Below are 144,179 nucleotides of genomic sequence, written 5' to 3'. Positions count from 1 at the left end.
GGCTGAACACAGACAAGGGAGGGCAGGGAAATGGACTTCACAACAGACCACACAGGGAAAGCAGGAAGAGCAGTTGCAGCACACCAGAGCAAGAAATGCTAAAGGGAGAGGCAGCAAAACGGACCACAGAGGACAGCAGGGAGGGGATAGAGGAACAGAATTTGTACAGGCAGAGTGGAGGTGGCAGGGAGAAGTGGCAGCCATCTGACCATGCTAGGCAGGTGGGAGGGGGAGTGGCAGCTAAACAGAGCACTCAGAGTTGAATGAAAGGGACAGTAGCAGGTCAATGGAACATGGTGGGGAAAAAGGAATGAGCAGGGGCATGCACAAAGACTTTGGAGGACAGGGGGAAGGATCATAGGGGCAGCAAGCTAAGCACAGAGTCTAAGCAGGAGGGAAATTATGGGGCACAGAACTGGGCAATGGGAGGGAAGAGTATTGGGAAGGGACATCAAGCTAAATGGAGGGCAGTGGCAGCACATCGAACCATGCAGGGCAAGAGGGAGGGGGCTGTTGCATGGACTTGAACAGCAGAGGTGTCACAGTGTCCTTTCCTCTGGATCTGCACATCGCTGAACAAAAGGCCCACCTTCTGGCATCACCAACTCAGAAAGCTATTATAGAACAGAGTTATGGTGAAGCCAGTCATGGGGGAAGGGAGTTAAGGTAGGGAACAGCAGGGAGAGAGATCTGAAAAGAAAAAGGTTAAAACACATATGCATTTACTCATTCATAGAAATGCAACTTATCAATAGACTCTTGCTTCTCTGAGATATCAGATGGATACCCCTTCTGAAATGAGGGCAAAACCCCTTCTTTGAAACATGGAACAAGAATAAACTATGACCTCAGAAACAAGAGATGGCAAGAGCTTTGGACTATGATTACACTCAGAATAGCAATCCTGTAACATCTCTGACTTCACAACATAAAACTTTGATCATGACCTAGAAAATCTAAAAGAATTAAATATGCTTTTCACATCTTAAGCCTTTCAAAGAACAATGAAAAATACTTTCATATTCACAACTATAGAGACCGATAAGTTTTACTCATTGAACTTAAAGCACTTTACTTAATATACCAAAAAGCGCTTTTACTCAGGTGGCCTAAAATCACTTTGATTGTTGTGCCAAGAACCTTTGACTCCTGTGAATTGAAGCGCTTTGATTGTCTTGCCAAGAGCGCTTTACACCTGTGAACAGAAGCGCTTGAATTGTTGTGCCAGGAGCGCTTTAGATCTGCGAACTGAAGTGCTTGAATTGCCGTGCCAAGAACGCTTTTCATCTCTGAACTGAAGCGCCTGAATTTCCATGCCAAGAGTGCTTTACATCTGTGAACTGAAGCGCATGAATTGCCGTGCCCAGAGCGCTTTACATCTGTGAACTGAAGCGCCTGAATTGCCGTGCCAAGAGTGCTTTACATCTGTGAACTGAAGTGCCTGAATTGTCGTGCCAAGAGCGTTTTACATCTGTGAACTGAAGCGCCTGAATTGTCGTGCCAAGAGCATTTTACATCTGTGAACTGAAGCGCCTGAATTGTCGTGCCAAGAGCGCTTTACATCTGTGAACTGAAGTGCCTGAATTGCCATGCCAAGAGCGCTTTACATCTGTGAACTGAAGCGCCTTAATTGCCGTGCCAAGATCGCTTTACATCTGTGAACTGAAGCACCTGAATTGCCATGCCAAGAGTGCTTTACATCTATGAACTGAAGTGGCTGAATTGCCATGCCAAGAGCGCTTTACATCTGTGCTCTGAAATGCCTTTGATCGTTGCGCCAAGGCCGCTGTACTTTAGAAACTGAAAATGCTTTGCTCGTTATGCTAAGGGGTGCTTTTACCTTTTGGAAGTCACAACTTCCTCCAAACTTGGATTCATCAAGGCCTTACCGCTATGAGTACGACCTACTCCTTTTTTAATGTACCATGGAAACAAGGATACTTTGGTGAGATGACACTCTGCCATTTAGGAACTCTGCTCTTTTCCAGAGAAACCCCCACAAGGTCTGGCTGCATTGAACGCGCTTGGGTGTGGCTGGGCTTTATAGGCCTGCCACACCCCAAGATGGCTGCTGCCTTTAAATACATGGGAATTGTAGTCCCTTCATAGAATAGCACTGATAAGTGCATCTTGTCCACCAATGTCCTGAACCTGCAGCTCTATGAGCTTTGCCACAGGGCAGACGACACTGATGGTTATCTTTAGAACAAGAGGGGATGAAAAGTGGTGAGCATAAAGTGCTGCAGAGTCGTGCAGCGGAGTTTCAGGTGAGACCTGGACTGCACAAGGCCTTATTCCTGACAAGAGGTTAGGGAGAAGGTGGATGGGGCAGCAAGCTAACTGTTCAGGGCAGATGGGAAGGGCAGTGGCAAAATAACAGCCACACAGAGCTGTATCGAGGGAGCAGAGGCATGGACTTGGAGAAGGGATGGCAAGGAGGGGCCAGAAGCAGTAGGCTTGGGTGGGAGCAGCACAGTGCCAGGCCTACCCCTGCATCCAACTCCACCCCAAATTGGTATTGCAGTGGGCATTTTATATAACGTAACAAAACAACTCTGGCAATTCAATGAAAAAATCAAAGATTCCAGGGACATTATAGTTAGGATCAGATAGGATTCCAGCTGTTATAGTTAGAGTTATTTGAAGAAACTATAACTCGTGCCCTAAGTTAACTATAACTCAGGCCCTCCCCATGCGTTGGTGATTACTCCAGATTTTACATCACACATGGCAACTTTTATAACATCATTGATAATATCACTGTAAAATTTGCAGCAAACTTATTGTAGAGAAAAATGTGCATGGCGAGGGATCGAGTTACAGTTACCTTAGTTTACGTTTTGCTACTTAAACAAGTAGTACTTATGTAGTACGTACATGTACAAAGATCTCTGGCACCAGGGCAGTGTTTTTGACAAAGAAAAGATAGGAAGGGTGGATTGCTCTTTTTGTCCAGGTGCATGTTTCGTGGACATGATGGCAAAGAAATCCCACAAAAAGAAAATGTACTTTTTTGGATGCCATCAGAGTTATTGGCATGTTAGCCTCAATACCAGTCCATATAACTCACAACTGTCCCAATGTCTTCCCTCACTGCGATAAAGTGGTTTATTAATTGGGTGAATGGTAGTCCACCACCATTAATAATGGAAATATTCTTGTCAGGTCCTGTAAAGGCTTTAGTAATTTAAACCTGAACTCAACCTTTCAGGTTTGGCATGTAACAGATAGGCTTAACTTAAGCAAATGTGTAAAGCATTTAGAAGTACCAACACAGAAAGTCACAAACATAACACAATAAAACTGCCTCTCCCATTTTAAAAATAATAAACTTTTTAATTAACAAAATGACACTAAACAACAAAAATCCAATAAGGAGAACTGGAGATATAAGTTTTAAATAAAAATAGCACTAAAAAGCACTAACTGCTTACTGCAGGCAGCTAGTCGTACAACACTGGTACATGGGTAATGTTTAAAGCCCACTGCTATGGAGAATGGGTCAGATATAAGGTCTAGTTTGATTTAGGCCAAAGAATTACCTTCTGACTTAAAACATTTCTGAGAAGGTAGGGTCCTCAGCAGGGCAAAGCAACAGAACGGATCCAAAGAGAGATTTGTCCACAACACGTTTCCGAAGGATAAGGTCTCAGTAAAGCTGATGAAAAAGGCAGGAAAACCTCAGAATGGGAAACGTCCGGAGTTCGTTCCCATTAAGCCATCAACTTCTATCTGAAGCTGCTCGGTTTCTGGTCCAGTGAAGTTTTCTATTTTTGTACTTGTTTCTGTAAGTCTGATTGAATCAGCCGGGCAAGTCTGCAGATTGTAGCCAGAGAGGGTTCTTCGACATTGTCAAATGCTGTTCGTTGTCCAGCCCCTTGAATTGGATTTGCTACTGTGGAGAAGACAATAGCAGCTACTCCAGTTGTGTCTGGCCCACCAGCGATGCACCTTCAGCGGATTGCCTTGGCAGGTTGCTCCCAATCTTCTATTGGTTGTCCAGGCAGAAATCCTTGAAATTACCTATGTTTAAAGATTAAGCAGGAGGAGTACACTCTGACACCAGCCACATGTTCTAGGACTTCAGGAACATCACTTGAGGGTCAGGACATACTCCACAGAAGCCATCAGCAGGTTCCAGTGCAGACCCAGTTCAAGCTGCTCAGTTGGACTCCTTCAGAAAAGTGGGATTCTTGCAGCTTTTGTGTCCCTGTAGCTTAACAGTGTGGCAGCCAACTGACCCTTAGAGTATACTTCTCAGTCTGAGTATAAGTTAGAACAAGTCCATCCCTTTGGGTTCTCCTCACAGGTCACAACAGAGGGTGCAGTCCTTCATTTACCTTCCACAGGTCCAATAGTGTTCTAAAGGGGTTGCCCAAAGATGCCACATTTATGCCTGGTGGTAGCCTGGTGGTGGGGATGACTCCTGGCTCCTCCCTGGCCAAGAGGATGGGGACAAAAATTCCAGGTATAACCCTATCCACTTTTGCAGCTGTTCCTGTGTAACCTACTGCAACCAATACCACAGTGCCCCTCCTTCTAAACCCAACTTGGCAGAATCTTTCTTCCCTTATAGAGGGCTCCTGTGCCCTCCCTACAAGTGTGGCCAGGGAAATTATCAAACTGCTCCATGTGGTCAGACAAAACCGGTTGTGATGGCAGCTTCTCTCCCACCGGGATTGGTCCCTGGTTAGGTAAAAGGACAATAGATGGGGCAGGCCCAGGTGTGAGGTACTTCTGCCTCTGACAGGGCTGGCCCCTTTTAAGATAATTAAGTTTCTGGGCAATGCCAAGGTAGTCACCCTGTCACAGGAACAGGATAACTCCCCACCTCAATCCCTTTTGTCTCAGCTCTGGAGGCCAGTTCACCCCTAATCCACAAGCTACTCAGCTCTTGGGTGACAGTTGAACGCTCAGGCAAATTGGCTTATAGAGACTTTAGGCAGGCTAAAGGTAGATTTTTAAAAGTACCTTTTGTGAGCTATGTGTTACAAATCTGATTTTACCAGTAAATTGGATATGTACAAACATTTTAAAAAGTTCAGACATGAGTGTTTTATCTGGTTCCATGTGGAGATAGCTTTCTTAAATTCTTTCTCATGGAACAGCTAATCCTACAAAAATAAAAACAGTTTTTAGGTATTTTCACTGTTTGGATATGCTTTTTATTCTTCTTCTTCTTCTTCTTCTTATTATTATTATTATTATTATTATTATCATTATGGGCTTTTATCAAAACAGGTTACTTAACATTGTAGTCACATTACCTTTACAACAATCAATTTTATGTCCGTCACATATGCTCTGGTACAATGCATCCAGTAACATTTAACACAAGCAAATATAGATGCAAAATACAGAGTGGCTCAGTTATTACCGGCTAGTCTTCAGTCACTGTCGACAGGAGGTATGTTGTAAACAGTGCCCATATATTTTAAGGCCTCCATGGCATCAGCAATTCTTCTGCATATAGTTCTAATTGGTCTTTGCAATATGCCACCTCAGTCAACTATTGGACAAATTTGGGCATCACCTTCCCCCCTCAGTGTAAGGACACCTTCCTTTTTGCAAACAATAACGTTTTTGCTACCAGTTTATGATTAGATGGTTGTAGGTATTTGATAAGCCCCAAAAGAGAAATGTGTGGAGTGCAGCCCACTTACTTTATTACCATATCAGAAAATTTCTGGGTAACGTACATCCAAAAACAATGAATTAGTTCACATGGTCAGGCTAAATGCAATGGTATAACTGCGCAGACCATAGCAGAAAAATTGAAGTGGAGTGTAATTTATCTGCTGTAGGTATTTTAAATGTATAATTCTTTACCTGCAATTAGGTGTGAGTTGGGCTGTAAGAGCACAGCAGAATTCCCAGTCCTATTGGGATAGCTGTGTATCTAAAGCAGCATTCCACTTATCTCGTGGTTTGACCCGGCCAGCAGGTACATCTTGTTGTGCAGCATTGTAGAACCTTGTTAGTAGCCTTTAAGATGAGCTGCAGGCAAGCATTCCCTGCAATGCCCTTAATATGGGTTGTGAATCTGGAAATTGTAGATATAGGGTTTCTAGAGCTTTCCAAAGTTGGTGATAAATGAACACTAACAGTGAGGTGATATGTTGTTGTAATGTGAGTTTTTCAAGCGAGATAAACGTCCCTTCTGGGTAGACATCCCCCATTGTCACCAACCCCGACTCCAGCAACATTGAAATAACTCATTGTACCTGGGAGACCGAGTTGGCCTGGTGATGTAATAATGGTAGTAGTGGTGCATACAGCAGAGATTACCCCACCCTTGCTCTTAATAACTGCTAGGCCTTTGTGGTACTGTGTATTGTGTTGATTTATCTCTGTTTATACATAGACCTGAATATCTCTCATATTGAATATATTCATGTATGAGGGGAGCTAGTTGTGTATCTGGGTTATAGACATATAGCACCATGTCGTCTGCATGTAGGGAAATGGCCAGAGGGCAGTGGAAGAATCTTAGTGCCGCTTCTGTATTTCTCTGCCTAATCTTACATGATAGAAGTTCAAGTGCAATGGCAAATACCATTGGTGACAAGGGGCATCCTTGCCTTGTTCCTCTACAGAGTCTCATTAAGCTCAATATATTGCCATTGATGCGCACCCATGCTACTGGTCCTGTGTATAACAGGCATATCGCCTGTATGGGGAGCCCATCAGACATTGCAGTGCCGGTCTGACGAGGAGCAGGCTAATGATGAAGCATAATATCCAATTGGATATGTGAGGGCTTGTGCTTCTAACAGTAGTGTTACCCTGTGTCTTCTTTCTGCTTCCTACTGGAACATTGTACCTTATACTTGCATAGACTATACCCGGGAGGCTGTACACTGGACCATTAATCTCCCTGTCCCTCTCCTTTGAAACATATCCACTGTATGAACACTTGAGACACACCCACGTGATGTAGCACAGTGAACATGTAGTCTTACAGTATAGAATTGAATGCCTTAGCTGCATCTAAGAATAGAGCCACCACCTTTAGTGTGGGGTCTAATTGATGCAGAACTGCGAACAGAGTGCACAAATTATGCAAAGTGAATCAATCAGAAACAAAGTCCGACTGGTCAGGCAGCATCAGTGTCAGTAGGAGTGTCTGGAGCCTAGAATATATGATTTTCACCAGCATTTTAGTAACAGCATTTAGGAGTGAGGGGGGGTCTATATCATTCACAGTGTTCTGGGGCTGTGCCCAGCTTTCACAGAGTGATTATGGTGCTTCTTGAAGAGTCAGAGCCAATATTTGCTTCACATAGGCATCCACATACATTGCGTGTAGCTGTAGCACCAGCAGATCTACAAATTTCTTTTGGAATTCTTTAGGGTTCACATCACTACCAGATGCCTACCCATTTGGTAATGAACGAATAGCTTCCTGCACTTCATGTAAGGTTACTGGCTGTTCTAAGAATTCCCTCTACCCTGGGGAAAGCCATGCCAGTGCTACATTGTCAAGGTATGCTGTTGTTTCAGTATTCTTTGCAGTCTCTTGTGGCCCATATAAACTGAAATAGAATTCCATGAATTGCGCAATAGCACAGGTGTCATAACACACCCCACCGCCTTGGGTTTCTATCCCCACTAAGTGGGCTTGTGTCGTTTGCTCTTTTATTTTATTGGCTAGGCTATGGCCTGGTCGCCCACCTTTTCCATAGGATCTCACTACCCTTCATCTGGATTTATGTCTCACTTCCTGTACAACTGTATCATTGTGCTCAATAATGCACTCTCTTATGTCTGCCAAAGTACTTGGGGAAGAGCACAGCTCATACTGCCTTTCCAGGATTTTTAAAGTATACCCTATAGTCTGCACTGGGTGCGAGGGTGATCAGCACTCTTGCCTGGAGCCCCATAAACACTCTCCTAATTGTAGTTTTAAACGCTTCCCGCAGTACATCCACTCCATCTACAGAGTCCTTGCTCTGCTCGAAATAGTGTGCCATCGTCTTTCGTACACCCTCTCGGAAGGCCGAGTCTAACAATGACTCGGGGCTACAGCCTCCATTGAAATTGTGTGGGTCTATACATCGGGACTGGTAATTCCAGCAGGACGTGGGAGTGATCCTAAAGTGTTCTGGGCAAGAGGAGTATGGCATAGCCCATATGCTTACCTCTTGCAATACCAGCCAGTATTCCAATCTAGACCATGTTCTCTGAACTGGGGAGATATATGCCCATGCCCTAGCATTTAGATGCCTCGCCATCCATCCAATCCATAAGCCCATACTCATCCATGTTGTCATGGATAACTCAGTATGAGTGTTTGCCATGCCAGTCTGTTGAGTCCCTGGGCATGGACTGTGTACATGTTACAGTCACCTCCCCAAACAATCGTCTTGGGTTGGGGAGTGTACAGGCAGAATAATGAAACATTTCAGGGTCATCTATATTAGGCCTGTACGTATTAATAATAGTCCCTGTTGTGCCACAAAAGCTTCCTTGCAATAGAATACAGCATTCTGGATTGTCTGTTTTACAGCTTGCAATGTCTCCAGCGCCCAATGTCAGCAGTCAGGGCAGCAGCGCTACAGGACAAGACACGGGCAGGGGCTCGCTTGCCAGACCAGCAGCTCCGTGCCTTCATCTTGTACGCAACCCACGCCGCTCCTTTCAAGTAGGTTGCATTTTCAAGGCAGGCAAACGTGACGTGCTTATTTCAATTTACAAACTAGCATCTGTGTATACATAATGCCCCTGTGTCAGAGTATGGATGACAGTCTGTTGTGTGGATATTTGGCAGATAAGTGCTCCCACCTGTCAATACTGCACTAAGGTGTCACAATCTTGCTGTGGGCTCTCTGAAGCCCCCATGTAAGGATATGCTTAACATTAAAACTTGATATGTCCTACTTTTAAATACCATGCGCCCTGCCACATGGACATTTAAGGCCTAGTTACGGGTGACATGTTAATATTTAATTATTTAAAAGGAGGATACTGACCTATCAAAAGGGGTTATCTTGACCAGTCAAATCTGCTGTCTGAACCTGCACAGCCAAGTTACTGGTGGCAGTTCGGCAGTCATGTTTTGCATTTTCACTTTAGTGGTGGTACAACATGTGCTGCAGTAAACTAGTGACATTTAACTTACAGACCCTGGGTACATTGTTGTGCCACAAAAGCTTCCTTGCAATAGAATACAGCGTCCTGGATTGTCTGTTTTATAGCTTGCAATGTCTCCAGCGCCCAATGTCAGCAGTCAGGGCAGCAGCGCTACAGGACAAGACACGGGCAGGGGCTCGCTTGCCAGACCAGCAGCTCCGTGCCTTCATCTTGTACGCAAACCACGCCGCTCCTTTCAAGTAGGTTGCATTTTCAAGGCAGGCAAACGTGACGTGCTTATTTCAATTTACAAACTAGCATCTGCGTATACATAATGCCCCTGTGTCAGAGTACGGATGACAGTCTGTTGTGGATATTTGGCAGATAAGTGCTCCCACCTGTCAGTACTGCACTAAGGTGTCACAATCTTGCTGTGGGCTCTCTGAAGCCCCCATGTAAGGATATGCTTAACATTAAAACTTGATATATCCTACTTTTAAATACCATGCGCCCTGCCACATGGACATTTAAGGCCTAGTTAGGGGTGACATATTAATATTTAATTATTTAAAAGGAGGATACTGACCTATCAAAAGGGGTTATCTTGACCAGTCAAATCTGCTGTCTGAACCTGCACAGCCAAGTAACTGGTGGCAGTTTGGCAGTCATGTTTTGCATTTTCACTTTAGTGGTGGGACAACATGTGCTGCAGTAAACTAGTGACATTTAACTTACAGACCCTGGGTACATTGTTGTGCCACAAAAGCTTCCTTGCAATAGAATACAGCGTCCTGGATTGTCTGTTTTACAGCTTGCAATGTCTCCAGCGCCCAATGTCAGCAGTCAGGGCAGCAGCGCTACAGGACAAGACACGGGCAGGGGCTCGCTTGCCAGACCAGCAGCTCCGTGCCTTCATCTTGTACGCAACCCACACCGCTCCTTTCAAGTAGGTTGCATTTTCAAGGCAGGCAAACGTGATGTGCTTATTTCAATTTACAAACTAGCATCTGTGTATACATAATGCCCCTGTGTCAGAGTATGGATGACAGTCTGTTGTGTGGATATTTGGCAGATAAGTGCTCCCACCTGTCAATACTGCACTAAGGTGTCACAATCTTGCTGTGGGCTCTCTGAAGCCCCCATGTAAGGATATGCTTAACATTAAAACTTGATATGTCCTACTTTTAAATACCATGCACCCTGCCACATGGACATTTAAGGCCTAGTTAGGGGTGACATATTAATATTTAATTATTTAAAAGGAGGATACTGACCTATCAAAAGGGGTTATCTTGACCAGTCAAATCTGCTGTCTGAACCTGCACAGCCAAGTTACTGGTGGCAGTTCGGCAGTCATGTTTTGCATTTTCACTTTAGTGGTGGTACAACATGTGCTGCAGTAAACTAGTGACATTTAACTTACAGACCCTGGGTACATTTTGTACCATATCCCGGAGAGTTATAGGTAAATTAAATGTGCCAGTCAGGTGCTCCTGCCAGACTCTCTGGTGTCACGTACTTTGCTTGACCAGTTCTTGTTGTCTACTCCTCCTTGAAGACCATTGCTGAAGAACTGTGGCTAAATGAAAAAGTAACTTTTATGACTGGACACCAACAAAGGATTTTCTGTTTGCACTGCCTTGATCCCCACTGGTAAGTGTTTACATGTATGGGTATGGTTACACTTCTAACTAAAGCAAGAATTTAAGTCTATATAGATAACCTAAACCAAGTTACTGTGTCTTGGCCCTATCAGTAACAACTTATATGATATCTAACTTTAATACTCAATTATAAGTTTGGCATACTGTCTGTACATAGTACAACATCAAATATATTTTATAGTAAATATGTAATCCATTAAACACATCTACTTCACGTTTTCTGAGATACAAATCTAACCTAGGGGCACTCTCATCCATTGACATGATATTGAACAACACTTATACAGACTGTTCTCTATTTAACTATTCAGAGTTTCCATAATATTTGCTTATAATGTTTTCTCCTATCCCAGTCAATCACATAGATATTAACTATGATCATATAGTTTAGGCATCTTTTAATTCATAACTTCTTTAGGATAATTAGGTAACATGTCGTAAATCTCACATTGTGTCCATAGGTGTGTCTTTAAGAACAAATAATATTCTTTTTTTCAATATTTTCATTATACATCATCTTTCAATAGCCCAATCATATTCTACAAAAGTATCAATCAACATCCTTGAAATTTAATCCTCTATTTAGTGGAAATGTATTTAAAATTATGAATTTAATTAATTAATATACAAATGACATTACTTATTTGAATGTGGGAAGCATTTTTTTAACTTCAGCATTAACATGATCCCTCAATTACTCAGCAATATTGTACAAAAAAGCTATTCAAATTTTGTATGATTGAGTTCTCCATTTAATTAATATATGCTTCAAATTATGAGGCTCTTCGGAGAATCAGCCATTCACCAACTCCTTTGAAAAAATTTCCAGCATGATTCTAACATTTTAGAGATTTCGAATGCCCTAAATATTTTATAACCTGTATTGTTTAAAATGTCCAGCCTTTTTTAACCGGGGACAGTCCTACTGTGGCACAGTATAGCTGAAAAATGTGCATCTTTAATCGCTGCAGGATTCTTCATCCATGTGTGTAATCAGGTATTCAACCATTCCTCAGTAACCCTCTTTCAAATTATATTAAACCATCTTTGCACACAGTCCCAGCTACGTTTCATTCCATATTCCATTTAAATCCATGCAGCCACAAATTTTAGCCTGGAAACATCCGGAACAACAGCACCAGACCATGACAATGTTGTTAACGCAAGCGGAACCATGCTTATGTTAACAACGACTCCCTTTGTCTCTGCCTTAACCATGCATGTGCTGAACAATGCACATGCGTGATTAAGGCAGAGAAAAAGGGTGTCAGCATCGGGAGAGGACTTGGTCAGCTAAATGGGGCTGGAGGTAGTTTTTAGGGGCAGGGAGGGGGGTTCGGGGTAATTTTGTATTCAGGGCGGGTGGGGAGGTGGGTTTTTAGGGGTGGGGTGGGATGTCGTAGTCATTTTATTTTTAGTGGTGGGGTGGAGGTTGGGGTAATTTTGTATTTAGGGTGGGTGGGTTTTTAGGGGCAGGTGGGGGTAATTTTGTATTTAGGGTGGGTTGGGGGGTCGGGGTAATTTTGTATTTAGGGCAGGTGGGGGTTGGGTTTTTAGGGGTGGGGTGGGGGGTCAGGGTAATTTTGTTTTTAGGGGCAGGGTCGGGGTTGTGGTAGAACGCGATCAGGAAAGTGGGGATGGGGGAGGGTTAGGGGTAGTTTTTAGTGGTGTGGTAGTTTTTAGGGGTTGGGTTGGTGTGGATATTTTTTTAAGGGGCCATTCGGGGTAGTTAAGTTTTTAGGGCCGGGGTGGAGGGTCGGGGTACTATCGTTTTTAGGGGTGGGGATCATTTTTGTATTTAGGGCAGGTGGGGGGATTCTTGGGGTGGGGGATCATGGTAATTTTGCATTAGGGTGTGTGGGGGTCGGGTTTTTAGAGGCAGGGATGAGGGTCAGGTAATTTTGTTTTTAGGGTTGGGGTAGTTTTATTTTTGTGGGTGGGGTCAGTTGTTTTTAGGGCTGGTGGGGGGTTGGGGTAGGTTTTAGGGCTCAGGGTGGGTTGGGGTATTGGGGTATATTTTAAGGGCAGATGGGGGTTGGGTAGTTTTTTGGGGGCGGGTGGGGGGTCGGTGTAGTTTTATTGTTAGGGCATGGTGAGGGTTTGGGATAATTTAGTTCTTACAGGTGGGGTAGTTTTATTTTTGGGGTGGGGGTCGGGTAGGTTTTAGGGCTCAGGGTGGGTGGGGGTATCGGGGTCGTTTTTAGGGGCAGGTGGGGGAGTCGGGTAGTTGTGTTTTTAGTTTTAGGGCAGGTGGGGGGCAGAGTAGTTGTGTTTATAGGGTGGGTGGGGGGTCTGAGTAGTTGTGTTTATAGGGTGGCTGGGGGAGTCGGGTAGTTGTGTTTATAGGGTGGGTGGGAAAGCCGGGGTAGTTGTGTTTTTAAGGTGAGTGTGGGCATGTTTTTACAATGAAAAATCATTGTAAAGACATTCGTGGTAAAGGCATTCGTGGAAACAAGGCGGTCGTTGTTCTGAGTGCATTGTTCTGGCATGCGTGGTTGGCACATGCGTTGTTCCATCATACATCCATTCTAGCCTTGCTGCACCACCCTAGCCACCAGTAAAGAGCAGAGAGGCACCATATCTACAAGATGCAGTGCATTTCTGTCCTACCCCCCTCTGCTAGTGCACAAATTGCAGCCATGCACCAACGGAGGCACCCTTACACCATGGTGCAAGGGTGCCTCAATTGTGGGGATGATGATTGTTTTTGTGCAGGAAGGGTCACCATCCTGCATAAAAACAATCTCAAGAGATGTTTTCCTCTTTCTATTCATGTAGAGAAAGAGGAAAAAATGGGAAGAAGTAAAAAGAATTCTCCCCGTTGCCTCACTCTTACACCACCCCTGAGATGGCGTAGGAATATGACACATTTCCAGACTTGTAAATCTGGGAATGTGTCAAACTCCTTCAGGTTTCATGGGTGTGGCATAGAAACACCCGAAGCAACACCCATGTTATGCGTGAAAGGGGGCCATATTTAGAAGGCCATGAAAAGCCACGCAAGGTGACTTTGCGCGGCCATGTAAATATGGGCTGGCACACTGCGCCACCGGAGCCAAAAAACAATACACGCTCTGGTGGCAAACTGTGCTGGTATGGCCTTGTAAATGAGGCCCCACACTGGGCTTCTTTATATATGTATATATATAAGCCTCTCCAATGGGCTATCTCATCTAGCATTTTTCAAGACTTTCTCATTCACTACCCATCTTATCTGGTTCTTGTCATGGCCATGTTCTAGAAAATGTTTAATATTTGGAACTGAATCTCATTTCATTCCCATAGCCAATCTATGCTCTATTATTCTCAATCACGCTTCTCTCATTATCGTGAATATAAATATCTTAACACAAGTGCATAGTATTACGTAAATCACATATCTTGTTTTACAATTTGTCTATACTTCTATGTAGCTTTTAAAGTTTTTAAATTCAAACACCTCCACCTCTATTGTAAATTTGCATTCAGTATAATTGTCAAATTTACTATGTCCGCAAGTAATCAGCAGTCCTCATATCTGAATGATGGTATTCACACGTTTCTGTTGTTTATGATATGTATGGTCTAGCTTATTTGTTAATGGCTGATCTTTTCTATGGGCAAAGAAAAGCTTCACTTTCCTTGTAGTATTTCCTGTATTAATGATTTCCCAATGTTTACTGTTTAGGGTTCTCACATTATTGTACACATGATTATACATGAAAACAGCAACAAACCTGTCCTCTAAATGGGTTTCTTCTTGGTTTGCAGCAAATGATTAATATGAAGAAATTAGGCCCTCTTATATGCTTGCCATATTGTGTATATACAGTATTTTCTTACAATTAGTTTTACTTTTAATAATTCTGCATTTTTTTTAAATATCTGTCTGGCTGTACAGTTCCTGCAAATAGGCAGGAACTGACCATAAGGTAAGTTCATTTTCAAAATATGCTTATGGTCACAATCAAAATGCGAAAGTATGTAGCAATCACATTTTTTAGAATATTCGATTATACTTAGTTTGTCCATTTGGTCACATCTATTTAAATCAAGAAATCCAATACAGTCTAGACTAATCGTATTGGTGAATGCTAAATTCTCATCTCTTTTATTCAGCCCATCTTCAAACTCCATCAGGTTTTCTACTGGGCCATGCCGGATAAACAAAACAGCATCAGCCACATAATGCAGTTATCAATACATTTTTTAAATAGATTAGCACTGTGGTAAATATATTGATCAACAAAGTTGGTGGCATAAATTTGCTACACTTGGAACAAAAATTACTCTGATGACTCAATTTCTCTATTTGCGTAGATTGGCCTTGAATCTCAAAATGAACCTGGTTGGAACTGCTCCAGAATTGGTGTGTTTATTTAGAGATTCACATGTTACATGAAGGGCTCTTCATTGAGGTACATTATTATACAGAGCCTCAATATCGTACAGTAATAAAAAAAATCACAACAAGACTCAAATTTTAAACCTTCAAATTTGTTGAGTACCACTATCACATGCAACGTTATATATGGGGCTAGTGACAATGTACTCCTGCATCAAGGGAACATTGCTGCACTCTCGTCACATTTTCTAGAAATCTGCCATCAAGGACAAGGATAAATGGGTCATTCACCAGTGTGATCCCCACCTGTATACTTTTCCTATGATGGATGTACCTACTTTAGTAGAGAAATACAGAACTTTAGACGTGACTGTATTTTTCTGCCATCTTACCAGAAATTGCAAATCCAAAGCTAGATCAATGGATATTCAAGTAGTCACTAATTAGGTCCTTTTCCTTTTTACTAGATTAAAATGATGCCTATTAATTGTTGAATCCTACAGCATCTCTAACCTTTGAATTGTTTATGCACTACTCATTAGTTAAGCCATGGGGTCCACTGAGAGCATTTCCTTATAGGCATCTGACTGTATATCTAAAGATGTGGAACTTTACTCATTCCTGAAATCAGAGTTACTGGCTCAAATTGATAGTCTCATTCATGCTCCCACCTTTTTTTTAAATGGGGTCACAACTGTTAATGCCCATACCTCAAAACAACTTTTTGTGTAGAACAATAATTGCTCAGGATTGGCAGAGTTTCTGCAACTATAGGGTTAGCAAACCCTTGAAAAGGTTCCATTTGATCCTAATGCCTTGTTTTCTCTGCTGTTTGTAAGCAGTAGTTTCTTCGTGTATTGTGTGAGTTTCACATCCACTCCATTTCTTGACTAGTAGCACATGCTTTGTCTTTAGACAATAATTATTTTGCCGAACCATAGGTTAAATTAGCTATTCAATAACTTAATTGTTTCATACTATTTTTCTCTTTTTCTATTCCTATTCTTCTGTTTATCATTTGCATATTCACAGTTATCATTGAAAAAATAGGGATGTGAATACCACCAGGAGAATTTTATAAATACCGTTCACAAAGGGCTATCACCAATAAGAAGCTAGGAATGCAGTTTATACTTCTCCATATTGTTGGTTTGTGATATTTGTGACCACTATAAATTATTTATGGCTGGTAGTAATTACACAACTAGCCCCTATTACAAAGATGGGGTATGATTTAGAATTTGATGGACAGGTTACTTCATTTAAAACATGAGGGATATCCGTCCATCTTATTACAAGTGTCATAGGATATAATGTACTTGTAATAAGGTGAACAGGATATCCTTCATGTTTGTGATGGAGAAACCCATATGCCTATGATCCTGCCTAAAAGTGGGTGAGCTGGCCTTGAAAAGGGCAAAAACAGAACAAACTTTCACTATTTGAAATCTAGTTTAGGATTAGATATAAAACACTGAGTTGATAAAAGTGAAGTGGTCCGCTCTAAAGGTACTTTATTCCTCTCCCTACACTACATATGTGTTTTGCACAGAAGTGGTCCCTACTAAAAGAAGTAAATCGTAAGAGCTTTCTGGAAAGCACTTTTATTAGGAAATAATGCCCTCTACTGACTATATTTGTATGCCTGACAGTGAAACCTTCCCCTATCTACCCTCCATGGTAACTATATGCCTCTAGTTAAAGATAGCAAAAAATAAATGCAATCAGTATTACTGTGTAGGTGGTGGTTTCTCCTCAGCCCTGTCATTTACCAGTTGTAGTACGTCTTATGTAAGCTTTATGTAAGTGGCCCTTTTAAAGACATTTTTTTAGTTGAAACATCCCAAAAAGGCATAAGCAGGTCCATTAAGATTTAATATCCCTCTTTTTCACATATTACAGCATTATAGCTGAATTCAGAAGGCTATACCAGTTATAAAAAGCCCTAACCTGGCCTATAACAAAGGAGAGGGCATTTAGGAACCATACAGACCTAGGGAGAAGGTCTTTGGGGATCTGAAAATATTCCATTCACTGAGAGAATACTGTTCTAATATAAAAAGGGGGAAACATCATAACAACGGTTGGAATATTAGAGCTGAAAGTCTAAACTAGGCGTTAAAGAACATGAGCTAATTCATTGCCTTCAAAAGAGCTTCAACATTCCAATATTTTAATTACTTTTCTTGACCTTTAGCCGTAGGAAACCAGATTATTATCTGGGGCAGGAGACTACTCATCCCAAGGAATAATCACAACCCTTGTCAGGGTGAACTGACAAAGTCACAATATTAGAGCTGAAAGTCTAAACTAGGCTTTAAAGAACATGAGCTAATTCATTGCCTTCAAAAGAGCTTCAACATTCCAATATTTTAATTACTTTTCTTGAACTTTAGCTGTAAGAAACCAGATTATTATCTGGGGCAGGAGACTACCCATCTCAAGGAATAATCACAACCCTTGTCAGGGTGAACTGTCAAAGTCACTAAATTTACCTGAGCTCAACCATTGGTAGTTGTAGCACAAATCAGATAGGCTTAACTTGGGGGTAAAGTGCAAAGTATTTATCCAGTACTAAAACAGTAATGAAGTTGAACTGCAAAACAATAAAAATCCCAAATCAAATTGAGAAATTGAGCAAAGTGGTAAAGTGTAATAAACAAAATGAGCATAAAGTGGCATGACAGTCAATGGTCATGGTAGAACAGAACTTAGGTGCAGTTTGACTTAGACTGCCATGAATCACGGTCCGAATACACCAACCAGGTTTGTCTGTGTCAAAGATTTTAACTTCTGACCTTAGTTCTTTACATCCTAGTTCACCACAGGACATTCTGAAGTCCCATTTGAACTCAGAGGATGCACTTAGAGACTCACAGGATGTCAGGCAGGGTCCAGTTAAGGTTCAGTTGACACTTTATCAGCTGAGCAGTTGCAGGAAAGGTGTGGTATCCCTATACCTTGAACAGGAGGTCTGCCTTGTGACCCTTGGAGTCCACTTCTTTGTCCTGGGTACAAAAAAGATCAGGTCCAGTTCTTTGGTGCTCTTTTCAGATCACATACAGCAGGTTCAGTCTTCTGACCTTCCTCAGGTCCAGGAGATTCAGAAGTGGGTGCCTGGTGGTGCCACATATATATCTGGCACAAGCTAGTGGACGGGAATGAATCTTGTGCATTATGTAACTGTAGGAGGCTGGCCTAGTTTGTAGTGGGTACCTTGGGTACTTACACCTTATACCAGATTCAGTTATCCCTAATTAGTGAGGTAGTAGTGTTCTAGCAGCTTAGGCTGATAGAGGTAGCTATAGCAGAGCAGCTTAGGCTGACCTAGGAGACATGCAAAGCTCATGCAATACCACTTATAGTTACACAGTACTTATACACAAGTAAAGACAATACTCAGAGGGTCATTCTGACCCTGGTGGGTGGCGGACGCCGCCTGCCTGGCGGGAACCGCCAAATGGCCGCTCCGCGGTCAGAAGACCGCGGAGGCCATTCTGACTTTCCCGCTGGGCCGGCGGGCGCCCGCCAAGGGAGCGCCCGCCGGCCCAGCGGGAAAGGCCCTGCAACACAGAGGCCGGCTCCGAATGGAGCCGGCGGTGTTGCAGGGGTGCGACGGGTGCAGTTGCACCCGTCGCAATTTTCACTGTCTGCAATGCAGACAGAGAAAATCTCCCTGGGGCCCTGTTAGGGGGCCCCTCTGGGCAGTGCAGGGGCCCCCAGGGGCCCCACGACACCCGTTCCCGCCATCCTGTTCCTGGCGGTAAAAACCGCCAGGAACAGGATGGCGGGAAGGGGGTCGGAATCTCCATGGCGGCGCTGCTTGCAGCGCCGCCATGGAGGTTCTGCCCAAGCAGGGGAAATCCGGCGGGAAACCGCCGGATTCCCTTTTCAGAATGGGCAATGAAGCACCGCCAGCCTGTTGGCGGTGCTTCCGTTGCCCCCGGCCCTGGCGGTCTTGTACCGCCAGGGTCGGAATGAGGCCCTCAGTGTTACCAAAATTAAGGTATTTATTTGGGTGACACAGTACCAAAAATATCTTAGAGACAATACTCTTTCTGGAGGTAAGTATTATACACAATATATACACTAGACACCAAAATTAGACAAGTAAATAATCATAGAACAATGCAAACAATCGGAAATGCTATAGAATGCAATGAGAGAAAATAGGTCAAAGGGCAACACAAACTATATACTAAGAAAGAGGAATGTGAATCACAAATTCCCCCCTAGACAAGTGTAGTGCGTGCAGAATCGCTGGGAGAGTAAGAATACAGTAAAGGTAAGTGAATTACCCCACCCCAGAGCCCAGAAAAGCAGGAGTAAAGGACTGCAAGTTTCCTTAGGACACACAACAACTCATGATTTGTATTTTGAGCCAACCAACGAAGTCGGCAAAGAACAACTGCTGTATTCCTGGACCTGAAGACCTGAAAAGGAAGAAGACCAAGTCCAGAAGTCGAAAGAAGTTCCAGGAAGGACAGGAGCTCCTGTCAACCCAGAAGAGGGTGCAAAAGAAGAGTCCCTGGTTAGTCGAAGACTGCAGAAATGCACCCTAGGAAGATGCAAGTGGATTCCTGCATAATGCAGAGGATGTCTCACGACGTGAAGATCATTGCAGATGTGATTTTGTGTTGGAAGTCACCAACAAGCCTTGGTTACGACAAAAGTGCATTTTGCATCAAAATGGCATGGATGGACTCAGGAGGGACCTGGGGACCTCAACTCTGTGTGAGGAGGAAGAAGGGGTGCTCAGCACTTTAGAAAGCCCTCAGGATGCCAGCCAGCACCCCAGGGAGTCCCAGGACACGGGGACAATGGAGGTGCAAAATGCAAATGATGCAGCACAACAAAGGAAGGTCCCACGCTGCCGGAGATCAACTCAGCGAGTTGAGCATTGCAGGATGGAGTGCTGGGGACCTGGTCCAGGATGTGCATGAAAGAATTTTGCAAATAGTGCACAGAGGCCTCAGGAGGTGAAGAAGACACAGTACATAGGGGTACCATTGCTCTCTGGGAAGGCAAGGTCTTACCTCCTCCAAATTGCGTCAGCAGGACCTCAGGACAGTCTATGTCGATGATGTCCACCCTCTGTGTCCTTAGGAGCACGCTCATCGCTGTGAGAGGAGTACAAGTGTACCAGTCGTCATCTTGGAAGGTGCCTTCTGGAGCAGGGGAGTGACTCCGTCACCCATGGGAGATTTCTTCGGTCCTTCTGGTGCAGGATGAAGACAGAGAGTCCCCAGAGTGTGCACACCATGGAAACTGTTGCAGTTGTTGACTTGGAGCTAAGGTTGCAGAAGAAACGTATCCCTTGTGAATACTTTGTTGCAGTTACAACGGTTCCTGGAGCAGACTGCGGTTGATCTGAGGTCAGAGGATGATGAAGTAGTTGCAGAGGATTCCTGAAGGAAACTTGTAAGCAGAATCTGAAGAGAACCCACAGGAGAGACCCTAAATAGCGCTGAGAGGGGATTGGCTACCCTATCAGATATGGACCTATCAGGAGGGGTCTCTGACATCACCTGCTGGCACTGGCCACTCAGAGGCCTCCAGAGTGCCCCCACACCTTGCAAAGCAAGATTGCTGAAGTCTGGGACACACTGGAGGAGCTCTGGGCACCACCCCTAGGGTGGTGATGGACAGGGGAGTGGTCACTCCCCTTTCATTTGTCCAGTTTCACGCCAGAGCAGGGGACAAGGGGTCCCTGAACCGGTATAGACTGGTTTATGCAAAGAGGGCACCATCTGTGCCCTTCAATGCATTTCCAGAGGCTGAGGGAGGCTACCCCTCCCCAGCCTGTAACACCTATTTCCAAAGGGAGAGGGTGTAACACCCTGCTCACAGAGAAAATGCTTTGTTCTGCCTTTCTGGGACTGGGCTGCCCAGACCCCAGGAGGGCAGAACCCTGTCTGTGAGGAGGCAGCAGCTGCAGCTGCAGTGCAATCCCCAGAGAGCTGGTTTGGCAGTACTGTGGGTCCATAGTGGAGCCCTCAAGATGCATGGAATCAGCTCCCCAATAACAGATTTGAAATGGGGGACAGTTCCATGATCTTAGACATGTAACATGGCCATATTCGGAGTTACCATTGTGAAGCTACATGTAGGTACTGACCTATATATAGGGCACGCATGTAATGGTGTCCCCGAACTCACAAAGTCCAGGGAAATTGCGCTGAACTATGTGGGGGCACCTTTGCTAGTGCAAGGGTGCCTTCACACTTAGGGGGTCATTCTGACCCCGGCGGACGGCGGGAGCCGCCCGCCTGGAGGGAACCGCCAGAATACCGCTGCGCGGTCAAAAGACCGCAGCGGGTATTCTGGGTTTCCCACTGGGCTGGCGGGCGACCGCCAAAAGGCCGCCCGCCAGCCCAGTGGGAAACACCCCTCCATGAGGATGCCGGCTCCGAATGGAGCCGGCGGAGTGGAGGATGTGCGATGGGTGCAGTAGCACCCGTCGCGAATTTCAATGTCTGCTAAGCAGACACTGAAATTCAGGGTGGGGCCCTCTTACGGGGGCCCCACGACACCCCATACCGCCATCCTGTTCCTGGCGGCCAAAGCCGCCAGGAACAGGATGGCGGTCAGAATCCCCATGGCGCCGCCATGGAGGATTCTACAGGGCAGCGGAAAACCGGCGGGAGACCGCCAGTTTTCCCTTTCTGGCCGCGGCTGAACCGCCGCGATCAGAATACCCTGGGGAGCACCGCCAGCCTGTTGGCGGTGCTCCCGCCGACCCCGGCCCCGGCGGTCCTTGACCGCCGGGGTCGGAATCAGGCCCTTAGTAACTTTGCACCTAACCTTCAGCAAGTGAAGGCTAGACATATAGGTGACTTATAAATTACTTAAGTGCCGTGAAAATGGCTGTGAAAGAACATGTGCGTTATTTCACACAGGCTGCAATGGCAGGCCTGTGCAAGGGTTTGTCTGAGCTCCCTATGGTTGGCAAAAGAAATGCTGCAGCCCATATTGATCTCCTGGAACCCCAATGCCCCGGGTACCTAAGTACCATATACTAGGGACTTATAAAGAGGGTCCAGGGTGCCAATTGAAATTGGTAAATTAAGTCCCTAGCCTATAGTGACAATTTTAAAAGCAGATGGAGCATAAGTACTGAGGTTCTGATTAGCAAAGCCTCAGTGACACAGTCAAGCACTATACAGACACACACATTAGGCCATAAACTATGAGCACAGGTGTCCTGGCTAGCAGGATCCCAGTGAGACAGGCAAAACACACCGACATATAGGTTTTTATCTATGAGCATTGGGGTCCTGGCTAGCAGGATCCCAGTGACACAGTAAAAACACACTGACACACACAGGCCAAAAATGGGGCTGACCATGCTAGAAAGAGACTACTTTCTCACAGTAACCAAAGGGGTAAACATTCAGAGGGCCAACCATGCCCACGCTGGACATTGTTGGGAAGATAAGAGTCTACAGCAATGCTAAACTTTAGCACTTAGGGCTGGGAGTGGATGTGAGGCGTGCACTATGGTAATGCTAATGTCCTCTCATATCTAACACTAAAATCCAGTTCAGAGCAGTACCCACAATAAACCCAAAGACAGAGGTTTGGTAGAACAAAATTAGGGTTGACCAGTAATCATACAGTGGTTACACTAGAATTGCTTTTAGATACACAAGATTTGTTTTGGTATCCTGTTTCCATTGTTTTCAAGTGTGCCCCCAGTGTTATATAGGTCAAGTCAGTGTTTTGTATGCTGCTTTGAGGCTCTTCACACCCTTTTCACACCTATTCAAATGCTAAATCATTGGCTGTCAGAAATGGAAGAAAACATGCAAATTTGGCCTCCAAGATTTCAGACAGAGAACTAAGGGGGTCATTACAACATTGGCGGTAAAGGCCGCTTACCGCCGTGCAGAAGAACGCCACGGTCATTATGACCCACAGCTTGGAATCCGTCAAAATCCAGACACCCACACAAGTCCGCCACACCAAAGGTCGTTTGATAAACTGGCGATAACAAAATCTTCACTGTCACGCCAACAGGAATACGCCCACACTTTCACGACCCACGAATCCACACGGCGGTCTTTCAACCGCGGTATTGCCTTGGCGGTACACACCGCCGCCCTCAAAATACACACACATTTACAAAACACATCCACATTGGACAATTCGAAATACACACACCTGATACACATACACACACCACTCCCACACATCCAATACAATATAAAACACACACCCACATCACCCACAAACCCTTACGTCAACAATTGTGACTGAAGGCCAGAGAGAGACACCACCATCTACAAACTAGCATCCACACCCACTCAACACCATCACTCACACAACATCCAAGCACCTCACACAACACACCTCCCTCTAAATATCACCCCATACATCACAACACACACCACCCCACACATCACCCACACCTCCCCATGGCACCGCAAAGACACCCCAGGTTCTCTGAGGAGGAGATCAGGGTCATGGTGGAGGAAATCATCCGGGTAGAGCCACAGCTATTCGGAATACAGGTGCAGCACACCACCATAGCTAGGAAGATGGAGCTATGGCCAAGAATCGTGGACAGGGTCAACGCAGTGGGACAGCACCCAAGAACTAGGGATGACATCAGGAAAAGGTGGAATGACCTACGGGGGAAGGTGCGTTCCGTGGTCTCAAGACACCACCTTGCGGTTCAGAGGACTGGCGGCGGACCCCCACCTTTTCCCCCACAACTAACAACATGGGAGGAGCAGGTCTTGGCTATACTGCATCCTGAGGGCCTCACAGGAGTAGCAGGAGGAATGGACTCTGGTAAGTCAAACCTTTAACTACTTCATCCCCCACCCACCTGCATGCTATCACATACCCCCACCCTCACCCCCATCACTCCAACTCCTCATGTATGTCCCAATATCACAAACCACACATCCCAAACCCAAACCCTGCATGTAACACCAAAGCATGGACACCCATCACCAAAGCATGGCCACTGCACATACCCATACACCCCCCTAAACCATGATCACACAAGGTCCTACACAGGAATGCAAGCACTGGGTTACAGGGTCACCCATCCATTGTACACCATGGCACACACAGATGCAATAATCATGCCTTTACACCCCTACAGGACCCCTACCCAACGTCACTGGACAGGAGGGTCCAGATATGTCCACTCCACCCACAGAAGAGGCCCACAGTGAAGACAGCAGCTCTGTCCAACTGGATCAAGATGACCAGCCAGGCCCATCTGGGACCTCAGGACAGTCGGTTCCCCTCACACTGGCACAGGCCACTACAGAGCTTAACCTCTCTGGAAACACCAGCACAGCACCCACCCAGCGGGCCCATACCTCTGTCCCCAGGACACGTCAAGCAGTAGTGTGTCCACCACTACAGGGAACCCAGGCTAACCCACCACCCCAACAGCACCAGGGACCTGGGGGCAGTGGTAGTGGGCACACGGTTCAGGAGACAGAGGCACAGGAACACAGGGGAACTGGGAGGGCTGCTGTGCAACAGGGGGAGGACAGGCCCAGGGAACCCACTCTCCACCATGCCCTCTCCAACATCATGGGAGCCTACCACCATTCCTAGGAGACAATGGCAACGGTACTGGCCAAGTTTCAGGAGAACCAGCGGCTGCAGGAGGAACAGTATTTGGGCTTCAGGGAGGAACTCAAATCCATCAATTCCACCCTGGGCACCATTGTAGGGGTGCTGAAGGAACTTGTCAACATCAGGAGGAACACTGTGGCACAACAAAGGGCCCCTGACACTAGCCTTGACGATGAACTACCCACCACCACCGCCGGCGCTAGTGGACAGGAGGCACCACCACAGGACCACCACACCAGCACCCCACCCCCTGCAGATGGAGAACCACCCTGCAAGCAGTCCCTGAGATCCAGGACAAAGGCAGAGAACAATGCCAAGACACCCGCCAGGAAATGAGACCACCCTGATTGTCATCCTTCTGTCCCACATTTTCTCCCTGTCCATAGTTAAACTGCCCCAGCTCCACTTCCTATGCCCCTTTGGACAATGCACCTGTGAAACTAATAGACTGGACTCTGCCATGGACATTCTTCCACCATCACCCCTGACCATTTTACAACCCCCTCCACTATTGAGCACTTAAATAAACACCCTTAAATCACAAAACAATCAGGAGTCTGTCTATGCTTTCGAAAATGTGTATTAGCAATAACAGTGGCAAAATGCTATATCAAATGTAATGTCAACATACCTATGTCACACAGCTCTAGTCCATGCGGAAACAAAGCAGATGTCACACAGTGGGACCCACATCTGTGAAATCGTAAGGGAAAGTGACAACTCAGTGACCATACACTGGGTGAAAATGACAGACAGATGAGAGATAGTAGAATTAAATCGGATGTAGCAGCCAGTGTTGTGTTCTTTACCTGTGTCTCACTGGAAGTATTGCAGGATCACTGTGTTCCTGTTGTCTATGTCCTCTTCTTCTGCTTCCTCGTCTTCACTGTCCACAGGCTCCACAGCTGCCACAACACCTCTATCTGGACCATCCTCCTACAGAAAAGGCATCTGTTGTCGCAAAGCCAAGTTGTGAAACATACAACAGGCCACGATGATCTGGCACACCTTCTTTGGTGAGTAGAATAGTAGAACCTGTTATATGGAGGCACCGGAACCTGGCCTTCAGGAGGCCGAAGGTCCACTCTATAATCCTCCTAGTTCACCCATGGGCCTCATTGTAGCATTCCTCTGCCCTTGTCCTGGGATTCCTCACTGGGGTCGGTAGCCATGACAGGTTGGGGTAACCAGAGTCACCTGCAAATGTCGATGGACAACTGTTAGAAACACACTAACTCATAGGGACATCCCCAGACACCTAGTCACACTGTATTGGGTCCATGTCCTCACCTAATAGCCACACGCAGTGCCTCTGGAGTTGCCCCATCACATAAGGGATGCTGCTATTCCTCAAAATGTAAGTGTCATGCACTGAGCCAGGAAATTTGGCATTCACATGGGAGATGTACTGGTCTGCCAAACACACCATCTGCACATTCATCGAATGGTAACTCTTCCGGTTTCATGAAACGACGGTGAGTGCATGTGCGTCATGGCAAGGGTAGGGATGCGGGCCAATGACTGTGAGGACGGTAATATCTTCTCCTTTTCCCCTGTACTATTCCTGTAGGTCAGTGCCTACCAGAAGAAGGACGTTTGGCATGCCATCGCAAAGGAAGTCCAGACCCTGGGGGTCTACCACAGACGGAGCACCCACTGCCGGAAAAGATGGGAGGACATTCTCCGCTGGAGCAAGAAGAGAGCGGAGGCCCATCTGGGGATGGCCTCCCAACTTGGGAGAGGTGCCCGTCGCACCATGACCCCCCTGATGTTCAGGATCCTGGCTGTGGTGTATCCGGAGTTGGATGGGCGCTTGAGGGCATCACAGCAGCCACAAGGGGGTGAGTACACTCTCATTCTGCTGATTCAGCGCGCATTGGAGGTGTCTGGGTGGGGGAGGTGGGCTGTGGGTTCCCCTAGGCCAGGGCGAGTTTAGTAGGCAAGGTCCCTTCTTAAGGAAGGCCCTGTGGCACCCCACCCCACCTGTGTACAGTGCCAACTACACCTAGTCAGGCTCCTGTGACATCCATGTGTGCAGCAATCGGGCATAGCCTTGTAACCCATGTCCAAGGAATTGATTAGGGAACTCCAAGTGCATGGCGAAGTGCAGGGGGCTTCTGTGTCTGTAGTGTTCGCCAACGGTAGCGGTATTGCATGCACTCAACATGTCTTTCTTCTGTCTTCCCCCCCTTTTTGTGGTCTCCCTGTTCTTGTGTGCATTAGCATCATCAGGCGGAGGAGCAGTAGCACCGGAGCAGGAGGGAGATGCATCCCTCATGGCCCTGGAGGGTGACACAACAGAGTCTGAATTCACCAGTGGGACTTAGGGTGAGGGGAGTTCCACGGCGGGGACAGGAGCTCAGACCAGCGGTACGGACTCCTCCTCTGATGGGAGCTCCATTGCGGTGGCGGGCACCTCTGTGCCCACCGCATCTACAGGTACAGGCGCCACCCACCCTACCAGCACCGCCCTCCCAGCAGCCCCTCAGCATGTGTCCCGTGCCCGCTCACCCAGGAGGGTGGGCATCTCCTTCGCCCCAGGCACCTCAGCCCCTGCACCTGTCACCCCTGCTGCCCTCAGTTAGGAGGCCATTGACCTCCTCAGGCCCCTCACTGTTGGGCAGTCTACCATTTTGAATGCCATCCAGGGTGTAGAGAGGCAGTTGCAATAAACCAATGCATACCTGCAGGGCATTCATTCTGGTCAGGCAGCCCATCAGTGAGCTTTTCAGACTCTGGCCTCAGCACTGATGGCAGCCATTGTCCCTGTCTCTAGCCTCCCCCCTCCAACTTCCTCCACCCAGACCCAAATCCCTGTACCTCAGCCTATCCCAAGCACACCATCAGACCAGCATGCACACACCTCAACACACAAGGGAAGCTCTGGCAAACATAAGCTCCACACATCCCACAGGCACTCACGCAAGCATCATACACATGCAGGCACACCAACATCCACTGACTCCACTGTGTCCCCCTCCTCCACGTCTCCCTCCTCCCTCCCTGTCTCGTCTCCACTCACACCTGCATGCACTACATCCTCAGCCACTACGTCCATCACCAGCACACCCACCAGCACACTCCGCTCACGTGCACTCACCACCCCCACTACCATTCACACATCCCCTGTGTCCTGTACCAGTGTGTCTGTGAGCCCTCCTCCCAAAATACACAAATGCAGCCACACACCCACCCAACAGCCATCCACCTCACGACAGCCTCTAGCCCATTCACCTTCACCCAAAGTCAGCAAAAGTACACCTCCTACAACCACTACCTCTTCCGACACTCCCAAACCCCCTCCATCTACCCGTCCCAGTGTTCCCAAAAACCTATTCCTGTCCAACCTTGACCTCTTCCCCTCACCTCCCCCACCCCTTCAGTCTCCTAGGGCCCGCCTCTCCAGGTCCCAACCCAGTACCTCAGCCAAAACATCTGCGGGACCAGTGGTGCCAGTAGTAACTGGCTTCTGGAGTGCGCCAAGCAGCAGGGCAGCCAGTGTGGCAAGGAGCCTGAGCACGGACAGTCCCCCACCTGTAAAGCACAAAAGGTTGGCCAGTGCCCGGCGAGAGAGAGGAAAGAAATCAGCCACCAAAGGCCCTCCCAGGGGTACAGTTGGGAGTGTCAAGACAGCTGCGCCACCATCCAAGGTGGGGAAGGGGCACAGTAAAACCGGCAAGTCTGGGAAAATCTGCACGGTAGACAAGACCACCACCAGCACCACTGCCCAGGACACTGCCGCCAACAGCACCGCTGCCCAGGACACTGCCACCACCAGCACCGCTGCCCAGAACACCGCCGCCACCAGCACCGCCGCCCAGGACACCGCCGCCACCAGCTCCGCTGCCCAGGACACCGCTGCCCAGGACACCGCTGCCCAGGATACCACCGCCACCAGCACTGCTGCCCAGGACACCGCCACCACCAGCACCGCTGCCCAGGACACCACCGCCACCAGCACCGCTGCCCAGGACACCGCCGCCACCAGTACCACAGGCCAGTGAGCGCCAAAGATTCTGACGCTACCAGGGCCGCCACGAGCTGGATGGAGCACTCTGGGCACAAAGCCCCCTCCAGAACCAGTGGAGAAAGACATCCACTACCTCAGTCCTTGGCAGCATGAAGCACTCTGGGCACAAAGCCCCCTCCAGAACCAGTGGAGAAAGACATCCACTACCTCAGTCCTTGGCAGGATGAAGCACTCTGGGCACAAAGCCCCCCTCCAGAACCAGTGGAATATCACATCCACTACCTCAGTCCTTGGCAGGATGAAGCACTCTGGGCACAAAGCCCCCTCCAGAACCAGTGGAGATTGACATCCACTACCTCAGTCCTTGGCAGGATGAAGCACTCTGGGCACAAAGCCCCCTCCAGAAACCAGTGGAGAATGTTATCCACTTGAGAGACTGTGGCTTTGCACTCCCCAGGATTGAACAGTGGGCAAACCACCCACTGTAGAGACTTGAGAGACTGTGGTTTTGCACTCCCCAGGATTGAACAGTGGGCAAACCACCCACTGGAGAGACTTGAGAGACTGTGGCTTTGCACTCCCCAGGATTGAATAGTGGGCAACCCACCTATTGTAGAGACCTGAGAGACTGTGGCTTTGTACTCCCCAGGATTGAACAGTGGGCAAACCACCCATTGTAGAGACTTGAGAGGCTGTGGCTTTGCACTTCCCATTTATGAACAGTGGCCATGGAGCCCCCTCGTGGATCTGGCGTTGTGCACTCATCCGGCTGAGGTGCCCCCTTCCCTTCCCCCTGAGGTGCCTGTTTTATTTCTATCTGATGCCCCAGCAGTGTTCTCTCCGTCTTGTTCGGGTATTGAGTGTGGGCCTCGCCCATGCCTTTTGGGCCCATTGGTCCACGGACTATGATAGTGGAATACCTTGGACTTGTATTATTGGTGTATATATTTGTTTATAGTGTGAATATCTTTAAATATGTATTTACTTTTGATTACTATCTTTGGATATATTAGAATCATTCGACTCATTTCCTTTTGTCATTGCATTCTTCCAGGGTGGATTGGGGGGGCACAACTGTAATGTATCATGATGTATTAGTGTGTGTGTTGTCGTGGGTGAGGGTGGGGGTGGGGGTGGGAGTGTTGCGTGTTGTGTCACTGTTTTTTCCCTCCGCTGTGTCGTAGGTGCAGTACTCACCGGTGTCTTCGCCGCCGGCGTTCGTGATCCTACTAGAGGAGCAGGAAGTTAAAGGCTGGAAGAATCTGAAGTTCCGGTTCCATGGCGTTCTGGTTCCTCGTGGGATGTGTAGTGGTGAGCGTTTCCCCTTCTAAGTCCTATTTCTGCTGTGTTTTTGTTTGCAGTGAATCCTCCCCGGAAAACGTGGCGGATTGGCCTGTTGTTATTCTGTGGGCGGTACATTGTCCTCCGCCTGTCTGTTGGCGGTTACCGCTGCAGTGTTTTTTTGTACTGCCTTGGCGGTCGGAGTGTTAAAGTGGCTGTCTATGTTGGCGGTTTCCCCCACGGTCGTAATTCCATTTCTTTTTCCGCCGGTCTGTTGGCGGTTTTACCGCCGCTTAACACAGACCGCCAGGGTTGTAATGACCACCTAATTCTTTTCTAAATGTTACTGATCTTTAATATTTATTAAAAGTCCAACTTCACAATTAAATTAGATTTTTAAAAACTATTAAAAACAGTTGTTTAATTATTCTAGCTAGTGCCATTCGTGAGATTAGGATTTTAAACCTGTACCCTGGTGTTCTACATGAAAAAAAGCTAGGCATGCCACAGTGAAAAATAACTTCTGGGTACTAGCCACTGTAAGGTCAAGCAAACATTACATTCTACAAGACTTGCAATCAATACCATGCAACCTGCCTTGCGGACTACAAGGCCTTCATAATGGCGGGTTACTAATATTTAAAAGGGAAGTTTTGATCCATGAAAATGGTTTATTTTGACAGGTCAAATTGAAGTGTTTAACCTGCCACAGTCAGGCTAGTCCTGAAACCATGTTTTACACTTTCACTGTAGTGCATGGCACAATAGGCGCTGCAGTCCATTAATGATATTTTATTTACAGGCCCTGGGTACATTTTGTACCATATACTAGGCACTTATAGGTAAGTTAAGTACCACTTTGAAATATGCATATTTGATCTTGCTTGATGGGGGAGCGCAGGCACCTTAGCACTAGTTAGCTAGATTAAAGTGCACGGAGGTTTAACACAAGGCAGATTTCCTACACTAGCTTCAGTTCCAAAGACAAGCGTCCAGTTAAAGAAAGAATTGAAGATTACCCTCTTCAAAGAGCACGACTTCACAATGCATTTAGCGTCCACGACTCTACTACCTCTCCTCCCCTTTCATTTGTTGACTTTTTTCTTGTCTTCATATACATAGATACAACATATGACTGACTGGCGCTGCCCTTTTCCCAGAATACGTTTATGATTCCCTTTGATTAATAGCGAAACATTCACATGAACACTTAAATGGTTCAGGCTCATTAAAAACCTTCAATTTGGACAGCTTTGGTTTGTGTTTGAGGTAAACCACACTTTTATGAAACCCGATTTTGAGAAACAGACTGCATACGGTGGAGCATATTTTGAATGAGCCTCGTGCAATTGAGTCCCCAACCAGGAAGCGTGGTAATGGGGGTCAGGGGTGAGTCATAAGGCGGTTCTGAAGCCAGAAGAACAGAACTCTTTGTTAGATCAACCCAGGAAGCCAGTAAAGATTTCTTTTAAAAATGTGCTGGTTCCAGTTGTCAAGCACTGCAGTTAAAGCATGCGGATATTATACTAAATGAATCATCACCATTGATATTCAACCTCCATTGTATTTCTAAATAAAGGGTCGAGGTGATTTACCCGCTTCTCTCTCACATCTTATTGTATGGTTGCAAATCAAGGATCCCATAAAACTCTTTGATGTCACTCAGGAAAGAAGTCTGCCAAGGTATGTAAATTTAGAAAAGAACGCATTTCCTGCCTGCCCAGATGGTTTATTAACTGTAGAAAAGGGAGGAGAGATTACATGCAGATGAAAGAAAAGTATGCAGTGGATAAGGTGAGAATGTCGTAAGCTCCTAAAAAGAACCGACAGCGAAACTGAATGAAATGGAAACATTCTTTAATAAAGTATACCGTACGTTACATTGTGCACAATCTACAGATGAATTCTCTATACGAAAATGTCTTGGCATGGGAGTATCACTTAGGTGGCAATGGAAATGAGTGGCAGAGAGTACATTGTACGTGGTTCGTTTTTCATTGGTTGAGGGAGAGGGTGAGGATCGAATCGTGCTCCGTGGTATGGGTGAATATGATAAAACATACGAGAATTAAGCAAGATAACCGTGTTGTGGAATTAAACGCAGCAGATGAGATGGTAGAGAATCATCTAAGAAAACTGTAAATTTTAGTTAAAAGATATAAAATGGCTGCCATAGTCTTAGAATGCACGAGTCTTAATGGGACATTCATTTTGTTGTTGGATTTTTTTGCACTACATAATATCATACACCATACCAACTATATTTTTTGCATAACATCACAACTGTAGAGTTAGTTGAATACCCATATCCATTGTTAATCCACCTTAAAAGTCTTGAAAGAGTGGTCAACCTCATGTTCCCTGGCCCATAACATCTAGAAGCCTATACCACCTCAGGCCCTAAAGGGTATACATTTTAATCTTGTTACTATGCTCTAAATGTACTGAAGAAACCCAAACCCTACCAAGCCATGTAGCATACATCCATATTGATCCAGATAGAGTGTATAATTGTACTCAATAGCTCTTGCTAACAAGAATCTCCATACAGTCTGCTTTTCTCTAGTCAATGGACCTGATTACTGACAGAACATCCACAGGCAAATGTTAAATCTTCCAGCCCTAACACTTAAATACTCAAAATTACATACCCCGCATCACAGAAAGACAGGTTATGCTCTAAAACCGTGTGGGGAGGACGATTGAGGGAAGAAGAGTGGGGTACCCGTGCTAAGAATATAGGGCTACGGAGCGGGTAGGACATTGCTGTGAGCATGGTGAGGCATGCCTAAACACAAATCCCAATGGAGAAGTGAGATACAGGAGGAACTGCACGAGCCGGGACTGAGTGTAGCTAGTGTGATTCCCATGTCTGTTCATTAATGGCAGCCTAACGCTATGGCCACATGGCTAGTTTCACTTGCTTGTGACTGTGCACCACACAACCCCTTCTTGCAAAAGATGTTGAAAGGTGGTTAAATAAAAAACTTGCCACAGTAGTAGGGTAGGTTTGTAAAGCACGAGGATGCTCATGCTAGGAGCAGGTCACCAGGTTAGTGTATGAATCTGTCATCTTTCGGAGTATCGTCCTAGAACAATTCCGAGGTAACACTTTTGATACCATCTAAATCAGTTCTGGTGAAAAGGTTCCCAATTTTTTACATATGAATAGAGTAAGATGGTATCGCTTAAACCACATCTCATATGCATTTTACGTATGCTGCCCTTGTACAATGCAAGTAGAATAAGTGCATTTACAGAAACATGTCTCAAAACCTGTGTTTAAATGTTTCTCCGTCATGTACATATGATAGTACTATGCGACTTGGCTGGTAGTCAAGATGCGAAAGGAACACAAATGCCGATTACTGGTTTCGCATAATAATGTAAAACGTTTTATATTAACCACACTTAGCTTTTATGTAGCATTATAAACGATGAGTTGTGTGATGTACTATAAACCAGGCATAGTAAAATGCAAATCAATAATATACCTGTGAATCAGCAGAGAATTACAACATTTTAACATGTTCTTCTGAGCGTGAATTGGAGTGTAGCAAGTAGTTTATGAGAATGAGATGTTGCAGTCGCAGAATGAGACAATAAGGCCCATATTTATACTTTTTGACGCTAAACTGCGCTAACGCAGTTTAGCGTCAAAAAATTTAGCGCCGTCTAACGCCATTCTGAAGCGCCATGCGGGCGCCGTATTTATGGAATGGCGTTAGCTGGCGCTAGCAGACCGGCGCTGCCTGGTGTGCGTGGAAAAAAACCACGTAGACCAGGCAGCACCGGTGTAGGGGGAAAATGGCGTTAGGGCGTCTTAAAATGGGGCAAGTCAGGTTAAGGCAAAAAAATCGCCTCAACCCGATTTGCGCCATTATTTTCGACGCCCAGACGCCATTTAAATGACTCCTGTCTTAGTAAAGACAGGAGTCATGCCCCCTTGCCCAATGGCCATGCCCAGGGGACTTATGTCCCCTGGGCATGGTCATTGGGCATAGTGGCATGTAGGGGGGCACAAATAAGGCCCCCCTATGCCACCCAAAAAAAATTAAAAAATATAAAAAATTATACTTACCTGAACTTACCTGAATGTCCCTGGGGTGGGTCCCTCCATCCTTGGGTGTCCTCCTGGGGTGGGCAGGGGTGGCAGGGGGGGTCCCTGGGGGCAGGGGAGGGCACCTGTGGGCTCATTTTGAGCCCACAGGCCCCTTAACGCCTACCCTGACCCAGGCGTTAAATAGTGGCGCAAATGCGGGGTTTTTTGACCCACCACCTCCCGGGCGTGATTTTTGCCCGGGAGTATAAATACGACGCATTTGCGTCGCCGTCATTTTTTTAGACGGGAACGCCTTCCTTGCATCTCATTAACGCAAGGAAGGCGTTCACGCAAAAAAATGACGCTATTTGCCCATACTTTGGCGCTAGACGCGTCTAACGCCAAAGTATAAATATGGCGTTAGTTTTGCGCCGAATTTGCGTCGAAAAAAACGACGCTAATTCGGCGCAAACGGAGTATAAATACGGGCCTAAGTACTGGACTCAATGATAGAGAGATTCTCAACATTCGTCAAATTTTGATACTGTTAGCTGATAGTGGTATAGCACACTGCTGTAGAGTAGCCCGGTAACGCCCAACCTTATCCATTTTGTTGTAGGATGAAGCTTCACGTATAATTACAACTGGTGGTGAATGTAGAGTCTTATGAGGTAAATGTTTGGCGTTATTCAAAGGATCAGAAGGATGCTCCAAATCGTACTCATTGAGTCTGAGCTTAGGTTGGCAAATGTTACGAAGAGTGTGAAAGAAGAGGAGATCATTCGTTAATGCCCACAAATATATCCGCTATAACAGTATTCATTGCTGTGATATTACTTTGTTATGTCTGGTTTGAATTTCCAGCCACAATGTGCACAATTTAACACACCTATGCAAAGATATCTATGAGTCTAAAAATATGTATTATATGCTCATCATCAGTAACAGATCAATAGTGTGGAGCTCTAACAATGTTAGCAATATACAGATAAAAAAATCTATTTAAGTCTTACATTCATTGTTAATTCCCCTGATGTATTACTGTCTTACACTTATTATATACTTCAGACAAAAACTAGCCCATAAATCTTCCAACTTGGGAATGGAGGGGGAGTAAAAAAAATGGTTCAAAAGTGCAAACATATCTAACTGTGTTCTAGGGAAGTTTTTGATTGCAGATCCTACACCCAGTTGCAATTATATTTGTAAGTGTATTGACGTAATTTACGGTGAGTAGCACACTACTCTGGAGCCCAATATTAGAGGTTGGTGCAATGATATTGTTGGTTATTGGGATTAGTCGTGTTTTCTCAAGGAGGAGAAAATATTCCAGGTTGAATCATTAGTGGGGGCTTTGTGGCTTCAGGTATTAACAACAGACAACCCACCAAGGGGCTTCCGCTATTAGTACATTGGAAAGTAAGTGGGAGATCACATCTAGTTGCCCTCCAGCTCACAGGGATCAAACTCCCTTTCCACCAGGGTCATTATGTTTTTAGGTTTCCGGAAACAATACACCCACTTTGTGGCCCCTCTTGCAATTATTTCTAATGAAAGGGCTCCTGCCCCTTTATTAGAAAACTGCTACATCAGGCAGCAGTTAACACTAAAAAGGTCGGGTGAATCGCCACAAAGGTCTGAATGACCTTAAGTCAGCTCACCTCGCATAGAAATAGACTAACCAAGCGTCCATGACCAACAAACGCCTATAAATAATCTTCACGTCTAGTGGCATCAACTAAGTCATCGAAATTCGGCTTCACTAGCTATAAAAAATTCTTAATATGCCATATATGTTGATGTTAGACACAGAACCTCAAATCGAATCCTTAATGCGCCTTTCACATTAGTATTGCTTATCTCACAAACAGGCCATTAAAGGACCGGCAAAGAACATGTCATTCAAACTGCTGCATGGCAGAGGACAAAAGCACAATGCCACTGGTAGACTGCAGTATAGGCTCCAGCATATTTCTTTGAATTCTGGCAGAATGAATAGCAACATAAATAGGCAGTCGAGCGATGTAGCAAATCCAGGCGATAATAAACACGCCTCCATATTTTCAATTAAATCTATAAAAGGCAAGCAACACACAGATAGAAGAGGTCGTCTTGAGCAGATGGAGCAATCAGACTTGCTTACCATCTTTCACAATCATAGCTTCTAATACATAAGGACAATCTTCAGTTCAAACCATTCCAAATACCATTCACCCACTTATTCTTTGTACTCTAAGGGTTATTGACTGTAATCTATTCTCAGTATATTTTTCAAACTTACAAAGCACTGTATGTTTCAAGGCTGCACGTTACACAATGAGATCAGCAAGTCTTATTGAGAATTGTGGATCACCCTGAGCAGAAGGCAATCAGGACTTCGGGATTATGAGCCAGATGTAGGAACAAGCAGTTAGCAAATAATGGGTGCAAATTGTGCACCACCTTTTTGTGATCTGGCTGTCATTTTGCAATGTGGTCTAAGTACTAATCTGTCACATTGCAACATTTTCTTTCATAGAGGGTCACAGAATGAGCTTTCTAATGAAAATGAATTAGACAGGTTGCTAATTGCAAGCCAGTATTTGGCTACCAATGCAGGGATGTTTGCCTGGAACTGGCTGCAGATCTCCATCCCCATGTTCACTTTTATAAACAGAAAATATTTTTAAAACAACCCTTGTTCCTTAAAGGAAATATATTTCATGTTCAGGAAGACATTGGAGAAACCAAGCAGTGGTCCTCTGCAGGGCCAGCTTTAGGGTGCTGCAACTGGTGCAGCCTCACTGGGCTCTGACCTGGGGGGGCACTGACCTCAGGAGAGGTGGTGTGTTTAGCAATACCTATGTTTTAAAAGCTCCTCCTGCAGACTTCCTAGTGTGTCCAGCTTTCAGGGAGCAATAAAAATCAACTTTTGGGGAGCAATAAAAATGCCAAGATAACTCTTGTGATTGATGTTCCTGCTATACTGTTCATATACCTGCTGCAAAGAACAGATCTGTATTTTATGTGGTTAGCTAAGTGGATTTGTAAAGCCAGCTTTTACCAGCACTTTAAAACAAATGAAATGTATGTGAGAGAGGGGCTATGGAGAGATGTGGGCACTTTTGTGGGTGGTAGTGAGGGAATACGAGGGGGAGGTCATGAGGGTGAAGGTGCCAAAAAAGATTGTCCTACAAGGAGCCACCAGAGCTAAAGCCAGCCCTGGTCCTCTGGAACTCTGGCTGCTCTCCGCAGAGGTTGCCCAGCATGATTCCCATAGAGGAAGATGTCCTTTGAGGTGTTGGTAAGTTTGATATGGTTTGAAACCACAATTGCAATCACAAACCATTGAAGCATACCATTTAAAATCACGATTGAAATTTGAGATGATTTGGAAAACCCCTTAGGTGAGTCAGAAAGGCTTTTCTTACTCACAAAAGGTATTTAACACATAGTCAACCCACTCTTTTGTGGCCCCAGTCCCCATGACTTTGAAAATTAGAAGGTTTGTGACTGCACATATGTTTTCACATCTGTCCCTACGATATCTGATTCAACCCAGTCAAGAAGGCTAGTCAACCACAACGTTTTGCCCAGGGGTTAAGAACATGCATGAGACAGCAAAATAAAATGTAGTTTTTAACATTTTTATGAAAGCTAGCAGTGTTACAGAAGCAAGGGGGGAGGTTGGAATGGGCCATATTTGCCATTTTTTTTAACCTTTCTGAAATTCAAATGTTACATCCTAAAAAATGTGACTAAGCATATGTTTTGGTTGCATGTTTTTTTTTCTTTTTGTGTATGGGTTGATTTTTGAGGGGGCGGCAATGGTGGATAGGTTGGTTGAGATGTAATATGTGGTTGAAGATTGGGTGAGGGAAAGTAGGTGGGCATCTGACAAGGTGGATGAGTAACAAAGATGGTGAAATAGAGGCTGAGAAGGTGGGTAAGGGTGTGTGGACAGAAGCAGAAGAGCTGAAGAGAGACAAAGAATGAAGAGTGAGGCAGCTGTGGGGGTGGGAGCTGTGGGGGTTGGAGCAATAGGTGGAGGAAAAAGGCAATTCACATGCTGAAATCAAGGGGAATGAGAGGAATTAGGGTGGAGAAGCCAGAGTGAGTTGGTTAATATAAGTGGCAGGAGCAGGTGAGGTGAATGATATATGTGGGTAGTAAGGAGTCCAACAATAACATTCTAGGTGAGTGAGATGCAGGGAATTGTGGTGAAAAGCAGGGGAAGGTAGTGTGATGTAGGATAATAGGATTGAAACTCAGAGTAAAACTATGTGCAGGACAGGAGGAAGAGTGCCTAGGAATGGAAATACAGGGGCACAGGGATTATATAAAGGAGTACTTAGCATGGAAAGTTGGTTACAGGATGAGATGCTGAGTAGGCGGGAGATATGGGTGAGAGTAAAATGTTGGTAAACAGACAGTGGGGGTCAAACATGAAAGAAATAGTATAGGTGTAGGAAGTGGTCGAGAGGCCATGGCAGTTGGCCGAGAGTCACTAGACCTGGGTATGGGGCAGGGCAGATGTATGAATTGTAGAATAGGTTGGTCAAGGGGAAGGTAGGTAAATAATTGGTTGAGATAAAGTAGAGCTGGATGAAGGCCATTGCCCCAAATCCTCTCCATGGCTCTCTATGAATAGCAGAAAAACGACCTTAAAGTATAGGAAAAATAGTTGGGACTCCAGTCCCTGCTGACCATCCAGGAACAGCAGATAAAATGACCAAAACAAAATCAAATTTTAAGTATATATATATATATATATATATATATATATGTATATATATATATATATATATATATATATATATATATGTATATATATATATATATAGGGCACAAGTTATAGTTACCTTGGGGCACGAGATATAATTACTTGAAATCACTCTAACTGTAACAGGTGAATTTCTATTGTTTTGTACGTTTAAAATGTGAGCCTAACTATAACGTCCGTTTTAAGTCTATTACCTATCTATAATGTCCCAGTAACCTTTGTTTTATTTAGTGAATTTCTATGTTTTTTAACGGAAAGTAATTTTAATTACTATACCTTAATTCGACCACTGCTGCGCACAGCTTTCTGCCATACGCGAGAGGGGTTGGCCACAAGGCCGGCCTGGGGTTGGGTGGTTATAGGGGGTTGGCCGCAACCAAAAGAGTTTCCTGGGAAAAAGACTTCCATGTTCCATCACAAGGAATTATTAGCATAAAAAACACTAATAAATAAACAGACACACTACCATGAGATTGGAGAATTTGAACCCTCAACCTACTGTCAGTCCAAGAGCTTTACCAGTAGGCCACACGTGACTCTGTTGTAGTGTGCATCAAAATATAGCTATAACATTTGAACCAAACATCTTGCTAGTGTGACACTTTGAAGTAATTGTACATAGAGACATTTGCAATACCAAACTCTCTCATTCTCTCTTACATCTCATTATGGAATGGAAGGGAGAGTGAGAGAAGGTGAGAAATTCAGCAAGAGAAACATTTAGCGGAAGAATTTGACAGAGAGAAATTGAGAGAGAGAGAGAGAAAGTGTTTTCTAGACTTTGATGAATGATAGACTTAGAATGAGACATTTTAGGACAAATTGAAAAGATACATGTATTTGTCAATTAAAGAGTGATCTCACCTTTCAGTATGTACCTATAACATTTGAAGTTAAAATTAAATGCAAGCAGGGAAATGACCACAGACACACCTCTACTAGAACCTTCAGTGTGAGTGTCTAAGACCTTAACCAGTACATCACAGGTTACTCCTGAGTATGCAGTGTCCAGACATTACAATGACAATCAACCCAAAGATTTTGTAGAGAAAAAGACTTCAATGTTTCATAACAAGGAATGTTTACCATTCAAAACAGCAGTAAATAAACAGACACGTTGCCATGAGATACCAGGATTTGAACCTTCAAGCTACTGAGTGATACTCCAAAGCTTTACCAGTAGACCCAAGGTGAGTCCGTTATGCTGTGCATCAAAAAGTAACTATAACATCCATACTAAACATCTTGCTTGGGAGCTGCTTTGAAGTTATTTTATGGAGAGACCATTGCTATTGTTTTTGCAATGGTCTCTCCATAGAATGACTTCAAAATGGCACACAAGGAAGATGTTGCAGCCACGAGAGGACCACGGGGGGAGCCTGAAGGCCCCCATGGTCCCAGCTGGCCCCCGGTTCCTTGCGGGAGCAATGTTTTCACCTCTTTCCCTGCACCCATATTTGAGATGAAAACTGCGCTTTTAGCAAACAGGAGCTGTTTGACAGCTCCCACTTGCTGAAAGTGAAGTTATGCTTCCTTTTGCTTGGTGGGAGCTGTCAACTCTCACCAAGCAAAAGCAAACAGCTACCTCCTGAGGGTGGGAACCTTAAGGCCCATTAAGGCATCTGAGCCCTGAGGAGGTTGTGGTCTCTGGGACTGCAAGGATGGTCAGCCAGGCCCCCTATATTCATTTAAGTACATTATCCCCGGGAAGGTGGCAGTCCCTGGGGCAGCGAGCGGGCACATTAATTTCACTAGATTTGCCCTCAGGAGGTGGCAGACCTGGGGCTGCGGTGGGCAGGCCCCCCACATTAATTTCATTTGATTCTTCTAACGACATTTGCCTCAGGGAGATGGTGGTCCCTGGGGCTTTGGGGGGTGTTGAGCTGACCCCCTTGCATTCATTTAATAAGTTGTGCCCCGGGGAGGTCGCAGTCCTCAGGGCTCGGGTGGGCCAAGGGGGCCACCCGCATACATAATGTGCAGTTCCCTGGGAAGGTGGTGGTCCTCTGGGCTTTCAAAAGCCCTCCTATATTTTGGCAATACCCCTGGGATGTGGCCCATCTGGGGGCAAAAGGAAAAGCAATTATATGAGACTGTGCTTGTTTTTAAAAAAAAGAATTGCAGCAAAATTTGCAAATCGCCATGATTTTTCATGTGATTTTTTTTTTTTCAATTTAAGCCTGGGGGGAGGGATTCCTGGGGGACCCCTGCACTAAGGCTAAGACTCGGCTGCATGTTAAAAAAAAAAATCATCATAAAGACAAAGGTGACATTCCTGTGAGTAAGTTAGTAAGTTATTGTGAGGATTTGAATGTAATGTATGGTATGGCTTGGAGACCTTACGATACAGTACACTCACAATACCATCTTGGGTCCAGTCAGGTACACTTACCTAACCTTAAGCTCAACTGTGAGTAGCAATTTATTAAACCAGATTATATTTGTAATTATTTTTAGAGACCTTAAACATTAAAGTCCAACGGAGGGTTCTGGAGATACAGATTTTAGAAGAAATAAATAACGTTTAGAGCAACCTCAAACAAGAGATGGCCGACAAAAAATGTGGAAACTTTTGAAAAGTTTATAAATGTTTGTTCGGCAACTCTGGCCCGAGTTGGGTGGCCAAGTCCGACAGGACAGAGGTCTAGGGAGCCAGTAAAGATATTTTGGACAGTTACCTGGCCACTAGAGCATTTTTAAGGCCAGATCCAAACTTTACAGGACGACAGACATAGACATCAATAGAGTGGTCCTGATGCTAAGGGATGCAGTCAAAAAAATGCTCAAAGGATGCTCCACTTGTGGTGCGGTCGACTGGGGAGCCTTTGTGGGTGTTCCTCAGTCCACGAGTGAAGGGAGGTGAACTTAGCCACAGAGGTCAGGGTCCCTTGAAGTTCTCTACGGTGCAGTAGCAGGCCAGCCAATGCTGAGCTTTTGATCAGTCTGCACTGCGGTTGGGGCAAAATCCACTTGTGGGGCTAGTGTCCCTTTGGTACAATAAATCTGCTCTTGGATGGCACTTTTGGGTTCAGCAGGCAATGGATGCAGGTTTTGGCTATCTCAGATTTGTTCTCTAGGGTGCCCGGTGACTGGCAGTGGCAAAATGTCTGCAGCGGCTACCAACTTTGCAACTTCAGCTCTTGTGTCCTTAGAGCTGGTTCCAGGAGATCAGCGGACTAATACTTGGAGTCACTGCTGCTGTTGGATGTCGGGAAACAACTTTTCCCTGAGCCAGGAGTCATAGACACAGTCCAAACTTTGCTAGCTCAAAGCGCAGCAGGTGCAGTCCTTCCAAGCATGCAGCCTCTCTTTGTACCAGTCCAAGGGCAGCGGGCAGTCCTTCATCGATCCTCTCTCCTAATTCGGCATGATCAGAGGGTCAGGGTGCCAAGGGTGCCATATTTATCCCAGGAAAGTGCACTGAGGGGACCACACTGTCACTAGTCAATAGGCTACTGGGTCCCCTTCTACCTAGTGGTGAAGTTCCTGTGAAGTGTGGCATATGGCTATCCCAAAATGCCACCTTCTTGCCCCTTTCAAGATGGCTCTTCCTCAGTCATCAGGAGCTTGGTAGCCCACCCCAGAGGTGTGGCTACCTGAGGCTACACTCCAATTGTAAAACCAGTTTGGGGGTGAGTGCCCTCTTTCTGGGCCTGTTTCCACACTGTAAACAGGAACGAAAGGCATCCTGCTCAGGGGTGTTGGGCCAAGTGGCCCAGCAAAGGTGACTTCCCCTTGGAAGCTTGCCTCTGGGCCAGTCCCCTCTGAGTGGCCAACCTGGCAGAGAAGGTGACACCTTGCTGCTGCTGCACTGCCTTTGTTACTGAACCTGAGAGCCCTTCACTCATCTCCCCAGTTAGACAGAAAGCTGTCTGTGTGCCTTTCTGAGGCTACTGGATGAGCAGAGCAGACAGTGGCAACTTTCTAAATTTGCCTACCTTTAATAGTGACATTAATTTCAACATGGCCATGAGGTCGAATTTAATGCCATGATTTATTTGATACTTACCTGACCCAGTTTGGTAGTCCCCTTCAAAAGTTAGCCAAGTTGGGATGCCCCCGGTAACTCTGTGTTAGCCAATGAGGCTACCAACCTTACCCATAGCAGAATGGCAATTTGGAAGTATTGCTGTTAAGTCATCGAAAAATATATGTCCTACTTAAAAAATACATCTACCTGCCATAGGACTCCACAGGCCTTTCTTAGGGGAGAAATATATATAATGTTAAGGGAGAGGGTGGCTTTGCCATTGGTTACAATGGCAAAGTCCAACTGGCAGTGAAACAATGGCCTTCCAGTCTGCAGTGGCAGGCTGGGAGCCATTTTGTACCTTTTCACATGAAGTGTGGCACAACCAGTGCTGCAGCCCTGAGTGGACACTCAGGGCCTGATTTAGATATTGGCAAAAGAGTTACTCTGTCACAACGGTGACAGAAATCCTGTCCACCGGAATCTAAATCAAATTATATTCTATAGGATTTAGAGTTCGGTGGGCAGGATATCATTACCAATGTGATGGAGTAACTTGTCTGGCAATATCTAAATCAGGCCTTCTGTCATGCATGCCCTGGGTACTCTAGGTACCATATTCTAGGGACTTATAAGTGACTCAGGGCTTGCCAATTGGGTGTATCTAATTAGACATGTTAAAACACCAGCACCGAGGTCTGGTTAGCAGGCCTCAGTGCACTCTCAGAGCTGAAAAACCAGAAGCACTACTCCAAAAAAGTGGGGGTGAACATGCAAAAAGAAACATTTCCTTACCGTTATAAATTGCCTTTCGCAAGAATTATGTTTAGTTTTTTACCAAACAAGCTAAATTAAATCTCAAAAACCAAACACCTTAGCACTATTTTCTCCCTGATGCTGTTAGCACACAAGTATGGTTTGGTTAATACCTTTCATTGGCACAAAAATTGCATTTTGTGTATTCTAATGCTCCTCATACACTAAAAATGTATTTTTTCTGGTCTTTTCATAGTGATTTAACGTCTCCACTAGGTCACTCCTTAGGGCTGCTGAATTACCTCACATTATGGAAGTGCTGACCTTAGACTGGAATGTTCTCTGAGCAAACTGAGCAGTGTTTTGAAAATTGTCTTGCTAATGAAGTGAGGGAATGACGAAGTGAGACAATGAGGTCAAAATTACTAACAAACTTCAGGGGCAATGCAACAGAAAAATCAGTGAAGTTGTGTTGCACCAACATAACTGTTGTGTTCTTTTATGCCAACCCATAAAGAATCACGATACATTCACATATGTCCTCACGGAAACAATATGACACAGCATCTTACGTAAACATATAACACAAAAAACAAAGTGCCTACCTCCATGATTTCAGTGGCGGTACAGAAACCACTGAAACCATGGCGGTGGACGGGGTCATAATGCCATGGGCGGCCTAGTGACGGCCACAGGGCTGGAGACTGTGGTCTCCAGCCCGGCAGTCATTCCCGCCGTGGTGGTCGGTGTGATACATTGGCGGTTTGGCGTTAGCCAAACCGCCAATGTCATAATAGTGGAGGTAGGTACAGCCAGCCTGTTGGCGGTAAATACCTCCAGTATTCCACCAACCACGAGGGTTGTAATGAGGGCCTTTTTTTTCTGCTCAAAAGGCCACATAGAGGGTGGAGTGAAGTAATATAAATGGCACAATTTGTAAGTCACAAGAGTCAAAAGCAGCTAGGGAATCAAGTATCAGATCGTAGTAAAGGGGGCAAATGGAACGCATGCTTCTCAGATGAAGAGTAGAAACCCTAGCTGCTGAAGTGACAATGCATAAGAACAAACAGTTTGTGAGGTAAAGAATTGCAACTATGATGAAAGCTGCATTGTTCAGTGACATCCTAGGACAAAATCGATTCATTGGCACCTACCAAAAATACTCTAGAAGGAATCGATAAGACAAAGCATGACATGAATCGCTGAATAAAGGAAAAATTGTCCAAGACTACAGTCACAATCACAGTAGAAATCAGAATTATAAATGATAGGCTATAAACAGCTGGCATGACAACAATGAACCAAAGCAGGTAAGAATATTTATTTACAAGTTCTTTACAACCTTCATATTAATATGTGCCAGTGGCGTCTCAATTCCACGTCCACCTCATTCTCTTGTCACATGTAAACATCAGCCTCGGTAAATATAGAATAGATGATATAAGCAGCAAAGCGTCCAATAAAGGCATGGAAGAGGGCATAAAACTGATGGATAGATTGGAATGGAGAACATACATCTTCCACACATGTAACATTTCATGTGGCAAACTGGGTCAGTAATGATTTCAACATGTTCATTAACTCTATGTCATTGTGACGTAACATGAGCATCGTGTCAGTCTTTCCAAATACACACAGACATTGAGTTATTGTCATTAAATGAATTACCAACAGGCACCTTTGTTATCAAAGACGTGTACACTTTGTGCAACATTGCTCGGTATCAATGGACATGCATCTGACTTTGTAAGCTATAGGGGGTTATTCTAACTTTGGAGGAGGTGTTAATCCGTCCCAAAAGTGACGGATAAGTGACGGATTTACCACCAGCCGTATTACGAGTCCATTATATCCTATGGAACTCGTAATACGGCTGGTGGTATATCCGTCACTTTACCGTCACTTTTGGGATGGATTAACACTCCTCCAAAGTTAGAATAACCCCCATAGTGTATTGAAGTGCATCGCCCAAGAACTGGTCCTCAAGAATACCCCCCTTTCAAAACACTGAATTCAACATTTGACCTATATTGTAAACCATGTGCATTTCTGTTTCGCATCATGTATGACAAATCTAACTCACCTACTTACTTCCCAATATTTCGACTGCCATGTAGGGCAGCACTGAAGGACCTTCACTTCTGTCTGTCTTGGGCAAGTTTCTGTACGGTGCCGCAGTTGTGGTTGAGGGTCTTCATTTTTGTTTACAGGTTCACCTCCAGGTATTATTTGGCCTGCTTCTATTCCGTTTGCCTTCTGGGGATGCAATGGAGAGCTGTTCTTGTGTTAAAGTTTTGTTATCTTCTGATGGTGTGTCCTTTCCACCTCCATCTTTTTCTCATAATGATGGTGCCTATGCTCTCTTACGTGCATCTGTTGAGCAGTTCTTGGTTCGAAATGGTTAACGGCCAGAAAATGTGCAAGATTCTTCGCAGATTGCTGCTGTGGAAGACTGACAGTTTGATGATGTCACTTTTCATCACTCACCATCATTCTGAGTGTACAAGAGTGTGGACAGAACACAGCTCTGGTAAAGCCTCAGCTTGGTGTTGGTGCTGTACTGAGATGACCTCCATACACTGTTCAGCATCCTAAAGGTGGTACTGGACTCGTTCAGTCTGCTTTTGATGTCACTGCCTGCCCTTTCATCATATCAGATAGTACTGAGGAGGTAAGTGTATTCCTCAGTCATGCCTTGCCTAGGTCCTCTCTTGGTGAAGGTTAAGTGACATGACTTCTGATTTCCGGTTGATCCTCAGGTCATTTGCTGTGCATAGATGTTGAAGCAAAACGTCTTTTCATCCTTATAACACTTTGAAGTGGTCAAGGGTCTTGAGTGTCTCACTGACCTGGAGAGTTATGCTGGTAGGAAATTAGCTTCCTGGCAGAGTAGCCCAAGACGGATAGGTCAAAGAGTAGAGACCAGATGAAGACCAATCCATTGATCCTCCAGGTTGAGGGTTGGGCACAAGGCTAACAACTTTGTCCCATAAAAGGATTTTTAATGGAAACAGGATGGCAGAAGTTCTGAGTGCCAAGTGAAAGACCAAAATTTGTTATTGGAACGTACTCATTGATTTTGAGAAAGCCTTGGACAGGATCCACTGTGACAGCCTCTGGTGTATACTAAAGCCCATATTTATACTTATTTAGCACTGCATTTGTGTTGTTTTTTTATGCAAAATCGGCACAAACTTACGAAATGCAATTGTATTTTAAAGTTTGCTCTGCTTTTGCATCAAAAAATGATGCAAATGCGGCGCTAAAAAGGTATAAATATGGGACTAAGAACCTAAACCATGCCACAGCAGATATTTTTCTTCATCAAAATCTTCTATAATATTTTATTGCTGAAAGGAGGGAGATAGTAAGCCTAGCATCAAAGTCACGACCAGTGTGGCCTGGAATGCATGATATCAGTGTTGTTCTTCAACTTCAACTGGGTGATGCAATGCACAACTGAAGATCAAGCCAGAGGCATCAGTGTACCTTATTCTCCACCTTGACTATGCGGATGACCTAGCCTTGCTCTCTCACACACTAGCATATGCAGGAAAAGATGCCACACATCAACAACTATGCACAGTACAAATCTTTCAATGTTAGTAAATTGAAATTTCTAAATGATGACATGCATGAGGAAATAACAGTTCACCATATCTACTGCTCCCCTTTCATGTAGGTGGAACGAGTCTACTGAAGTCATTGCTATGTCACAGCAAGCACTCATAATCTCATCATATCAACTCAGGAACAAAAACCTACTTACATATCATCAGGAAACACCACTGAAGGTCAGACGTTTGCAAGGTGTCCTCATTCCATTATTGACTTTGACAACAGGATTGTTGAAAATCAAACTAATAACACTATTGCAGAAGATGACCTAGAATGCCTACTGATGTGGAGGCGACCAAAAGGAACATGAAACTCTTGCAGGAATTGGCAGAGAATGCAAAGTACTACAATAACTTAATGGCAATCATGGTGGATAACTTGAAGGACATCAGGGAGTCCCTGTGGACAGCCCAAGTTCTCAATGTAATTGAGAAGTCATTTGAGGACAAATCTGATGGGCTCAGTGATGCTCTAGTGCAAATGACAGATGAGGATAAGAAATAGTTGACATGGCAACTGACTTCAAGGAGTCATGTATCACACTGAATAGGAAGGCCTGCAGTCCAGCACGTGGCATAACTGTCTTGGCCTGGTATAAACTGAGCATTGATGCCCAAATATCCTAACCACAAGGGAATTTTCCATGACTTTGCAGTGTCTCACTAATGTGTTGGAACTTGTGTGCCCACCTTTGCTGACAATTAGCCTCAGGTCAGCAGTGACACAAACGGCTCCACCTAAATCAGTCAGTCATAAAATTTTATTTGAACTAAAAAGTCATAAAAGCATACAGCATGATACAAATTTTAAATGCAATACAAGCAATAAAAGAAGATTCATTTTTTCCAGTAAAAACAAAATTCCCCAGCCCAACTTCCACAAAGCAATAATTAGCCATAGTGCATCCTAATGGAAAGTGTCCATCTTATACAGTTTACAACAGCATGACAAATTTCTGGGGAGTCAAGAGATAATAAAAACCTAAAACCTTCTTCGTGCGAGCTGAGACTATTCAACCTCAGGTGAGGAAGTTCAAAAGTTGATCTTATAGGTTCATAAAGTACACAAAAAAGCAAGAAGTGCAATGTGCATTGTCTGGAATTATTATCGCAGGGTCATGGGGGAGATTCTCCAGCCATCCACATTGGACTGTAAATGCAACAAAAAAGTAGACAGTGCCAAACAGAACCTAGTGAAATGCAATCTGTATTGGGGATTCAATATAAAAGATAGAAAACATTTCATATTATGCCTAGGAGGAAAAATTTCATAATTAGTAGGGACAATTAGCTGGGAGAGTTGTCGCAAACAGTTAGACTGTGCCCTTTCAAAATATGCTGTCTTTATTTTGGCTCCGGCTGAGGACAGAAGATGGACTGGGTCGACAAAGAACCCCATAAAAACCAAGTCACCAAAAGTATGCTTTACATATCCCAGCTAGGGAATATTTTTTGGTGTTGCCCAAGGTCAGGCAGTCCTTAAGGATATGTTTTGAAATTTCTATATTTGCACCCACAATAACAGTGAGGGGGCAGACCTATACAGTCTTCTAGGTGGCAATTGAACGGCTCTTGGCTTTATAGAGGGCTATAATTTCCCTTACAGGCTTATGGCTTGACTTGGCCGCAAAGCAAAAAAATGCTTTGATCACTCTTTTTGTTGCGCTGAAAATCCCCTGCAGCTCCAGGGAGCACATCATTTATCAGAGTCCCTGTGCAGTTTGTATTGGGAACTTCAGGAGAAGATCAAGTGGCAGCCATTAAAGTAGGCAGGCACTGCACACGTCCATGAAAAGGTTGCAAGAATAAGGCCCCAGTTGTGGAAGTTGTTGGAGGCCATAGAGCCCATTAATTGTTCTCTGTAAGAGGCTCTCCCATCTGGTTATATGGTAGTTGACCAAAAGAGGCTGTACTTTTCTAAACTACTGCTTAATTTTTGGAGATAGGACCTCATTTAAGGATCTCAACAATGATTTCAGTCTGAGGAATAGGTCATCATTATGGGCTTTTATCAGTGCACCTAATTGTTCCACTATAGGAGGATTAGAGCTTTCTCCTGAGGGCCCATTATTAGGTTGGAGATCACTAAACCCACCCATTTTTAAGGGTCTGATGCTGAGGCTTCCTATTTGGTGGTATCTGTTTACTATGCCTACTTTTCTTTGGCGGAGGTGAATCTGATTATGGGACGTATCAATAGTGACTGTTGATAAATCCGCAATGGAGTCCACAATCTCACAAAGCCCATCAGGTATGCCACAGATGAAGGGATGTCTGCTTTTTCTCAGAGACATCGCAACTTGCACCGTTGCTCGGGTGCATGCTCTCTCTAAGCTCTGCTCCCACTTTTGTACCAGAATCCGAGGAATCACTGTTCAAGGGTGGCACACTATTGCAATCCATCTGAATTAGTGGCCATGTAGTAGGGAATGTCACCTTACCGTGTCTACATTAAACTCCTTTGTGATGGAGGGGGTATTTGATGTTACTGGTGGAGTGACCTTCAGACTCTCTGCTCCTTGCGTTTTCCGTTTGCTATGTTACAGGAATGCAGAAAAACAAAAATAAAAAAAGGGCAACCTCTGAGATAATGGACCTCTATGAGTAATTCTTACCAGCAATATTCCTCCGAAGGGCTCAAGAGAAAGTGGATGGCCCAGCCTCATATGACCACGGAGGCCAAGAGCAGATAGGCCTGCTCTAGGCCCAGTCTTCATGCAGGCACGCACCCAGTGCGCGTCCCGCACCACGGGTGTAGAGTGCTGCTTTTAAAGAGCTTTGCGGGTTCACCGAAGTGCAAGCAAGTGGCCCCTCCTCCTTGCGCTGGTCAGTCTGATGTCAGTTTCAGGGTTAGGATATGGAGTCCCCTCTTTTAGAGGCAGGTGTCCATCTGAATCATCAATCATCAAATGGGACAGAGGCATTGGATATCTGCACACTATTCTTGCCTGAAGTGCTAAACATCCACTGCAAAGGTGTTGATAAGTACAAAAAAAACTTTTTTTTGTATTTTAGCAATTCTGTTACAGTTCGCTATTTCTACTATGACATATGATATATCTTGTGACAGTCTCTGTATAACTCATTCTTTTTGGTTGGTGAGAACGCTTTGATTTCTTAGACCTGCAGCATAAACCATTCTAATAGATAAATGAAGTTACTTTAACAGTATTACACCTTCCTATGTAGATCCCCAGGCAACAAACCTCTAGCTGCAGCGTCTGGGACACTTGATTGCCTAGCAAGGAGAGGAACTTATGCTCTATGGATCTAAGATGTCCACCACCATTGAAAGTCTATTGAGTGTCCCATAGTGCTCTTGGACATATTATTTCACGTGGCATGACTTGTATGTTAATAAGCAAAAGGGCAACACAATGATTCCATTCAAATAAGGGGAACCATAAGAATTTGTTTACTTTTTAGGGCAAAAGGTACCAAAGAAAGGCAAAAGCATCGATTTAACAGAAAAAATTGTGATTGAATGGGATCTAGGCATAATTTTATGCCAACTGCAAAGGTAGGGGGAAGTTTGGTAGGCCAAATAGCCCACAGAGGGAGCAGTTTTCTGGGAAGCTCCAAGTCCTTCATTGGGGCATGCAGGAAGCTGAAGCAGTTTAAGATCCTTTGAAGTTGCATGATCGTCACTGAGCTCCTGGTGAAGCCTCAGTTTTGGTGACAAAAGCTCTGAGCAGGACAAAGCTAAATTTTGGTGATGCTTCGGTACCTTTGCCACTGGGCTAATTTTGTAGGCTCACTTCTATCCTAGGTTTTACTTTCAACTTAGTCACAGGAAAAGAAGCTGTAGCCCAATGGCCTTCACAAGGCTGATACAGTTCTGCGAAGCCCCATAGAAGTCTCTTTCTTCATAAGACAAATCTCTGACTTTGACGAACATGAACACCTTATTTGAAAAAGATGTCCGCTTCCCGGGGATGCCTCAGCAATTGTCTCAGTCATCTGAAGCTGAAAACTTAGTCCCACCAGTTCTTAGTGTTGAGAAAAGCAGTCCTGAGCACTCCTTCGGCACCCAGGTCTCCCTCCTGCAGGGTCTAGTCCATTGTGGTTAGATGTGCCTTCTGGGAATCAGGGATAATTCTCCCTTTTCTATACCTTCAGAGACAACAGGAGGCTAACTGCTTGACTCTAAAGAGCAGTTCCAGGTCCTGGCTGCCAGCAGGATTCAGGAGTCACATTTCTCCCTGCTTTTATGCAGTCTTCTTTCCTCAGGTGTTGTGTTCCAATGTCCAGGGATATTTTGAGGAGTTGGTGGTGAGGCTCCAGCCTCAGTCTGTACAAGCCAGTGGCTGGTGAACTCCATAGACCTAATCCTGTCCCCTTCCCCATAAAATCACAAACATATTTTGCAACTTTTCTTTTCCTGTTGACTGCACACATTTCTAGAATGGCCATAGTCTTCCCCAAACTGCAGGGGCCTTATTCCTCCTTCTTGCAACTCCCCTGGAGAGATTAGCCTTTCTCCTCTTACCAGTCCTAAACCCAGCTTATCAACCTGCTTGTAGTGCAGGCACAGAGTTTAGGAAGGATCTACTCATGGATGCCTTTAAATCCTGACAGCCCAATCGCGACCTCCATTTAATGTAAGAGCTTGAAATGCTGCCCATTGTTTTGACAACAGTCCCTGCCCCCACATTCTGATGTCAGTAGTAGTTAGCTACTGTTCACACCTCTCTATCTTTTCTGCTGCCAGATGCCAAGTCCTTGTCTTCCAGGAGGAGGGTCAATAACAGGATGTTTATTCTCTCTCTAGAGCAGGGCTGAGGGGCAAATCAAAGTTTCAGCCAGGCAAAGTCACTTTTCTGCTAAGGTTATTAAAAATCTATTTTCACAATTGTACAAAATGTGGGAAACAGCTTCTAATGACCACTCCATCTTCTTCCCAGAGCAAGATACAATAAAGTGGCTTTTATTCATTGCTAGTCCTTTTCATAGAAAATGTAGCTTCCCTGACACAGTCACAAATAGTATTTTTTACTTCCACTGTGGAAATACTTTTTCTTATTATCTAGCATGCCCCTCTTTTTATTAAGTAACCAGCCCTGGGTGCTTCCAAAGCACACATTGGTAGCAGCTGAGCAGTTTTATAAAAAATAGATTTTTCTACATCGCGAAGAGATTTTTCCTTGGTATTTGACCAGGTAGTGCATTAAAAGTACTTCCAAAGCAGATCACAATGGTGCTTTCTGAAACAATACACTTTTGCTACATGTTTTGGTGCTGTAACTACACACCACAGCCCACGCATGACATTTAACTTCCTATCTTCTATCAATTTAATGTGCCATCTATCATAGCCTTAGTGGACTGACAAATCAATTAGAAGAAGCCAATGCAAATTGTAGGCTTTTGCGGGGAAAGCACATGCACTGTGACACTGTTTAGCAGTGTTAGAGTGCATAGAGGTCTAAAGCCATCAAAACAGAACAGGTAAAAGTGAATGGACAACTATGGATTCCGTTCTTACACCTACCAATAGACTTTAACTATAGATACCAAAATGTTGATTGATGTTACTGAGGTTGAAAATGAGCTTGCAGCGCTGCCCACAGCCGTGCAGCTTTTCACTGTCTGCTATGCAGACAGTGAAAAGCGCGACGGGTGCAACTGCACCCGTCGCACGGCTGCAACACCGCCAGCTCCATTCGGCTTCGGCTCCTGTGTTGCGGCCGAGATCCCCACTGGGCCGGCGGGGATCTCCTGATGGTCGCGGTGGGAGTGTGCCCGCATTGGCGGCCGCCCGGCGGTCAGATCTTGGCAGGCGGTTTCAGCCTCCCGCCAAAGTCGTAATGAGGGCCATGGTGCCTTAACCATGTATTTGAGTGGTTCAGGCACATGTGTGGTTCATGGCAAGTGCAGTAACGCTTGCATGGTACTGCCTGCGTGGCTCAGGCAGCATTGTGAAGACCATTTTCCAGTAATGCATGGGACCATCTCCTGTTGGCTCAAGGGATAGTGCTGTTTCTTCAGGCAGCTTTATTGTATGTAGTTGAACTGTTAAGTAGGTGGTGCCATCTGGTTTATTTCTTTCAAATCCCAGTGATCTGCGCTTGTGTTGGTGTGTTATGACGTTGATTGTAGTTGGCTAGAAAAAGAGGGAGTTTATGTGCATATTATTTTCCACTGATTTGTGACCATTGTTTGAACCTGATTTAATTTGGCACAAGGTGATGACAATATGCCGGTGCTAAGTAGTGCTGTACTGCTTGAGGCTGGTAAATTCTGGTCCACAGCAATGTTTGCAGGACTTCATATTGTATGAAACACACAAAAGATGATGGGAAGAATGCTTGCAATTTGTCTAATCATGGCAATCACACGGGGGTCGCATCCCATCACATTGTTCTTTTGCTCACCATGACAACTCAGTTTGGACCCAGCCATATGCAAATCAGTCTTGACCCTGCTCCTCATGGGAACAGTCTAGCCCAGTGGTTCCCAACCTTTTGATTTCTGTGGACCACCACTTTAACATTAATGGAACCCAGGGACCCCCACTGAATCATCATGGGAATCCGGGGACCCCCACCTGAGTCATTACTGGAAGCTGGGGACCTAATTTGTCAATATTTGTTAATATTTTTTGATTTTCTAGGCTCTCACAGACCCCCTCAGGAGGCTTCGCGGACCCCCAGGGGTCCCCGGACCACAGATTGGGAACCACTGGTCTAGCCAGAACTGCCAGGTCAGGTTGTCCCTGAACTGGAACACAAGGAACGCAGGGCTGGTTTTGCCGTAGTTAGGTTAGGATAGCATCCCAACCCATTGTTCTTTTGCTCACCATGCCACCTCAGTTGTAGACACCCAGTTACATCCATGTAAAGGCATTATTGGTCAATATTTCATGTGGTGGAGTGCTAACATTGATTTTCTTGATAATCTACTAGTGCATCCAATACATGCTTGATGGTAGCATGTACTTTTCTTTCTGTTGCCCTTGTACCCGGGCTATTTCTTAGTAGTTCTAGACTCCTATGTGATGACACTTGTCAGTGTGGAAAAAGTCTCTGAGATACAATCATCATCAATAAATATTGTATGTACTTTCTTTTCTGCTGGAATACTGCTCATTGGAAGCTTAAAGCATGCTGTACTTCAACTTAATGCTTATACTTTAGAGTTCTGTTTTATGCACATGCACGATTATGCCTCTCAAGGCTACTTTATTGGGTGACCTTTGGCCAGAAAATGTAAAGAGTCAGTTGGAAAGGATTGCTGAAAAAAGTTTGTCTTGCAGAGTCTCCTGAAATCTGTGTAGTTTTTCCTCCTTATGATGATTTAGGAGAAGAGGAAAGAGAGACCTTAGTGTTGAGTAACATTTTTTTATGAATTGCTGCTTTGAATAACTATCTGTGACAAGAATATTTTGCGACGAGGCTCACTCCAGAAAAATGGTGCACAATGAATGGTTCTATTTGTAAGTAAATAAATTAGCTCTTTTTATCAGAACAAACTGAGCTTGTCAATATTTTTAACTTGGCTGCCTCTGTACTGATAGTGAGTGAAGCCCTTATAGAATTGAGTAAATGTGATCCTTGAATGTCTGTCTGCAGGTGCCTTTATGGTCATATTCTGCAGTGACCATCATTAATGAATGAGATATTGAAAATAAAATTGTTTGGGGAAAGATTGATGACAAGAACAAAGCTTAAAATATTTAGTGAAATCTTGGTTAAGGGTGGTTGAAAATTATCTTTTGTCCATGTGGAATTGGTTAGTCTTTTCCCAGTCACTCTAACCTCAATGGGAGTAGACCTAAGTTAACTACAATGTATTATTTAAATAAAATGACCAATGGCCTAATGGTCTGCTAAGCAGTTTGTGTACCTAAGGAATTGTAAGGATATTGTAGTTGATTGCCATCAAGTATCCAAGCTTCAGTTCACTGTGCAGGTCATGATCACAGTGCAGAAAAAGCTAAAAGATTGGGTTTCCTAGAAAGGCAGACCGGTGCTTCACAGAAATATAAACCATTTGTAACCAATGAATTAGTAGATCACTGAGGAATCAGTTCCACATTTATACAGAGTTATTGACCAGATGTAGACTGCAAGAATCAAAAACATATCGTTGTGCTTGAAAAGTGTGTAAATAAAAATCCAAATGCAGAGAACACTCTATAATCCTTGCTATCCCAATAACCACAGACTGCAGGGACAGTGAAGGGGCACACAATTATTTTATTTCTTATCCATAAGTAGTTAAAGTGCAAAAGTGCTAAAGTGCAAAAACAGTGGGGGCAAACCCACACTAACAACATTTTACCAGCATGCATGGGCTTTCTCAGAGGCATGTGATACATCTCCTGACCTGTCTCAATTGTCACATACTAATCCCTGCAATATACAAAGCTGGAATTAATACTGAAAGTAATGTATCTGGTTTCTGACCCTGTACAATCACATTTGGAATATATACATAAAAAATGTCACTCAAGTTCTAAAAATCCTTTGAATTGAGCGTACAAAGTCATAGTTCAGTATAGAGAAGGCTATTAATATCAAATAGTGTCAAAGACATTAAAGTATCTATCCTATACAATGCAGAATCTAATGGTACCAAAAGTGCATAGCAAGAGTGGATTTCATTGCAAAAGGAACAAATATGCAGCTAACAATGCATCCCTAAATACCGTAGTTCTTCATCTGTATTGAATCCCCTGTGTTTCAAAGAAGATAACATAATCATAATCCTGGATGCCAAATGTCTCAAACAAATTTCTCAATTTCCACCATATGAATGTTGATTTTGAGTGCTGATACTTGCACATTTAAGGGTGGTATAATCACTGTTGTAGTTGCACCTATGAGGAGCAAGGCACCTTCATTACCCCTTCTAATAGAGTTAACATGTTTTGTAATTCTTATTCTCAGTTGTGGAATTACACTCCCTATGTATGTTTTCAGGGGTATTGTAGAAGATATATAACATAATTTGACCTAGAATTTGAATGTGATATTATAATGAAACTCGCCATTAGGTCCTATGATTACTTTACATTTATGAAGACCTAAGTCACACATTGTAGAAATACTACATTTGAAAAATCCTTTGTTCTCAAGCCATGTGAGGTCTGTTCTTACATGGGAAGAGCAGGCTGTTAACCAGTCTATCTTTAAGGACCCCTCTCATATATGTCATACTGGGTTCTAAGGGTGAAAGATGATTTAATACTTAATATTTTCAGTGTTTCTTAAAAATCATATGCATTCTATAACTATTGTTACAATATCTCATTTTTACTCAGCATGCTAGCCTGTTAGAATATTTTCAATACTTTATCTTTTGATCTTCATTGAACAATAGTTCCTCTCTATCGATCATTGTGTCAGCATTACATCTAACCTCCTGAATTATGTTTGCTAGAATATCATCGCTTATAAAAGTGTGTTGCTATATCAGCAGCTACCATACAGTATTCTTCAGAAAGTGTAAAATTGCACTTACAAATTCTCCATAGGGGTTAGTCCTGAACGTGTTCCTAGAAGGACAACTATGAGCTAATACCACTGAACAAGTTGAAATATTAATTTAAAAAATAACATATTGAGACAGTTGTCAGACCTGCTGATCTTCAGTTCAGGAAGTGTCAATTGAACTCCAGGAATGGAGATATAGTTGCTGCTTGCACTAACACTATTCTCTGAGTTGTTAACCTTCCCATTGACCATGAGGTAGTTTTTGCGGTCCAGGCATTTGTATGCAATTCACCATCATATCAGTCATTTAAATGGACATCTAACCAGTCACTATATATGAAGGAATAAAGGAATATACCAAAAGTTTTCGGCCTGTGTGGATTAGGAAATCTCAAGTTACAGTACTTAATCTGACTCACTATAATGTCACACTTGGTTAAATACAAGAGTAATATGCAATGTTATATTACTCATGTTGGTGTTTTTATGGAAACATCTGGAAGATCATAAGATATTTAGCAAATCCCCAATTTGTTTTGAACTGGTTCCTTGGTCAGATGATAGACGGTCATTCGGGCACCCTGGGATGCAAGTTCAATGAGACACCAGCACAGAGGTAAACAAAAGAACCTGGGGAAGCACATTAGGATCTTCGAGATGTCAATCATGGAAAATGTCAAACCTCTACCCATATTTCTGGCTCCACAAATGCATCTCAGCTTCCGCAATCCTTAACTCTGGTATTAATGTGGCAGAGTCACTAAAGAGTTTTCAATCCTTCTTCTTGTGTTCATGTTCATCTCACCCAAAAACCACTCAAATCCAAACTTCCATGAAAAACCATAGTGGCTCAGGCTCAATATTATACACCAATCAAGTGACCCAAAAAAGAAAAAGTGCTTGTGTTAGAAATGGGGTCTCTGGTTGGCAGTCAGTTTGCACTCTGTCTAAGCAGCGACCCTCACTCTTGTCAGGGCAATGGAGATACACATTCAGACAACCCCTGCTCACCCTCTTGGTAGCCTGGCACAAACAGCCAGGCTTATCTCAAAGGCAATGTGTAAAATATTTGTGCCAACACACAGTAATACAGTGAAAGCACTACAAAATGGACATCACACCTGTTTAGAAAAATAGGTAATATTTATCTAAATATAACAAGACCAAAATGACAAAAATCCAACATACACAAGTCAAGATAGTAATTTCCAAAAGAATTAGAGTCTTACTCCATAAAAAACAATGGAATCGTTGTTGTTACTCAAAGTCCCTGTTTCCGTCAAAAATAAAGCCGCACGGGCGAGTGTATGTCGAAGAAGTCAATGATGCATCGATTTCTCACTCGCAAGCAAGTTTTCTTCATTTGTCAGGTAGGCACTGCATTGTTTTTCTCTTCCGCAAGTGAGCGATGCATCAGTTTCCAGACAGGCACCTCAGATCCGCGCAGGCTTGGGTTCACTTTTGACGTCCAGCGATGATGCGTGAGAAATCCAGACTCAAGGTGTCAGAAAATCGCACTGCCTGGAGTTTGTGTCATTATCAGCAGCGGCAAGTGGGTGTTGCATCATTTCTCCAGCTGCGATGCATCGACCTCCCAGCCACAATGCAGGTAGAGCGACGATTTTAGCCGCGAAGGGGATGGCGTGTTGTTTTTCAGCCACGATGCATGTGGTGCAACAAAATTTTCCCTGCAGAGTGTTCTGTGCATGAATTTCAGTCCTTGTTCTGCCAACTACACCTCTCAAGGTTCCAGGGTCTGGGTCGGTCACCACTTGGCAGAGTATGAGTCTCAGCAGAAAGTCCAGGTGCTGGGAGAGGAAGTCTTATATGGCCCTGAGAATTCAAAACAGGAGGCAAGCTTAGTCCAAACCCTTGGAGATTCTTCACAAGCAGGAATATACCACAAAGTCCATTGTTTGTCCTCTCTCAGACAGAAGCAGCAACTGCAGGCCAACCCAGCAAAGCACAGTCACAGGCAAAGGGGCAGTACTCCTCCTCCAGCTCTTCAGATCTTCTCCTTGGCAGAGGTTCCATGATTGATTCCAGAAGTTATCTAAAACTCAGGGGTTTTTGGTCCACTACTCATACCCCTTTCTGCCTTTGAAGTATACAAACTTCAAAGGAAAGTCTCTGTTTTTTACCAGATCCTGCCTTGCCCAGGCCTGGCTCCAGGTGCACACCAGGGGCTTGGAGACTGCATTGTGTGAGGTCAGGAATACCCCATTCAGGTGTAAGTGACCTCTCTTCCCTCCAATGTAGCTCAAAGGGCCCACCAGGATATGCAGGCTACTTCCCAGCTCCCTTCGTGTCACTGTCTAGAGGGGACTCACAAACAGCCCAACTGTCAATCTGACCCAGACAGGGAATACACAAGCAGGCAGAGTCACATAATGGTTTAAGCAAGAAAATGCCCACTTTCTAAAAGTGGCATTTGCAAACTGACAATTTAAAAAAACTTTACCAAAATATGTATTTTTAAATTGTGATTTCAGAGACACAAAACTCCCGATTTCTATCTGCTCCCAAAGAGAAACTGCACTTAAAAGATATTTAAAGGCAGCCCACATAGTAACCTATGAGAGAGACAGGCCTTGCAACAGTGAAAAACAAATTTGGCAGTATTTCACTGTTAGGACATGTAACAAACACCAGTGCATGTCCTCCTTTGACTTACACTGCACCCTGCCCATTGGGCTACTCAGGGCCTATTTTAGGGGTACCTTACATGTATAAAAAAGGAAGGTTTAGATCTGGCAAGTAGAAACACTTGGCAGGTCGAATTGGCAGTTAAAAACTGCACACAGAGACACTTCAGTGGCATGTCTGAGCGTTGTTTAGAGGGCTACTCATGTGGGTGGCCCAACCCGTGCTGCAGGCCCACTAGTATCATTTGATTTACAGGCCCTCAGCACCTCTAGTGCACTTTACTAAGGACTTAATAGTAAATCAAATATGCCAATCATGGAAAAGCCAATTACACTTTCAATTTACCCAGGGAGCGCTTGCACTTCAGCACTAGTCTGCAGTGGTAGAGTGCCCAGGGTACCAAAATCAGCAATAACAGAGTTCAGCACACAGTCAAAACATGGGAAGCAGAGGCAAAAAAGACAGGGGAGACCACACCAAAGATGCCAGGTCTAACAGTTTGAAATTGCTGAGCCTCCATTTGTTATCCAGTTAAGACAGCAGATGTAACATGAGCACTGGTCTTCGGTTCCCAAAATTCAGCTTTCTGAAGATGAGAGTGATGTGGATTTACTACTACTCAGTTCACATCAATCACAAGCAAAACACAATGGTGGTCATTACAACCCTGGCGGTCGGTGTTAAAGCGGCGGTAAGACCGCCAACAGGCCGGCGGTAAAAAAAATGGAATCACGACCGTGGCAGAAACCGCCAACAAAGACAGCCACTTTAACACTCCGACCGCCACGGCGGTACAAACAAACAATGCGGCGGTCACCGCCAACAGACAGGCGGAGGACAAAGTACCGCCAACAGTATCACAACAGTCCAATCCGCCACCTTTTCCGGGGCGTATTCACCACGAACAAAAACACGGCGGAAACTGGACTTCGAAGGGAAAAAGCTCACCTCTACACACCCCACGAGGAATCCGGACGCCATGGAACCCGAGCTCCAGATCCTGCCAGCCCTTATCTTCTTGCTCCTCTACCAGGAGCACGAACGCCGGCGGCGAAGACCACGGTGGGTACTGCACCTACGACACAGGGGAGGGTGGAGGGTGGAGGGAAAAAACAGGTACACACACACGCAACAACCCCACCCCCACCCTCACCCACCACAACACACACACTAATACAGCATGATACATTACAGTTACACCCCCAAACCCCCCGAAAGAATGCAAAGACAAAGCAAATGAGTGTAACCATTGTAATATATTAAAATCCAGTACGCAAAAATATATATACACTATAAACAAATATATACACCAAGAATAGTAGTCCAGGTAGTGCTCCATTGAAGTCCGTGGAACACTGGCCCTACACGGCATGGGCGAGGCCCACACTCAATCCCCGAACATGATGGAGAGAAGACTGCAGGGGCATCAGATAGCAATAAAACAGACACTTCAGGGGGAAGGGAAATGGGGGGCACCTCAGCCAGTTGAGTGCACGACGCCAAATCCACGAGGGGGCCACATGCCCACTGCTCAATCCTGGGGAGTGCAAAGCCACAGTCTCTCAAGTCTCTACAGTGGGTGGGTTGCCTACTGCTTTATCCTGGGGAGTGCAAAGCCACAGTCTCTCAAGTCTCTACAGTGGGTGGGTTGCCCACTGCTTTATCCTGGGGAGTGCAAGGCCACAGTCTCTCAAGTGGATAACAGTCTCCACTGGTTTTGGAGGGGGCATGGTGCCCAGAGTGCTTCGTCCTGCCAAGGACAGAGGTAGTGGATGTATCTCTCCACTGGTTCTGGAGGGAGCTTTGTGCCCAGAGTGCTTCATCCTGCCAAGGACAGAGGTAGTGGATGTATCTCTCCACTAGTTCTGGAGGGGGCCTTGTGCCCAGAGTGCTTCATCCTGCTAATGATGGACTCAGGAGCGTCAGTGACCTTGGCGCTCATGGGCTATCGGTGCTTGTTGCAGCGGTGTCCTTGGCAGCGGTGCTTGTGGCGGCAGTGTCCTGTTCAGCAGTGCTTGTGGCGGCGGGGTCCTTGGCAGTGACTCAGCTGCTGCCAGTCCTGTCTGGCCTAGCGGGGCTGGTGCTGGCGGTCCTGTCTGGCCCAGTGGGGCTGGTGCTGCGGTCCTTTATGGCCCAGCTGGGCTGGTGCTGGTGGTCCTTTATGGCCCAGCGGGGCTGGTGGTGGCGGTCCTGGGCAGCTGGGCTGGTGCTGGCGGTCCTGTCCTGGGCAGCTGGGCTAGTGCTGGCGGTGGCCTCCTTGCAGCTGGGCTGGTGCTGGCGGTCCTGCCCTGGGCAGCAGGGCTGGTGCTGGCGGTGGCCTCCTGGGCATGGGCTGGTGCTGGCAGTGGCCTCTTGGGCAACAGGGCTGGTGCTGGCGGTGGCCTCCTGGGCAGCAGGGCTGGTGCTGGCGGTGGCCTCTTGTGTGTTGAGGTGTGTGCATGCTGGTCTGAAGGTGTGCTTGAGATAGGCTGAGGTAGAGGGGATTGAGTCTGGGTGGAGGAAGTTTGAGGGGGAGGCTAGAGACAGGGACAATAGCTGCCATCAGTGCTGAGGCCAGAGTCTGAAAAGCTCGCTGAAGGGCCGTCTGACCAGAATTAATGCCCTCAAGGAATGCATTTGTTTGTTGCAACTGCCTTCCTACACCCTGGATGGCATTCAAAATGGTAGACTGCCCAACAGTGAGGGACCTGAGGAGGTCAATGGCCTCCTCACTGAGGGCAGCAGGGGTGACTGGGGCAGGGCCTGAGGTGCCTGGGGCGAAGGTGATGCCCATCCTCCTGGGTGAGTGGGCATGGGGCAAAGGCTGAGGGGCTGCTGGGAGGGTGTTGCTGGTAGGGGGGGTGGTGGCTGTACCTGTAGATGCGGGGGGCACAGATGTGGCCGCCACCACAAGGGAGCTCCCATCCGAGGACGAGTCTGTATCACTGGTCTCAGCTCCTGTCCCCGCCGTGGAGCTCCTCTCACCCTCCGTCCCACTGGTGAACTCCGAGTCCGTAGTCTCGCCCTCCAGGGCCATGTGGGATGCAGCTCCCTCCTGCTCCAGTGCCACTGCTCCTCCGCCTGATGATGCTAATGCACACAAGAACAGGGAGACCACAAAAAGGGGGGGAACAACAGAAGAAAGACATGTTGAGTGCATGCATTACCGCTACCGTTGGCGGACACGACAGACACAGAAGCCCCATGCACTATGCCGCGCACTTGGGCTCCACTGTTCAATCCCTGGGACATGGCCTACAAGGCTATGGCAGACATATGCCCACATGGATGTCACAGGAGCCTGACTAGGTGTACTTGGCACTGTACACAGGTTGGGTGGGGTGCCACAGGGTCTGCCTGAACAAGGGGACCTAACTAGCACACTCGCCCTGGCCTAGGGAAACCCACAGCCCACCTCCCCCACCCAGCCACCTCCACTGCGCGCAAAATCAGCAGAATGTGACTGTACTCACCCCCTTGTGGCTGCTGTGATGCCCTCAAGTGCTCATCCAACTCCGGGTACGCCACTGCCAGGATCTTGAACATCAGGGGGGTCATTGCGTGACAGGCACCCCTCCCACGTTGGGAGGCCATCCCCAGCTGGGCCTCCGCCGTCTTCTTGCTCCAGCGGCGAATGTCCTCCCATCTCTTACGGCAGTGGGTGCTCCGTCTGTGGTAGACCCCAAGGGTCCGGACGTCGTTGGCGATGGCACGGCAAATATCCTTTTTCTAGCGGGCGCTGACCTACATGAATTGTACAGGGGGAAAAAAAAAGTTATTACCAACTGCACCGTCACAGTCATTGGCCCCCATCCCTACCCTTGCCATGTGGCACATGCACTCACTGTCGTTTCATGCACGCCTCAATCTCCCCCCCCCATCTTTCATCCATCCCACTCCACACAGGCATAGCCCATACAGCATGCTCCCAGTGTACTTACCTGTTTGTCTGGAAGACCGCAGAGTAGCGTGTACTGGGGGAGGACCCCATCCACGAGTTTCTCCAACTCCTCCGATGTGAAGGCAGGGGCCCTTTCCCCAGACGCACAAGCCATTTTCTCTTCCAGGATGATCTCACAGCAGCACTTGCAGTGTAGGTCCTCTCCTGTCGAAGATCAGGTATTGAGTGATTGAACAGATAGAAAATGGCGGTCACGTCAGCGGCGGTGCGTACCGTCACCGCCGGCGTACATCGTCATTGGCTCCTGGGACCCATAGGGTCCAATGTTAACCAATGCAGAATTGCGCCGCGGTCTTCGACCGCCTACCGCGACGGTATACAACGCCAGCGCAGTTACCTCACATCCCATTGTCCCACTTTACAGGTCAGGCAGCCGCCATTTCAGGGGCCCACATGGCTTAATTTTTAACTGCGTCACACAAAGCTAGGCCTTGCCTCAATACTCATACAGGACAAATTTCGGATTATGATTCGTGTTCTGTGTAAGCTGTGGGTATGTACCTCTGAGTTGGTTGACTCTGTGCTCGCTGTTGTCCTTCATAGGCACCGTCTGCTGGGAAATGTGAGGAGATGGTGGCATCCTCCGGTGTACAGACCGCTGGTGGACCTGTCGACAATGGAGGAAAGACATGTGATCATCACCTACATGCTTGATCGTGCCACAATCCTAGAACTGTGTGCCCAGCTGGAGCCAGACCTGATGTCAGCTATCCGCCATCCCACAGGAATCCCCCCTCTACTGCAGGTGCTGTCACTACTCCATTTCCTTGCAAGTGGGTCATTTCAAACAACAGTGGCCATAGCATCATGGATGTCCCAGCCTATGTTTTTCAACGTGTTGTCCAGAGTGTTGTCTGCCCTGCTGAAACACATGCGGAGCTACATCGTTTTCCCTCAGGTGGAGGAATTGCCTACAGTGAAAGGTGACTTCTATGCCCTGGGACATATCCCCAACATCATGTGTGCCATTGATGGGACACATGTGGCCTTGGTACCCCCCACAGGAGTGAACAGGTGTACAGAAACCGGAAGAGTTATCATTCCATGAATGTGCAGATGGTGTGTTTGGCAGACCAGTACATCTCCGATGTTAATGCAACATTTCCTGGCTCAATGCATGACGCTTACATCCTGCAGAATAGCAGCATCCCTTATGTGATGGGTCAACTCCAGGGGCACTGTGTGTGGCTATTAGGTGAGTACCTGGAAGCAAGTCAGTGGGAATGGTTGTCTGGGGATATCCCTACAGGTTAGTGTGTGTCTAACAGTTGCCCTCGCCATTTACAAGTGACTCTGGTTACCCTAACCTGTCATGGCTACTGACCCCAGTGAGGAATCCCAGGTCAAGGGCAGAGGAACGCTACAATGAGGTCCATGGGTGAACTAGGAGAATTATAGAGCGGACCTTCTGCCTCCTGAAGACCAGGTTCCGGTGGCTCCATATGACAGGTGGATCCCTATTCTACTCACCAAAGAAGGTGTGCCAGATCATCGTTGCCTGCTGTATGCTTCACAACTTACCTTTGCCACAACAGGTGCCTTTTCTGCAGGAGGATGGTCCAGATGGCGGTGTTGTGGCAGCTGTGGGGCCTGTGGACAGTGAAGACGAGGAAGAAGAAGAAGAGGACATCGACAACAGGAACTCGGTTATCCTGCAATACTTCCAGTGACACACAGGTAAGAATACAAACATGCCTACTACATGTACTTTAACACTACTACCTCTCAACTGTTTGTCCTTTTCACCCAGTGTATGGTCACTGAGTTTTCATTTTCCCTTATGATTTCACAGATGTGGGTCCCACTGTGTGACATCTGCTTTGTTTCCTCATGGACTAGAGCTGTGTGACATAGGTATGTTGACATTACAATTGTAAGAGCATTTTGTCACTGTAATTGCTAATACACTATTTCGAAATCACAGACGGACTCCAGATTGTTTTGTGCTTTAAAGGTGTTTATTTCTGTGCTCAATATTGAAGGAGGTTGTGAAATGGTGAGGGGTGATGGTGGAGGAATGTCCATGGCAGAGTCCAGTCTATTAGTCTCACAAGTGCATAGCCCAAATGGGCATAGGAAGTGGAGCTGGGGCAGTTTGAGGATGGACAGGGTGACAAGGTGGGACAAAAGGATGACAATCAGGGTGGTCTCATTTCTTGGCGGGGGTCTTGGCATTGTTCTCTGTCTTTGTCCTGGATCTGAGGGACCGCTTGCGGGGTGGTTCTCCATCTGCAGGGGGTGGGGGTGCTGGTGTTGTGGTCCTGTGGCGGTGCCTCCTGTCCACTAGCGCCGGCAGAGGTGGTGGGCAGTTCATCGTCCAGACTAGTGTCAGGGGCCCCTTGTTGTGCCACAGTGTCCCTCCTGGTGTTGAGGACTTCCTTCAGCACCCCTACGATGGTGCCCAGGGTGGAATTGATGGATCTGAGTTCCTCCCTGAAGCCCATATACTTTTCCTCCTGCAGGCGCTCGGTCTCCTGAAACTTGGCCAGTACCGTTGCCATCGCCTCCTGGGAACGGTGGTAGGCTCCCATGATGCTGGAGAGGGCCTCGTGGAGAGTGGGTTCCCTTGGCCTGTCCTCCCCCTGTCGCACAGCAGCCCTCCCAGTTCCCCTGTGTTCCTGGGCCTCCGTCCACTGGACCGTGTGCCCACTGCCACTGCCCCCAGGTCCCTGTTGTTGTTGGGGTGGTGGGTTAGCCTGGGTTCCCTGTAGTGGTGGGCGCACTGCTGATTGACATGTCCTTGGGACAGAGGTATGGGCCCGCTGGGTGGGTGCTTTGCTGGTGTTTCCAGAGGGGGGAAACTCTGTGGTGGCCTGTGTCTGTGTCAGGGGAACCGACTGTCCAGAGGTCCCAGATGGGCCAGGCTGGTCATCTAGATCCAGTTGGACAGTGCTGTTGTCATCACTGTGGGCCTCTTCTGTTGGTGGTGTGGAAATGTGTGGACCCTCCTGTCCGTTGACGTTGGGTAGGGGTCCTGCAGGGGTATAAAAGGATGTTTATTACATCTGTGTGTGCCATGGTGTGCAATGGGTGGGTGACCGTGTACCCCAGTGCTTGCATTCCTGTGTGGGCCCTTGCGTGATGGTGGTTTAGGGGTGTGTATGGGTATGTGCAGTGGCCATGCTTTGGTGATGGGTGTCCATGCTTTGTTGTTTCATGCAGGGCTTGGTGTTAGGATGTGTGGTTTGTGATGTTGGGACATTTGTGAGGAGTTGGAGTGATGGGGTGAGGGTGGGGGTATGTGATAACATGCAAGTAGGGTGGGGGATGTAATAGTTAAGATTTGACTTACCAGAGTCCATTCCTCTATCTACTCCTGCGAGGCCCTCAGGATGCAGAATTGCCAAGACTTGCTCCTCCCATGTTGTTAGTTGTGGGGGAGGAGGTGGGGGTCCGCCGCCAGTCCTCTGTACCGCAAGGTGGTGTCTGGAGACCACAGAATGCACCTTCCCCCGTATGTCGTTCCGCCTCTTCCTGATGTCATCCCTATTTCTTGGGTGCTGTCCCACTGCGTTGACCCTGTCCACTATTCTGCGCCATAGCTCCATCTTCCTAGCAATGGAGGTATGCTGCACCTGTGATCCGAATAGCTTTGGCTCTACCCGGATGATTTCCTCCACCATGACCCTGAGCTCCTCCTCAGAGAACCTGGGGTGTCTTTGCCGTGCCACGGGGTGGTGTGGGTGATGTGTGGGGTGGTGTGTGTAGTGATAAGTGGGGTGATATTTAGTGGTGTGTTGTGTGAGGTGCGTGGAAGTTATGTGGGTGATGGTATTGTGTGCCTGTGGATGTTTGGTAGTTGTTTGTAGTGTCTCCCTCTGTCCTTCTCTCAGTAATTTTGTCGTAGGGGTTTGTGGGTGATGTGGGTGTGTGTTTTATATTGTAATGGGTGTGTTGGAGTGGTGTGTGTATGTGTATCAGGTGTGTGTATTTCGATTTGTCCAATGTGGCTGTGTTTTGTAAGAGTGTTTGTATTTTGAGCGCCGCATGGATTTGTGTGTCGTGATAGTGTGGGCGTATTTCTGTTGGCGTGACGGTGGAGGTTTTGTTTTTGCCAGTTTATCACTGACCTCTGATGTGGCGGACTTGTGTGGGTGTCTGAATTTTGGCAGATTCTGAGCAGTGGGTCATAATGACCGTGGTGGAATTCCGCTGCTGCGGCGGTGTGTTGGCCGTCTTCTGCACGGCGGTAAACGGCTTTTGCCGCCAATGTTGTAATGAGGGCCAATCTGTAATTTTTGTTGTCCCAATAACCTCAGATTTCAGTGACAATGTAGGTACAATATTATTTTGTTTCCTCTCCTTAAGTTAAATTCTAAAACTGCTAAAGTGCAAAAATAAAAAGAACAAAAACAGTGGGGGCAAACTCAAACTACCTACATTTTATCTGACCATGAACTACGAATTAAGAGAACAATATAAATATGAGATATGTAAACATACAATCCTCATCAAATTACACATTATTAACAGGGTGTGATACTATCACCAGTGATCCAGGAGGATTGAATCTAATCGCTTTAGAATAATCAATATGCTTTATTGAGGTTGTTAATGGCCAATATAGTGTAATTTTATGCAGGGAGTTGGCTGAGCATAATACATTATGGGGGAGATATTTTCATATGATGATTTGGATAGATGTGAAGAATTCAAAATTTTGTGATCTCCAGGGATCCTATTGCAGGGATATGCTCGCATTTCTGAGATCTACAGTATAAGCCTGTGATGGGCTGGATGTGGAGATTGTGGCAGATGACCTAGTGATGCTGGGGAGGTGAAAGAGGGTGGAGTCACAATGTAAGACATATCAGTACTTCCGGGCAAGGTGTAAAGAGTATCAACATTCCATAAGGGTCGGATATTCCAGAAAAAACAGAACATTCTGGAAAGAGCTGGAAGTTTCCAGACGCTTCTGCGGTCAGTAAGGGTCATGCAGGCTCCTTCGCTATGGCGAAGGACATCGCCCAAATGGCAGAGCCAGAAGCATCGGGCACTGCCATCAGGGAGTGGCAGGGCTAGCCATGGGAGGTAGGAAGGTGAGGATGGGAGAGTACACCTAAGCGCGCATGTGTGTTTGGCCGGCTGCCTGAGGCCTGTCAAACACACATGAGTACTTGGGTTTCTACAGCCCTGCTGTGTTTAAAAGCCTGGCTGGAGAAACTGCACAGACCCCGGGGTTGTGTCTGAGTGGCAGTTTGAGCCACTCAGACCAATCCTGGCACTGCTTTCATGCTAAGTTTAGCAAGAAAGCAGTGCCAGGATTGCTGGGGAGCCTGTACTGGTGTCTAGCAGTGAATGCTCGGACACCACAAGAGTAGCGACGAGCGAGGAGGCAGGGATGGAGGCAAGGTGTGTTTAATTTTCATTATATTTTCACTTTGTCTCCGTTTCCCCCACCCCTCTTCATGAGTTATGCATCGACCGCTGCCTGTAACGATTGGTACAATTTAAGCACCAGTCACAGCAATAACTTTTCCTGACAACAACAGTTGATAGGTTCTCTATTTCAGTTGCATTGTTTGAACCATGTTTACATTCCATGTGTTGCGAGCCACTCGCCTGAACTTCAGGTGGTTCTGATGAGGTGACAATAAACCCTGAATCCCTTCTGTTGAAAGTCCTGACTTGCTAAGGGGTGCCAAATCCAGTCCCTGGCCCCTTCGAAGTGAAAGTCGGTGCCCTGCAAGGGAAAATCCATGCACCGGTGTGTGCGCATTAGAAAAATTGACACAGCGCCTGTCCCACGACTGAAAATTGGATGCAGCGCCTGCCTCGCGTATGGAGAACTGACGCAGCATCTGTTCTCAACGCGGACCCTTCACACAGCACGTCAGAATTTTCCACGCATCGACCCTGTCTCTCTGACAGGGAGGACAGGTGACTTCGGAGCCACAGGCATTCCTCATTTTGGGAACTGCTATGAGCGCAATTGCGAGCTGCATCTCAAGCAACAAGAAACCCCATGAAAGCATCTAGAACTATCCATAGATCAAATATAAATTCCTACAGAGTATCTACTGATATCGTATTTAGACTGAGATGCACCACTATTTCCGATTGCACCAGTGAATGCAATACCACTGCAGTGCAAACATTCCCCAGGTCACTGTTTGTCCTGATGAGACACCAATATCCCTTACAAGGGTCAAAATGTCACCGACAACCAACAAGACAGACCTTGTTTTTCTCATTCCATAGATGAACTGCCTTACTGATTTATTTGTCTGTTAAAACTATATAGAGGCTGTCTGTATGGTTATATAGCAACACATCAATGAATGTTAAAGCAACAGAGATGTTTTCCATTTCATGGTTTTTGTGGTGTCTTTCTTCACTTGGGGAGCACTTTCTTCACCATGCATTATTTGTCAGTGTTTTTAAAAAACAATTTGTTTGACTTTTATGGTGATTTGCAATAAGTGTCTCTGGGGCATTTCAGTACTGGTTGCATGGTGTATCAACCTTGACAGATTTACAACTGTCCAGATCGAAGAATTGATTTGTTGATTAATTCAGTTTCAGGAATTCCTGACTCATTGTACATTTTTCAATAATGAGTTTCACTTAAATGTGTGTTTTTCCAGATATTATGGCCAGTTGCAGCATCTCCACTTCCATGCACTGGTAAGCCATTTTACCGATACTCAGAAGACATTGGACCTCATTATGTCCCTGGTGGTGAGTGATAAAGTGGCGGTAATACCGCCAACAGGCTGGCGGTAATTACCATCAAATTATGACGATGGCGGAGAAAACTCCCATAGCCAGCCAATGTACCAGACTAACCGCCAGGGCTTTAGCAGCACTGACCACGGCGGTAGCCAACAACAGCCAGGCGGAAGACAAAGTACCCCCAACATATTTTGACCCTGCAATCGGCCAGGATTTCCGGGGCGGTACCAATGCCATTAAAAACCTGGTGGAAACACATCACAGAAGAGCAAAGACTCACCATCGAAGACACAGGGAAGAACAAAGCCACCATGGAACTGGAACTGCAAGTCTTCCCGATGCCCATCTACGTCATGCTCCACCCGGAACACCAACGCCGACGAAGACAACGACGGTGAGTGTAGCCGCCCAGCACACAAGGGAGGGAGGGAGGAAAACGAGAGTGAAACACACACGCACAACATATACCAGACACACACACACCATACACACAACCAGCAGCAGATGAAAAACAATGGCATATGACACACAGCATAATAATGCAATGACAACAAGAATGCAGTAATGAGAATGTATTGATATAAACAGCTACCAAATGAACCAATTGTATGAAAAACAGATAAGTACAAATGTACCCAAAGGGCTAATGCCCAGTCCAAAGTACTAATGGCCCACATGGCCACAGGGCACAGTCCAAGGCCCAACTCGAATCCAGACTTCATCTGGATAGAACTCTGCAGGAGCATCAGTTTGGAAGTAGGTAGGCACCTCAGGTGGATGGGGGCAGGGGGGCACCTCACCCGAATACGGGAACAAGCCCACTGGTTCTGGAGGGGGCTCCATGCCCATTTCTCTTTGCTGGGAAGTGCAAGGCCACAGTCTCTCAGGTGGGTGACTTTCCCACTGGTTGTGGAAGGGGCTCCTTGCCCATTTCTCTTTGCTGGTGAGTGCAAGGCAACAGTCTCTGGAGTGGGTGGCTTGCCCGCTGGTTCTGGAGGGGCTCAATGCCCATTTCTCTTTGCTGGGGAGTGAAAGGCCACAGTGTCTGGAGTGGGTGCCTTTCCCACTGGTTTTGGAGGGGACTCCATGACCATTTCTCTTTGCTGGGGAGTGCCAGGTCACAGTCTCTCAGGTGGGGAACATGCCCACTGCTTCTAGAGGGTGCCTCTTGTACAGCAGTCCCTGGATGGTGGTCTACATGGCTTCCACTGGTGGTGATGGCTGCACTGTGCCATCTGGAGGTGAGGGCTGCACAGTGTCAGCAGGTGAAGGTGCCTCCTGCGCAGCCTCTGCTGGAGGTGAGAGCTGCGCTGTGTTGGCAAGTGAATGGGCCTCCCGGGCTGCCTCTTCTGGAGGTGAGGGATGCACTTCCTCAGCTGGTGGTGAGGGTCCTGTGACCACTGGTGGTGGCGGTGGTGGTGTCGCACTGACAGTCTCTGCTGGAGGTGAGGGCTGCACTGAGTTGGCAGGTGGAGGTGCCTCCTGGGAAGCCTCTACTGAAGGTGAGAGATGCACCGTGTTGGCTGTAGGAGGTGCCTCCTGGGCAGCCTCTGCTGGAGGTGAGGGATGTACTTCCTCAGCTGGTGGTGAGGGCCCCGTGACCACTGGTGGTGGTGGTGTCATCCTGACAGCATCCGCTGAAGTTGAGGGCTTCTTCCCCTTCATGGCAGGAGGCGTTGGATCCTTACCATTCCTGGCAGGGGTTGAGGGTTTCTTCTCCTTAATGGCAGGATGTGAAGGCTCCTTAGCTTTCCTGGCAGGAGTCAAGGGCTTCTTCCCCTTCATGGTAGGAGGTGTGGGCTCCTTCCCCTCTATGGCAGAAGGTGTGGGATCCTTAACCTTCCTGGCTGGTGGAGTGGGATCCTTCACTGACTTTCCACCACGACTAGGTGGTGCCACCACTGTCCGCATGAACTGTTTGGCTGAGGTGCTCGCCTGGGTCTTTGGGACCCTGCTCTTATGGGCTGGATGGTGGGAGGGAAGAGGTCAAGTTGGGCAAGGAAAGGCTTCTTAGGGACGGTGGGGTGGGATGAGGGAGGAGGGATGGGAGTGGAGGTTGAGGGAGTGGTTGTTGGATGTGTATGTCTGCTGGACTTGGGTGCAGGTGCATGGGCAGTGTGCTGATGTGAGGTGGATGGCTGTTGGGTGTGTGAGTGCTTGCGTTTGTGTCCTTTAGGAGGGGGGCAGACAGGGTGGGAGAGGACACAGGTGACACTTGCATTGATGTTGTGGAGGTGTCTGCTAGTGAGGTGTGTTTGCTGCTTGGTGTGTTGATGGTAGTAGTGGATGTTGATGCAATGCATGCAGGTGTGAGTGTGGACGTTACTGTGAGGAAGGTGGAGGAGGAGGGGGAGGAAGAGGAGGGGGAGACAGTGGAGGCAGTGGATGTGGTTGTGTCTGCAACTGTCTGGTGTTTGTGTGAGTGCTTGTGGGATGAAGTGCGGTGCCTCTGTTTGACTGTGCCACTCTTGTGTGTTGTCTTGTGTGCATGCTCGTCTGTATGTGTGCATGGGATGGGTTGGGGTTAAGGAGACTGGGACTGGGAAGTGGTAGTTTGAGGGGGGACGGTAGTAACGGGGACAATGGCTGCCATCAGGGAGGAGGCCAGAGCCTGAATCGATCCCTGTTGGGCCGCCAATCCACTGTGGATGCCCTCCAGGAATGCATTGCGTTGCTGCATCTGGGATGCCAGCCCCTGGATGGCATTCACAATGGTTAACTGCCCTACAGAGATGGATCTCAGGAGGTGAATAGCCTGCTCACTCAGGGCAGCAGGGCTCACTGGGGCAGGGCCTGAGGTGCCTGGGTCAAAGGAGATGCTCACCCTCCTGGGTGAGCGGGCACAGACAACTCGCTGATGGGCTACTGGGAGGGCGGTTCTGGTACAGGGTGGCGGCTGTCTCTGCAGCTGGAGTGGTCACAGATGTGTCCGTCACCACCAGGGAGCTTCCATCAGAGGAGGTATCTGAGTCTGTGTTGTCACCTCCTGTCTCCGCCGTGGTGCTCCCCTTGCCCTCCGTCCCGCTGGTTCCCTAAGTGTTGGTGGACTCTGCCTCCTGGGTTCTGTGGGATGCCACTCCCTCTGCCACCGGTTCCCCTGCTCCTCTGCCAGATGATGCTAATGCACACATGGGCAGGATGACAGAAGAAACAAGCATTTGCCATGCAATAAGTTTTGCATTTCCTTGAGTTAGAGCTATTGGCATTGTAAATTCATAGCTGGACTTTTCTTGCCACATATATTGGACAGCCCTGCTTCATAATTTCAACTTTTCCTGTCATATAATTCCTGTGGCCCTGCATACAACTAAAGCACTTCAATTTACCTTCTTCCTCTATCTGCAGCAAAAAATTTAAATGTTGCTATTTAGTATCCTAATTTAAATCTGCCATGCTAATTCCGACATATCCTAATATGGAACGGGCTACAATAGTATAACCACGGCTATCATTCTTGCAAAATCACTTGCTCCAACTATGTTAACTACTTTTTTATGCATCACAACTGAAATGACCATTTCATATGAGTATCTCAATGTATTTAATAAAATGAGAAAACGTGAGTAGGGTTGAAAGGTTCCACTTCTAATTGTATATGCCTATGGTACATAGATACACCAAACATTTACTCCCTATTCTCGTTGCCACCACCGTGCCTACAGAAAACATGTATGTCCTTTAAAACAGCCTCTGTGCTAAATTTACAGCTTGTGCTCTGTGCTGAATGTTTATTTTTGAGTAACCAGCTATGTGTCCATGCCTGTACACAAATTAGACAATGCTACCTGCACCAGTTGAACGTTGTAACCACACGTGGTAACTTCAAACAAATTGGAAAGCTATATTTTTTTAAGTAAAAGCGATGGGTTGACTTAATTTAAGACATTGAGTTTCCTGCGAGCAGGGTCCTTCATTTACAGAAATAAATACAAAGAACAAGTAAACGGTGCAAGGAGAGAAGCCGGCATGCAGACAGTAGCAGTGAGCAGCGAACATGTTTTCATTCGTGCAAAGGGTTTGCTAGGCGGTGATGTCAGCGTCTGCAGCAGCTCTGACCTGGGGATGCAGTCATAAAATGTGGGAGAAGAATACAGCTGGCGAATTAAAAGGAGCTCCCCTTCTCTCTCCCTGATAAAGATCCTGAGAGAAATCCAAACCCTATGAATGGTCACAAAACTGGTCAGTCTTCTCGCAACAGGCACAAACAAGCATCCCATTTTGTGAAATTTTCTGCTAGGCTTCTCTGTTCTTTGAAGTATGAGTGGGTTTCTCTAAGTGAAGTAAATCGTCAGACCTTTCCTATTAATTTTATTTAATCTACAAAATAAGCACTCATGCGATTCTTTATTTAAAGAACAATATCAACCCTGATTTGATTCTCCCGAACAATGCCGATAGACATTTACAAAAAAAGTCTTCACACAATTAAGAAATATTGGGGGTCATTCCGACCCCGGCGGTCAAGGACCGCCGGGGCCGGGGATGCGGGAGCACCGCCAACAGGCTGGCGGTGCCCCGCAGGGCATTCTGACCGCGGCGGTTTGGCCGCGGTCAGACCAGGAAAACCGGCGGTCTCCCGCCAGTTTTCCGCTGCCCTGGGAATCCACCATGGCGGCGCAGCTTGCTGCGCCGCCATGGGGGATTCCGACCCCCTCACCGCCATCCTGTTCCTGGCGGCTCCGACCGCCAGGAACAGGATGGCGGTGAGGGGTGTCGTGGGGCATGGGCACTGCAGGGGCCCCCGTAAGAGGGCCCCACTTTGTATTTCAGTGTCTGCTTTGCAGACACTGAAATACGCGACGGGTGCCACTGCACCTGTCGCACATACCCACTCCGCCGGCTCCATTCGGAGCCGGCTTCCTCGTGGGGAGGGGTTTCCCGCTGGGCTGGCGGGCGGCCTTCTGGCGGTCACCCGCCAGCCCAGCGGGAAAGCCAGAATGGCCTCCGCGGTCTTTCGACCGCAGAGCGGCCATATGGCGGCTCCCTCCAGGCGGGCGGCGCCCGCCGCCCGCGGGGGTCAGAATGACCCCCATTGTGTTCAGAAACTGGTACGGCAGAGCACCTTTGTTTTCATTCATAGATGATTTACTGTAAAATGGCAATGTCTGCAGAACGTCTCTTCGACCTAGGCAGCGCAATCCTCCCCTCCCAAACTCCCCCCTGCATAACATTTGTTGGAATGAAGCAATATTAAAAACTTGCAATATATTGTGTGATGAAGCTGCATAGAAAATGTGTTAACGTGGAAAATAATGAAAAGGCTTATTAATTCTGAATTTTATGCAATAATGTTTGAATTTGTATTAGTATATAATAATTAGAGTTATGTGTTAAGAGTTTCTTTATTTAACAAGAGGTGCTTTAGCTTAGCGAGGGTTTGGGCCTAGCTGCCTGGCCCCATATTGAATTGTATTTTCTAACGTGTAATGTGCTGTTTTCCTGAAGGACACCAAGCTGTACTTTTCCAACAGCTCTATGTGTGTAGCCGTAGTAAATTCTTTCTCATGAGAACCGACTTGCTCAAGGCGATGTTCTTGCTAGATGCAACAGTGTAATTCGTAACAGGTGCAAGGTTAACCGTACTAGGAGAAGACAATGAAGACACTGACTGGAGCGCAAAGTGTAACATTTCTTCCTGACATTCCAACCGTTGAAGACGTCAATAACATTGACCAATCCGTGACATGGGAACTGTGAACTGTGGAAAATTCTAGCAAGGTGCTTACCAGAATATTGGACAGAGATAATGATGCACCAAACTTTACCCAATGATGAATTAGGGAATAGTTAGACAGTTTTGATTTAACAGCGTGACTCAAGAAGAAACCATCCCTTTTGTCATTTTCTCCATTCCCATTCTCCAAACCCATACTTTAGTTTAGATGTCCTATCACCAAAACCATCCTTTGCCCACCTATTGCCTGATATTATCTTCTTCTCTATTTGAGGGAAGTAATATGTTCCTTAGTTATGCTATTCCAAGACTTTGTCCCGCCCTATCTCTGCTGATGGTGAATCGACTGATGTCCTGAGGATGAAGACTGACGCTGCTTGCTAATCTGTTGGATTGGTACTATCCGATGCAAATTGTGATTGTCTGTTTGCCTTTTCTTTCTAGGTACCAACTGCTATTTTGATAGAGGCCTTAGTATAGATGTTTTCTAAATTCATGTTCACTAAATGTTTTGCATGAAGCCCAACATGCTAATGCTAATTTGAGGTTAATTTAGGCATTCACTAATACCTTGTGCAACTAGACAAATGACTGAGTTCTTGCTTTGAACCATGTACTAATGAGACTCTGCTAAGTTGATTCATATTAAATGTTGTGTCTAAATACTGAATGAATAGTCTATGCATTGATTATGTTGTGCTCTGAATGCTAATTAGAAGTGCTTCTGATGTGGTCTATTGATATTGAAGTTAACAAACATGATATTAGATTGTAACTAATAGGGAAATAAATATCCTAACCCTTAACTAAATTGGTGTGGTTATTCATGGCTGAAAGGTCATGGTGTGTTCAAAGTACTGATTCTTATTGATTGTTTTATTGAGAAATTGATTGTCATTATTGGTTGCTCATTGATTTATTGATTGGTGATGCCAAGAAAATACCTCGTACTGGGAAGTCCCCAAACGTGGTCCAAAGGTTTGTCGACCTAAACCCGTCCCCTTGTAAGTTTACTTATTAAGGCTCCGACGCGCTAACACATTACAGCAGAAATAGCTTAGAAACAAGCATTTGCAATGCAATAGGTTTTGCACATTTCAAACAAGTTAATTTTCAACTTTTGGCAACAGCGCCCAGGGGCAAAAACAAAATAACCATCAGCAAAAACAACACCTACTGCCTCTCATAACTGAATAATGTATTTAATTGTTTTACAAACACAAAAGAAGTTTGCACAATATTAATGTACATTTTAAGTACACCTTTATTGTGTAAGCAGTGATTCACATTGTTCACACGCTCCATAAACCAAACTTCTTCAGGCTGTCTGTCTCTCAAATACCCCGTTCCTGGGAGTTCAGACGTCATGAAAAAAATGTAAGGGAGAAAGACAGAAAATTCCTCCAGAGAGCTTTTGTTTAGACTCCCCTAAGAAATAAGAATAAGGTAATGTGGTCTTCAGCCCAAAGCAGCATCCAAGACTGGCCCCCTGCCATCCTCCCTGAGGCCTACAAGTGCTGCCGAAGTAGGCACGGGGTCCCGTGAGTGCAGAAAGTTCTCTAAGCTTCTCTGGGACTGTGGAAGGCTTCTATTCATAACCTGTCAGTGCTCGGGCCTGTGTGCTTGGTCTGCCTGTCAGCTGGGTATTTCAGAAGCATGAAGCACACCTATGGAATCTGCTCTGCTAACAGCTGGTTCTTCCCAGAGGGGCCAGGGATGGCTGACTCTGAGCAGACAGATTAGGGTGCCTTTGAGACAGGCCCTGCCCTGTCTCCTCCTCCTCCACCCTGTGCCTGGCTCCTTATCAAGCAGCAGCAGTGCCAGGGCGCTCTAACTATAGCTGCACATTTGCTGATATGGCAGGGTTTGAGCGAGGCAGAAACAATGCAAAAGTTCTCGATCCCATGAGAGTAGTCCGGCTCTCATGGGCATCTCCCAGATTCCGGATACCTCTGAAGAGATACCAGGATGGGTAGAGTCAATCAATAACTTAGCTTCATGCTAGGGTCAGTCAGACTCCAAACTCCACTGCACCTGAACAGTGAAAGGACTGCAGACCCATGTACTGTTTGAGAGTGCATTTGTAAATGTAACAAGCGGGCATTCACCCTCCCTCCCACCACCAGGGACTGCATGCAGTCACATTCGGCTCCAGGAAGAGAAAATGTGACAGCCTGATTTACAGCCTTGTTTGAAGCAAAGCAAATGTAAACTGAAGGTTCACTGAACACGAGCAAGCAAGGAAGCAAACAAAGCATTTGGAATGCACTGGTCTTGTTTTTGCTCGAGTTAGAGCTCTTAGAGTTGCAAATTAATGCCATCAGAAAAGCGCATTAGTCAGAAAGCAAAAAAAAAAAAAGCATTTGGAATCCAATAGTCTCGTGTTTGCTCGAGTTAGAGCTCTTATTGTGGTAAATTACTGATTGGACTTTTCTTGCTACACAGACTGCAAATACCCAGAAGAAGAATGCGAGAGCGAGATGGACCTGGAAATGCCCCCCTCTGCTGTTAGCTTATGTTTACAGAGGGAGCTGGTGGGGAGGAGGGACTCAACAAGCACCCACAGTGTAAGACAAACAGGCAAATACTAAAAAAAAAAGTCCCTTACAGAAGAGATAAACAGGACATAGTGTAATTATACAGTACTTTGTGCTGCTCCCAAAAAGGAAAAGGCAGGACAAAGCGGCAGAACTGACCACTAGCAAGCAAGGATTTTTGAAAGACATTGCAACTAACAAATCAAATAGCTCTGAACCACAGTATAAGTATACTAAAAGTATACAACACGTCGAACGCTAATGCTCGACCTAAAAAGGGGGAGAGAGAGAGAAAGGAAACACTGGGTCAATAACTGCACCAACACCACAGTTGGCATACACAGCACCATCACACACAGGGATCAGGCTTGAGCACTATGCATTGCACTGCCAGTTATTTGGCTAGATGCCACGGCAAGATGAGGGGCACACAGTGCCAACTGCACCCTTCCTGGGACCCACAAAGCCCTGACTGACATGAATGCTAACAAGCTAGGTTACCTGCATTTGCCACACACCCATTACCTTTGAGCTGGATCACGCTGCAATGTCTGGCCTGCCCTTAGGGGCACCCACTAACTCACACCCATCACCCGGATCCCATGCCACTTGCCAATTATTGTAGTAATGTCCACTGTATTCACCCCCTTGTGGCTGCTGTGATGCCCTGAAGCACCCATCCAGCTCTGGGTAGGCCATCGCCAGTATGCGGGCCATCAGGGTGTCAGGTTCCGACGGGCACCGCTTCCTCGCTGGGAGGCCATCCCCAGCTGGGCCTCTGCGGTCTTCTGTGCCCAGCGTCTCAGGTCCTTCCACCGTTTCCGACAGTGTGTGCTCCGCCTGCCATAGACCCCCAGGGACCGCACATCCTTGGCGATGTTATGCTATATTCCCTTCTTTTGATGGATGCTGACCTGAAGAGGTAATACAGACAAGAGGATACCATTACACATACAATGCAGCCTGTCACACATGTGGCCCACCAATCCCGTTTCTGTCACCATTGACACACACATCGTCTGGCGCACACCATGTACATCACCACAAGACATTCCCCCGATGACATGATGCTTTCACACACATCTCCATGCATACTTCCCACATGCATTGTGCCCAAGGTGTACTCACCTGTTGGTCTGGAGGCCCATACAGCAGTCCGTATTGGGGTAGGACCCCATCCAGCAAATGCTCCAACTCCTCCGAAGTGAAGGCATGGGCCCCGGTCACACGGGCCATGGTAGGTTCCAGACACAGGTCATAGCAGCACACGCAGTGTAGGTGGCCTCCTGTTGAAGATCAGGAAACAAGTGAGGAATCAGATAGAAAATGGGTGTCACGTCCGCGGCAGTGTACACCTTCACTGCCGGCGCAGATCCCCATTGGCCACTGTACTCCATAGAGCCCCATATTATCCAATGAGGAATTGCACAGCGGTGCAAGACCGCCTTCCTCCACCGCGCCCAAAATAGGCAGAGTTACCTCACTTACACCTGTCCCTACATACAGGACAGGCGCTTGCCATTTCATGGTGGCAGACAATGGTCATATCATCCTTAACTTCGTCACAGCCTAGATTATCACATACCTCACCATCCCCACTGTCCCATCGGATAAGTGCACTATGTACACTGAGGTTGGGGTTCCATTGTTCAAATTGTGACAGCCTACTCACTCTTGTGTCCCTTAGATACCTACTGCTGTGGATAAATAGGAGGAGGAGACATACCCCAGTGTACAGAGTGTACAGACCCCTTTTTGACTTGGCTATACTGGAGGACAGGCACTTTATACTCACCTTTAGACTGGGCAGGGCCACAATCACAGAGCTGTGTGCCCAATTGGATCCTGACCTGATATAAGCTATCCGTCATCCGACCGGGATCCCCCCTATTGTGCAAGTGCTATCAGTGCTCCATTTCCTGGCAACTGGTTCTTCCCAAGTGACAGTGGGCTTGGCAGCAGGAATGTCACAGCCAACGTTCTCAATCGTGGTGGCAAGAGTTTTGTCTGCCCTGGTGAAACACGTGCAGCTACATAGCTTTTGCCCAGGTGGAAGATTTGGCCATTGTGAAGGCTGGATTCTATGCAATGGGACATATACCCAATATTTTTGGGGCCATTGACGGGACATATATTGCGTTAATCCCCCCGCCAGAATGAACAGGTGTTCCGGAATCGGAAGAGTTTCCACTCACTGAATGTGCAAATGGTGTGCCTGGCGGACCAGTACATCTCCCACGTCAATGCTAAGCATCCTGGGTTGATGCATGATGCCTTTGTTCATCAGGATTAGCAGCATCCCAAATGTGATGGCCCAACTACAGAGGCACAGGTTGTGGCTAATAGGTGAGCCATGGTTCCCCACCCACTGTATGTTAGTGTATGTCTTCAGGTGTCATCCCCAAATCATTGTGTGAGGCTAGATGTTGGCTCTCAATACTTGCAGGTGACTCTGGCTACCCAGACCTACTGTGGCTGCTGACCCCTGTGAAGAATGCCAGGGCAGGGGCTGGGAAACGTTATAATGAGGCACATGGGTGAACCAGAGGGATCATCGAGATGACCTTGGGGCTCCTGAAGGCCAGGTTCAGGTGCCTCCATCAGACAGGTGGATCCCTGTGCTATTCACCCAGGAAGGTCTGCCAGATAGTAGTGGCATGTTGCATGTTGCACAACCTGGCCCTCAGACGGCATGTACCTTTTCTGCAGGAGGAGGAGACTGGAGATGCCCCTGTGGCACCAGTTGACCCTGACGACAGTGAGGATGAGGAAGCAGAGGATGAGGATGAAGACAACAGAACATCAGTTATACATCCATACTTCCAATGACACACAGGTGAGACAGTGCAACTGACCATTCCTCTGACTATTGATGTTTTCTGTGTGGCTGTAGCATGATGGCATTAACTTCCATTGCATCTTAACTTACTGTCACCTATGGCTTGTCATTTTACAGATGTTGGTGAGATCACAACTGTGTACTGATGTGATGGGTACAGACAGCTACATGTCATTATTTCTATGCTCTCATAGTATTCAGATAATTTGCACTAGATGTGACTGTTTCCATAAATGCACATTTTCAACACATAAAATACTAATAGTCAAGTTGTGTTCAAGGGTGTTTCTTGTAGTGCTATGAAATTGAGGGAAAAGTGCAATGGAATGGGGTGATGATGGAGGAAAGTCCAGGGTATTGTTCCAGTCTGTTTGTAGCACAGGAGCAGTGTCCAAGGGGTCATAGGAAGGGGAGAAAAGGCAGTTCAAAGTGGACAAGGTGACAGTGTGGGGCACAAGGGGGACAATCAGGAGGGTCTCATTTCCTGGCGGTGGTCTTGTCAAGTGTCTCTGGCTTCTGTCTGGTTCACAAGGAACGTTTGCGGGGTGCTTCACCTTTGTGCAGGGAGGGGTGCTGGTGCTCTTTGGGTCCTGTGGAAGGGACTCTTGCCCACTAGCTGCAGCGGAAATGGAGGGCTGATCAATGGACTGGCTAGTGCTAAGGGCCCGCTGTTGTGCTATTGCTTCCCTCATGATGTTGGCCATCCCAAATCCCCTGATACTGTTCCTCCTGCAGCCACCTGTTCTCCTGAACATTGTCAAAGATCTGGCCCGTCGTGTCCTGGGAATTTTGGTAGGCTCCCAGGATCTCGGTGAGTGCCTCCAGGAGAGCCGGTTCCCTGGGACTGTCCTTCCTCTGGTGCACAGTGGTGCTCCCAGAGTCCCTGTTTGCCTGTGCCTCTGTCCTCTGAATGGTGTGCCCACTGCCACTGACCCCAGGTCCCTGATTGTCTTGGATATGATGTGTGGCCTGGGGTTCCCGTACAGGTGGGCACACTGCTAATTGAAGTGTCCTAGGGACAGAGGTGTGGGTACGCTGGATGTGACCTGTGGTGCTGGATACTGATGGGGGAGGCTCTGTGGTGGACTCTGAGTGGGCTTGAGTTACTGACTGTCCAGTGGTCCCTGATGGGCCAGGTTGTTGCTCCAGATCCTGAAGTCCAGAGTTACTGTCATCACTATGGGCATCTTCTGTTGGGGAACTGGATAGTTGTGGCACCTCCTCTCTGCTGACATTGGCTGGGGCACCTGTGGGGATGTAAGTGATGTATTATGCTTCATGTCTGTGACATATTGTACATCCCTGGCTTCCCCTCTATTGTTGCTGTTGCCCTGCCACCTTTGTTTGTGTATGGTAATGTTTTGTGGGATTGATAGTTTCCCTATGCTGTGCCTGCTTCAGTAATGGGTGTACATTCAAGGCTGGGAGGGCTGTCCATCCATTGGTATGGCATGCAGGGCTTGGCATTGGGGTTAGTCACATGTGTTGGTTTAGTGTGTTGGATGGAGTGGAGTGATGTGAGTGAGGGTGAGGGTGTGAGATGACATGCAGGTATGGGGGTGATAAGTGGTAGACTCACCAGTGTCCAGTCCTCCGGCTACTCCAGCGAGTCCCTCAGGATGCAGTAATGCCAAAACTTGCTCCTCCCATGCTATGAGCTGTGGGGGAGTAGGTGGGGGGCCCTTCCTCTGTATGGCGAGCTGGTACCTTGCTGCCACAGAAAGTAACTTCCCCCATAGGTCGTTCCACCTCTTCCTGATGTCGTCCCTTGTTCTTGGATGCTGTTCCACGGCATTCACCCTGTCCACGATTCTCTGCCATAGCTCTATCTCCCTGGCAATGGATATTTGCTGTACCTGTGCTCCAAACAGCTGTGGCTCTACCATGACAATTTCCTCCACCATGATCCTTAACTCCTCATTAGTGAAACAGGTGTGCCTCAGTGGGGACATGGGTGCTGTGTGGTGTGTGTTGGTGAGAGTGTGTTGAGTAATGTGGTGGGGTGTGTGATGTGGGGTATGTGAGGTATATATGGGTGTATGTGGTGTGTGTGTGTGTAGTTGTCTATGTGCAGTTTGTGTCAATCTCCTGGCAGTAACTGTTGTTTGTAAAGGGTTGTGGGTAATGTGGGTGTGTGTTTTATGGTGCTGTGGGGGGTGGGAGTGGTGTGTGTGAGTGTCAGGTGTGTGTTTTTCGTACTGGCCAATGTAGTGTTGTTTTGTATGTGGGTGTCCATTCTGAGCACGGCGGCATGTACTGCCAATGGTTTACCGCCATTGAATGTCTGCCGTGGTGATTTGTGGGTCATAATGTGGTGGGTGTTGTTCTGTTGGCATAACGGCATGGGTGTTAGGACCGCCACTTTAGCACTGACCTTTGGGCTGGTGGATTTGTGTATGTGGCTGTATTCTGTCGGATTGGTGTGTGTGTGTCATAAAATGGGGAATGGACATTTGCCACTGCAGTGGCATGTTGGCGGCCGTAACCGTGGCGGTAAGCGGCATTTACTGCCAATCTCATAATGAGGGCCATTGTATCCTGTTGTACCCAGGTATACTTAGATCAATAGTATCTTCTTTTATAGGTTTACCCAAGTATAATTAGATTAATGGTACCTTGATTTATAGGATTACTAGGGTCACCAGTCAATCCAGTGCTGACAGAGGAAGCTTCTGTCTCAGAAAAGGGTGTTGACCTCATTACTAATGACCTTGACGAGAAGGAGTTTAGCACAAGGAATGATGAATACTGGTAAGAAATCTAATCCTGGCATTCATGTTGTAATTTGGGCCGCAGCAAGACATCTTTCAAGATAGTCCACTGACTATAACTGAAACTTCCTTCAAACACCCATCATTGATACTCAATATTACATGTGGAATAATTCTTAGATTTTTGAACTTATGACAGCAACTATTCACGAAAGGGCATGGCTTGACCAGCCAAGATGGCGGTCGCAGTCTAGAGAGGCTCTGTGGCGAAGCCCCGATAATCTGTCATTTATCTGCAGATGGAAGGGAGGCTGGGCACTGCTGGGCCGGCAGCAGGCACAGCGGAGCCCCAGAGATTAGATCAGTGCCAGCTGGAGGCGAGGAAGGGTGGATTTGGCCACTGGCTGTGAGGAGTGGCACGGCCTGAGCTCATGTGGCCAGAGAGGAAAACGCTGAGGGCCACGCTGGGCAGCCCGCGGCAGTGCTGGCCGGGCACGGTCCCGACTTGGCTCTGGCTGGGACCTGCCGAGGAGGTGCAGGTGGCCAGTGGACGGACGGGGTGGTGAGTGGACTTCTGGGAGGGAGCGGCAGTATGTGGTCGTTGCGGGCCCGGGGAAAGTCTAAGTGCTGAGGCCTAGTTGTGGCCAGGTAGTGCTTCCGGTTCCCGCGCTGGCCCTGTGTCTCTGCCCCCCCCTTTTTCTGGCACCGACCGCAGGGAGGACCCCTAGTGACTGAACAGCTGTCCGTGGTGTATTGGGCAGCGACTGCAGTGACTGGAGCCTGACTTTCGCTTTGCTCCTCCCACTTGGCTGATCCCTTGACACAGGATCTTGAGGGGCAGTAGAGGTGCAGGGGGGCATTGAAGAGGCTGCTGTCTTGGAAGTCCCCTGACCTGGAGGGGGCAGCACATAAAAGGAGGAATCTGGCCTGCGGTTGTTGTTGTGGCAGAGAAGGGCGTGCTCATGCTGCTGTGCCTCTGAATATTCTCGCTGCACATGTAGGTGGAGCCCCTGCACCCCTGAATCCTTTGGCCCTTGGGACCTGGTCCTCGTTGGCCCCCCCGTGCCTTTGGCAACTGGAGCCTGGCCCTCATCTCGTCCCCCTCCGATCCCTCGGCTGTGGACCCCAGCTGAGAATAGGAGACGTATCGGGCTGCCTTAAGATTTCTTGGGCTGGAGAGGGTGGCATGGGGATCACGGAGACTGGTCTGGGGTTGTAGCCACTGGAGAGGGGGGCTGCTCATGCTGTTGCGCCTACTGGTGATCATGCGGCACAGGCAAGCGCCTCCCTTCTGCACCCGCGGCTTCCTATGCTGCGGGGCACACCTTCATACCGGCATGCAACTGCAGCAAGAGGCCACATTACAAACCACCCACAACTGCGCAGAGCCCACTGATTGATGGACCGGTGGAACAGGGGTTGCAGAAGCTGAGCGCAAGATGAACTAAGGCTACTTTGCTGCATTTCTGATCATCCTGCCGCCACCGAAATGGGTCACCTCCGTTCCAGGACAGAGAGCAGCTCGCAGACGTTGAGACCTGACGCCTCGGCCTCCAATGGTCATAAGCTGGATGTGGTGCTGGCGGCGGTGGAGCGCATTGGCGCAGCTCTTGATCAGACACAAATGTCATTGGAGAACAAAGTTGATAAGGTGACCAGTGCCCACAATCTACCACACGCAGACCATTGTAAAGTGGTAGGCAAGACTCGCCTGCTGCAGGGTACCTTGAGTGATCTCACTCCTAAGACTAGGCAGATAGACACCTCACTGTGGGAATGAATCAATAGGGCAGTGGCATTGGTGCATCTGGTGAAAGACGCGTAGGGACACACCAGGAGAAACAACATTTGCATGGTGGGCCTTCCAGAAGGAGCGGAAGGTGCTAATGCTGTTTCTTATGTGGAGAAATGGATTTGCGAGCTGGTCCCAGCGGGGGCATTTACACAATTCTTCTCAGTTGAACGTGCCCATTGCATCCCGACAAGACCCAGACCACTGGGTGTGGATCCGCAACCCTTCCTGTTTCGATTGTTACACTTTGTAGACAGAGATACCATACTGTGAGTGGTGCGATCGCTTACAGCCATTCAGGTAGACAATGCTAAAGTGATGATGTTCCCAGACTACACCATTGCTGTGCAAAGGCGGAGGGGCTCCTATTTATCTGTGAAACATAAGCTGCAGGCACTTGGCCTGAGAGACTCCCTCCTCTTCCCTGTCAGACTGCGAGTTGTAGCTCAGGGGAAGACACGCTTCTTTGACATCCCAGAGGCTATGTGGGTGAGGCTGGAGTTAGCAGGATTGTTCAACCAACCAACTTAATGACAGAGCGGACAGAGCAGTGGAATCCAAAGCCTCACAGGCATAGGAGCCGCAGATGTCATGATATATCCCCTGGGCGGCCAGGCCATGCTCCGGATTTAGAGCAGATCATCCAGGAGCAGCACCTCACAAGGCAGACCGCTCCGGCTATCAGAGAGCCGATGATTACTTCAGACACCGAAAAAGAACTCAATGACTGATGCCAAAGATGACTCTTTTGGTGGAAACCTCTCAGACACTGGATCCATGACCCTTCCTATTGTGATGCTCAGACGGCAGATGACATGGTTTAAACCTGTAATAGTGCTGCATGCAAATTTCACTGATGCTTGCTGTCACTGCCATAGATGGCTGATGGCTCAGGCTGTACTGCGTGCTTGCAGCTGCGCTGTGTCTTTTGATCAGACCTGTTTCTCCACTTAACTTGTTGCTCTGCAGTGCCCCCCCTTCAGGGTGGGGATAAGGGGGTGGCCTGTGGGGCAGCTGCGGTTTGCGCTGTGCTGCGTACCTGGCTTCTGTCTGAAAATAAGATGTGCTAGGGGCGTTTGCTGCTAGGTGTATTGGATGAAGTGAATCCCCCTATTTAACTTTATGCTTGTGAGTACCTTCTTTTCCAACACTAATTACGCTAGATATGCGAGTTAGATAGTTTGGGCAGACACCTATTGTCCCCCTGCTCGGATGGTTTCCACTGTGTTCATTTTGTGGCTGTTGTTCGTTCTATGCAGCATTTGTTGTTTGTTGCCTGGAGTCCGGCTCCCTGCTGCGCCCCTCCCTCTGGTGGTTTGATGATCAGTTCTGCAGTGCTCAATGCTTTAGGAAGCAGTGAGCTTAAAGACTCTCTTCTGATTACCCAACTATGTCTCCCGTTAACGTTCACATACACAGGCACACAGGTATTCCATTTACTCAGACCTTAGGAGACATAGGATCCACATAGTGCTACTGCAGGAAACTCACCTCACGCTGTCAGAGGGCACCAGGCTGCAGCAGCACTGGCAGGGACAACTATTTCTGACTAATTTCTCTGCATATGCTTGTTTGGATTAGGCTGGGTACCCCGTTTGTGGTGGAGGAGTGGGAGGCGGACGCTGAGCGTCGGTCTGTGTTTGAGCGTGAACGCTTAGAAGGGTGCGCGTTGTTGTTGGGAGTCTGTTTATGCACCAAACACAGATCAGGCCTCATTCCTCCACAGACTGTCTGGAATCCTCTCCCGCTGGAGTGGTCTCCCGTGGCTCATGGGAAGGATTTAATAGTGTCTTGGACCCTACCCTTGACCGGTCCTTCCCAACATTACCTACAGCACCCACAGTGGCCACCACGCGTTCACTACAGAAATGGCTCCAGCACTGGTGGCTGGTGGACTCATGGTGACACCGCAATGCTGAAGAGTCTATTCATTTTCCACAGCCCCGCAACAGCTGCATGTGCGATTTGATAGAATGCTTTGTACAGATAACTTGTGTTCCTTGGTGTTACAGACAGATTACCTTGGCCACATTCACTCCGACCACAATCCCCAGCTTCTACAAATGGGATGGGACACATCATTCTCTGCTGTCCCCATCTGGCACCTGCAGCCAGAGATGCTGGAGGATGCACCCTTTAGGGTGTCGCTTGGCACAGCCATTGCTGAATATTTTTACCATAATGCTGGCACTGCCTCATCTGGGCTCATTGAATGGGATGCGTTAAAGGTTTGCATAAGAGGGAACAGCCTTTGCACACAATGGAACATGCTCAAGTCTATTGAGCGCAACTTAATCCGAGTAGAGAGAACACTGTTGCAACACGAAAATGTGTCATCCACAACTCTCTAGAGATGCGTATACTCACAAGCAAGAGGGCAGAACACCTGCCCCTCGTGGAGAGGATGCGCTGTCTTAACTATGCAGCCCATTCGGCTCGCACACATGCTGTGGCTGATAAATTGGGGAGGGTATAATCTGGTTGATCTGCCAGAAGCAGGAGCGCACCCCTGTTCTGGAGCAGCTCTCGGTGACGGGTGATATGCTCTATACCCAAGGCGAGATACATGATGAGCTGACGCACTACTGCACAACCCTGTATCAATTGAGAGCATTGGCAAACTTTGAGGAGTTCTTTTCCTCACTCCCACTGCCCTGCCTCACAGAAGATCAGCGGGAGGAACTAGTTGAACTGTTAGCCTTAGCAGAGATACAAGACAGTACACACACATTGACTGCTGGCAAAACCCCAGGTCCTGACGGCCTCCTGCCAGAGTTTTATAAGACATACTCCTCTATGATTGCACCTCGTCTGCTGCGGTGATTTGAGGAAACTCTGTCAGCACTATCCCTGATGGCATCCCAGTGGGAAGCAATGCTGATATCCCTTCCTAAGCCAGACGGAAACCCAACGGAGCTGGGGTCATATATGCCTCTGGAAATTCTTAACACAGATTATAAAATTCTGGCTAAACTATTAGCAATCAGGCTGTCTCCTCTGGTGCCTCATTTAACCCACTCTGATCAGAATGGCTTTGTGCCGGTGCGTAGCACTTCCCTGAATATCAGATGCCTGGTTCAGGTTATGAAGTACTCTGCTCAGGGCTGGCCCGGCACGGGCTGCCGGGTGTTGGACCTGGAGAAGGCCTTCGACTCACTGGAATGGCCTTTCTCATTTGAGGTGTTGCACCAGTTGGGTTTTGGCCCTGGCTTTTTAAGGCTAGTGAAATTGTTGTACAAGCATCTGCAGTTAAGGGTCAGAACCAGCTCAACTATCTCCGAGCCAACTGAGGTGTGTGCAGGGGGACTCGGCAGGGTTACCCCATCTCCCCACTGCTGTTTTCACTGGCGATAGAGCCTCTGGTGGCAGAACTCTGCCAACTAGGGGAAGCCTGAAGTATCCCGGTAGGGGATGGTCACCATACTCTGTCCCTGTATGCAGATGATCTCCTCCTGTATTTAGGAACATTTCCAATATTCCAGAGGAAGTTGCCGGTATACTGCAATGCTTTGCCACGCTGTTGGGGTTAGGAGTCAATCGGACAAAGTCATGCCTCTTCCCTTTTAGCCCCAGTTGGCCAGACCCTGGCCTCACCCTCTCAGGTGTACTCATTCCCTGGCAACCCAGGACGTTTTGACATGTGGGCACAAATGTATGACCTGGAAGACGGAAACCTCAAGCGAGCGGTGACATCTATTCATGCCCAAATTACTTTCTGGCAAACACTACCTCTCTCTGTGATGGGGTGAATAGCGCTTCTGAAAATGGTGGTCCTCCTTCGGTTGCTTTATTATTTCTCAAATTTACCTCTGTTTATTCCGGCTGAATTTTTCAGAGAACTGGAGTCCAGAATTAGGGAATTTTTCTGGAACAAAGGCCGCTGTAGAGTGGCACTGACAAAGTTGTACTCGCCCCTGGAAAGGGGTGGACTGGCGGTACCAAACATGGAGCAGTACTATCTGGCCTCCCAGCTGCAATGGGTAGCCAGGTGGCTTTCTGGATTCCAGCTGTCAGACACAGCAGTGGTGACACAGCCTTGGTCACTATCTGTGCATGTGATGACCGTGCTTGTGGCAAAGGGTTGAGTTGGTTGAATGCAGTGGATTAACGTTGCCCGCTCTGGGCGGCATGCTTGGCCCTCTCCCTGTGGGGGTGGCTCAGCAGAGCGAGCTGAGAGGGGTCCTGCGGTCTCTCGTTGGCATGATTCAATTGAGTGACTGGGCAAAAATGTGGGGATATACAAGGGGGGCGGCCAGGGAACGGACTCCAGACAAGGGTATTGTTGTGTTATTGTCTTGTTGTATTTAAGATTTATGCTGAATCTTAACCTCTTTGCTGTGGGGTGCGCGATAGTCGCCTATCGAGAAGATGCATTGATATATCATTTCTCCCATGCTGATAACCATCCCACAGGTCGCTGACATGTGATGTCTCATAGTTTTAATATACCACCACCTCAGCCCTGATTGTACATTCTAAACGTCAACAGGTGCAAGATTTACTGCCAGTTAAAGTGATCGAGACAAATGTTATGTCATGGGTTTTGCAACCCTAACTTCCAAACTGCAGTTGATGTATATGATATGTATTTGTATTTCTCTATATGAAAAGAAATAAAAGATTCAAGCAAAAAAATGACAGCAACTAGTCACTTTGAGTTGACAATCTTATTTTCACACATCTGACAGCAAAGGGCGCTATTCCCCAGAAGCCACTTGGTTTGACATTAGTTCATTGGTGAAAGATGTTTTGGAAAAGCCAAATTGCACAGCAAATATATTATGTGCGCAAAGTAGAATTCAGCAAAAGATAGTATAAACATAGACCTTCTAGGATGAGCCACAGGTCAGAAATTCTAGGTGATTGGGACGTAAGAGGAACCTTACGATGATTCAAGAGTCAAAGGCACTGTGAAACTGTTTAAACTGGCAGGTTTCCTTTTGAAGCTTACATTGGTTGTGCTTAATGCTGCTGACTTGGTAATTGAGCTTAGCATTCGGATTAGAAGTCTGCAAGGCAGGCTCATTAGATTGTCGGAGTGGGGGGGTTTGTTAGTCCTGGCATCTTGTGGTGTGGTTTCCCCTGACTTTTTGCTTTCTCACTTCCTGATTTGACTGTGTGCTGAACTTGGATTTTTGCTGTCTTTAGGACTCTGTGCACTTTATCACTACTATCCAGGGATAAAGTGCATGTGGTCTGTGTCTAATACATGGTAACATTGGTTTCTCCATTATTATTATATGTGATTTACTAGTAGGTCCATAGTAAAGTGCACTATGTGTTTCTAGGGCCTGTAACTCAAATACTACTAGTGGGCGTGCAAAACTGGTTGAGACACCCCCTACGGAAGCCTTTCAAACATGTCAAACATTTCAGACCTGAGGTCTGTCATTGAAGAGCCTGTGTGTGCAGTTAAACTGCTATTTGAACCTGGCAAGTGTACTCACTTGCCAAGCCCAAACCTTCCTTTTTATTACATGTAAGTCACCCCTGAGTTAACCCTGATTAGTCCCAGGGCAGTACACACTTACATCTGAATAGGACGTGTCATGCCCTCGCACAAAAGGCCGATTACTCCCTACTGGTTGTCTGGAGGCAGGGCTGGGTTGTGAACTTCAGATAATTATTTTTAAGTTACCCCTACATCAAAAGCCATTTTGGATAGAAGTACTGGGGCTCAGTTGGAGCTATTGTCCTCTCACCACTGCATTTTGATTTAATCTTTGAAAATTCATAACTTGACTTGTGTATGTTGGAATTAGTCGATTTGGTCTTATTTGACTCAGATAAATATTGCCTATTCTTCTAAACTGGTGTGGAGTCCTTTTGTTGTGTTTTCACTGTGTTACTGTGTGTGTACACAAATACTTTATCCATTGCCTCTTTAGTTTAGCCAAACTGCTCTGTGCAAAGCTACCAGAGTGTGAGCACAAGTAAACAGTTAGGCCCTCATTACAACCCTGGCGGTTGGTGATAAAGTGGCGGTAATACCGTCAACAGCCTGGCGGTAACTACCTCCAAATGATGACCATGGCAGAAAGATCTCTGAAAGGCAGCCAATGTACCACACCGACAGCCAGGGTGGAAACAGCAGCCACAACGGCAGTAGCCGCCTACAGCCAGGCGGAAGTCAATGTTCCGCCCACCATATTATGACAACACGATCTGCCACATTTTCTGGGGCGGTACCAACGACATACAAAGCCTGATGGAAACACTGCACAGAAGTGAAAGGACTCACCATTGGAGACACAGGGAAGAACAACACCACCATGGAGCCGGAAATGCATGTCTTCACCAAGATCTTCTACGTTCTGCTCCACTACGAACACCAATGCACGGTGAGTACAGCCTTCTAGCACACAAGGGAGCGAGGGAGGAAAACGACAGTGACACCCACACGCGCCACACCCCCCCCAACACCACACACACAATCAGCTGCATTACAAAAACAATTCGACCCCGTAACTCGGATGAATAATGCAAGGACAAAGCGATTTCGAAAAAGTGAATGTAATGAGATCAACACAGCATGAAAAATAAAGATAGGCAAGATAATATATCTATATACATATGTACACAAAAAGGGACACAGCCCAGTCCACAATGTTCGTAGGCCATATGGCCACAGGCCAAAGTCCAAGGCCACACATGTCACCTGCATCAATACTGCAGGGGTATCGGTTGATAAATAGAAAGGCACCTCAGGGGGACAGGGGTCAGGGGGGCACCTCAGCCGGGAGATGGAACAATACCACTGAACCCTAGAGGGGGCAACATGCCCAGTGCTTGGTCCTGGGGAGTGCAAGGCCACAGTCTCTCTAGTGGGTGACTTGCCCACTGGTTCTGGAGGGGGCCTCGTGCCCTGTGCTTGGTCCTGGGGAGTGCAAGGCTGCAGTCCCTGGAGTAAGTGACTTGCCCATTGGTTCTGGAGGGGGCCTCGTGCCCTGTGCTCTTGATCCTGGGAAGTGCAAGGTCACAGTCTCTCCAGTGGGTGTAATACCCACAGGATTTGCAGGGGGCAGGCTGCACAGCAGACCATGGAGGCAGGATTACAAGCCGTCCGCCAGCGGTGACGGCTGCTCAGTGGAAGTGGTGGTGCTGCTGGTGGGGGGAGGCTCCTGCCCATCCCCTGCAACCTCAGACGGCTGCTCAGTGGTGATGGTGTTGTTGGTGCTGTTGGCGGGGGGAGGCTCCTGCCCATCCCCTGGAACCTTGGACGGCTGCACAACCATAGTTGGTGGTGGGGGCTCCGTCTCAGTTCCTGCCCCAAGCCCCTTGGTATTTCTGCCTGCAAGTGCAGGCTCCTTGGTCTTCCGGGCAGCTGAGGCAGGCTCCATGCTCTTCCTGGCAGCTGGGGCAGGCTCCTTGCTCTACCCGGCAGCTGGGGCAGGCTCCTTTCCCTTCTTACCTGCTGGGGCAGGCTCCTTGGTCTTCCTGGCAGCTGGGGCAGGCTCTTTGCTCTTTCTGGCAGCTGGGGCAGGCTCCTTTCCCTTGAGGGTGCCTGGTGCAGGCTCCTTCACCTTCAGGACATGTGGGCTGGATCCTTTTCCACCACAAGTGGGTGTGGTGACGACTGGGCCCGTGGACTGGGTGGCTGAGGTGCTTGGCTGGGTTCTTCCTACCCTGCCCATACGTGCAGCAAGGGGGGAGGGGTAGGGAAGAGGTCAATGGTGGATAGGAAAGGTTTTTTAGGGACATTGGGGTTGGAAGAGGGAGAAGTAATGGGAGGGGAGGAAGAGTGAGTGATTGTTGGAGGTGTCTGTCTGCTGCGTTTGGGTGCAGGTGCATGTCCTGTATGCTGTTGTGAGGTGGATGGCTATTGAGTGTCTGAGTGCTTGCATTTGTGTACCTTAGGAGGGGGGGACAGACACATTGGGAGAGGACACAGGGGATGTGTGCATGGATGTTGTGAAGGTGTCTGCCAGTGGGATGTGTGTTCTGCTTGGTGTGGTGGTGATGCTGGTAGTGGATGGTGATGTAGTGCATGCAGGTGTGAGTGTGGACAGAACTGGGTGGGAGGTGGAGGAGGAGGAGGAAGAGGGGGAGACAGTGGAAATCGTGGATGTTGGTGTGTCTGCATCTGGATTGTGTTTGTGTGAGGGCCTGTGGGATGAAGTGCGGTGCTTGTGTTTGCCTGTACCACTCCTATGTGTTGTCTTGTGTGCATGCTCGTCTGGCTGTGTGCTTGGAATGGGTTGGGGTTGAGGAGAATGGGACTGGGAAGAGGAAGTTGGAGGGTAGAAACAGGGACAATGGCTGCATCAGAGAGGAGGTCAGAGCCTGGATTGATCTCCGTTGGGCCGCCAATCCAGTGTGAATGCCCTCCAGGAATGCATTAGTCTGTTGCATCTGGGCTCCCAGCCCCTGGATGGCATTCACAATGGTTGACTGCCCTACAGAGATGGATCTCAGGAGGTCAATAGCCTCCTCACTCAGAGCAGCAGGGCTAACTAGGGCAGCGCCTGAGGTGCCTGGGGTGAAGGAGATGCCCACTCTCCTGGGTGAGCGGGCACGGGCAACTCGCTGAGGGGCTGCTGGGAGGACAGTGCTGGTATGGGGGGTGGTGGTGGTATCTGTAGCTGAGGTGGTCACAGAAGTGTCCGCCACCACCGAGGAGCTTCCATCCGAGGAGGTATCTGTGTCAGAACTGTCCCCTCCGGTCTCTGCCATGGTGCTCCCCTCGCCCTCCATTCCACTTGTGCCCTCAGCGTCGGTGGACTCTGCCTCCTGGGCCCTTTGGGATGCAGCTCCCTCCGTCGCCAGTGCCCCTGCTCCTCCGCCAGATGATGCTAATGCACATAAGGGCAGGGTGACAAAGGCCCAAACTGCGATTTGGTAACTTGTTACTGAATCGCAATTTGGGTTCTGTGATTCGGTATTAGGAAGGGGCGTGTTCATGGCGTCCCTTCCTAATACCGAATCTAAATGGTATGTATGGTAGTTTTTTTACTGTGAATGCGGTCGCAAAACAATCAAAGTTAGCCTCATTTTCAAATTGTTGCTAACCCATTCTCAAAGGGGACGGGGTCTCCAAGAGACCCCTTCCCCTTTGTAAATGCATGCAAAAACATTTTTGAAGAGCAGGGACCACTGCCTACTCTTCAAAAATGAAATTGAAACGTTTTATTTTCTTTCTGTTTAAAAAAAAAGATTGCTTTATTTAAAAACAATCACAGGCATGGTGGTCTGCTGACACCAGCAGGCCACCATCCCTGTGATTTTTGAGATTCCTGGTGGGTCTCAAATTGCGACCTACCTCATTAATATTAATGAGGCAGGTCAATTTGCGACCCACCGGGAATCGCAAAAGAAACTCAATGGAGTTTCTTTCATTTGGATTTGCAATTTCCTAATTGCGATTCACAAAGAATCGCAATTAAGAAATCGCAAATCCACAAATTTGTACATGTGCCCCAGATTTCTACTAGTAACACAGAAGCTACTTTTGCAATTGTGATCCCTTCGGATGGTACTCCATGGCATTTCCTTTTTAAATTTCAAACTAGTTTTAATACTATAATTTCTACATCAGAAATGTTTTACAGTCATCTATTAGCGGAACAGAATCCATTAGTCAAGAAGATAGCTGGAGGGATGGAGTTGTGCAGCTCTGTTTGCCCCTATCCCCTGCAAACAATCGAAGGCTCGTACACGTGTGCCCTATTTGTCAAGGTTTTTTTCATAGTCACTAGGAAAATGAAGAAAACAAGAAACTCTTTGATATATTTTCTACTCAACATAAATGCTTGCAATTTTTCTCTTATAACAATATTTGACAGCCACTCTGCTTGCTTGTCATGTACCTCTTTTAATAAGTCGTCTACTCTTTTTGAAAAAATGAAATATCTTACCACAAAGTCACCCTTTATGAGAAGATCTATGAGAAAGGGTGCTTGTACCTAAACAAAGCAATCATTTGTTTGGTCTGCGAATGACATCAATTATTTACAAGCATTTCTATTCTATCTCACTTGTACCTCTGGTTAAAATTCATAGCCCTCGTGCTCATCAAATATTGATTTTTTTTCTTTACCAAAGTTGAGCTTTCCCTTCAACGTTATTATAATGAGGGATAAAAATCAAATTGCCTTCGCTGAAACTCAATCATTCTTGTATGCCATCCACATTGATCTTTTTTCTTGGTTTTACCATAAATTATTCTATTCAATTAAGGAGCACACATAATGGCATTTTCGTGCTAAATTATTTATTGTCTGTTTTGAACAGGAATGATCAGGCTTAATGTGCAGTTATTGTATTAACATTAATAGCAATACAACCATACCCATGGAAATTTGTCAGCTTTTTTTCTGTTTGGAAATTAGAATTATCCAGGGAGAGAGAGCCATCTTCTGTGTTACAATGGAAAATGTGATGTTGTCACCGGCAGCAAGTGGCTTCTTGATCACTTGCAAACAAGGGCTGAAATCCATTGCTTTCAAGAGAAAAAAACAACCTGCTCTTGGAAACCCGGATTTTAATTAAAGGAAGAATTCTTTATGCTTTGTATCTAGATGATAACATCTCTTGGAGCGCGCGTCCTGAGCGGCGGAACCATCCGCGGCAATAGAGCCAACAACCTCCGGGAAGTACACCTGAGACAGATCTTGTGAGCCCTTTTGACAGCTTCTGTAAAAATTCACCGCTTTTCCAAATGAGGTGTATTTCATGTTTTGACAACATCTTTAGCTGCTGTTGTCTGAGGATCAAGAGCTTTAAATACATGTGACAAAGGGGGTGATTGTACCGCTGTCTCCACGAATGCTACTTATCACTGCATAGCATATCATTTGTTTTAGGAAATGCTAGGGTTTTACTTCAAAGTGTATACTGAACGTGTGCAGGGTCACAAACATGCGCCATTACATGAAGGGCTTCCTTATCACAATCTCTGAAGCCATGCGCCACTACGGGAGTGCAGACATATTGCTATTTCCAGAAAGGTGAATGGAAAGAAGAAAGACTGAACAGGGGTGGGAAATCCAGACTTATATATATTTTTAAAAGCCAGCTATATATTTCACTAAGTCGTTAACAATGGAGCCTAAAGTGTCGTCCTTTTCGTGCGGACACGTGGCCAAACGATTAATTCTACAGCACAATATTATAAAAATATATTGGTCACAAAGCCTAGATTTTACTGCCAGTTCTGAAGAGATATGCTGGAAATATTTCAGTACGTTACCGTCTTGTGCAATAGCTATTAGCATCATATCTCCCTATTAACGAAGAATCTACGAGTCTAGATGTGAATTTTGTATTGTATTCTAAAGGCCGCTTTCAGAATAGATGTTTGGGGGATTTCTCAGTGTATCCAGCTGTGAGAGAAGCACACTGCCCCTGTCATACCTGGTGTTTTCATGATATCTCTTACGAACAGTCCAGCCCTGCCAGGACAGTTCGGTGCATAAAGTGCATGATCCTTCAATATTGCTGCCAAAAAGAGTTTGCAGAGAATAGTATGGCATGTATTTTGCAAGTGAGACTATGGGCCTCATTGTAACATTGGTGGTATATACTGCCTACCGTCGTTGCGACAGCCTCCAAAAGACCATCGCCGTGGCTACCAGCCGTCATCCTGGTTATGACCACAGCTGGATTTCTGCTGAAAGGATGGCGGAAATCTGGCTGTGGCCATGCCGGTGGATGGCAGTAAGGTGGCGCTGCTGCCAGTAGCAACGGTAAGGTGGCGCTGTTGCCAGCAGCAGCGCCACACCAGTAGACCGCCGTAGACCGTATCATGACACATGATACAGTCTGGCGGTGTTCTGCTGGCGGACGCTGCTGCTGGCAGCAGCGCCCTGTCCCGTCTCCTGCCAGAGAACTCCCTCACAAAAGGTAAGCCGGGTGCTCTGACAGGGGAGGGGGTGGAGGGTGTTGTGTGTGTGTGGGGGTGTGTGTGTATGTCTGTGCATGCGTGAATGCGGGGGGGTGTTGCGTGTTGCGTGTTGTGTTTGTGTGTGCACGTATGGATGTGTGAGTGCGTGTATGTTCTGTTGTGTGTATGCGTGTGCCTGTATGTATGTAAGTGTGTGTGGATGTGTTTGTGAATGGATGTCTGTCTGCATGCATGCTTGAATGTGAGAATGAGTGTGTGAATGCGTGTGTACATGTGTGCATGAAGGTGCATGAATGAGGGGGGGTGTGGAGAGGGAGGAGGGTGGAGGGGAAACCAGGGGAGGGGGGGAAGACCCCCTATCAGTGACAGGGAAAGAATTCCCTGTCACTGATATTGCCTACCGCCATGGTTTTCGTGGCGGTACGGTTGCCACGAAAACCATGGCGGTAGGCTGGGGTCATAATCCCCCTATATCTACCCATAAAAACACACTGTTGATGGAAAAACAGCACATACTGCACCGACAGGCCAGCAACAAGGACATGCAAACAAAACCACACACACACATAATCTAGAATGATTAATTAGTCATGCAAATATGTACTTGGCATAAGGCAAACACTGAGCACCAAATAGGCTAAGGCACTATCCATGCAAAAAATTCAACACTGCTTGCATTGTAAGTGCCTCACGTAACAATCAAGACGACGTCAACAAACAGTATGCACACTCTCTGCAAAGAAATTAAATGCTCATTGTGCAACATCAAACATACATATACCACTAATTGTACTTGATTTATTATGGAAAATATCTAAAATCATCAAGTATGGTTCCACATGTGGGACCTAGTCTCCGTTTAACTTCTGTATCTAATCTGGAAAATAACACAAAGGGGGTCATTATGATGTTGGCGGTTCAATGACGCCATGTTGGCAGTGGAAGTCATCCTGCCAACAGGCTGGCGGAGAAGAGCGCAAAATTATGACCATGACGGAATACACACCAGAATACAGCCAATCCACTGCGACACCGCCAGTGCAGTCAGACCGCCTCGGTGGGAGGCACCTTCAGGCCGGCGGAGACCATGTTACCGCTGGACATATTACGAAGTTGCACACTGCCAAGGTTTCCGCTGCGGTCGCACCACTACAGAAACCCTGGTAGAAGCCAACAGTATAAATGGAGACACCCACCTTCAGGAAGCCACACCTGTCTGGAGCCGCCATGGAACCTGAACTACGTGTCTTCCTGCTGCTCCTGCTCGCCCAAAGGCGCCGGAACCAGCGATAATGGCAGCAGCAATGAGTCCACACATCCTTACCTGTCACTGTTGCATAATGGCAAGGTCGCAACTCACACACAACATACACATCTGGAACAGGTGGCTAGGGTGACATGTACACGTACACCTACACTGACACGAACATTCACACACAACCATATACACACATGCACAGACTCAGGACACACACAACAGTCAACACACACTACCAAAACACATACTGAGCCGTAGACACACAGTACCCGCACTGTCAAACATAACAGCACACAACGCCACCAAACTTCACAACTACACAGTTACTGCAACACCTCAAAGTCACCGTCAATACGCCACAACTCACACCCCCACCTGACAATACATGTATATAACACTACGGAACAACACCATTGTACCATGACATACAATCACACAGCCATACAACGAGGCATACGTCACACCACACAGTGGGTTGGACATACCAATCACCACACATACGCACCCACACAGTGCAACCCCACAAGGGCACACCACACTCCAAATAACAGCCAACACAATCAATCCACACAAAGCAACCTAACTGCATGCCCCAGACATATACATGATACCCAGTCAATACTGTGGCAGAAGTGCAAAGCACACACCCACACAAGAGGTAGCACAACCACCACACACACATAACACACTCACACACAGTATGAAGCAGGCAAGACCGTAACAGTCATGAGGAATGAAAACCAGGACAAAGATCATAGGGGGTGATTCTGTGACCGCCGGGGCCAGGGTCGGCGGGAGCACCGCAAACAGGCTGGCGGTGCCCCGCAGGGCATTCTGACCGCGGCGGTATGGCCGCGGTCAGAAAGGGAAAACCGGCGCCAAAAAGAATTTCAGTGTCTGCTTTGCAGACACTGAAATTCGCAACGGGTGCAACTGCACCCGTCGCACCTTCCCACTCCGCCGGCTCAATTCTGAGCCGGCGTCCTCGTGGGAAGGGTTTTTGCACTGGGCTGGCGGGCGGCCTTTTGGCAGTCGCCCGCCAGCCCAGTGCAAAAGCCAAAATACCCTCAGCGGTCTTTCGACCGCGGAGCGGTATTTTGGAGGGGGGAAGTCTGGCGGGCTGCCTCCGCCGCCCGCCAGACTCAGAATGACCCCCATAATGTTGGAACCAACAGCTGGTTGGCCCAGATGTATGTATATATAATGTAAAAAATATTTTAGATATCAGTATTTACAAATAGAAAAGGCCTTAGGCCAGTCCCAAAATTGAAAGTGCAACATGCACAGTTGGCATGTCAAACTGCACCAACTTGATTCCTGACTGCTAAATTACTTCCATGGGCAGGGGCATAAAGGCGTGAGGCAGGAATTTCTGGTATTAGGGGGTGGCAGAGGTGGGGGGTTGGGCCTTGGTTTGGGAGGGGGTTCTTTGGGCTTGGGAGGTGGGGGCTTCGAACGTGGCTTCGGGGAGGGCTGGGAACACTTAGGAGGGGTCGACTTCATGGCAGGGGGGGTGCATGGGAACTTGCAGGGGAGAAGACTTGGAGGTGGTAAGGTTGGAGTTGGGGAGGAAACAGATCTTTTGGGGTCACACGGGGTGGGAGAGGAGTAGGGAAAAGGTTTAACTCAGAGAGGAAACACTTCTTAGACACATAGGAAGGGTCATGGCAAAAGGGTTTTGGAGTGGAGGGAGAGGGAGTTCTTGAAGGAGGTGTCTTTGTGGATGTTTTGGTTGCAGGTGTGTGCAAGGAATGCTTGTGTGTGCTGGGTGTCTTTTAGGTGGGTGAGTGTGGGCATTTATGTGTCTTGGGAGGAGGGGTGTGGAGGAGCTGGAAGGTGCTGTGCTGGATGGGTGAGTGTCTGTTGGGGTGGTGACTGCAAGTATCGTGGATGTGCAGCATGTGGGTGTGTCAGTGGTTATGGTGGCTGCAGATATGGTGACTAGGGTGAATGTCTGCGGGTGTATTGTGCTGACTGTGGGTAGCTTTGGAGTTCTGGCTGGATCTGTGAATGTTGGTGTGGTGTCTGCTGGTGTGTCAGGTGTAACTTATGTGAAGGTGGGGTGGTGGGGGGAGTCTGTGAAGGTAATGGGTGTTGATTTCTCGGCAGGTAGGTGTTGTCTGTGTGCATGCCGGTGATGTGTTTTGTGGTGCTGATGTATGACTGTGGTATCCTTGTCTGTTGAGGTGGATACATGCTTGTCTGTCTGTGTGCTCTGGCCGGGAGGGGGAAAAGAGGTATGGGATTGGGTAGAGGAAGATGGAGGGAGGACCGAAGACAAAGGGTGACTGGCTGCCGCCAATGCATGGGCCAGAGCCTGAAAGGATCTCTGTAAGCCAGCCAGTGCACTGTGAATGCACTCCAAGAATACATTGCTCTGCTGTACTTGAGTTGCAAGTCACTGGATGGCATTCACAAAGGTCGACCTACCTTCAGAGTTCGATCTCAGGAGGTCAATAGCCTCCTCACTGAGGGCAGCAGGACTGACTGGGGCAGGGGCAAAGCTGCCTGCGGTAAAGGAGATGCCCACCCTCCGGGGTGAGCGGGCACGGACAACTCAGTGGGGAGCTACAGGGAGGGCAGTGGTAGTTAGGGGGGTGGTGGGCAAAGATGGTGCTGGGGTGGTTTCAGATAGGTCTACATTGGAGGAGGATTCTGAAGATGATGATGATGATGTTCCGTTCTCCCCCTTAGTATTCCCCTTGCCCTCTGGGCCACTGGGTCACTCACTGTCACTGGTTCCAGCACTCCGGGTCCCATGGACAGCAGCAACCCCACTCGCCTGTGCCTCATCTCCTTTGCTCGTTGATGCTGATGCACACAAACAGAAAGAGAGGGAAGGAGAGACAGAGAGGGAGAGAAAGGGTTGTAACATTCTTTACATACACACTCGAAACATGCAGTACTGCAGGTGAACATGTCTAGGTTAGGCTATCTCCATTGGCATTACACATATCCTACATCATGTCAAATCATGTTAATACTATCTACGCCTTCAGGTCATCCCTCTCACCCATAACACATTTTGAATAAGTTAGCACGACTGGATTAATCCCTCTGTACACCTGTAAAGCCATGTCTACAAGCTACTCATGCCCTTGCAGAAGTAGATATATCAGGCATATTCCTGATCTTATCTCTCAATACTCCTGTCACCTATTGGAAGAGCAGGTGAGTGATACCAACACATCACGCATGTCCTGGAACTACACCTGACCAGTCCATCTCAACTACTAATGTCCATTGCAAGTGTAGACTACCCAATTTACATCATGTCCCACATAGCACATGCAATACATATCACATTGCTGGCTGTCCCCATACATGTATGCCAACAGGGGTTCCTGAACTAATCAACCACAAGTGGTCCTCCCATACAGGTGACAACTGATGTGTGGAAAACATGTCTGCAAAACAGCCATGGCATGACAGTCACACAATCACAGACAAAGATCTGCTCTCACTGAACACAGATACACCATATCACTTCCCTATTGCAAGTCCAGCTACAATGGCCTACATAGCACCCATTAAACATTCATAGGAAATCACTGAGTGCAGTGTCACATCAACTACACTGCCGGAAGCCACTATAGACATCATAGGCCATCTACCATTCCACCTGACATGCAGTCAAAGTTCCAGGACTTGAGTAAACCATCATCTCTCACACCATACCTGACATGTGATTACATATGCCTAACACAAGGTTACACATTTGTCACATGGAAATTACATGTACACGTGTTTTACACATGGCCCGAAACAACTGCAGGTGCATTAAAAAAATCTTCCATTACAACACATACCTGCTTTCAACATAGTGGTATAACCAGACCATCACTTCATGACCACATAAGAGATGCAATACGTATTCCTCACCTTACTGGACACATCAGCTAGGCCAAGGGTAACATAGATTGTCCTACTCCAAATGGTTTGCCCCAATTAACCATTGAGACTTGATGTAGGCAGCATATTACCAAGGTTACAAAGGCATTTGCACACATATAAATGACATCACAAATTGTATAATGGTGGCTATGGAAAACCAATAAACTTCTCTATTACTCACTCATTGGGACAGAGATGAAATGCCCACATGTCAATCACATGGAAAAGCAATTGTATTATGAATACACAAAGCAGACCTCCAAAGTAGAATGTCCCTTCGTTGCTACCTTCACATACCACATTGAATGTAGATAAATGGACAATGGAGTTACACAACAAACACAGATATGTACTAGCCTAGACATATCTGTGTTCTGCATGAGATGGCAGCCTCACACAGAGTCCAGACCTGTACACATACGCATCCTCCCTGTCCTTACCCCTGTACGGTATGTCACATGCATGCATCTACACCAACAACAGTTCACAGGACCAACTCTCCGTCACACACAACACCAATCACACATGGCTGGGGCACTGGACTCACCTGTTCCTCTGGCGCCCCATATAGCTGTCCATACAGGGGTAGGACCTCCTTCACCAGCTTTTTCAGCTCTTTCTGTGTGAAGGCAGGGGCCCTATCACCTGCAGGATGTGGCATGATGGCTCCCAGGAGGCAGTACACAGCAGCTCACGTAGTGGAGGTCTTGGGAGCAACAGTGCCAGGTGTGAAGTGAGCAAGACTGCAGAAAATGGAGGTCACAGCCGCCACATACAGGACCGTCTACGCCAGCGGTCATCGCCATTGGCCCAAGTCCACCATAGGCAGCAATGTTTACCTATGACAAGTTACACGGCGGTTGCGACCACGATGACGACTTCCTCCAGCGGACTTAGGTCACTTCCAACTATCCAGAACAGTAGATCAGGAGCCTGCCATTTTGGGCACATGTACTCGATGCATGTGCTTAAATAAGTGCATCAGACACCTGATCAACCAGAAATCTATGTCACCCAATGTAGTGACTTCACGATAGTGCTACATAATGGGACAAACATGAAGAAATTATGGGGGTCATTCTGACCCTGGCGGTAAAATCCGCCAGGGCCAACGACCGCGGGAGCACCGCCAACAGGCTGGCGGTGCTCCCTTGGGCATTCTGACCGCGGCGGTACAGCCGTGGTCAGAAACAGAAAACCGGCGGTGTACCGCCGGTTTTCCGCTGCCCTGGGGAATCCTCCATGCCATGGGGATTCCGACCCCCATAATGCCATCCTGTTCCTGGCGGTTTTGGCCGCCAAGAACAGGATGGCGGTATGGGGTGTCGTGGGGCCCCTGGGGGCCCCTGCAGTGCCCATGCCAATATGTTATGTTTTTAAATGCTATGTGACCTGTCATCACAATCTGCACAATCACAGTACCTCAATTGGTTTTGTTCTACCATTGTGTTCACAGGTGACTCTAGATAGCCAAACCATCCTTGGCTGTTGACACCTGTGAGGTATCCAGCCATGCCAGAGAACTCTGTTTCAATGAGGCCCAAGGGAGGACAAGGCATGTAACAGATTGTACGTTCGGCCTCCTGAAGGGAAGATTCAGGTGGCTGGCCCTATCTGGAGGTGCCTTCCCCTACTCACCCCACGAGGTTTGCCAAATCATTGTTACCTGCTGTATGCTCCACAATCTGGCCCTTAAGCGTCAACTACCATTGCTAGCTGATGAGGGTGAGGCAGTAGTACCTGTGCCTGCAAATGGTGATATGCAAAGTGATGAAGAGCCAGTGGACGAAGGAGCTGCTGACTGTGGGATTTAGCAATCAGTACTTTCAGTAACATACAGGTATATAAGGTAGACCCTTTCATGTCTTGTCAGTGAACAATCAGAAGTAGATAGCTGACATTACACCTCCTGCCACTTGGCAACTGTGATGGTGTTATGATGTCCAGTGCCTGTGTGTGAGTTATTGTAGCAGATAGAAGGAATGGTAGTTATACAGTATTAGTGGTTCTGCCCTAACATGTGTTGTAGCAACTGATTCAAACATTCACTTCTCTCATGGACTGACCAGTTTTGAGCTGAATTTCATGTATTCCCCTATTGCCTGCTCCTCCCACCCACAGCTTGTGGATATCTAGGGAATGGGGTATACATAGTTAGTAGTCAATGGTTAAACAATACAGTTCGGAGAAGTGTTCAGGACAGATAGCTTGTTAAAAGATATTAGGAAGGCCCTGAACCTTGTGCTGTATGAGACTTATCTAGATGCCCATGATTTGGAGTCATACTACAATAGGCACACAGTTGACTACATGTACATGTGCTTACTGTGTACTCATGCCTTCCATCCTGATGGTACTCTCTGTCTTGCTCAAATTGCAGATGCCTCAGCGGTCTATAACCTGGTGTTACTGTGGATTTCAAAATCATACTGTGACATCTGTCTAGTGACATTACTGTTGTCATGTGTGTCCTGCTGAGTGGGGCTCCATCTGATGGCCATTACATTGCCAGTTGGAATCAGGGGGCCATTACCAGACCACATTTGTGCTGAAGGATATATGTTGTTGTACTATTAAACACATGTATAGTAGTTGTGTCCCTAAGTGATTTATTGTGCATACCAATTTTGTGAGTAGTCAAATCAAAGTGAACAACATAACAAATAGGTGATGAGTGGCGTCATAGGAGACTGATTGATCAGAGTAGCTGCTACAACATTTGGTCACACAGGTCCTGTGTCCTTGTACCATGGGAAAATTGAGTTAGTGTAGGAGGCTGGCCTGGCTTGTAGTGGGTACCAGAGGTACTTACACCTTGTGCCAGGTCCAGTTATCCCTTATTAGTGTAGAAGAGGTGTTTCTAGCAGCTTAGGCTGATAGAAGGTAGCTATGGCAAAGCAGCTAAGGCTGAACTAGGAGACATGTAAAGCTCCTACTATACCACTGGTGACATATGCACAATATCATAAGAAACCACAATACACAGAAGTACTAAAAATAAAGGTACTTTATTTTTATGACAATATGCCAAAAGTATCTCACTGAGTACCCTCAGTATGAGGATAAGATATATACACAAGATATAGGTACACAAACCAAAATTATGCAGGTAATAGCAAGAAAAGTAATGCAAGCAGTGTAAAGTTACAGTAGATTGCAATAGGAGCACAAAGGTATAGGGGCAACACAAACCATATACCCCAAAAGTGGAATGCAAACCACGAATGGACCCCAAACCTATGTGAGCTTGTAGAGGGTCGCTGGGACTGTAAGAAAACAGTGAGGGTTAGAAAAATAGCCCACCCCAAGACCCTGAAAGGTAGGTGTAAAGTGCACCTACTACCCCCAGAGAGCACAGAAGTCGTGATAGGGGGTTTATGCAGGAAGAACAAACACCAGCAATGCAACAACAGTGGATTTCCAGACCTGAGTACCTGTAAGACAAGGGGACCAAGTCCAATAGTCGCGACAGTATCGAGAGTGGGCAGGAGCCCAGGAAATGCCAGCTGAGGGTGCAAGGAAGCTGCCACTGGATTGAAGAAGCTTGGAGTTCTGCAAGAAAGAAGAGGACTAGGAACTTCTCCTTTGGAGAATGGATGTCCCACGTCGTGATGAAGCTTGCAGAGGTATTCCCACTCAGAAAGACCACAAACAAGCCTTGCTAGGTGCAAGGGTTGTGGTAGAGGTTTTTGGGTGCTGCTGTGGCCCAGGAGGGACCAGGATGTCACTACTTGGAGGAGGAGACAGAGGGGGTATCCAGCAATGTAGGGATCCCTCACAGAAGCAGGCAGCACCCACAGAAGTACCTGAACAGGCACTTAGAAGAAAAGTGAACCGGAGTCCACCCGAAGTCACAAAAGGGAGTCCCACGACACCGGAGGACAACTCAGAAGGTTGTGCACTGCAGGAAGGAGTGTCGGGGGCCCAGGCTTGGCTGTGCATGAAGGAAATCCTGGAAGTGTGCACAGGAGCTGGAGCAGCTGCAAATCACACGGTACCCAGCGATGCAGTCTAGCGTGGGGAGGCAAGGACTTAACTCCACCAAACTTGGACTGAAGAGTCACTGGACTGTGGGAGTCACATGGACAGAGTTGCAGAGTTCCAGGGACCACGCTCGTCATGCTTAGAGGGGATCCAGGGGACCAATGATGCAGTCTTTTGGTGCCTGCGGTTGCAGGGGGAAGATTCTGTCGACCCACAGGAGATTTCTTCAGAGCTCCTGGTGCAGAGAGGAGGCAGGCTACCCCCAGAGCAAGCACCACCTGGAAACAGTCGAGAAAGCCAGCAGGATGAAGCGATACAAGGTTGCTAGTAGCCGTCTTGCTACTTTGATGCGGTTTTGCAGGCGTCCTGAGCAGTCAGCAGTCGATCCTTTGGTAGAAGGTGAAGAGGGAGATGGAGAGGAACTTTGGTGAGCTCTTGCATTCGTTATCTGGTGAAATCCCCAAAGCAGAGACCCTAAATAGCCAGAAAAGGAGGTTTGGCTACCTAGGAAGGAGGATTGGATACCAAGAGAGGTAAGAGCCTAACAGAAGGAGCCTCTGACGTCACCTGCTGGCACTGGCCACTCAGAGCAGTCCAGTGTGCCACAGACACCTCTGTTTCCAAGATGCCAGAGGTCTGGGACACACTGGAGGAGCTCTGGGCACCTCCCCTGGAAGGTGCAGGTCAGGAGAGTGGTCACTCCCCTTTCCTTTGTCCAGTTTCGCGCCAGAGCATTTCCAAAGGGAGGGGGTGTTACACCCTCTCTCAGAGGAAATCCTTTGTTCTGCCTTCCTGGGTCAGGGCTGCCTGGACCCCAGGAGGGCAGAAACCTGTCTGAGGGGTTGGCAGCAGCAGCAGCTGCAGTGGAGACCCCGGAAAGGCAGTTTGGCAGTACCGGGGTCTTTGCTAGAGACCCGGCGGATCATGGAATGGCCAGAATGGCATTGGGGGGACAATTCCATGATCTTAGACATGTTACATAGCCATGTTCGGAGTTACCATTGTGACGCTGTACATAGGTAGTGACCTATGTACAGTGCACACGTGTAATGGTGTCCCCGCACTCACAAAGTCCGGGGAATTTGCCCTGAACAATGTGGGGGCACCTTGGCTAGTGCCAGGGTGTCCACACACTAAGTAACTTTGCACCCAACCTTCACCAGGTGAAGGATAGACATATAGGTGACTTATAAGTTACTTATGTGCAGTGGTAAATGGCTGTGAAATAGCGTGGATGTTATTTCACGCAGGCTACAGTGGCAGGCCTGTGTAAGAATTGTCAGAGCTCCCTATGGGTGGCAAAAGAAATGCTGCAGCCCATAGGGATCTCCTGGAACCCCAATACCCTGGGTACCTCAGTACCATATACTAGGGAATTATATGGGTGCACCAGTATGCCAATGTGAATTGGTAAATTTAGTCACTAGCCTGTTAGTGACAAAATTGGAAAGCAGAGAGAGCATAACCACTGAGGTTCTGGTTAGCAGAGCCTCAGTGAGACAGTTAGGCATCACACAGGGAACACATACAGGGCACACACTTATGAGCACTGGGGCCCTGCCTGGCAGGGTCCCAGTGACACATAGACTAAAACAACATATATACAGTGAAATATGGGGGTAACATGCCAGGCAAGATGGTACTTTCCTACACAACCCCCCCAAACGAAGGACAATAAGACTAGCCATGACCTGATGAGTCTTCATTGTCTAAGTGGAAATATCTGGAGAGTCCATCTGCATTGGAGTGGGCACTCCCAGGTCTATGTTCCACTGTATAGTCCATTCCCTGTAGAGATATGGAACACCTCAACAATTTAGAGTTTTCACCTTTCATTTTTTTTAGCCAAAGTAGAGGTTTGTGGTCTGTCTGAACAATGAAGTGAGTGCCAAACAGGTATGGCCTCAACTTCTTCACTGCCCAGACCACAGCAAAGGCTTCCCTCTCTATGGCAGACCAACGCTTTTCTCTAGGGGTCAACCTTCTGCTGATAAAAGCAACTGGTTGATCCTGGCCCTCAGAATTCAGTTGTGATAAGACTGCCCCTACCCCTAATTCAGATGCATCAGTTTGAACAATGAATTTCTTGGAGTAACATGGGCTTTTTAGGACAGGTGCAGAGCACATGGCCTGTTTGTGCTCCTCAAAAGCTTTCTGACAGCTAACTGTCCACAATACCTTTTTAGGTATCTTCTTACTAGTGAGATCATTAAGAGGGGCTGCTATGGAGCCATAGTTTTTAATGAATCTCCCGTAATACCCAGTGAGGCCTAAGAAGGCTCTCACCTGGGTCTGTGTTGTAGGGGGAACCCAATCCATGATTGTCGGGATTTTCCCCTGCAGTGGTGCAATCTGTTCTCCACCTACCAGGTGTCCCAGATAAACCACCTTTCCCTGCCCTATCTGGCACTTTGAGGCCTTGATAGTGAGGCCTGCCTTTTGCAGGGCCTCCAAAACTTTCCAAAGGTGGACCAGGTGCTCATCCCAGGTGGAGCTAAAGGCAGCTATATCGTCTAGATATGCTGCACTAAAAGCCTCCAACCCTTGCAGGACTGTGTTCACCAACCTCTGAAAAGTGGCAGGTGCATTTTATAAACCAAAGGGCATCACTGTAAATTGGTAGTGCCCTCCTATAGTTGAAAATGCAGTTTTAGGTTTAGCATCCTCAGCCAATTTGATCTGCCAATACCCTGCAGTCAAATCAAAGGTGCTTAGATACTTGGCAGATGCCAGTGTATCTATGAGCTCATCTGCCCTGGGTGTAGGGTGAGCATCAGTTTTTGTTACCTGATTGAGACCTCTGTAGTCTACACAAAACCCCATCTCCCTTTTTCCATCTTTTGAGTGAGGCTTTGGTACAAGCACCACAGGACTCGCACATGGGCTTTCAGAAGGTTCAACCACTCCTAGATCAAGCATTTTCTGAACCTCTTGTTTTATGCAGTCCCTGACAAGGTCAGGCTGCCTATAGATTTTACTTTTGACAGGCATGCTGTCTCCAGTATCAATTGTGTGTTCACACCAAGATGTGGTGCCTGGCACAGTTGAAAAGAGTTCAGAAAATTGTCCAAGGAGATTTATGCAGTTGTCTTTCTGTTCTGCAGTCAGACAATCTGCCAAAACTACTCCCTCCACTAAAGCATCCTCTTCAGTGGAGGAGAAGAGATCAGGGAGAGGGTCACTCTCTTCTTCCTGTCCCTAATCTGTTGCCATGAGCAGGGTGAGATCAGCCCTGTCATAGTAGGGTTTTAGGCGGTTGACATGAATCACCCTACGGGGACTACTGGCAGTGCCCAGGTCTACCACATAGGTGACCTCACCCTTTTTCTCAACAATTAGATGGGGTCCACTTCATTTGTCCTGGAGTGCTCTTGGGGCCACAGGCTCCAATACCCACACCTTCTGTCCTGGTTGGTATTGAATTAGAACAGCCTTCTGGTCATGCCATTGCTTCTGGAGCTCTTGGCTGGCCTGAAGGTTTTTACTGGCCTTTTTCATGTACTCGGCCATTTTGGATCTTAGGCCAAGTACATAGTCCACTATGTCCTGTTTGGGAGCTTTTTAAAGTTGTACCCAACCCTCCCTCATAAGTGTTAGTGGACCTCTTACAGGGTGCCCAAAGAGGAGTTAAAAGGGGCTGAAGCCCACTCCTTTCTGGGGTACCTATCTGTAAGCAAAAAGGAGACAAGGTAACAGGAAATCCCATCTCCTCCTGAGTTTTTCAGGGAGTCCCATTATCATACCTTTGAGAGTTTTATTAAACCTCTCTACCAGTCCATTAGTCTGTGGATGGTAGAATTTGTAGGTTACACCACATTCCTTCCAAATAGCTTTCAAGTATGCAGACATAAAGGGGGTCATTCTGACCTCGGCGGTAAAAGGCGCTTACCGCATGTCAGAAGACCGCCATAACACCGCCGCGGCCGCGGTAAACCGCCACGGTCATTCTGACCCGCTACTGGCAAACCGCCAAAAACCCGACATCCACAAAAGTCCGCCACACCAAAGGTCAGCGCAAAAATGGCGATGAACAAACCTCCACCGTCACGCCAACAGAAATACGCCCATACCATTCCGACCCACAAATCCATGCGGCGGTCTTTCAAACGCGGTATTCCATTGGCGGTACATACCGCCGCGGTCAAAATACACACACACATAGAAAACTAAGCCACATTGGTCAGTTTGAAACACGCACACCTGATGCACATACTAACACCACTCACACACACCCAACACAATATAAAACACACACCCACATCACCCACAAGCCGATACGACCCGAAATTATTGACGAAGGCTAGAGAGCGAGCACAGAATAGACAATCCCACAACACAGAGGCACACAACACCATCACCCACACAGAATCCACGCACCAAACACCACACACCACCACACGCACCACACTCATCACTACAAACGCCACCCCACACCTCATCCACACCACCCCATGGCACCCCAAAGACACCCCAGGTTCAGTGACGCTGAACTCAGGGTCATGGTGGAGGAAATAGTCTGTGTAGAGCCCCAGCTCTTCGGGGCACAGGTGCAGCACACCACAATTGCCAGGAAGATGGAGCTATGGCAAAGGATAGTGGACAGGGTCAACGCGGTAGGACAGCATCCACGCAATCGGGAGGACATAAGAAAGATATGGAACGACCTACAGGGGAAGGTGCGTTCCATGGTATCAAGGCACAACATTGCGGTGCAGAAGACTGGCGGCGGACCCCCACCTACTCCCCCCGAATTTACCACATGGGAGGAGGAAGTCTTGCACATCCTGCATCCTGAGGGCCTCGCAGGAGTAGGCGGAGGAATGGACTCTGGTAAGTCAAATCTTCACTACTGCTTCCCACCCCCACCCCACCTGCATGCCAAATCATACCCCCACCCTCACCCCCACCCCCATCACACCAACACCTGGCAAGAGGCTCACCATCACAACCCACCCATCCCAACACCAAGCCCTGCATGCGACCACAAAGCATGGACACCCATCACCAAAGCATGCCCACTGCACACACACATCACCCCCACAAGCCACCCTCACAAAAGCCCCCACAAGGAAATGCCTGCACTTGGGTACACGGACACCCACCCATCACACGAAATGCCACACACAGAAGCAATAACCATACCTTTATACCCCTGCAGGACCCGAACGCCACCACACCGCCACGGAGGGTCCAGAGATGTCCATCCCACCCCCAGAAGAGGCCCCCAGCGATGACAGCAGCTCTGTCTCCCTGGAGCCAGATGACCAGCCCGGCCCATCGGGGACCTCTGGACAGTCGGTTCCCCACAGACAGTAACAGGCTACACCAGACCCAACCCCCTCTGGGAACACCAGCACAGCTCCCACCCAGCGGGCCCATGCCTCTGTCTCCAGGACACGTAAATCAGCGGTGTGTCCACCACTACAGGGCACCCAGGTTGACCCACCACCCCAACAACAACAGGGACCTGGGGGCAGTGGTAGTGGGCACACCGTCCAGGGGACAGAGGCCCAGGAACACAGGGGAACTGGGAGGGCTGCTGTGCGACAGGGGGGGGACAGGCCCGGGGAACCGACTCTCCAAGAGGCCCTCTCCTCCATTATGGGAGCATGCCACCGCTCCCAGGAGACGATGGCGACGGTACTGGCCCGGTTCCAGGAGATCCAGGAACTGCAGGAGGAACGGTACATGGGGTTCAGGGAGGAACTGAGGAACATCGGTTCCGCAATGGGGACCATCGTCGTGGCCCTTACCCAGATCGTCACCACATTGCGGGACCATGTGGCACCCCAAAGGGCCCCTGTCACTAGCCCAGGCCAGGAACAGCCTACCACCTCCGCCGGCGCTAGTGGACAGGAGGCCCCCACACAACGACAGGCCACCAGAACCCCACCTCCGGCAGAAGAAGAACCACCCCGCAAGCGGAACCTGAGATCTCACAAGAAGACAGAGTAGGATTGCAAGACCCCTGCCAGCCTAAGATACCCCCTGATGACATCCCACTGTCCCACATTGTCACCCTGTCCAACCTTGAACTGCCCCTGCTACATCCTTCCCCAGGCATATGGACAATGCACCTGTGCGACTGAGAACTGGACTCTGCCATGGACATTACTCCACCCCCACCCATCACCGTTTCCCAATCATGTACCTATATGTAGCACTTAAAATAAATCACTTATTGCACTTAAAATAACAGGAGTCTGCTTGTATTCTTAACACATGTGTTACACATAACGGTGCAATAATGTCCAGTTACTTTGTGATGACAACATACCAATTTCAATAAGCTTTAGTCCATGGGCAAACAAAGCTGAAGTCAGGCAGTGGGTCATACAGCTCTGAAAAGGGAAGGGAAAGTCACAAATCAGTTAACAGGAACTGGGGGGAAACACAGACAGTGGAGACGCATGAGGCCTTAAGTAAATGTAAAATGGCGTGGGTGATTCTTACCTGTGTGCTACTGAAAATATTGTTGAATGACTGTATCCCTGTTGTTCTTGTTGTCCCCGTCGTCTTCCTCCTCTTCACTCTCCACAGGCTCCACAGCTGCTACAACACCACCATCTGGACCATCCTCCTGCAGAAAAGGCACCTGTCGTCGCAAAGCAAGATTGTGAAGCATACAGCAGGCCACGATGATATGGCACACCTTCTTTGGTGAGTACATTAGGGATCCCCCTGTCATATGCAGGCACATAAACCTGGCCTTCAGGACCCCGAAAGTCCTTTCTATGATCCTCCTAGTTCGCCCATGGGTCTCATTGTACCGTTCCTCTGCCCTGGTCCGGGGATTCCTCACTGGGGTCAGTAGCCACGACAGGTTGGGGTAACCAGAGTCACCAATTAGCCACACACGGTGTCTCTGTAGCTGTTCCATCACATAAGGGATGCTGCTATTTCGCATGACATACGCGTCATGCACTGACCCAGGGAACTTGGCATTTACATGGGAGATGTACTGGTCAGCCAAACAGACCACCTGGACATTCATCGAATGATAACTTTTTCTGTTTCTGTACACCTGCTCACTTTCTTTGGGGGGAACCAAAGCCACATGGGTCCCATCAATGGCACCAATGATGTTGGGGATATATCCAAGGGCATAGAAATCACCCTTCACTGTAGCCAATTCGCCCACCTCAGGGAAAATAATGTAGCTCCGCATGTATTTCATCAGGGCAGACAACACTCTGGACAAAACCTTAGAAAACATAGGCTGAGACATCCCAGATGATATGGCCACTGTTGTCTGAAAAGACCCACTTGCCAAAAAATGGAGTACTGACAGAACGTGCACCAGAGGGGGAATCCCTGTGGGTTGGCGGATGGGGGACATCAGGTCTGGCTCCAGCTGGGCACATAGTTCATGTATAGTTACTCTGTCAAGCCTGTATGTAAGTATGATATGTCGTTCTTCCATTGTCGACAGGTCCACCAGCGGTCGGTACACGGGAGGATTCATCCTTCTCCTCACAAGTCCCAGCGGACGGTGCCTAGGAAGGACAACATGGAGCACAGAGTCAAGCAACCCACAGGTTCGTTCACACAGCTTGCACAGTACACGAATCGCTATGCATTGAAAGGCTTGTATGAGTGGCAATGCAAGGCCTAGGCCTGTGTGACGCAGTAGAAATCATGCCATGTGGGCCCTTGAAATGGCGGCTGCCTGACCTGTGAAGTGTGACAGTGGGATGTGAGGTCAATGCGCTGGCGTGGCACACCGTGGCGGTAGGCGGTCGAAGACCGCGGCGTAAAGCAGCATTGGTTAACATTGAACCCTATGGGTCTCAGGAGCCAATGACGATGTGCGCCGGCGGTCGCGGTACGCACCGCCGCGGTACGCACCGCCGCGGGCGTGACCGCCATTTTCTATCTGATTAATCACTCAAGACCTGATCATCCACAGGAGAGGACATATACTGCAAGTGCTGCTGTGACCTCGGTCTGGGAGATACAATGGCTGCTGCGACTGGGGAAAGGGCCCCTGCCTTCACTTCTGAAGAATTGGAGAAACTTGTTGATGGGGGTCCTCCCCCAGTATGCGCTACTCTACGGTCCTCCAGACCAACAGGTTAGTACACAGGGTGCACGTTGAATGGGCTATGCCTGTGTTGTGTGGGGTGTATGTAAGATGGTGGGGAGGGGAGCGAATGAGGAGTGCAACGCACGAAAGATGAGAGCATGTGCCACATGGCAAGGTTGGGGAGGGGGGGGCCACTCACATTGACCAGGCAGAAAACTGATGCGATTTCCTTTACCACCCTGCACATAGGTCAGCGCCCATCAGAAGATCGACATTTGGCGTGCCATCGCCAAGGACGTCCGGGCCCTGGGGGTCCACAACAGACGGGGCACCCACTGCCGAAAGAGGTAGGAGGACATCCGCCGCAGGACCAGAAAGACCGCCGAGTCTCTGCTGGGGATGGCCTCCCAACGTAGGAGGGGTGCCAGCCGCCAATTGACCCCCCTGATGTCCCGGATCCTGGCGGTGGCCTACCCCGATTTGGATGGGCGCGTGAGGACATCACAGCAGACACAAGGGGGTGAGTATCAGCACATTCTGCTATCTTTGCGCGCAGTGAAGGTGTCTGGGTGAGGGAGGAGAGCTGTGGCTATCTCCAGGCCAGCGCGCATTCTGTAGGCTAGGCCCCTCCGTTAGACACGGCCCTGTGCCCCCGCCCCCCACCTCTGTAGGGTGCCAAGTACAGCTATCCATGGTCCGGCCTCACCCATGTGTGCATTTGTCGTCCATAGACCTGTAGGCCTAGTCACAATAACTGAGTAGTGTACCCCGATTGCGCGGCCTAGTTCAGGGGGCTTCTGTGTCTGTCCTCTCCGACAACGGTGTTGCCAATGCATGCACTCAACCTGTCTTCATTTCTCCTCCCCCCATTTTCTTTGTCTTCCTGTTCATGTGTGCATTAGCATCATCAGGCGGAGGAGAAGTGGCATTGGCGCACGAGGGAGCTGCATCTCACATGGCCCCGGAGGGCCATACAACAGACTCCGAGTACACCAGTGAGACGGAGGGCGAGTGGAGCTCCACAACGGGGACCCGTGGAGACGTCAGCGACACCGACATGTCCTCGGAAGGGAGCTCCCTAGCGGTGGCGGCAACATCCGTGCCCACAGCCACAACAGGTACAGCCGACACCCAGCGCACCAGCCCCGCCCTCCCAGCAGCCCCTCAGCCTTCGCTCCGTGCCCGCTCGCCCAGGAAGGCGGGCATCTCCTTCGCCCCAGGCACCTCAGGCCCTGCCCAAGTTACCCCTGCTGCCCTCAGTGAGGAGGTCATTGACCTCCTCAGTACACTCATTGTTGGGCAGTCTACCCTTTTGAATGCCATCCAGGGTGTAGAAAGGGAGGTGCATCGGAGCAATGCATACCTGGAGGGCATTCATTCGGGTCAGGCTGCCCATCAGCGATCGTTCAACGCTCTGGCCTCAGCACTGACGGCAGCCATTGTCCCTGTCTCCAGCCTCCCTCTTCTGACTCCCTCCACCCAGTCCCAGTCTCCTGTTCCTCTGCCTATCCCATCCACACCATCAGACCAGCCTGCACACACCTCTACACCCAAGGGCAGCTCATCCAGACATAAGCACCACAGATCCCACAAGCATTCACCCAAGCAACATCCAAAATGCAGACATGCCAACAGTCACTACCACCTCTGTGTCCCCCACCTCCTCATCTCCCTCCTCCCTCCCTGTGACGTCTCCACTCACACCTGCATGCACACCACCATCAGCCAGTACTTCCATCACCAGCACACCCTCCATTACAGTCCGCACACGTGCAGTCACCACCCCCACTGCCATTTACACATCCCCTGTGTCCTCTCCCAGTGTGTCTGTCACCCCCTCTTCCAAAGCACACAAACGCAGGCAGCCACCCACCCAACAGCCATCCACCTCACGACAGCCTCCGTCACAAGCGCCTGCACCCAAAGACAGCACACTTGACTCTCCTACAACCACATCCTCTTCCTCCACTCCCATACCCACTACACCTACCCGTCCCTGTCCTTCCCAAGTCGTTTTCCTTTCCAACCTTGAGCTCGTTCCAATCACTGACCCACCCCCTCCATCTGGTAAGAGTAAAAAAAGCACCTCAGCCACCACCAGCCCTGCATCTACTGTGACCATAGTGCAGGGCTATTGGAGTCCACCAGCTCCTAGGGCAGGAACATCGGCCAGCAGCAAGGGGACAGCCAGCCCACCCCCTGGGAAGAGGACAAAAAAAAAAAAGGCCCGGCGCGACAAGACTGAGACGGCTGCCACCAAGGACAGTAGCCTTGCCCCGTCACCTGCCACATCATCCAAGGGAGGCAAGGGCCACAGAGCTTCAGCGAAGGAGGGCAAGAGCAGCAGGGCGGAGAAGTCAGGCAGCAGGCGAGCTGCCCAGGAGGGCCCCACCAGCCCCATTCCGGTTGTGACGGACGACACCCACGGGCCGAGGACTCCATCACAGGAGGGCCCCGCAACTGCAAGGTCGGATGGCGACTGAGCGGGAAGTCTTGCCCAGGTGTGGCTCCCTAGACATACAGGACAAGCACTGCTGAACAGGGGCCCGCCGGGACAAGAACCGCTGAACAAGGGCCCGCCGGGAGGAGCACCGCTGAACAGGGGCCCGCCGGGACAAGAACCACTGAACAGGGGCCCGCCGGGACAAGAACCGCTGAACAGGGGCCCGCCGGGAGGAGCACCGCTGAACAGGGGCCCGCCGGGACATGAACCATTTCGCTGGGCCCTTCATCTCAAGCACCGCTCCGCTGGGCCCCGCCGTCTCAAGCACCGTTCCGCTGGGCCCTTCCTGTCAAGCACCGCTCCGCTGGGCCCTTTATCTCAAGCACCGCTCCGCTGGGCCCTTCCTGTCAAGCACCGCTCCGCTGGGCCCCGCCGTCTCAAGCACCGCTCTGCTGGGCCCTTCCTGTCAAGCACCGCTCCGCTGGGCCCCGCCGTCTCAAGCACCGCTCCGCTGGGCCCTTCCTGTCAAGCACAGCTCCGCTGGGCCCCGCCGTCTCTGCACCGCTCCGCTGGGCCCTTCATCTCAAGCACCGCTCCGCTGGGCCCTTCATCTCAAGCACCGCTCCACTGGGCCCTTCCTGTCAAGCACCGCTCCACTGGGCCCCGCCGTCTCAAGCACCGCTCCGCTGGGCCCTTCATCTCAAGCACCGCTCCGCTGGGCCCTTCATCTCAAGCACCGCTCCGCTGGGCCCTTCCTGTCAAGCACCGCTCCGCTGGGCCCCGCCGTCTCTGCACCGCTCCGCTGGGCCCTTCATCTCACGCACCGCTCCGCTGGGCCCTTCATCTCAAGCACCGCTCCGCTGGGCCCTTCCTGTCAAGCACCGCTCCGCTGGGCCCCACCGTCTCAAGCACCACTCCGCTGGGCCCTTCCTGTCAAGCACCGCTCCGCTGGGCCCCGCCGTCTCAAGCACCGCTCCGCTGGGCCCTTCCTGTCAAGCACCGCTCCGCTGGGCCCGGCCGTCTCTGCACCGCTCCGCTGGGCCCTTCATCTCAAGCACCGCTCCGCTGGGCCCTTCCTGTCAAGCACCGCTCCGCTGGGCCCCGCCGTCTCTGCACTGCTCCGCTGGGCCCTTCATCTCAAGCACCGCTCCGCTGGGCCCTTCATCTCAAGCACTGCTCCGCTGGGCCCTTCCTGTCAAGCACCGCTCCGCTGGGCCCCGCCGTCTCAAGCACTGCTCCGCTGGGCCCTTCCTGTCATGCACCGCTCCGCTGGGCCCTTCATCTCAAGCACCGCTGGCCCATTGACAGTGCCGGTTCTGTGTCGAGCAGGGCTTCACGAAGCACTCTGGGCACCATGCCTCCTCCATTAACAGTGGAGTCGGTAATCCATCTGATGGACTGTGGCTTGGCACTTCCCAGGATGGAACAGTGGGCAAGCCACCCACTGTAGAGACTTAAGAGACTGTGGCTTTGCACTCCCCAGGATGGGACAGTGGGCAAGCCACCCACTGTAGAAACTTGTGAGACTGTGGCTTTGCACTCCCCAGGATGGCACAGTGGGCAAGCCACCCACTGTAGAGTCTTGTGAGACTGTGGCTTTGCACTCCCCAGGATGTAACAGTGGGCAAGCCACCCACTGTAGAGACTTGTGAGACTGTGGCTTTGCACTCCCCAGGATGGGACAGTGGGCATGGAGGCCCCTCATGGATCTGGCGTCAAGGACTCATGTGGCTGAGGTGTCCCCCCATCCCTTCCCCCTGAGTTGCCTGTAGTTTTATCATCTGATGCCCCAGCAGTGTTCTCTCCAATGGTATCTGGTCTCCTGTGTGGGCTTTGCCCATGTGTTTGTGCACATTGGCCAACGGACTATGGAACTTTGACGGAATGTGCAGGACTTATTGCCTATGTATATATTGTTGACTATGTTCATTCCTTATTTTTGTATCTTTCATATAGCATATTTCCCATACCTTTAATGGAGCTATTTATACATATATTTTATAGATCATTTTAATTGTGTCTTTGCATTATTCCGGTGGGTTTGGGGGGTGTCACTCTGACTTGTTGCTCGGCATTGGGGTGTAGGTATTTGTGGTGGGGGGGTGGGTGTATGGCGCATGTGTGTGCCCGTAAGCTTTCCTCCTCCCCCCTCCCCTGTGTCGTAGGTGCAGTACTCACCGTTGTCATCTGCGCCGGCGTTCGTACTCCTGGTAGATGAGCAGGTAGACAATAGCTGGTAGGATGTTTAATTCGGGTTCCATGCTGTCCTCCTTCCTCGTGGAGTGTGTATAGGTGAGCGTTTTCCCGTTCGTAGTCTGTTTCCGCCGTGTTTTTATCGGCGGGGCTCCTGCCCCGGAAAAGGTGGCGGATTGGTGAGTTGTGATAGGGTGGGCGGTACATTGTCTGCCGCCTGCCTGTTGGCGGTGACCGCCGCGCTGTTTGCCTGTCCCGCCGTGGCGGTCGGAGTGTTAAAGTGGCGGGCTGTGTTGGCGGTTCCCGCCAGGGTCAGAATTCCTTTTTTTGCACCGCCTGCCTGTTGGCGGGTTGGCCGCCGCTTTATCACCGCCCGCCAGGGTCAGAATGACCCCCAAAGTTGCTACCCCTGTCTGATACAACCTCTTTTGGAAAGCCCACCCTGGAAAAGATTCCCAGGAGGTCTTTTGCCACTGCAGGTGGTGTAGTGGTCCTTAGAGGAATTCCTTCAGGATAACTTGTGGCATGGTCCACAACCACCAAAATAAACCTATTGCCTGAAGCAGTAGGAGGATCAAAGGGGCCAACTATGTCAACCCCTACCCTTTCAAAGGGGACCCCAACCACAGGGAGTGGAATAAGGGGAGCCTTTGGTGTGCCACCAGTCTTGCCACAGGCTTGGCAGGTCACACAAGACTTACAGAAATCTGTTGTGTCCTCTGACATCCTAGGCCAGTGAAACAGGGGGACAAGCCTTTCCCATGTTTTGATCTGGCCCAAATGCCCATCCAAAGGAATGTCATGTGCAAGAGTTAGGAGGAACTCTCTGTACTGCAGGGGAATGACCAATCTCCTGGCTGCTCCAGGTATTGGGTCCCTTGCCTCAGTGTACAAGAGGTTGTACTCCCAGTAAACTCTATGTGAGTCACTGACATCCCCATTTTGCTGTTTGACAGCTTGCTGTCTGAGACCCTCTAATGTGGGACAGGTTTGCTGTGCCACACTCAGCTCTTCCCTGGCAGGCCCCCCTCCACCCAAAAGCTCAGCAGTGTCTGCTGCCAGCTCATCTGGTGAAGGTTCTGCACAGGGAGGAAATTCTTCTTCCTCAGAAGGAGAATCATCTGTAGAGGGAGGGATAGTGGGTTGGGATTTACCCTTGCTACCCCTAGCTTTAGGGAGCACTTGGTCCATTGTTCCAGGATCCAAGTTACCCTGTCCTTTTTGCTTTTTGGCCTGAGCCCTTGTCAAAGCAAAAATATGGCCAGGAAAGCCCAGCATTGCTGCATGAGCCTCCAACTCCACTTCTGATGTCTCTAAATCGTTCCCTAGTAGACAGTCTACAGGTAAATCTGAGGCAACCACAACTTTCTTTGGACCAGTAACCCCCCCCCCCCAAGTTGAGATTCACAACAGCCATGGGGTGGCTAAGAGTGTTGTTATGAGCGTGTCTGTCACTTGGTACTGCTGACCAAGTAGGTGTTGTCAAGGGTGTACCAGTTTCTCTATCACCATGGTAACACTGGCACCTGTGTCCCTGTAGGCCTGAACCTCAACACCATTTATTAGGGGAAGTTGCTTGTACTTCTCCATATTAAGTGGACAAGCAACCAAGGTGGCCAAATCAATGGCACCTTCAGAGACTAACACAGCCTCTGTGGTCTCCCTAACAAGACCAACCCCAACTAAATTACCAAAAGTGAGCCCAGCTACTCCCTTGGATTGGCTATTAGTAGGTTTGCTCCCACCACCACTGCTATTACTAGGCACACTAGAATTTGCAGTAGGGGTTGTGGTAGTGGGAGGTTTGGTGTTTTTCTTTGGACAACTGGCATCAGTTGTCCAATTGCCTTTGACTTTACACAAATAACACCAAGGTTTTTTAGGTTGATTTGAAGAGGATTTGGACCCACCACCCCCACCAGAGGATTTTTGTGAGCCTGATGAAGACTCATTTTTACTTTTGTCCCCACCCTTGTCAGAAGACTTACCATCCTTCTTCTTGCTATCCTTGTCACCCCCTGTATGAACTTTTCTGTCCACTCTTGTTCCACTAGATATTGGTGTAACAAGTCAGACACACAGTTATTCAGAATATGCTCTCTCAGAATAAGATTATACAGGCTTTCATAGTCAAAAACTTTACTGCCATGTAACCACCCTTCCAAGGTCTTCACTGAACAGTCAACAAAGTCAATCCAGTCTTGTGAGGACTCTTTTCTGGTGTCTCTGAACTTAATCCTGTATTGTTCAGTGGTTAAGCCAAATCCATCCAAGAGTGCATCCTTCAAAACTGCAAAATTGTTAGCATCACTTTCTCTAACAGTAAGGAGCCTATCACTACCCTTTCCAAGGAAAGATAGCCACAATATAGCAGCCCACTGCCTTTGAGGGACCCCCTGTACCATACAGGCCCTCTCAAGTGCAGCAAACCACTTGTTGATGTCATCCCCCTCCTTGCAAGGGGGTACTATCTTGTGCAGATTCCTGGAATCATGCTCTCTAACAGGATTACTATCAGGAATACTGCTGCTGCCACCATGGGGTCCAAACCCCAATCTCTGTCTCTCCTTCTCCAGGTCTAGGGCTTCCCAATCTAAGGCCAGCTGTTGCTGTTTAAGCTTCAGTCAGGTCTATTCAACTCTCAACTTTTTGAGTTCCCTTTCTAACATGTTGTCTTCAGGGTGAGTGGGTTGGGAATGCTTGGACACAGAAGATAAATTGGAAACAACAGAGGGAGACCTGCCCCTAACTGAAGGAAACCTAGCAACTTGGCCTCTAGGAACAAAGATTTCCCTACTGTGATGGGAACCTCTATTACTACCAACATTGCTAGGTGTTCTGCTAGGGGGCAGATCTGGTTCAGAACCCTCCCCACCTCCCTCAAGGAGATCTCCTGAGTCAGAATGGGACCCTTCTATTAACCTCTCATTTGATGTGCCTGCTTGGGACTCATCATTCACAAGAAGCATGTTGAATAGAAACTCTTTTGTAGGGTTCTTTCCTATCACTAAACCTCTATCTAAGCAGAGACTCCTTAGGCTCTTGTAATTCAAATTGTCATAAGTAGTATTGACCATTTTAAGAGTAGAATCTTCTACAGACATGATAGTAAAAGGCTTCGAAATAGTGAGAAGGAAGAAAAAGTTTCAGAACATTTTAAAGAACAGAGAAAAAAACGTTTTCTAACTTTTTAGAAACTTTTAGAAGTTTTACAGTAGAGTACTTTTCAGAACTTAGTCAAAAGTTTAAGAGGAGAAAAGCAAAACTTTTTGGTTAGGTGTAAACACACTGAACTTGTATATTATTCTCTTATGAAAAGTACACAATGACAAAGTGGTAAGTAGTTACAAGTACTTATCCCATCTCTGCTTCCAATGTAGGAGGCTGGCCTGGCTTGTAGTGGGTACCAGAGGTACTTACACCCAATGCCAGGTCCAGTTATCCCTTATTAGTGTAGAAGAGGTGTTTCTAGCAGCTTAGGCTGATAGAAGGTAGCTATGGCAAAGCAGCTAAGGCTGAACAAGGAGACATGTAAAGCTCCTACTATACCACTGGTGTCATATGCACAATATCATAAGAAAACACAATACACAGAAGTACTAAAAATAAAGCTACTTTATTTTTATGACAATATGCCAAAAGTATCTCAGTGAGTACCCTCAGTATGAGGATAAGATATATACACAAGATATATGTACACAAACCAAAATGATGCAGGTAATAGCGAGAAAAGTAATGCAAGCAGTGTAAAGTTACAGTAGATTGCAATAGAAGAACATAGGTATAGGGGCAACACAAACCATATACTCCAAAAGTGGAATGCGAACCACAAATGGACCCCAAACCTACGTGAGCTTGTGGAGGGTCGCTGGGACTGTAAGAAAACAGTGAGGGTTAGAAAAATAGCCCACCCCAAGACCCTGAAAGGTAGGTGTAAAGTGCACCTACTACCCCCAGAGAGCACAGAAATCGTGATAGGGGGTTTCTGCAGGAAGAACAAACACCAGCAATGCAACAACAGTGGATTTCTGGACCTGAGTACCTGTAAGATAAGGGGACCAAGTCCAATAGTCACGACAGTGTTGAGAGTGGGTAGGAGCCCAGGAAATGCCAGCTGAGGGTGCAAGGAAGCTGCCACTGGATGGAAGAAGCTTGGAGTTCTGCAAGAAAGAAGAGGACTAGGAACTTTTCCTTTGGAGGATGGATGTCCCATATCGCGATGAAGCTTGAAGAAGTATTCCCACGCAGAAAGACTGCAAAAGAGCCTTGCTAGCTGCAAGGGTTGCAGTAGAAGTTTTTGGGTGCTGCTGTGGCCCAGGAGGGACCAGGATGTCGCCACTTGGAGGAAGAGACAGAGGGGGCACCCAGTAACGTAGGGAGCCCTCACAGAAGCAGGCAGCACCCGTAGAAGTACCTGAACAGGCACTTAGAAGAAAAGTGAACCGGAGTCCACCCGAAGTCACAAAAGGAAGTCCCACGACGCCGGAGGACAACTCAGAAGGTTGTGCACTGCAGGAAGGAGTGTCGGTGACCCAGGCTTGACTGTGCATGAAGAAAATCTTGGAAGCGTGAACAGGAGCCGGAGCAGCTGCAAATCACGCGGTACCAGCAATGCAGTCTAGCGTGGGGAGGCAAGGACTTACTTCCACCAAACTTGGACTGAAGAGTCACTGGACTGTGGAAGTAACTTGGACAGAGTTGCTGAGTTCCAGGGACCACGCTCGTCATGCTGAGAGGGGACCCAGAGGACCAGTGATGCAGTCTTTTGGTGCCTGCGGTTGCAGGGGGAAGATTCCGTCGACCCACGGGAGATTTCTTCAGAGCTCCTGGTACAGAGAGGAGGCAGGCTACCCCCAGAGCATGCACCACCTGGAAACAGTTGAGAAAGCCAGCAGGATGAAGCAATACAAGGTTGCTAGTAATCGTCTTGCTACTTTGATGCGGTTTTGCAGGCGTCCTGAGCAGTCAGCGGTCGTTCCTTTGGCAGAAGGTGAAGAGGGAGATGAAGAGGAACTCTGATGAGCTCTTGCATTCATTATCTGGTGAGATTCCCAAAGCAGAGACCCTAAATAGCCAGAAAAGGAGGTTTGGCTACCTAGGAAGGAGGATTGGCTACCAAGAGAGGTAAGAGCCTATCAGAAGGAGCCTCTGACGTCACCTGCTGGCACTGGCCACTCAGAGCAGTCCAGTGTGCCACAGACCCCTCTGTTTCCAAGATGGCAGAGGTCTGGGACCCACTGGAGGAGCTCTGAGCACCTCCCCTGGGAGGTGCAGGTCAGGGGAGTGGTCACTTCCCTTTCCTTTGTCCAGTTTCGCGCCAGAGCAGGGCTGGGGGATCCATAAACCGGTGTAGACTGGCTTATGCAGAGATGGGCACCATCTGTGCCCATCAAAGCATTTCCAGAGGCTGGGGGAGGCTACTCCTCCCCAGCCTTCACACCTATTTCCAAAGGGAGAGGGTGTTACACCCTCTCTCAGAGGAAATCCTTTGTTCTGCCTTCCTGGGGCAGGGCTGCCTGGACCCCAGGAGGGCAGAAACCTGTCTGAGGGGTTGGCAGCAGCAGCAGCTGCAGTGGAGACCCCGGAAAGGCAGTTTGGCAGTACCCGGGTTCTGTGCTAGAGACCCGGAGGATCATGGAATTGTCCCCTCAATGCCAGAATGGCATTGGGGTGACAATTCCATGATCTTAGACATGTTACATGGCCATGTTCGGAGTTACCATTGTGATGCTGTACATAGGTAGTGACCTCTGTACAGTGCACGCGTGTAATGGTGTCCCCGCACTCACAAAGTCTGGGGAATTTGCCCTGAACGATGTGGGGGCACCTTGGCTAGTGCCAGGGTGCCCACACACTAAGTAACTTTGCACCCAACCTTCACCAGGTGAAGGTTAGACATATAGGGGCCAGATGTAGTAAACTCCAGTTTTGCGACATGAAAATTGCGAGTCTGACCGACTCGCAATTTGCAACTCGCAAAATTGGATGCAGAAAGGTGTCTCAGACCCCTTCTGCGACTCACTATGGGGTCGCAAAGACCCACCTCATCAATATTCATGAGGTGGGTCGCAGTTTGCAACCCCATAGCGAGTCCCTGCACTCACAGTGATGGTGGCCTGCTGTAGTCAGCAGACCTCCATGTCTGTGACTGCTTTGTCAATAAAGCAGTTTTTTTTTTCATTTTGCAGCCCGTTTTCCTTAAAGGAAAACGAGCTGCAAAATGAAAACTAAACCGAAACCATTTGGTTTCGTTTTTTTCAGAGGAGGCAGTGGTCCATAGGACCACTGCCTCCTCTGAAAAAATATTTTTTCAGCATTCACAAAGGGGAAGGGGTCCCATGGGGACCCCTTCCCTTTTGCGAATGAGTTACCACCAGTGTGACACTGGTGGTAACTGCGAGTTGGTTTGCGACCGCATTCGCGGTCACAAAGCAACTCTGAATGGCGATGCGGTCTCAAATAGGAAGGGAACACACCTTCCTATTTGCGAGTCGCATTCCCAAATTGCGAGCCGGTGCCGACTCACAATTTGGGGATAAGCATCGCGTTCGGCCTTTTGCATGCCGCAAACTGCTTTTTTTGCAGTTTGCGACATGCAAAAGGCTTCGTACATCTGGCCCTAGGTGACTTATAAGTTACTTAAGTGCAGTGGTAAATGGCTGTGAAATAACGTGGATGTTATTTCACGCAGGCTGCAGTGGCAGGCCTGTGTAAGAATTGTCAGAGCTCCCTATGGGTGGCAAAAGAAATGCTGCAGCCCATAGGGATCTCCTGGAACCCCAATACCCTGGGTACCTCAGTACCATATACTAGGGAATTATATGGGTGTACCAGTATGCCAATGTGAATTAGTAGATGTAGTCACTAGCCTGTTAGTGACAAATTTGGAAAGCAGAGAGAGCATAACCACTGAGGTTCTGGTTAGCAGAGCCTCAGTGAGACAGTTAGGCATCACACAGGGAACACATACAGGACACATACTTATGAGCACTGGGGTCCTGCCTGGCAGGGTCCCAGTGACACATAGACTAAAACAACATATATACAGTGAAATATGGGGATAACATGCCAGGCAAGATGGTACTTTCCTACAATATTCTCAATATTTGTGTTTTGAATGCATAGAATGGTATTTAAAATATCTTTTACTGTCCTTGTGTAATATCCCAGGATATTGTTTCATTTTTATATAGGGCCTAGAAGGTATATTTTCAGGTGCCTGGATTTCACGTATGCATCTGGGATTGATGGAAATCATAACGATTTACCTTCATTTGCCCCGAGTAAACATAAAATAAACGTCTGCACTCGATCTCTTTCTGCACTCTCACTTGGTGTCCAATGTTCTCACTAAAATAAATCGTGGTCTATATATTTTATCATAGTACTGTAATTGAAATAGGTGCTAATTGGTACAAACATCTAAGCAGTTAAAATAGAGCTATTTCATGTTCGACAAAAGAATTACAGACAGAGAACATTTAGGAATATTGCAATTACATTATAGCTTGCAAACTATGTTTCTGTAATCTGAGGCTTTATTCAAATTATGATTTTTGTTGCAGGAATTCTGAAATACATTGCCATCATTTTCGACTTTCTGAGTTATTTGCTTTCCTTTGGTTTGTAGATAAATATAAATAGATTATAACATGAAAGATTTGAGAAATTCTCCACTTGTCGCCCCCTGGAAGGCTCACATTAAAGGGTTTTCCACTGCCACTCGCTAAAATAGTGTTCACATTTAGGGCCTGATTACAACTTTGGCGGAGGGTGTTAATCCGACCCAAATGTGACGGATATACCACCCGCCGTATTACGAGTCCATTATATCCTATGGAACTCGTAAATCGGTGCGCAGGATATCCGTCACATTTGGAACGGATTAACACCCTCCACCAAAGTTGTAATCAGACCCTTAATGTTAATACAATAGTTAAATAAGTAAGATACTTTCAGTGTGTTATCAACGTTCATTTTCCATATGTAAAAGATTTGAGAGAAAGATTCGCAGGCTCACATATTTTTGATAGAAATGGCACATGACGCTACTAAAGGTAACACTAAAAATATGAGAAGGTAGAGGGTGGTCGGAATGTAATGTGTGGTACTGTGTGGGGACATGGGTTAATATTTGGGCCAAATCAACAAAATCATCCAGAAACACTCAAATCACTGAAAGTGCATTTAAGCTATGGTTCCGATAGCCCCTGACTTCTGATAGATACGGTCAAATGTTCCCAGTTGCATTTAAAAATTGTTGGGGTAAGTGTAGTAATAAAGATATCATGGTTGACTTCTGCTGGTCCTGCAAGAAAGTGCACATTATGTAGGAGAATGTCATTCTTTTATTGAAAAATATTAAATAAATTGGCTACCAGCTGTCCTCTGAGTGCTCCTTCTTAGCAGTGTTGATGAGGGCCACTTGCATTCACTTAAAACAAATCCACAGGCACGCATACCATATTTCTTAACAGCTACAATATTAACTATTCGCTCACCAAATTCAAAATTTCCCTCATCACATTTGCGTTGGAAAAAGTATGGGTCATCTTATAAAAATAGAAAACAAATGCATCCTTAATAACTGACTTCAACCATTCCAGCATGTGGGCTCTGGTCACAGATTTTGGACATCAGGAAAACGATGGTATTCCACAGAGATCACAGCTTAGTTAGTAGGACATTTGCCACTAATAAAACCAAGCGCAATACAGTAACCAAGCCAACAATGTGGAAAGAAAGTTAAGATTGAGAAAATTAGGGCATTGGCAATCTCATTGACCTCTGACATGAAATTGAAAACTGAGAATATCCTTAATCCTCTTCATGTTTGCCGCAGTGGTGAGCACTGTATATATCTCTAGGCACTGTTAATTGCCTGGAGCTAATGATTTAAGGAGTGATTCAGAGTTTGACGGCTGCAGAGAATCCACCTTGATGTGGAGGTCACCTCATCTGCCAAATTTTTGACTCATCGCCAAAATAAGAGGTTGCTGTTGTAATCTCAGTTTTGCCACCGATTGCCTGTGCACCAAAAGACCACCAGTAAATGTGCGTGACAACATCCACCCTCTTTAGGGTGGTTATTTTGATGTGCATGTTTCCTGTTTGGGACCACAAGGGAAAGCCTGGTGGTCTTCAGCAAGAAGAAAAGAAAGGAAAGAATCCAGACATCCTGAGACAAAACTGTCAGCATGTCAGTGGTATTGAGATTTTTGTTTTTCAACAACTAACTCCATTTGTGGGAATTTGGTATTTAAAAAAACAATCATTGCAAAAAGGAACATTAAATACAATGCTTGCTCAGCAAAGCATTGGTACATTCAGGGGAGACACCGCCAAGGCAACTACCAGCTCCTGGCTCCCTGCTTGATTGACAGGCTCTTCTTATGTCACCTGGCCACCAACAGGCCACATGCTCAACTCTAAATGAGGCCCCAGTTATTATAATGTGTCACTTTCCTTCCATAAAATGTGAGCAGACTGGCGTTAACCAACACAGCTTCAGTAATTCACAACATGATAGAAAATTCTAGAGTCCCTCTCTAGACTGGAGCTTTCATCCTGATGGACAGCCATTCATCAGTGTGTCCAGAAAATGGATATTGACTCGAATTCTGTTGGTGGTACCAAAATCACATGTGGACACAATTAGCTAACAAAGGATCAACAGCCAGATACTGTATAAAGTTTTCTAGAAATATAAGCTCTAGATCAGATTTCACCTTTGGGATGCATTGTGTAGAATCACCTTTTCTAGGTTGTTTATCCGTTAATCAAGAACTATTTCACTTCTGTGTGTGGGTCATCAGAAACACATTGACATTAAAAAGACACAATGGAGAGTCTCTCATCTTAAGTATTCTAATGGTAAATTAGTCTGCATCAAGCTGCCTTGTTCTCAAGCTTCTACTTAGACTCTGAGTTACATGGAGTAATAATATCTACTCAGACCGACAGAAAATTATAACAATAATGACTAGTTTTTGGTCTTTTGTGGTGCAAGGTACCATGGTGTGTTACTAACCCCGCCAAGAATACTCAGGCTCTCCAGCCATTGGCCTTTTACCGGCAATAATTAGAACATATCATGGGGTTGGGCAACAAATGAAGTCTGTGAAGCGCTCCAAACCACAATTTGAACTCCTATCACTCAACCAATGCATCCGGTGTCATTATTTGTAAGATACCAATGTATAATTACCACTTATTTTTGGCTAATCCCATTACCATGTATCATCGACCTTGACAAAGTCCTGAGAATGACCCGGTCTTGTGCACTGAATGAAATAAAACAGATGTTGGCTGAGCATTAGCCGTCTTATATACAATAAGAACAAAAAGAATGGAAAAAAATGAAGAAAATACAGTATATCATAATTTATACTGCTGTACTCTTTTCTGTTTGTTCTAGAAAACTATTACGTATTTTACTAGTAACTTTACTGTACACAAACGTGGTTTTTACCTAAAATGTGTGTGAGTCAAATGGCACAAGTTATGTACCTTGAATCATCAATTTAAATCCTATTTTATGCTAACTAATTTTGGAGAGTTGAGGCTTGAGGGCCCTCACCTCAAACCCAGTGTTGCATAAAGACTTGACTAGTCAAAAAAATAATTTGTTTGGTTCTATATATATTGAAAATGTTGGTGTTGATTATTCTCCACGGTAATCAGTCTATTCAAGATATGGTGATTCATGTACTGAAGAAGTACCCTTGAAACGGCATGCTTAATCCTGTGTTTTTTGCTCAAATTGATGTATGCTTTATAAAATAGATAAAGATCATATGTGTGTCATAGGCAACTAGTGGTATATTAATAGATTATTTGCCCTATTTTCTAATGGATTCCTTTATATGTCTTCCCTCTCTGCAAAACCACCATATATGGCTGGCTACTCTCAACACATTGTTAGTATGTCCGATAAGATATTTGCCTTTGGGGAATGTTGCATCCGTCTCTATGCGGACACATATGCAGGCCACAAGCGCTGCAGAGACACCACACTCAGCCAGCTTGCTGATATATGGAAAGTGGCCACGAGTGGCTGCCTTGCCCTTTATTTATCCCCTCAGATCATGCCTAGCTCATGGGTGAGAGGTGTGACTCTTTGTATTGTAGAGGCTGGGTAGCACTCTATGGGCCACATGTATCAAGATTTTGCTTTGTGAGTCTCAAATAGCGAATTTTAAGAAATCGCTATTTCTGGCATGCAAAATGTGATGTATCAAAATTGCGAGTCGGAAATAGCCATTTCTTAAAAATCGCTAATGCAATTTGCGAGGTCCAAATACCGAATCGCAAATAAAATTGCGATTCGGTATTTGAAAATCGCAAATTGCAAAAACGGTTACCCGGCACAGCCTGATCACATCACAAGCAGGAGGTGAGTCAGCCCATGCTGTTTCCAGGTGCCACACCCACAGGAGCAGTCAGAGAGTCACAGACCAGCCCCAGGGAGGCTATTGTGGGAGCAAGCCAGGACCTAATACCAACATGGCCAATGCTGGCAATGGGAAGGAGAAGGGAGAGAGGAAGAGGAAGCTGAAATTCAGTGAGCAAGTATTGGAGGTGCTCATTGAGGAGATGGTCAGGAGCCATGACCGGCTCTTTGGGAAGAGCTCACTCCAGGTACCAGAGAGTGAGAAGCGGAAATTTTGGGCTGACATCCAGACCAAAATCTGCCCAGTAGGGATTGCGCAGCGCTCGGTGGAAGAGATACGCAAGAGGTGGTACAACCTGCGTTCCCGTGCCAAGGAGAGGGTGGCCAGCAGGCTAAAGGAGGCAAGGAGCACAGGAGGTGGACCATCCACCCAGACACCCTCTACCCCCATGGAAGACCTGGTGGAGTCCACACTGCTTCCAGAAGCTGTCAGTGGGGTCACTGACATTGACACTTTCGGCACACCCAGCACCAGCAAAGGTAAGTCCAATAATGCTGTGTATCCACATATGTGCATGTACAAATGCCCCTTAGGAAATAGCAATTAGTGCAAAGCATTGTGATAAGTAGTCCATTCCACATCTTACATGCGGCACAACAATGCCTTATGGGAGTGGTAGTCCACAACCCTGAGCTGAAAATAGCACATAGATAGCAATTAAGACACACAGAAGAACAACACATGCAACTCACAGTGATACGATGTAAGTGTACATTTATTACCATTGTGCAACATTTGGTGATACATTCATAAATGACATGCTGCATATTGTCGTTGCAGATGTCTCAGGCCCAGCAGCAGCAGAATGTGCCAATGTGGGGGATGCAGAAACACAGCCACTGTCCGACTCAAACACCAGTGAGTCATTGAGTATAGCACCAATCAGATGCAGGACAAGGGTGTTGCCTCTCCACTAGTTGAACCTGGACTCCGATGAAATGCCGGATGAAGGCCACACACCACCCCCAGAAGCTAGATCCACAGGAAGGCAGCAGTCCCTGCCCCAACGTCACTCAACTCCCTGCAGGAGGCCTCACAATGCAGGCACACAGCACATGGATGAAGGCGAGGGCCCATCAATCTTTGGTAGCCTTGAAGCATGCATGCTCAAAGTGCAGCGCCTGCAATGCAAAAACATGAGGGCAATGCACAGGCAGTTGCAGTCACACAATGACAATATGGGAGGACTGCACAAGCAGTTGGAGTCTCTGAATGCAAACATCTGCAAGCTGTATGAGGGACAGCAAACAGCTGCAGATAACTTGAAGGAACTGACAAATGCCATTAAGGAACTCTGTACTGAGATCAGGCATGAGCGTGTGAGCCACCGCAGGCGCCAAAGGCAATTCATGGGAATGTTCAATGGCTTTTGCAGATCCGTAAATCGGCTCGCTACTTCAACTGCCCTGATATCACGGCGTGCTGTGGCCACACACGTGGAGGCAGCACATAGCAGTCGGGACGTTGCACAGGGATTGGTGCAAATAACCAATGTTCTAGATGCTATGCAGACAGCACGCAGTGCTACATCCAGCGAATTGGGTGTTGGGGATACTGAGGAGTCCTCTAGCCTCAGCAGTCTTGCAGTCCCCGTGGTGGATCCTAGGCGTTGCAGTGCCAGGCACAGTACTGCCTGTGAGCCTGATACAAGAGGTGCTGGCGAGGTCACTGCACACTCAAGTGGAATGCGTGGACGTAACAAGTGAAAATGAGGGCTACAGGGGACTACCTTCACATGTAGCCATACAGTGAAACTATGATGATAATAGTGTGACACTGTTAATGGCTCATGTCTGCCTATTGTGCATATCTTTGTCCTAGTGACACATATGTTACCTTAAGTCAAGGTAATAAAGGTTCTAACTACCGGAATACATGTCAGTGAGGTGGTGTTGTCATTACTTACATCTGAAATGGTTGTGCGTGATGCCAGCACGCCTTTGCCTGCCCTCTGCTGCACTGGTCCTGTCTGCTGGCTGTAGGGGTAGTATGGGATCATCATCCTCATCTGAGTCTGGCTCCGATATTTTCACAGGTATTCCCCTGGTGGTAGCTATATTGTGCAAGATCCCACATGTGGCCACTATTCTACAGGTCGTGTCCGGGCTGTACTGTAGTGCCCCTCTACTTTTGTGGATGCACCGGAAGCGACTCTTCAGCAGCCCAAAGGTGCGCTCCACCACATTGCGGATTGTCCTGTGTGCTGAATTGTATCTCTGCTCTGCTGGTGTTGCAGGATTTAGGTAGGGCGTCATCATGTAGGTGCGCACTGCGTAGGCACTGTCTCCTGGAAGGAACAGAGGGCATAATGTGTAGTTGTGCCATCTGACGTCACACTGCATTGAAAAGTTGCAAATTACCTAGTAGATATCCTTCACCAAATTCCCCAGCTAGCAGTCTTGTGTGAATCCCGCTGTGGTGAAAGATGTACGAATCATGTGTGCTCCCTGGGTACCTGGCCACGAGATCAGTTATGATGTAGGAGGCATTGCATATCACCTGTATATTCATTGAATGTTGGTTTTTACGGTTGCGGTACACATACTCTGTGGCCGATGGTGGACAGATTGCAACATGTGTCCCATCTATAGCACCTAGGACATGGGGGAACTGTGCTTTCTGGTAGAAATCAATTTTTGTCTGCTGTATTTCCTGTGTGGCGTGGGGAATCTGATGTACTGGTGTATCCTGCTCAGCATGGCATTTAGAAATGCATTGAAAAATCTAGAGAGAGCACTCTGTGATACCCCTCCAGCTGCTGCTATGACCCCTTGATAGCTCCCTGAGGCTAGTAGGTGCAGGGAGCATAATACCTGCACATGGGTGGGTATGCTATTGGTCCTGTGTGTTGTGTGCTGCAGTATGGTTTGTAGATCAGCTATCAGGTCAAGTATCATGGCTAAGCTCAACCTGTACTTCTCATATATCTCCTCCTCAGTCTGGTCAAAAAGGGTTATGCGCACTCTGAAAATGTGCTCCTGTCTCCTCCTCCTTCTCCTCAAACCTGCCAAGATCCTCATTCTCCTCACCATGACGTAGAGTGCAGCCATTGTGGAAAAGAGGCTGAGGCATTCTGGGCCTCTTTATATAGGTTGCACCTAGTTACCACCTGATTTCAATTTGTGGTAAATTGCATGTGCAAAAGGCCATTCTGCACATATTCGAAATTTGCGAATTTTTGATGCATCGCATAGCGACATGGTTTTGCGTGTCGCAATCTGTGTATCGGAATTTGCGACATGAAATATTGAATCTCTATTTGCGAGTCGCTATTCAAGCTCGCAATTTGCGAACTGCAATTGCGATTCGGTTTTTCATGTCGCAAATTCAGATACGCAGATTGCGACACGCAAAACCATGTCGCTTTGCTAAAAATCAAAATTTTTGCGATTCCTTGTTTTTGGCCTGCGAATGACTTTCATACATCGCAAAACAAGTTTTAGCATTTGCATACTGCCGATTTTTGTGATTAGCACCGTTTGCGAATGCTAAAACGTTTGATACATCTGGCTCTACATCCCTTCCAACTTTTAATAACAAAACCCAACTCTTATTTAATGACACCGTGCATACATAATCTCTCAATCTGTGACTTGGTGCTGGATTAGGGCAAAGTCCGTACCTCTGGCCTCCATCTTCTCCCCCACTAGTCGTGGGAATGGTCATGTTGGCCAACCCGGTGTAGGTATCCAGGCATGGAGGGTTTGTTGCAGACACAGGTCCCCCAACCACTGTCTCAGCCCCAGGATTACCAGGGAAGCTCCCTGTTACAGTTTTTGCCATTGGCATCTCATCCAACCTCTCTGGGTCATCATAATGACACAGTTTGTGCTACTATGCGGAGTCCGCCGATAACCCAATAGTAATCTGTCTAGACACCACTCAGAATTTTCACCTTGTTCCACTCCTATGCGCAGTGCACAGTTCAACATGCACATAAAGCTCTCCACTTCCCATAGGGCTGACCCATTGTGGAGTTACCTTTCAGTACTTGATGTTGAGTGACAAAAGGTACTCTTAAAACCTTCACCCCTTGAATAGGGGACCGTTATCAGTCTTCACCTCCTCTGCGAGCCTTAGCAGGGCAAACACCTTCTCTAAGACAGGTCTCTCTTTCAAGAATGTGGTAGATTGCACAAGTTCAACTATCGGGTAGTTTGGCTGACTGTCCACTATCACTTCTATGATCCGGCCATCTGGGAATCTACCAAAGTCCATGTTGGCCAGGGTCTTAAGCATGGTTCCTCCATGATCACTGGTGCTGACAGTGGTTCCCCTTTGGTGATCATGCATGATTGGCAGCCTTGCACGTTTTTGTCCACCATGGTGTCCATTCTGGGGACCACACTTTGTCTCTCAGTTTAACTTCGATTTTCACCATGCCTTGGTCACCTTGATGAGCCAGATTGACAACCCTGTCCCAGAGACACTGAGACATCACAATGCATCTCCCTCTGAGCAGCGGACCCTCACTGCTGGTACTCATCTCTGACCCTCCAGAGTTGTCCTGTTGTCATTTGCTCAGTAGAAGGTAACGATTTGGCTCCATCTAGGATGTTGCACCATTGCTTCTTGAGAAGCACCTCCTTGATCTTGGACAGGTTTATGTCAGTCATGGTGCCTCCCTGACCTCCTCGACTAATAAGGCCCGAGGATATGCTTCAAAAACCACAATTTCTAAAGACTCTTCAGCTCCTTCGTCTTCCTCAGTCTCGCCAGGGCCGGTTTGCACTTGTGGGTACCATGACATGTAGTCCGCCGGGTTGTTCACTCCGGGACAGTGCACCACATGAAATGAATATGTCTGCAGCTGCCCTACCCACCACTCAATGTTGGGAGGAGCTTGTCATGATGTTCCCGCTAGAAACGGGACTAGGTGCTTGTGATCCTATTTGATTGCTACTGCTTCCCTCAGAACCTGAGCATATCGAGCTTCGGTGCCTGATAATGCTCTGATTGCATAAGCGACTGGAACCCATGAACCCTTGCTCTTTTCCTGGAAGAGGACCTCCCCACCCCTGGCCTCCCATCAACCACTAGTTCTGTTTGGCACCTCCGATAGAAATAGGCCATGCTAGTGTTCACCAACAGTACATCTTTTACCTGCCAAATTGCCATATCTGTGCATGTGTCCCATTCCCATGGGACATCAGTCCTTGTTAATGCTCTCAGCGGCTCAAATAGTTTGGTTAGGTTCAGGATTCAGGCCGCACTATGTCGGCATCACAACAAAACTTCTCACCTCTGTGACATTTCGGGGGATCAACTCTTTCTGGATCTCATCCACTTTCCTCTGGTCCATCTGCAGCCTTTCTCTTGAGAACACACATCCAAAGAAACCTAACGAGTTCTCTTAAGTGAACACTTTGGCTTGTGTAGCATCAGCCCACAGCCTGCCAGCCACTTCAGCATTGCTCTGAGCCACACATGGTGCTCTACAAGGGTGTTGAAGAAGATGCTGATGTTTAACACACTCATCAGGCCAGAGAGGGTTTCTCGGAGGGTGTTCTGAAACACCTGTGCTGCCAAGGATATGCTGAAATTTAGGAGTGGCATCATGATGGGCGGGTGCACCAGCTCCCTAAACAGCAATAAAAGTTTGACCGATGAGTGGGCATAGGGAGCAGGTGGCAGTGCAGCAGGGTTCTTCGGCTGCTTAGACATCATAGAGTCTTCTCCTCAGGAGCAGAGGGTGCTTGGGTCACTGTACGGGGAGCCACAGTGTTCTGATGGAAGACAGCATCATGACATCACCACAAGAAAGTCAAGAGGGTACCACTCAAGTATGCCCACCTCATACAGTAATGTTGTCATACAATTTGCATGAGTGTACATCAGAAAAGTCCCACCATTCCAAAATTGGTGACAGTGCTTCATCATGCAAGTGTGAGAGGTTGTCTATGATGAAGCATGCCACAATGAGTTGTGGGTGAGGTGACCTCTCAATTATCTGTTTGATGACCTGGTACGAGTATTCCCTCACTAATTTTGAACTGGTGGGACATCCTAGGTGCAGCGTCACAGGCTATAGGCTGTGCACCTCAACCTGGACACGATCGTAGCACCTAGCTATTAGAGAGTACGGGCGCTCTCAGCCCACCTGTGAACAGAGCCCAAGGAAAGTCACTCTCCTCCACACATGGGGGCTTCAGAGCAGTCCTGCCCCCTATACTTCACCAACCATGCACAGTCCTCCCAAACAGAGAGAAAATGTTGCAGTGCACCTATGTGTGTCTCGCTCATCCACAGTATGGGGCCTCCCAGCACTGACCACGAGTGCCGTGGGGAAATTGAGCGGCACCTCTGGCACCTCATCGGGGCTCTTCCAGGTGGCAAGCAATAATAATAATAGGAGGGGCCTTTTCCCCTTCAAACATGCGGGTGCAGCCAGAAGAGCTGATGACTGGCAGACGGATTACCACGGGGGAGCGGCTTCATCTTATTCCTTATTCAAAAATAGCAATGGGCAAAGTGAAGGATTTTGGGAAATAATTTATTTCACATTGTAAAGACGGTAGGACCTTGCAATAAAAGTGCCGTATGTACTGCATCTAGCTCTGAAACAGTGAGAGGCATTAAACCCAATGAGCGCTTAGACATTTTAAACGATGATTTCACCTCGGGAGTGCAATGGAAAATAAGGTACATGTAACCTTTTAGGTAGTTGAAGGTGTCAAGCACTTTTGTGAAATATTAATTTTGGCAGTACTGCAATTTCAGTGTAATGATCACAACGGGGCGAACCCATGAGTGTCGTGCAAACGTGAGATTTATTTGAAAATGGTCGAATCTGAGGGTGAAAATGTCCTTTTTTATCATTTTTGAGTAGTTCTTGTTTTGTCACCACCCCATAGAGAAGGTTAATAAAATTTCTGCAGGGGGCCTACATCTCTGTCCACTTAAATTATAATTCATTGGGCACAATTTGTACTTTTCCTCACACATATTTATTCCTCTCTGTGGCTTTCTGAAGTAATTACAAAACAAGCGCTTGCAAGCTAAATGGCTCCATACAAAAAAAAAATAAGTTTACAAGGGAAATTTTTCTTATATGTTTGTCAGTACATGACATGAATACATTGGTTTTCACACACATCAGATCCCTTATATTTTTTCCTTCCATTTCACAACAGGCCCTCCTCACTATTCAAGACATCCACCCCACTATTTCCTCCCATCCACAAACTATAAACCAATCGCCTATTTCAAAATGTTAATTATTTGCCTCCTGCACATACAAATGTGTTGGAGGCTGGGTAGCCAGATATACTACACAAAAGAAACCCTTGGCCTTTTTTTGGAGTCTAGCATTAGCAATGCCCCTCTGAAGGGATTGACACGCCATTGATGTCCTGTGCTTGCGCGCCTGGGACTTTGCAGAAAATCATTAACAAAGCTTAATGTCAAACAGGCTGTTTCAAGGTTTTCCGAGTATTCCCCAGGATAAAAATTATGCTGATGTCTAGTTTGTACGTGCAAGAAAAAAAATCATCAGCCACTATTTAAAAATATCAGAAATGTTTTCAAGCATGCCCCAATGCTGAAGGCAGGCACCTCCTGCTCCCAGGTTACCCCTGCAATATGCCATTTGATTTAGAGATGCGAATGAGCCATACATATATTCATGTGCAAGCTACAGCTCAGCCCTGAAACTGTGCATGAAAACAAATATGTTTAAAAAAGCCAGTCCTGTCAATTTAGGATCCTCATGAATGTTTATACATATGGTCCATATATAACTCAGAATACCAGCTAGTTTATTGGCAATCCTTTGCAAAAAACAAATAAAACACATTTCTTTCCCATTCGCTGTCTTCCCATTAGCAGAGCGGTCACTTTTTTTGTTAACACTGATCTCGGTAGGCTCATGCTGAGACTGTCTCTGAGATGTTAATTGTAAACGCGCCGGGTTAGGTGAACTGCTTGTTATTCATGAACAGCAAATCACTGGAAACAAATGACTACAAATATGAAATGACTTTTTTTTTTTAAAATCCCACAAAGCCAGTGCACCACATGCTTTTTGTTTTCTTCTATACCTATTGTATATATGGAAGGTTTATGAAATAGCCTTTCTGGAGCCTCTTTTCTGTAAACACATGTGGCATAGTTATGATGGGGATTTACATTTTAAAAAATGTACATACTTTTGCCCGTACACAAAGAGCAGAATTTATTCAACCATACGAACTTGGTCAACTGGTTTCCCGCAAACACATTTTGTGTATGGGTGAATTGGGTCGCACTGACAGTCGGTGACTGTAGTAAGTAGTTTGTTATAAACTACACAGGTTATTGGGTTTCTCTATGCTTTCACTTTGAAAATTCCAGATCACCAGTAACATGGGTTTTTGGGTAATGGGCTTTATATGCTCTGCTGTAATGCAGAGAGTCCAACTAGTTAAACAAAATACAACTGGAAGACAATAGTCACCTTTAATTACGACTAACGTATTCCAAGCTTCAATTGGAACCAATTGGCATTCATTTCATAGCAATTCACTACATGTAGTAAGTCATTTGTCAGCAGAAGGATCAATTAGAAACCATTTGGGATGGGACTATAGGTTGGGATGAATTCGCCTGTTTTTCTTCCCCCAACACCTATAACTCTATAACTCCTCCCTCCCATCACCCAGAGTTAGAACTACAGGGGGCGTGGGTGAGTGGATTGAAATACTTCAGATTTAGGGAGTACAACATTTGTGATGGCATTCATTCATCTTAAAGTAAATATAATGTATCTTTATTCATGATGATGGGATTTTGGAAATTACATGTGGGAATCTGTATTTCCTCACTGACACACACTTGTTGAACCTACATCCCACGATCCACATAGGTCTGATACCTCCTATCGCCAGTACCGTTTGGATTACCAAGGTCACTCAGAATGAGGCCTTAGGTGCCTGTGGGATGCATTATGAGAGGTTTCTTTGCGACCTATGCTTCCCCTCTACAATGCTTTTTGAAGGCTTACCTGGTATCCGTAGGGCCTGCTAAAAGTGTTAGTGGTGCTGAAACTGAATGGGTTGCTCTGTCTTTAAACAAGGTGTCTGTGAATTTTACATTTCAAATATAGTCTGCGGTAGTCATTATCCCTACTTTGAGCTGCAAAGACTACAAAGGCATTGTTGTGTTTTTGCAACAAATAAACTGAATGATTTAAGCACACACCTTAGGCCAGATTGCTTGTGAGTATCTATGTCTTACTCTTGTGTTATCTTCACTTACTGAATCTCCAGGAGTAATTCAGAACTACTCATGGAATAAAGACGTGATGATCAGCCTGCTGAAAGGCAAATGCATGGAGTGCACTAAGACTGGTCTGAAGGTCAAGGTTAAAAGGTCAAAATATGCAAGCGGCAACAAGGAAAGGTGCCACTGATGACATCCCTTCAAATATGTACCTTTGAAACAATAGCAGTGTGAGTACCGCTTTGCTAGAATTTCAGAGCACTGTCCAAATTTGCTATGTTAAGGTTCACTTGCACAGGAAGCGGCATCACTGTATTTCCTATCACTCATCTGCACAGCAGGTGACATCACTGGACTTCAATGGTTTCCAGACAAAACTGTTTTAAAAGAAGAAGCCAAGCAAGAGGACTCATTTCAAACATCCATCTGCACAGCAAGTGACATCAATGGATTTCTCATTATCCATCTGCTCAGCAAGTGAGAGCACAGTCACACCTCTCATGTCTGACCTGACGACCTAGAGCAGAGGGCCTTAGGCAAGCAAGACACATTGTACTGCTGCAGTGCAGGCATCAGGAGATTCCTGGTGGCACCAGTGGACTGTTGCACTCCTCCAAACTTACCTGTTTTGGGCCGGCCTCCTGGCCCTCTATTGCTGACTCCCGGCCCATGGAAAGAATGGCGATCCCCTAGGAGCCATTTTGCTTCCCCTTGTGCTTCCCAGAGTTCCTCTGTGAAGGTTCTGGGAAGCATATGTGGCATCCCAGTCCAAAATGGCAGACAACATTTTGGTTTACCAAGTCCTTCCCAAACCAACAAGAAGGAATCCCTTGATTCTACTCCCACTTCCTAGTTCTGGTCTATATAAAGGAGAGGATTTTCTACCACTTAATCCACTGCAAAGATTTGAGAGTTTTTCAACATGTTTCTTTTCTCCTGATCCTTGTTTTGCTCCGAAGCTATCCAGTTCTTCTTCCTCTTTTCTGGATTCATTTTCCTTGGGTCTCTTTCCATCATCTCCTGTTGCTATGCCTGGACATCATTTGCTCCTCCATATCAACTGGCCACCTACCAGTAACTGAATCCCTAGTGAGCCAGTTGTGGGAGCCTCAACATCCTTATGGAGGTTTTTTGCCTTTGGGAATTTTCCTCCTAGGGGCCCCTTCTGGGCCCACTTTCCTTCTAGGCGCTACCTAGTGTCAGTGACAATGAACCTACCGTTCCTCATGGAAACCTGACTGAACCCTACATTGCAACTGACATTGCCACAGCCATCATCCTCAGCTACAATATCATGAGGCAAGACTGATTTCACAAGCCTGGAGTCACAATCACCATCATCCACAAGAACACCATCAGCTGCACCACCTCCATGGACATGTCGTCCTCCAATATGAAATGCCTGTCGTTGAAGCTCCATTACAGACAACTTCAAACTAAGAAGCACTCTCATCTATGGACTACTGGGGCCATGCACCAAAATCACTGACACCATCACAGATTCTTTTGCACTATTCGCTCTTGACGCAAGCAATTACATCCTACTCAGAAACTGGAATAGCATCACCAACATAGACCGGAACACAGCACTCAATGCCTAACAACTCGAACACAGCAACAGCCTCCCAAAAGCCATCAAGACATCAAGAATTTCAACAACTGAATCACCTTCTGACCAACACAGTTACCCCCAAACACAGCAATACAAGAAGATCTAGACTCCAGGCTGGTTGATACACAAAATAACTTAGACCAATGAAACACTTCTTCAAACAACTGGAGAGCAAATGGAGAATGAGCCAGAAAAATGCAGACAGGAGCACATTCAAATTCGCTCTTAGACGCTACCACCAAATTGTTCAAACCATCAAACTCACCTCTCTGATGCACCTCATGAAGCAAAGAAATCTTCCCCATAGTGAAGGATTTCACCTACCCAGAAGCCACCTCTAACTCAATCTCCCCCTTGCAGTACCTCTGCAACAATCTTGCTTAATAATTCTTCAGTAACAATATCACCATCATTACCACAACTACAACCAGCAACCATACCTGACAGACCTTGCCAAAAGCTTCCTGATCTTATCCAAAGAACCAGTGCTAAAAGCATGGCCCATCATCACCCTAGAAGAAACCACCACCAAGATGAAGCCATTCCACTCAGAGGCTCACATTAGATCCCTGCCCCCAGCATACCTACTGCAGAGGAATACAACCCACCAGTGCCATGCTCACACCCATTCTGAATGCATCCACCTCTTCAAATATCTTCCCATCCCCTTGGAAACATGCAACTGTCCCATTGCTGAAGAAACCCTCTGCAGATGAAGGAGCTCCACTGGTTCCCTATACCCACACACCCACACTTTCAAAGCACTGCATAACACTGGTCCAGCATTCCTCAAGAATTGCATCTTCTTTCACAAATGTCCCAGACACCTCCAGACATCTGAACTCCTACTTGCACACATCTCACGCATATGGAACTCTAAATACTGCAGCCAAGCCTTCTCCTATTTATCATTCCAAAAGCGTGGAATGATCTTCCATCATTTTTAAATAAAGCAGTTTTTTAAAATGCAGCCCGTTTTCCTTAAAAGACAATGGGATGCATTTCAAACAAAACAATGAAAAGTGTTCTTTTCATTTTTTCAGAGTAGGCAGTGGTTTGTGGGACCACTACCTTCTCTGAACAAATATTTTTGCTTCCATTCACAATGGGGAAGACCCCTTCCCATTTGCAAATGGGTAACCACTATCTTGAAGTTGGTGGTAACTGATTGTTTTGCAACCGCATTTATGGTCACAAAACAATCTTAAATTCCCTCTGGAACTCGCTATGAGAACGGGACATCCTTGTCACACACACCTTTCTAAAACCAACTCACAAACATATTTTGCGAGTTGGTAACAGGTTGCCAACTCGCAGAATAGGATTGTTACATGTGGAAAAGTCTTTTCCTCATTGCAAATAGCCCCATGTGCTATTTGTGAGTTTAGTTTGTGAAAATATAGCCATAGGACTGAAGATGGTTGCCTAAAGACAAGGGGTAATTTGTTCTGGCGGTGGGGAGCTGCCACTGAGAATTGTTGTTCACCTCTGTGTTGGAATCTGCTTATGAAGGGGCTACATGAGCACTGAGGGGAGTCGCTGCTCATCACCCCCATGGCCCTGCCCCTTTACAAATAAAATGACAACAGCGTTTATTGTCATTTTGTTTCTAAAGTTTTGCAGCTCCTGCTGCTGCTAATGGTGGGAGAAACTCCTCCACCCTAACGGAGGAGCCGTCCCTGAATAAAGGATTTAACAGCAGTGTTCTATCCAGTGTCCAAAGGAAAGGCGGTTTCTGTTTGCTCTAGTTTGACGTCAACTGAATATCAATGATTGCATTATCTAAAGGTTGCGTAGGCTTATGATATACCGTTTTAACAGGGTTTACCAGAGAAATGCTGATAAGAAGGTAATTTGGGCCCATAAGTACAAAGATTCCCATATGCGATTTCTAAATTGCGAATAATAAGAAATCACAATTTGGGAATTGCCAATAGAAATGTACTAAAATTGCGCTTGCTGGATTGTGATTCCTATGGAGTTGCAATCGCAAGTAGGAAATCACAATTTTGCATCACACACTACCTGCACATTAAGTAAGTAAGTGCTTTTCCTGTTCCTGTAGATATGTTTTGTTGCTGAGGGGGTAATATGTGAGCCATCTACACAGCAAATTACATTGGGAAACTGTGCTACCCTGTAGATCATGTGTTCTGTTGGCTGCTATGATTGGGGTTATTGGGCAAGGTGATGTATTGATTGATCATGCTCACCATGAGGTCAAGGAACTGGTGAAAGAACCTGGAGAAGGCACTTTGCAACACCCCCCGGCCACTGCTATGACCCCCTGGTAACTGCCCAATGCTAATAGGTGTGGGCAGCACAATACGTGCACATGTGGCAGTATTGCGTTGCTTGGGAGTGCTGGGGTCTGTAGCTGAGGTCTTAACTCTGCTATTAGATCAAGTATTACCTGACTGCTAAGCTTATACCAATCAATATTCTCCTCCTCAGTCATTTCAAAGAGAGTGACCCTCACCCTAAATATCATCTCCTGCCTCTGTCTCCTTCTCTGCCTCACCGCCAAAAATATGCATTCTCCTCGTCAACACATACAGGGCTGACATTGTAAGAGAGCCTGTTGCATTTTGGGTGCCTGTTTAGAGTTTGCACCTGGTTACTACCTGATCCACATCGGTGGTAATTGCATTTAAATGCTCTGTGCAAGTTGTTAGGAAATCATAAATAGGAAATCCCAGTAACCTATTTTTTATGATTTCTACTGGGTACATTTGAAAAGGAAGTTTGCATTTCCTAATGGAACAAAATTGTGATTCGGCCAGGTAGGAAATGCAAAATGCTTTTGTACATATGGGCCTTAATCTGGCAAAGTGACAATGCCTATTAAATAAAAATTATAGCCCCTAATAAAATATCAGTAATGATGAGACCTAAAATTATCTTTTCAAGAGCAGCTCTAATTTTATGAAGCCTAGATAGTGTACTTCAGATTGATTGATCTAA

Source organism: Pleurodeles waltl, chromosome 9 (assembly GCF_031143425.1).
Source record: "Pleurodeles waltl isolate 20211129_DDA chromosome 9, aPleWal1.hap1.20221129, whole genome shotgun sequence".
Classification (NCBI taxonomy): domain Eukaryota; kingdom Metazoa; phylum Chordata; class Amphibia; order Caudata; family Salamandridae; genus Pleurodeles; species Pleurodeles waltl.
The sequence above is the reverse complement of the archived record's forward strand: the minus strand, read 5'-3'. Positions refer to the sequence as shown.